A 116,574-nucleotide genomic window follows, 5' to 3' on the forward strand; every position below is an offset into this window, starting at 1 on the left:
TCCCCATCTAGAAAAAAACTGAAGCAGCTTTGTTGCCAGGAAAAAGAATTAAATAGAGCTTTTCTTCTGAGCTTCTAAAGACTGGCTCGTTGGTCCCTCAAGGTAGTTGATTTATGTACTCCTTTCATAAAGATAGTGCAAAGTATCCTTTGAGAAGGATTTCTACAAAATCATGCTGATTGTCTGCAGAAAACCCCAGATTATTTACTTTGAAGCAGGACAGGTGGGTCTCTGTTCAGCTCATTTGTAATGTACACTGCCCTGCACATTGTCTGTTTCTTCTTGCTCTAGAAATAGTAAATACAATATAAAAATGAGATTTGTATAAACCATCCAGACTTCCTAGATGGATGCAATCTAGCTTTTCCAAGGGAAAAGGTGACCCAATGAACCATGGAACTTAATGATTCTCATAAAAAACCCCAAACTTCCTACTTAGGAATATTACCTATGACATTAATTTATAAACTTTTGATTGCAAACACATGTTTACAATCAAGTGGATGAAGAAGAGATATTTTTGCACTTAGACTAAGTCTCTGTCACAATGAAAAAATATTCAGAGCATAATGTGTACAGAGCAAAAGCAAAAAGTTCCACATATTCATATAGAAACAAGGATGGACTTGGGAAGGATTTAGTCATCTCTCATTCTCAAGGGGACCTTTTGTTCATTTACTCTTTCATAAGCCCATTCTTTATCCCACCACCTGTGATGAAATAAGAACACAGGGCTAGTCAGGCACTGCTTCCAGCACTGAACAGAGCAAGTCCGAGAGTCACATAATTACATAATTTTTTCACAGCAAGAGCAATATTCTAAGCTGGATACAAGCACCAGCCTTAGTATTGAGAATGGAGGAAAAGCAAAGACAACCTCTACTCCCCTCACCCACAAGAAACTTCCTAAAGGTCACTACTAGACTGCCTCAGGGATGCCAAGTGCCCAGGACAGCTCACAAGCTACTTGAACTGTTCTTCAGGCTCATCCTTTCTGCAGTGCACCCAAAGCACCAGCACTGAATAACAATGAGGGAGTTCCATTCAGTCGCACACATCGTATCTCTAACAGAAATTCCTCTGCAAATTTGTTACACACTAACCCCATCCCTTTTGTCCAAGTTTCCTCACAACTAGAACTGCAACCGGTGTCCTCTGCAGCTTTCAAGGCAGTGACTGAAATGCCTTTCAGCCCTTAGCTTGTTCTTGAAAAGGTATGGGAAGAGTGAGTTATTTTGCTGGATTAACTTTCCATCCAAGCACAGTCAGATCTGAAGAGGAATAATTATGTGGCCTGCTGAAGAACAAACCAGACAACAGCAAATGGCCAAAAAAAAATTGAGCTCAGCAGGTGTTTCAGGTTAACATCAGGTCTTGGAAAGAGCATCAGGGAAGAAAAATTAACCCAGAACTACTCATTGCTTAGAAAAATCACAAGAGTCCATTTATTAGTTTGCCTCATTATGTAGTTCTTGTAACAGAGGATTCTGGCAGCACCATAATGCTTAGCACATGTGCATCAGCAAGAAGTCAAGATGCAAGAGTTCAACATCTCCTGCAAAAATAAATCAAGAGGAAACCAAACTACTGAATAAAGTGAGATGAGGCATATGGAGACATACAAGTAATTTAAGAGCAGCATAGAAATAAAGTCTGCATAAAACTGATCAAGATTAATCTGTACAGATCAGAAAGTTTACTTTTTGTTTATACTCCTAACCTTATTCATCTTGTTTCACATATCTCAGTGTACATAACTCAATCATCACATGAAGGAGACATCAAATAATTCTTGGTTTTGGCAGTGAAAGAGCACTACAAAATTGAACATTTGCCCGTGGTGGTTTTGTTCATCCACAGGGGAACAATTCGTGGATGTAGGATCAGTCCCTTTGTTGAGAACAGTGGGTGATGACCACTGGTGTGCCCCCTTTACTTTACACGGTACTTCAGCATTGGGAAGAAGCAGAATTAGCACCTTTGGAGCAGCGACCTTATTCCAAACATATATAAACCTACTATTTCTCCTTTTGAGAAAGGTAACAGAATTAGATTTTGAGAAATGACACAGCTGAGAGTTACTTCTGTCACGATGAAGACAAGCAAATACTCCAAGAACATCAATACAAAGTAGCCACATGATGACTGGAATAAAAGCTCTCCTAGAAACATGAATTCTGCCTTAGATGCTGATAGCTACTAGGTAAAATTCAGCTTTTTATATTCCATATTATTTCGCAGGAATTCAACTTTTACTATGTAAAATATCATATACAAAGGAACTGTTACAGAAACAGGAATAGAACTCAGCTGAGATTGGAGCATGACATGTAAAAGCCCTGAGTGGCTGCAGAGTAGAGAAAGGTATTACTTTAGAATCCAACTCAGTTGGGAAAGGACAGCTCTTCAGGCCCCTGCATGCTCAGCCAGCCCTCTTGTCACCCCGGGAATCCAAGCTCTGCTCAGCAAGGCTTCACTGAGCAGCCAGGAGCAGAACCACTGCAGAACAGGCACACGGAAGGCACCGACCATCCCGAGCTGGATGGGACCTGCAGGGATCATCCAGTCCAACTCCAGCACTAAGCACAGCCCTGGTGCTCTGCGGGGAGAGCCCCAGCTGGAGGTGTCTGTGGACAGCACCTGCTCCCCAGGCTGGACAGGAAAGCGCCGGCGCTCGGAGCTGCACGCTCGGGTTACAGGAATTAAACCTGGACTTTCACTCCTCCTCTGGTCAGCCTGGCCACAGCCCGGCTGCAAGCACTTAGAAAGCAAACAACAATCTGAAGTATCTTACACACAATGAGGGAATCATTTTATTAGATTATGGAAGACAGCAGCATTACAGTACAAAAAGTTACAAGAGTAGCAGAAAAAAAGTGTTTTTGGTTTAAATACTCAGGATTATACTGGGGAACATGAGAAGGATAGTACCCTTTTCTAAACTAACTCCTAACCAGGTTATCAAAATAAGTTTTGAATATTTAGCACAAGTAAAAAAGTTACAACAAACATCATTATAAAATGCTTTAATAAATAGTTTCTTTTCTGAAAGGTTTTTTTTTTTTTAAGAACATGTCAAAAAAATGTACTAAAACAGATGATCCTGCAAAGTAAATCCTGCATTCCTGTATAAAATAACTGGTTTCAAAACATTCATGTTTACATTGTTCGTGGGCCAGAGTTTACACTCTCAGACATCTGTTCTTCTCAGTGGTAGGGTAACTAGGTGTATGTAGTGTTATGCTTCTTCAGTAATTAAAATAAACTTATAGTCTGCCCAGTTAACAGCAATAATAAAAGCCTTAAAAAAAAAAAAAAAAGCATAAGCCTTCCATAACATTTAACCATTTCTACTGAGGTACTCCCATCCTCTGAGCTTGCCAGCCTTTTTCCTTTAGAGCGAAAGATGAATAAAGCACAACAGAAACAAGACTGAGGAAAATATTGTTCCCTTCATTAGGCCTGTATTTAAACGCAAAAAAAAGTAATACCACATGTAATTAACATATTCACAAAAGAAAAAACAATGCCTCTCTATGTTGGTACTGTACAGTAGATGCACCCGTTAGTGTTCTTGAGATGGGCTGAACATGGGGATAAACAAACATTTCTGGATCTATTTACACGTAAGTGGTTATGTTCCTATGTAAATACAAATGACCAACAGATTCCTAACATTGATTGTATTAACATCATTTTCTAATCTGGACATAATACCAAAAAAAGTCTTATAAACTGCCATAGAACCTCCTTTTCTGCAACATAAATTAAAAGGAATGACATGTAAAAAAAAAAAAAAGACCAAAATATTTAACTTATTAAATCAAATATACAGAGTGATTCATTTAATATGTACATATTTACAAAAAAGCACTTTCACTATTAGAAAATAAACTGTGTCAGTTGGGGAACCTAGAGTTCTCACAATTTTACTATATTGATATGGCAGTCTTTGACAGTTGCTATAGAAAAAGTTTAATCTCAAGGCACTTGTCACATGCTTCAATACTGCAATTCTAAAGTAATTAAACAGAAATAAAAAGGCCACTTTTAAACCACAGTTGAAAGATCTCTATAATTTTTTTTTTTGTTCCTATTACAAAGTGTGTAAGGCAAATTTGGAAAAAATCTTACAGAAGCTACTAACGTAACAAGTGCAGTGAGCTGCCATTAATAGAGATTCAAAGTCAAGAAAGCAGTTTAAAGTTCACACAATTTCCTCAACCAGGAGGTTTTAAAGCCACCATTAAATTAGAGCAAGTAATAAAAAGAAATACATTCTGTAAACAGTGTACAGTCTTTTGTAATAAACTTTACACATATTGAAAATACAACCTCTCCTCTGCCACACAGCGAGTGTATTATAAGTAAACTTTACAAAAATAGCAACTATCAAAGATTACTCATTTTTTTCATCTGACAGTCATTGAATAATTTATACAAGGCTAAAGAAACAAAATAAATTTTATTTATTATTTTTATTTATTTTTTTTACGCAAAATAAAGAAACTATGAACATTTGACTCCAGATATTTTTAGTCCTTGATGCAAAGTGGAGATGTCAATTTTTCCCCTCCCCAGCAAGCGCAGGCGCAGTCTGCCTACATCCCAAATACAGGTTAGTCTCTACTGCCTTCAAAGTTTGATGCATTCACATTTTTTACAGATCTGTTGTCCATTTTGCCTATTTGATGGGATTTCTTTACTGGACTGCTCTCTGATGTGTCAGACACCTTTGTCGGCAAAGGCTTTGCGAGTTTGTGAGAGAGGAATTTGTCCATTTCCTCATCTCTTTCCTCCTCTTCATCCTCCTCTTCCTCATACTCTACATACTCCTCTACTGCATCACAAGTTCTCTTTTGAGGAGATATGAAGTTTTTGCATTCATAACGAATGTCTTTGTTACTGTAAGATCTGTCTATAGGATTTCTTATGGGATTTAAAGGTGCCCACTGGTTATTGGCACCCTCTTCTCTGGGAGGACGGCTTCTCTCTCTCTCTTTTCTTCTCTTCCGAGTCCACCACACGCAGATGATTATACAAGTCAGCCACACAATGCTAAATACTGCACAAAGAATTGGAACCAAATAATCTAGAGGGCAAACGGAAAGAAAGTCTTGTGTTAACAAGATAGATATTATATACAAGATATTGCACTGGATATTTGCAGAAGTATCCATACTTAACTACAGGTGATCCCCTGAAGCATTTTTAGGAGAAAGGAAGTAAGATGTCTTTACAGCACAAGAACAACTGCCTCAATTCACCAGGTCCATCTGAAAGTGCTTTTTACTAGTTTAGTTTTAAATAATTAACGATGAGGGAGGAAAGTTCCATTTGAGATCTTTTGTCCCCTCCAACAGACAAACTGGTTTTGTTAAGTAGCATCTTTCTCAGCCTACTTTACTAGATGCTTGAGAAAATCTGACTAATCCTGAAAAGCCTTATCCTAGCAGGGGCAGGCAATGGAGTACTGTGCCTGTAAGTTGCTCTAGAAGTACTGGGACTTGCACCACAAATATGTCCTGCATTTATCATCAGAAAGAACAGTCCTTTACCTTCAGCATCTACAGACATTTATGCATCAATGATCTCCAAAAACATTCAGGTTAGGGCTGTGTAACCAAATTGGTCATGCATTCTTCAGCAAGTTCCTATTCTACCTCAGGATGAAACACCAGAATATTTTTACCCTAAAGAGAAGAGTCTTCACTGCCCAATGAACAAACAAAAGTTGTTGAGGCAATTGCTCTTCTCCACTCTCCCAATCCAAACCTCACTATATAGCGTTCTCCCAGCCACATAGACATAGCTATTTCTCTAGGAAAATATTTCTGAAAACTTTATGTATATTTGGATTTCTTCTGCCCCCCTTCCTCAACAACTGTACAGCTAGGAGAGAATAACAACTTTTTTTCTGTTCTTCTTGATAAGCAAAAACTCACACATGGTAAGGGGCAACAAGAGATGAGGTGTTTTGTTTTTATAGAGAGCAATGGGATTGTTCAACAGCTCTGCAGACAAATGCTGTCAACCCACCATTCTAATGCCTGATCCAAACAAATTCCCTCAGCAGTTTTATGACATCTGCTTACAGAATAACCTGGAAATGACTACACAAAAATAACTGATGTTTCAACACCAGTCCTTTGCTCCAATGTTCAAGTGCTTTCTGAGCACATTCTTATGCAGAATGTAACACATTCTCAAACATTTCCTTTTGGTAAAGGACGATGTGTAAACTGCCAACATGGTTGGCCCTCAAGGGATTTCAAAATAGTATTTTAGCAGTTATGGGAAGGATTGCACTCACATGAGTAACTGCTATTCTCTCCTGATTTTTCATATGCAACCTAACATTAAATCATGAATGGGAGAAATACCTCAGAGAAAAAGGAGCTCTTCATTACAGCTTCTCCAATATTAGAATACAAAGTTTGCATTCTCACTGCTATCACATCGATTATTTCATCATATGAACATGGATCCAAGTTAACTTAGTAACAAGTTCTTCATACAGAATTTTTGGCATACAGATTCTAAATTCAGACTACTTTTTCTTAAAGCTAGAGGAAGTCAATGAAGCATCTAAATTATGATCTCCACCTAGACACTTGAGCATCCCACAAGGAATGAGATTCTCAACACATAGGGCTTTACACCACATTTTCTATTATGTTTTCACCCACCTCAACCAATTAAGGAGCAGAAATACAAGAAATAAAATCAAAAAATAGGTCGCAGTTTGCTTCATAACAACTCCACCTAAAGAACTAAGGGCTAGTGGTCAATATTGAGCACCCATATTAAAATGAGGAGTCTGCAAACCATTTTGCAAGAGAACCCAAATTAATCCACTCTTTTGGGAGAATCTTTAAATCTTATTGAGGTGGGAGGCAAAGTAATCTGCAGCCCTTTAGCCCTAGAATTTAATATGTAATCAGAAAAGCCAGAGGCTGAGGTGTGTCAAAATCCCAGCTCGATTTCTTATCTTCTACACAGCTGCTGTTTAAGGCAAGCACAAAGCAGGCACACTCCTTCAGGAGAGCTTAGGAAACAGCACATTTGCCAAGACTTTAACAGATGAAAGGCATTTCCTAGAAGGAAAATGCAAGGGAAGTGGAACCAGGCAATCTCCCAATTGTTTGGACTATGGATGGAAGATCTTCCAGACGATTATGTTGGTGAGGTCTAGGAAAAAGTTGGGAGACCCTCCTACCATTGTAGGATTTTCACTCTGGGGCTTAGCTGAACTTGAGTGTACCAGCATCCTCCACAAGCTCATCTCCTGCTCCCCCAGGCAGGAACACAGGCATGCAAAACCTCCAATAGCTTATTTTGGCACAGCTCTTGGAGAGCCAGCATTCAGAGATAAAGGTCTCTAATCACACTATATCCTCTTAAAGAGGAATGAATGCTACATTTTAAGCCAGCTGTGCACTAGTGAGAAACACATGTTGAAAAAGAGCAAAGTTTTACATCGTGGCCAAGTATAGAAAGAAACTAGACATCTTTAACTCTTGTTAAGGTAAATAAATAGCACACGAGCACCTCAGAAGAGATTGGTATCACACCACACCTTCCCTCTTCCCCATGTTTTCATTTCCTCCCAGCCTCAGTGCAGCAGCATCAAGGGCTGAGGTTGGCTTAAGGTTCATGTAGGAGAATTGGACAGGATTTGAACTGCATGCAAGAAAACTCCAGATCTTATGAAAGGTGTGCTTGGGCTGGAAGCCAGAGCCAAAACCGTGGCAAGAATATCTGGGCATATCATGTTAGGGATGAAGTTAAGTTTAAAGTAGCACACAAGTACAGAATCTTCATCTCAAAGCCTCTCTCTCTTCAGTTAGTAGCAGCAACTTACTAACTGGTGGATCATTTTCTCCAGTGTGTAAAGAAAGATAAGAGAAGTTTGATAGCAGGAGAACAGAAAACACACCACAGAGGAGGTCTGAGCTGGGGCCTTACCTGATGATGAATTCCCAACAACGATGGTCTCAACTTTGACTTCAGTTACTGCCAACATAACCGTGCTGTTCTGTCGCTTGGTGATGGCATTCACTATTGTATTAGCAGCATTCTGAATGAGGCTGTTATCTTGTTCATCTCGGTGTGGGACAAAGGACTACAGGGAGTGAAGGGGGAAAGCAAGAAGTTATTGCAGTCACCTAACCATGGAGAAGTACTTTTTAAATCCAGCAACATCTTAATTGAGTTCACTCGGCTGATTTCACCTGACAGTAGCTACAAACAGTTCTCTAAAAGCTTACCACAGCAACAGCATGGCTGCCTCTACCCAAACTGCAGATGCAGTGTCAGACTTGGTGGGTAGCACACCTGCTTGTTAATTTAACATACCTCAAAGGAAAGGCAGTGACTTCCACGGTACTTAAACTGATGAGCTGAACTTAGTCATAGTTTGGAGCAGTTCAAGACATGAATTATCTAGATAGAAGCTTGGACTAATAACAGTCTGCTCTATTTATACCATACACTTTGCTCCCTGCATCGTGGCTCAGCATGCTCTATACAATACTAGCAGAGACAGACAGTCCAGCTTCTGACTGGATAAACATTTACCATGAAAATTAACTCTGTCTTTAAAACTAAGCTGTACACAGGCATAGACTGATTGAGCTGTAAACACATCTAAAGCAAGCCTTTAGTTCATTAGGGCAACAGTTACTTTCATCTATTCAACTTGCACCTTTTTCCACTTCTCACTTAGTACCTTGTGTTTAAAGAACATCCCTGTAGCAGCCATACACTAAATGTACAGCAGAAACCTCTTCACATGAACAATCCAAATCCAGCCACCTGTAACCATATCTCCTACTGAAAAGGTCAAGAGCCCAACATTTCTGACAGGACAAGTAGGCACCTGTTCACTAATTTGGGCTGAACTAGTCTTTATAGTAATTTATCATGAGCTTTATATGAGGTAGCCATCTGTCATTAACAAAACCTGCAGTTTCAGCTCTCTGACAGTGTAGGAAATTGTGAGATCACAAAATTACTTTGCAGACAAGACTAGGCCACAGATTGCTCTACCTGCATTCAAGTGAAACAAGCTTGAACAACTTCTTCCCCAGCAAAAACTAATAAGAAAACATATTTGTATAAATATATACATACATCTCATACTTACAATAGCAACTTCCACTGCATTCTCTGTGGAGTAAGATGGATCACACAATATTATCAGAGTTCTGTCTCTAGAAACAGTCCTAGTAGCTGGTAAATACCGGATTTCAGAACAGATATTTTCTGTTGTAGTGCCCTGTTAGAAGTAAGGGAGACTGTGTCATTTTAGTTCAAGTAAAAAATAGCATGTAAAAATAAGGATCTTCAGAGTTCTTGCAGTTGCTAAGAACTGTTAAAGGCAGCAAAGAGGGGAGCAAGAAAGGGCAGAAAAGTGAAGAACAGGTTTTTAGAATGAAGGGCAACAAACTGAGCTTGCATGATTATGTTAGTACAGTCTGAGCCCATCTTGAAATGTAAATAGTTCAAGACTCAAGAAGGTAATATATTCAGTATAAACCCAAGTTTTGCCTCACCCTTTAGACAAAGCACAATTAAAAACAACAGAGGAGTCTAGTAATAAAATTTGCAAGCTTATAATAGCAAAGAGTCATACTAGAAACCTTAATCTTGCATGCTGTGACATAGAATAGATCCCTACACATATTGCCACACTTCATTAAGAATTCCATTCTCACCTGGGGGACTTTGTCTCCATTAAAAATTAAAGTAATTCTAGCACAGTCATTGTCCAAGTACCCAGAATTAGGCAGACACTTGATATTGATAGGCAGAGGTTCAGAGGCACTGCATTCTCCCCAGTCTGTGCATGGTGGCTGAAAGCATTTCATATACTTCTCCTGGCATTCTTGACCCATGGGACACTGGTTATTGGAATTATCCCAGTATTTGTGTAACAGACAAGGCTTTTTTCCACACCACACCTAGAAATTAAAAAGAACAAAGCACTGTTACAGGTAGTTGCTCTCATGCATCATATCCAAATAAGCAATTCACATAGAAAAATATCTGTCTTTTGACACTGCTGTAGTCCTAGTAGCAGATGGATCTGGTCTTCCATGAAATGAGGACATTTAACACAGACACAAGAGTAAAAATCTGTGCAAAGATAATCTGAGAAACCACTGATGGGGCATATGTCCTTAGAAGTTTATGGATTTGTCTCAATTTGAGTTATACAGAAATTTAAGCAGTTATTTTAATCTAGTTCTCCAGGCTTCTACAATATAGAAAGAGAAATATCACCACAAAGATTATTTTCTTCAATACTCATACTGAGACCCCTGCCAGAGCAAATTGAATACGTTAAGAGCTGATGCACATTGGTGATAAGCACAACCACTCCAACCATGCTCCCAAAAGGTAACAGTTTACTGGCACCCACAAATTACTGGGGCGCAGCAAATTTCCAAACACAGCTCCATTCCAGGAACTGGACTTGGATGATCCTTGTGGATCCCTTCCAACTCATATTGTACAATTCCATGTAGCCTTTAAGATCCTACATAGCACTGTACAGTTATTAGGAACTTAGGGATTTCTTAAAGAACAATTATCAGCAAGAAAGTGCAAGTGTTCCATTACACATGGAAGAAATCTAATACCACACATGGACGAGATGAATTTAAGGCACATGTACAATCTGCATTTCGTTCTTACTTTTCCTCAGCCACAAAACCACCAGGATCTAGTCCACAATAAACACACAAAGGCTGAAAGCTGTCAATTCATAAAGCTACTGAAGGACAATACAAAAAGGCAGTTAATAATCAGTGAAAAATTTCTTGCTATGAGTCCTCCAACTCAGAACTCACACTTCACAAAACTAGGAGTTTTAAAACTGTGTTTGCAAAGCTTCAGCAGTGGGATTTATTTATCCTTTATTCCAGCTCATATTTCATTTTCTGCAACAAGTGGTCTAGAGAGCCTGTTCTAGCAGGTAGACAGCAGGACAGTAACTTATGATATTAAAAAGACATTCCATAATTACTTCTACAGGAAGCCAATTTTTTTTTTTTTTAAACAAAGGAAATTTAGAGGAGACAAAGACTAACTTGTGCATGAAGAACAATGAGTTTGTTTCAGCCACAGGAATTTAAGAAAATTGGCCAAAATGCCTACCTTGGTGCAGTCAATACGTCCATCCAAACAGTGGCAGCTGTTGCACTCCTGCTCCCACCGGCTGCCATGGGGAAAGGTCATTCCTTTAAGCCAGCAAGGCTTTCCAATTCCAATCACTAAAGAAAAAAAAACCACCAAAAAGCAAATTCAGACACTTCACCTCTTTGAATTATAAATACTATACAAATTTAAATTAAAAGTATTAGCTACTGTTCCTTACATATCAGACTAGTGCACATAAACTTTATACTGGCTCCATTGTGCCCTATTGTTTTTGGGTAAGGTTGATAGCAGATATTGGAATACCTTCTTGGCATCTAGGACCGATTCTTCCAGGGGGACAAGTGCATCGGTATCCATTTATTTCATCTATACAGGTGGCACCATACCCACAAGGAGAAGACTGGCATTCATCAATATCTGGACAGAAAATAGGTAAAACTCAGTGACAAGGACACAGGACATTGTAATTAATAATTTATTGAGGTGTAATCTAACAGTACCTGCTTTCGTTAAAGGAAAGGACAGTGTGGCTACAGAATTAATCTTGTAATTAAACAGTTCTGCCATTTCAGCAATAACCTGTAACAGATTTCTCATAACTGCACCCTAATTGAAGTTCTGGTAATCAAAACAGCAGTCACATGCTGACTCATTTCACAGAGCAGAGGTGTTGGGCAGCTGAAGGTGTTAAAGCCTTGTCCACATTCAGCTACAGAACAAGTCCCACATCCTGTTCTGGCACTAATCTCAGACATTTAGGCTTCATACAAAAGCATGTGCTTTCATGAAGTTATAAGTGGGCAAGAGCTGAACAATGATCTTGTTCAATAGCACTCAAAGAAGTGACTTGCTGCAATACAAGTGACCATAAGGCAGAAGAGTAACAGTTTAATTTGTAACACAAACTTGATAATTTGATTAATAACCTTGAAATAGTGAGTAGATTAATTTAATATATAGACACTTAGCATAAAAGCCTCTTTAAAAACCCTTCAAAAATTCAGAGGCTTAGCTATAGAAACCAATGGAAAAAGGCAGGGAAGCATGGTCCAGTCAGATGGACAGCAATGTGTCATTTGTTATCCCAGGGAAGTGACCAATACTGATTTATGCAACAGAAACCAACTTGGGAAGTTGTGAGCCACAGGCATCAACTGCTTCATTTTCAACCAGAACCTCTCTCTTCCAAAGCATCTTCTGAAAGGTTTCCTTCCATTGAGTATGAACTCCCTTTCCAATACCAGAGAAAACTGTTTAAACACCAGTTCTTGTCCAATACACAGTATCAGCTCACTTTAAAGTACAGGACTTTGAAAGTGAATGTGATAAATGGCAGTAGTGAGACTGTTACACTTGTAGGCAATGCAAAACAATCCAATGGACATAGAAAGGATTTTGGTTCCATTTTAGCTTCCTTCAAAAGTGCATTAAGATCTAAACCTCAACTGGGTTTAACTACTCTTTCCTCCTATCTTCACATAGATTTAAGATTCTCCACAGCCTCTGTATGCTGAAAAAGGTGACTTAACTCTGTTTCTGTATCAGCCATAATAGGTATTTTTTTCAGAGCTACTCCTTCCACCTATACCAGTCTAAATAAGTAAAAAAAAAAGTCTGCAGCTCCATTACAAATGCACAGTATTTGTAAAATCCTAGCCTTAAGGGGAAGAGGAGCAGGCAAGGAGAACTCAATATCCCTTTCTGGGTATCTGGATCTAGACACAATGATCTGCCATGTCTGGCTCTGTATCCAGACACCACTAAGCTGGTACTTCCACAAGTGCTGGTTTGTTTTTTCTATGCCAGAATGAGGATGAAGTCTCAACTTGAAAGCACATCACCATACTGATGGAGTGGAAGGACCAAGCCCAGAAGCCTTAAGGCTACAGAAGATTCAAAGCCTGGTCTTCCAAAGCAGAAAGTAAAAATAAGGCATATATCCATTCAAGTCAAAATGGTAAAATTCCATTAAAAAGACAAAGCCAAAACAACCCAAAAAAACAACCAAACAACAAAACCCCCCATCAGCTTGTACCACAACACTTCAACACACTTTTAGGGTCTGTTTTCTCCCTTCTTTTTGGCCTCTACCCTTCAGAATAATTGCAGTGTAACAGGTTTTGTTTTCTAGCTTTGAAAGACCTTTATCATACTTCTGTTATTCACGTGCCAGCACTACACTCGATGTTTTTGTTTCCATTTGGAATGTCTCGGTGCATTTTGGTTTCTTACATTAAGTGGAACGCTTTCAGATATATGTCATCTTTACCAACAAGATGTTTATCAACAGAGAAATATTTAAAACTTAAGCTTCTACGAAGCCAGCACCCCAGAAACGTCAGAATTATCCAAGAAAATCCAGCAATCAAGTCTTTAAGCATGATTTAAGCCAACTAATTTCAGTGCCATTTAGTGAAATGAGTAACAGACCATAACCTGATATTATTTACAAGGTACCAGTACCTGGCTAACAGGTGGCTTCTGCCTCACTATTTGGAATTCAGCTGAGCTAATGTAAAAAGAGTCACCAGGTGTTCTTTCCAATTTGTACAGATTGGTACAACCATCCAGGTACTTACTAATTCTGCAGTCAGGACCAGCAAAGCCAGGGGCGCATTCACATCGGAACCAGTTCACTCCATCCACACAGATCCCTCCGTTGTAACTGCAAACAAAAGGGTGTAGCTGACAAGCCATCTACATTGTTTCATTGGTCAATTACAGCTTGGTTAATTAAAGCTTCTGCTGCTCTCTAGGGTGACAGTTTATTTCTCTTGAGAGCAAAAGTATAATGCTAGATAAACAATATTGCTTAGTAGGTCAGCAGTTAAACAGCAACATCCTACAGATGTATGAGGAAGCAAATCCACAGAACTCAAGGAGGTGGAACAGCACGTTCAAATGAATACAAAGAAAGCCCAACATTTTCCAAATTTGGTTGTTTTTTTAATACATGAAGCATGGATTATGGCATCAGAGTGGACAACTGAGAAAGATAAGATAGATTGTTTCATCCACACATCAGTATTTTCCCCTGTCAACCATAAATATCAGCCTCTGTATTTAAAATATTCCCATTTTATCTCCTAAAAATTAAGTTTTGTTTTTAAACATGTTTATACATAGCAATTGGCCCAACAGGACATTTTTATATTATTTAATATTATATTATATTTATAATATATAATATATAATATATAATATATAATATATAATATATAATATATAATATATAATATATAATATATAATATATAATATATAATATATAATATATAATATATAATATATAATATTTAAAATTATTTCTTGTAAACAAACAGGTTTTGATTTCTCACTTTCTATTCTATCCAATTACAATTGCTTCAAATGTGATCATCATCTCTTCCTATCACTGTAATTTACTGGTCAGTTCCACCATGGAGACTACACTAAAATACTTTTAGTTATTCATACATGAATCAGCTCAAGATTGTTTGCAAAAAAATGGTTATAAGATATTTTACAGAGGCTGGCTGCAATTAGAACTAATTTTACTCTAAAATAATCTTTAACGTAAATCCATATTACTGTGCTCCCTTTTATTTCCACAATAGGTACAGGACTGGAGTTCATGTACTTACCATGGATGAGGGTTGCAGTCATTGGTGTCTAGAAAAAAGAATATTGACTAGTGTAAATAGTGGCACCATTTATTTTTGAAAATATAACGCTATAGTTCAGAAGCCACTATATTTGATAAGCAAAGAAAAATATACAGAACTGAATGTTTTCTTCCACACTTGCAAAAAAAGTTCAATTATCATATATATCAATAGTAGGCAGAGTAAAAACAGAACTCAAATTTAGAGTTTCCTCCCACTCCCAGTGTCACACCTTGGGAAAAAAAAAATCAAATCAAAGTTGTAGGCTTTACTCCACCTAAACAATTCATTGTCTTGGTATGTCAAAGTAGTTAACTGCTATCCCTCAGAGAAAATGGCTTATACACTACTACCTTCCTTTCCAGATACTCTTCATTATTAAAATTATTTTTTCTGTGAGTATTTTTTCCTGCTCTGCACACGTTTCCAAAAACTATATTTTCATAGAAGGCCGAGAGTCTTCTTTTGGCAGAGACTGGATGCAAAAAGCAGCACCACAAACTCTTCATTCATTACTCGAGCATCGTCTTCTTTACCTACCTCCCACTCTGAATGATTCAGATATTTTGGCACATGAACCCCATAAACTTGCTTTGTTTCAGCTAACAGCTCTCTGCCAGACACTCCCAATATCCCAGGGGGATGCAGGGGAAGAAAGGAGAAAAGCCTTACTCTGTGTGCATGTGCGTCCTTCCCATCCCTCTTTGCAGATGCACGAGAAGGAATCTCCACTGCCAACACAGGTTCCACCATTCATGCAAGGGTTTAGAATACAGCTGCTGTTTTTAGCTTTGAAAACAGAGAAAAGCGCCTGTTAGACCAGAAAACAAAGAGTACCTACCATCTGGATATGTCAGCATCACAATGCTAAACTGTATTTAAGTCAACAGTTAAAACCTACAAAAAGGTAAAAAAACCTCCAAAAATATTCAATCACATGACAGTTTCACCCACCTTCACCATGGTCCCAATCCAACTGTTTAACTGAACTATGAAATGTTATTAAAAAAAAGAATTGCCTCCTTTCTACCCCATTTTTGTAAGGATTCTTCAAGTACTGCTAGATTATTACTTTGGCAATGAGTTACCCAGGCCGTGAGGTGTTCTTAGCAATAAAATACTAATATTTAAAGCTCAGGTTTTCATTAAAAACTGCAATTGTATCTAGAAAGTACAAAAACTGTACTAAATTATCTTCATTCAACTTCCTGATCATAACAGAAGTTTCATTTCAGAAAGATGCACCAGAGATAAATACTACATTCTGTCTCCACAGGGAAGGAAAAAAAAAAAAAAAAGAAAAAAATCAAATCAAGCAGTTCCCTACAGCAGGCATTAACTCTGCAAATCCCCCAGGACAAACCTCTTAATTTCATTTTGCTGGGTATGCCTGCTCATACACCTCATGATCACAAACCTTGTGACTCTGCAAGCCAAGCAGGGGACTAAGTTCCCAGGAAAACCTTTACACAAGGCCCCTAAACACCAATAAAAAAGTCAAGACACAAGTTCAAGTTTTCAAAAACTGCTCAGGAGAGAAGCTATGGAAGGACCATATAAGCAGCCAGAGGAGAACAGTTTCCTAAAAATCAGTATCATGTCAGGCAAGTGAAAGAAATTACTTAAATTTCAGTCACCACCCAAGTGGAACAGCTTTGAACTGGCCAGCCAGTGTGTCTGTTTGCTAAACAGTTGATTATTTAAACACTTCTCTGCTTCTTCTGGCTTCACCTGTAGATAAATTTAAAAGCTTACCAGTGTTGCAAGTGCTTCCTATCCACTCTGGAGGACACGAGCAGCGGAATGTGTCTCCATCATCATAGCACGTCCCACCATTGCTGCAAGTGTTTGCATCACACTGGTATTCACCTACACACCACAACAAAGCAGTTTTAATTTCCACTGGTCTTGCTAAATGATTGGTACTTTTTAATCACAAAACTAAAGAGATTTCGTATTTAAATGCAACAGTATCAGAAACACATTGTTCTGCTTGCTCTATTACAATAAACAACCCAAAGAATGGAATCTAAGGACATCCCATGAAACTGTTTCATTACACGAAGGAATACATTTTTAAAATGTTCCATTTTGTGATTGGGAAGCTGGAAGGGGTAATGGAAGTGCACCTATTTTTTCACCGCAATTGTTTTATTTTAAATTTCAGGAACTCCAGTTCCATGAGAAGAAAATAAATCATTGGGTAATCTAAAGATCAAAGCAAGGAACACTTACGTGAGTGACAAGTTTTGCCTTTCCAGTCATTCTTGCACTCACAATAGAAGTCATTTACCAAATCAATGCATCGGCCACCGTTGTGACATGGGTTAGGAGAACAGTCATTGAAATCTAAAAAAAACAGTTATTCAAATTAGATGATCTAGCCCAGCCAAGGCCATGAGAACACAGAAAAATCTCTTTATAAAGAAAATGAATTTTATTCTACTTAGGAAGACAGCAATCCTAATTACTAAGAGGTTATCTTTATACAAGCAAGAAAAATACTCTGATTTAATACAGAACAACATGAATTATGACTTTCTGGCAGCTTAGAAGGACCATTCAGCATGGCTTCTCAATAAAGCACGAAAGTAGCTTTGTTTTTACAAACAGCTGTATTCTAAACTTCAGAAAGAGCTTTCTAGTAGGGACCACAATGTCCTGAAAAAGAGCCCCAACCCAGGACATCCTGGGAGATGAGAGAGACAGTAAAGGTCCCTTTTTCTGTTCTGCTTTAAAACACAGAGTTACAGCCACTAGAGGTGGCTTAACCATATGCATACATATATGCACACATTAAACATACTTACCACAATCATGGATTTTAGAGAAAGCTCCTGTCACTTGAGACAAACATTTAATAGGTGGAACATAAATATTCCAGAACAAAATTCATCTAGACCACACAAATGGCTCTTTTGACAGAAATAGCTGCCAAAAGCTGCTCACTCTGTATTTCATATTTTAATTGATGCGTGTCCTGTAATAAGTCTCAGCAAGTCCTTGCCATCGTGTTTTATAAGGGGATTCATTCAGAGCAGAAAAAGAAACAACTGCAGTTTCCTCTGAGGTGTCTTAACCATGAACTGGCCTAGTTCACTTCCTGGCCCACACTTTTGCCTATCCCCAGGAGAAAAAGTTTTATCCTCCTGAGATAAATGCTGAACTATGCCAAAGAATCAGATTCTGCTCCTATTAAAGGAGCTGAGGCTTTTAGTGCAGCTACCTGAAGTTATTTCTGAAATACAAGAAATATTTCTTCTGCAAAGAAGACTTAATTATAGAACAGAGAAACTACCCCATTATTAGGCACATACCAACCATCTGTTACAACAAAGCTGCATCCATTTGCCCTGCAACACTGAGCAGTACTCACTTGTGTCACAGAGCTCTCCTTCCCAGCCACTTGAACAGAAACATCTAAATGAATCAACTTCATCGATACATGTCCCACCATTCTTGCAAGGTTTCCCAAGACAGTCATTGATATCTACAACAAAAGTCAACAGTTATTGCTCAAGGCTGTTTTCACCTACTCAGAGGAGTGATCTACACTTGTGTCTCTAGGAAAAGCAACACAGAGATATTATTGCATTTGTACATGTACAAATGTACACTGTACAAAGAAAAGCTCAAACATTTGTTTTCAAGCCTGGTAGAGTTTCTGGCAGTATTGTCTCTCACCTACCAAGTCAAACCAGAGCATTACACCTACCTGGCAAGAATATCCAGGGGTTTAAAAACACCCAGACCAGCAATACAAGTTCTAGTCCCTTCATTGTCATTCCCATGTTGGAGAAATGTGTGGCTCTTGAGATTGTACACAAAGGTAGTGGGTACAGGCACATTTACACTGAAGCTGAACTATAACCGGTTTTCTATCACAGAGGAAGTGCAAACCACTACAAAGACTGCTACAAGAAGAAACAATTTCAAGCAGTACATCTGAAACAGCACTTTATGCAACTTAAAATAAAACATTTACATCTAAGTTAAGTTGTAAGGCTTCATGACATTAACTTTAAAATAAATTTTGAGCAAAAAGAATAATCTTTTACAAGCTCCTACTTACTTTCATGACAGTATGTTCCAGTAAAACCTCTGTCACAGGCACAAGTGAAATTCCCTCCTGGCTGACTAATACACCGTCCATGAGGCCCACAAACATTGGATGAAATGAAACGGATTCCTTCTTGTGTAGCATTAGTGAAGACTTCTATTGTACAGCTGTCTATTACTGAAAAAGAAGTGTAGTCTTTATACTAATGATCTGTATTGCCAATCAGATTTTAGTTTTAAAAGAAGTTTTACAAAAACTAAAACTAATCACACTTATGTTAGCTATAAGGTACCACTACCTCTTCATAATGAGGAGCATTTCCTCTCACTGCCTCACTATTGCATGAAGTCCAAGTGAGTACAATAAAAACATTTCTGAATTCTACTCTTCCCCAAAATGTCTTTTTTTTTTTTAAATGTACCAACATCAAGACAGTTATGGGTAACAGCAGGTACCTTTACAAGAATTGTTCTTGCAGTGGTCCTTGAGATGAGAACAATTTTTTCCATCATAGTCATCAGGGCAGGCACAGTAATAATCTCCTCCCAGATCATAACATTTAGCCCCATTCTGGCAAGGGTTAGGTTCACAGAAATCAATATCCATCTGTAAGAGAGACCACAGTTAGCAGCAGCTGCTTCATTTCCCAGGAGTAAGCAGCATTATCTGCTTTGCCAGAGACACAGATGAAGCTAATGTACAAGGAACCTCAAGTTTTAAGAAGGTTTATGAATCATAAATATTGCATTCCATCCTGCAAGACAGAGAAACTTCAGCTTACTTTAGTCTATCCTAATACAAAGCATTTCTGACACTGCTAAAAAAACCACTCCTTTGGAGGAGGCTGAATAAGCACATTTGCAATAACTCAGTAAATAATTACTAAAGCCATTAGGAGATATCTTACTGCAACTTCTCTGGATCATTATAAGTCACTTCTCTGTCCTTCACACCCATGTATCAAGTGCCACAAGGCAAGTTAAATACCAGTGCACTTGTCAGCTTTGTGTCTGCAAGAGACACAAAATACACAGAACCTGAACAAAATCCCATCCCCTAGAGCAAATTCTCTTCCCATCTCAATTAACACATAGAATTTATTATAAAACCACACAGCTTGGAAGGGACCTCTAGAGGTCAGCTACTCCCCACCTCCTGCTCAATGGAGGTCTAGTTAGACCCAGCTGCTCAGGGCCTTATTTTAACAAATACCATCACCACACCAATTTACACACAGTTACACGAGATGTATTTTGAACTCTGGCCATCTGATCCAGAGCAAAATTTAAAACTCGCCTTCATAACACAACCTTTAACGCAGACATTGCTGCAGCAAAACAATCCTGCTGCTTTCTGCTTTAGACTGACATACAAGATCACTGATTCGTGATGCCCTAAATTGGTCTCAAAATCCACAAAGCAGCCTCAAAAGGGATATTTTTACATCACAGTATCTTTCCTTCAAATTGTTTTTCTTAAGGATTGCTTTTCTCCCCTCAAGTCAGTTTTTCCTTCTTCAGATCTCTCTTGGGAGAAAGATATCTTTCTACTTTACAGACATGAAATTAAGTCAAATAATTGTTTTGATCCCTATTTTTAGTAGTTCAGTAGCTAAATAGGAGAAAAATGCAAAACTAGCCAAAGGAGAAGGAATACAAATGGTATTAAGTATTTAATTCTGAGGAGCACATACACTTGCAGTCAAAACAGAAAATTTTTCAGCAAATCATTTCATGCTTTCACACAACATTCAAAGCAAGCTATAAAAAATAGCTATAGTCTGAGAAAGATTCTCAGATCTCCTCTATCAGATGTCTCCATTTGTTTCCTTCCATTAGTGTAAATTTCCCCTTCCCAATGCAAGTTCAGTAGCTGGTAGTTTAGCATCTGGAATCAATGGTAGATATTTCCTGCAGCACACAAGGCAAGCAGCCAACTCCCCCCTATTATTCAAGTGCATTTGCTAAAACTTTAATTACACAGTATTGTATGAATCAGCCCCGAGTAGAGCACTGAAGTTATGATCCTTATGCAGAAACAGTTCATGAGCTGCACCAGTTTTATTAAACTGGTTGGTATCTGCAGTCCTTTTAAACTTTGAATAAAATGAAATGAGGACACTGATTCTTTAATAATGCAAATAACAGAATAAAATTACTTCAGCATTTAAGAGAGATCAATCCAATATCCTCCACAAAAAAAATCTGGAGCAAATCCAACCATATTCTAGCCTAATGCCTCCAGTTGATTCTAAGCATAACACCCAGATGAATCTGACTATCAGCAAAAGCCAGAAAGTAAATACTTAATGCAAAATAATTTTACACTGAAAAGCCTAATGTCCTCCCTAGAAAAGAAGAATATCTTCTCTACCATGAAATACTTTAGGAATTACCACTAAGACTTCAATACTGAAGATCTGAATCCTTAAGCACTAGAACTCCATATCACTAAAATGATCTCAGACAAAGCTCTGAGAGCCAATAATTGCCTATCTGCCTGCCTATAGTAATTATGTTAATTGTTAGCATTACATATAACAAATAATTGATATATTATTATTCTACTCCTACCAATAGCAGTAGGATTACTGGAAGGGTGATTCAATTATCTACCTCAGAGTTAATAGGATGAGAACCTAAATCACTCCAGTGTAACAAAAGGACACAGGTCCTGAAAATTGCAAAGGAAAACATTTCAAGCTTAAGGAACATTTGCAGCTTTAAAGCCCTTAAAGAGGGCAAACACCTATATAAAGCAGCTTGCAGTTTACCAAGCTGCAAATGTAAGTGTTACAGCTACTATAACAGCACTGCACAACAAATTTGCTTATTCAGAGTATCAGGTAACAGCTACGATGGGCAGTGACGCTCCAGCCTTGGGTAACTCCCATTTAAACCCAGAGATAGATTCCTTTCAAGAATTCAGCCCACGACAAGCATTGCAGCAATGTCTGCACTGCCCTCACCTCGCAGAAGACTCCCGAGAATCCCTGGGAACACAGGCAAGTGAATCCATTCACCAGGTCCTTGCAGCGGCCCCCGTTCTGGCAGGGATTGCTCTCACACTCGTTGGTTTCTATCTCACAGTTCTTCCCTGTGAAACCACGAGGGCACAAGCAGTGGTAACCATTCACTTCATCCTTCACAGAGCAGGGAAAAGAAGCAAAAGTAGAAGGATTCATTTATTGATGAAACTTGCACACAAAAATTCAATTTTTTCTGTATTCTGCATTTGCAGACAGCAGCAGCACCGCAGAATTTCATTTTGTGAAATGGATGCAACAGTCTGCAAGTACAGTGTTACATTTTTAACGTTTGAACTCATTTAACCAAACTGTAAATGTAAACTATAAAACTCAACCCGCCAGAGAAAGATTAATTTTCAACACGGAATGTAATGAACAAGAGTTACCTTACAAGTCCCTCCATGCTGGCATTGTCCGTGGCAGTCATTTATATCTATGGATAAAATATGCAAAGCATTAGAATTTAGACTGGACGACTAAGCTATGAAGTATAGGTTTAGCATAAAAATGAGGAACAAGTTGTTTTCAAAAAGGTTTTTTTCTAGATGTTTCAATGGAAAGGAAGGATTCTTGATGTCTTAAAAGATCTCTATTTCTTAAAAATATCCAATAGAAAATTACATTCTACATTTCTACTATAGCATACTAAAAATGATATATCAATATCAATTTATTTCATATCTAGCATTTTAATTTAAAATTGAATCAGTATATATAATTCAGAAACATGTAAGAGTCAAGAGATTTATTAGTGTATATCTAAGCTCACTTTAATACCAACTACTTTTCAAAATAAATTTTCGAACAGTATTTTAAATTTACATTGCTAGAAATTAGAAAAATCCTGACAACAGGTATTATTTTTCCTAGTAAAAGTATGTATACTATCACAAATTTTTTTAAAGAACAAAGTATCCTACTTGTCAACATACATACTAAAGAAATACTAACTGATATGACAATTTACTCCTGTCCATCCTGGAATGCAGTCACAGTAATATCCACCAATGAGATTTTTGCAAGAGTAAGCATTAACACAGGGTTTCCCCTCACACTCATTAGCATCTGTGAAAGAAGAGAAAATAAAGAATAGAATAAAGAACAAACCCAGAAACAGATTACCACAGCACCAAGCAAAGTGTCCATGCAATCCAAGCATCAGAAGCTCATATTAAACATTGGTAGGGCAATAAAACCATTTACATACCACAGGATTTTAATGCACACTTGCCTATAGTAGCACATGCATGTTATCTTACTCTTCCCTTGGCCAAAACTCAAAAAGGCAATTTGTTAGTCAGGGCAAATCCCTCCCTGGCCTCCACAAGCTTAGTCACTGTTCTGCCACCATGGAGAAGGATTTACCACCACCAATGCTGCATTTTGCAACAGAGAAGTTATGGGGCATTCTAAAAGGACTATTATAAGTAAGCTTAGATTGGGGCTTAAATACAGATCCACTTGAAATTTCTGGCTTTGAGATCTACTAAAGAGAAGCTAAGATACCAATATCAACACACGTATTCCACATTTTCTTCAATAAACACCATGCCAGAAATGCACAGTAGTATTCACTGTTTAGGAATGATCTCCAGTGGTCTCCAAAGCTTTAGAATTACTTACCAAGCTGGCAGGTTGCTCCAATCCACTGTTGTGGACAAATACACTCGAATGCATTGACACCATCAATGCAGGTCCCTCCTTGAGCACAGGGGTTTGATGCACACTCGTCAATATCTGCAAAGGCAAGGGGGGACTTCCATTACATGGCCTAAAGCTTGGCTTAACAGGTTCTGCTTCAAAGTTAGACTGAGATGAAGGGGGAGAATATGCAAACAAACAAGTTTAGGCACAGACTAACATTTCTAATCTCGTTTTTACTTGGGCTTTTCTCACATCTTTGAGACAGTGAAGATCAGCAAACAGCAAAGAGGAATCGGATAACATGTGAAAGTCATGTCCCTAGATCAGGACACAAATTTAGCCAGTTTTGGTACTGTGGTTGGTAATTTTGGGGGTTTTTTTGGTTTGGTTTTTTTTTGGGAGGGAGGGGTTTGAGGACAGTTGCTGTTTGAAAACAGGTAAGGCACCTGTGTTCCAAATCACAGGCAACATGCAAACCAGTGATAGTCTCACAATACATTTCAACCACTTCTCTCTCCTCTGAACCAGACACTTAAGCATTTAAGTGTGCAAATCTACTTTTCTACTATTAAACAAGTGGAGAACCTTTGACCTTTACATTTATATTTCTTGAAATGAAACCATTCTGTATTTTGCTTTGGAGTGGCTAAGGAGTCAGAAATTGTCAAACAAGCTTTGGGCATTTCTTTGGGTATGGTCCAGCTTTTGATAACAGATCTCAACTGCATCAAGTCAATGCTGTGGGCTGCACAGAACCCTCCTCTTTTCACTCTGCCAGTGGTCAGCTGCTAAAAGATAGGGAAAGTAAAAGACTGCCACCAAATTCCAAACCCACAGAGTGTGATAACACCAAGCAAGCTGCATCAACCCTTCCAACCCAACGGGTCAGTCAGCAGCAAAACCATACCCACCAATAGCACATGTTGGTCCACTCCACCCCGATGGGCAGTGACACTTGAAGCCTGACGAAATTTCATGACAAATTCCACCATTAGCACAGGGATTAGATACACAAGCATGCTCAGCTGGGGAGAAAGAAGGAAAGAAATTCTTGCTAAATACTCTTCCAGTACCAATTTAAGACAACTTGCAGTTTTAAAGCTGCATTGGCTAAAAGTAACCAAGAGAAACAGCAGTGGAGAGATACCAGTACAGAAGTTTGGAGCCTTCCTCTCACACCTGCAGAGCATTAAGATTCCCAGAAGGAAAATTAAGCAGGATTTCACTGAAGATGCATCATCCTTCCCACCTAATGATTAGAAAGCCTAAGCACAGACAGCTCACTCTACTTCAATATCCCAGCAAAGCTCCCCATTAACACTCTCCTTCCAGCCATACACTTCCACCTACAGAGCACTCCAGCACTTCTTTTAAATTCAGTGAGACAAAACAGATATGCTGTATGCAGAGGGCTGAACAGTTGTAGTAGTTTAAGGTCTGTTTAGCTTCATTCTAGCACTGTTCCTTGGAAACAGCAGAGAACACAGGTGCTTACAGGCAGTGATGCTCCTTGTAGGGCTCTTAACAGTGACAGAGGCTGCACAAAACAACCCTCAGGTAGAGGAGGGACAAGCTTTTTGTAACTTCTTTTTGATAACTTTTGGTAACTTCCCCTCTCAGAAGCCAGCACCAGTACCTAAAGCAGCTCACACACCAACCTACTGTTAAAAATCACTGTAGATCTCAGCAAGTACATGGCTCTTTTTCCCTGCCTCTTCACCTGAAAAGACAAACTACTCCCCCCAGAGCTTTCAGGGTAAGCTATAGTAAGATTTCACCAATTTTAGCCTAAACTTTATATTACAGTCTACCAGGTGAAGCAAAATTCAAGTTTTGACGGCATCTTCAATACCACATAGAGCTTTATAAACTTCAAAGAGCTACATCCTGATTAACTCTGAAAACCTTCTGCTGATAATAGTTTAGTGAACTTAAGGCCAAGCAGTGAAGTAGAAAAAAAAATGGGTTCTTTCCACTTAAAATTTTAACTATCAAGAAACAGCAAAATTCATAGTGAGAAGCTGTGAATATCACATTTCAGAAAAGGATATAACAATGCATCATGACAAAGAAACAGAACGCCCCACTAGCCACTATAATAAGCTAAATATGTAAGAACTAGAAACTGCACACTGCCCATTCACCTCCAAAGTGAGGATAATCAAGAAAAGTCTCCAGAGACCAAAACTGTCCCCAGAACATAAACATTTTGGTCTTTGTGTAACACATACACTGATAGAAAAAGCATCATGTTATCTTTGTACTGTGGTTGAGATAGGAAGCAGTGTTTCAAGACAGATCTGTTAGACTCAAGTCAAAGCCATACTTCATCACAAAGGTGGTTTAAATGCTCTCCTCCACTTTGCCAAAAGGCAAAAGGAAGATGCTTTTTGTTCAGGCTGCTCAAGGTGACTCTGTAAGAGGGTTTGAGCACATTTCCGAGGTAGTTAACATTTCATTATTAATTCAAATTTATTACAAGTCCCACATTAAAAGATTAAGTTTCAGTTGATTGAAAAGGATGTTAACACATTCAACCAACTAAAAACTGGGCCAAAGCCTCACATCAGAGTAGAAACTCAGCTGTCCATCACTTCCACCTTTCTTAGTCCCCAGCTTGGAAAAGATGCATACTTGCCAGAAGACAAGAAAATGGGCAGCAGGGAGTAAGGTAACAGGGAAAGCCACATGTGTAACCTATTTAATGAGGCTACAGCCCAGCTGCATATTTGGTTTAAGAACAGAATTCAAAGGGAAGAAATAGTCTCAGTCTTATTTATAGGGTAACTGGCGCAGCATTTCTGCTGTCTTTGGTGATTTTTTGAGCAGCCAGGCTCAGGCCCTAGAAAGGAGAGATGGAGCACATCCCCAGTGAAACGTGGAAGTGCCTAAGGCAGCTGCAGATGCCCAAGGAGAGGTGCAGCATCCCCAAGTACCAATTTCGCAGTTCTTCCCCGAGTAGCCGTCGGGGCAGGCGCAGCGATACTCATCCGGCTCCGTGTTCATGCACGTTCCACCATTCAGGCACGGGTGGTGACTCCCGCAGTAGTTCAGATCTGCACACAGAACAGGCTCAGTCAGCAGGGTACACAGATCCCACCATCTCCATCCACAGACACACAGATGACTTTCTGGCTCAAACATCCTTCACCCACATCATCCCCATATTCCAGTGGCTAGCCTGTGACTGGGTAACTATCCACAGAACAGGGAAGAAGGAACAAGAGACAACTGCAGGAGTTAGAAGAGTCAGGACAATTCCCAGCCTTGTGTCTTGAACTTTCTATACTTCTGATGCCTAGGCACCGTCTGCCACACAAGAATTAAGGCACAGAAACACTCAGGTAGTTGCACACTAGCAGAAAAAAAAAGTGTTAATGAGTTATCAGTTAATCATGCAACTTAACTTATTTTTCCTGTACATTAATGTTAAGTACCTTTGTTACAGAGCAGGCCACCCCAGTTGGTTTCACAATTACACTGCCATGGTTCATTACAGCTCCCATGAGCACAGCCTGGGTAGCGGACACACTCATCACAGAACTGTCCTTGCCAACCATAATGACACCTAAGATGTAAGTTCACATGTTAAAAGTTAGCAACATGATGCTTCATTATCAGCATTACATGTATTTACAACACTACACTTACCATTCTCAAGAACAAGGCCAACTGTTCAGTGTGCAACAGATAACAAAACTTTATCCTGTTTAGAAGGGACACAACTAGTCCTGTTGAGCATCCTTACAGGAACTCATCCTGCTCAAACGTGTTACACACCATGGCAACAAACATGACCAAGCACTACACGTTATGAGAGCTGGACATGAATTAGTTGCTCTTTCACAAGAAGTCCCATCTTCACATAATCATCTCACACTAGGACAACACTTGTGATTGATGCAAGAAAGCTGAAATTGATTTTCAGAAGGAGACTGCTGGCTTACTAAATCAAGCACCACAGTGTTTTTCTGTGAAAAGAGATTTCAAGATAATAGCCAATTTGCTCTAGAGTGCTACAGCCTTAAAAGACCAGGACAGCCAGAAAGGCAGCAGTCTTAATTTTCTCAAGGCCTGGTTTCTCAAGGAAACCTTTTTTCACAGATTTATTCTGTTATATCCTTAGTGTTCTCTACTGACACTATGGAAAAAGAACTCTTTGGAGAAAGGAGGAGCAAGAACAGAAATAAAAGCCATTAATAATTCATTTGGTTTAGAGTTGAATTTTTCCTCCCAGACTTCTGAGACCAGTATCTTTGGTAATTTGTAACAGAGCTCTGCTAAAAGAAGCAACTGTTTATGCTATAGGAAAGTATTAAAATCTGAACTTATAAGAGGGGTGGAAGGGCATTGGCTAATTATTTTTTTAACATATATTTATATTTCACACATATTTTAAGTACCAAGAAATAGTAAGCTTGCCCTTTTGGGCCAACAAAGGAAATGTTCTGCCTGTTAAGAGTGTATTTCTTATACAGAATTCAAGAGACATACTAGCAACAAAAAGATGCATAAAATCACACTGAATGAGAGCTGGGCACACACACAACAGTGCAGCACTATGGCCTAGAGGAAGAAAAAAAACATTAAAAATGAAACTACATTTTTTAGATTTGACACTACCATTCTATTATCCACATGATTTGAATAGTATACAAGAGCAGAAAATAAATTACATCTTTGGCGGGACAGTGAGAGAAGACAAAGAAGAGAAGTATAAACGAGGAGTCTTGGTTCCTTTGTGAATCAATCCCCTTCCACTGTTTCAGCAAGCTGGATCCATCCCCAGAGGAACAGAACAAGCTGTGCTGGCAGCACAGTATTTAAATCCTTACTATTTACATTGGCAGTAAGGAATCTAGATGCAGATCTCTGCAAGACCATTCTTTCATACAACGTTCTAGAACTCCTTCAAGCTCCTGTCCCAGTAGCTGCTCCTGCCCTGAAGAGCTCCCAGCTGCAGATCTCCCAGGAGAGCCTCAGCTGAGGATCCAGCCCCGAGCCCTGGGCTGCTCCTCTGAGCAGGGCTGGCAGAAGCCTGCAGAACACTCGTATTTTAGAAGCCTCTTTCTTTGGCTGCAGCAGAAGCAAGAGGAAACAAATACTGCTCCTGCTAAATTTGATCTCTTCCTTCCTCCTCAAGGACAGAAAAATCTTTTCAGAGGATGGTAATAAACAATAAAAAAAGCATTGCAACTCACTTTACTGGCCCCAACCCAAATCTTCATCCATGCCAAACCTGGCACTACTGCCAGTGATTCACCATGACTATCCCAGTCAAAGCCAACTCCCCACCCACATACAACAAGCATTTTCAAGAGCTGAAAGTCTGCATCACAAAGCAAATAATCACAGCAACTCAATTTATTCTCCATAGGCAGTGGATAACAAGTTTCTTTGTTTAACACTGCAGTGCTGGTTAAGAGTGCAAAGAAAAATACAGCCACCTTCTAGAACCTGAAGACATCTTAAGCACCTACTTGAGTTTGTAGGTATGCTTGATGACATTAAAATTACTTCAGCAGAAAAAAGGTTGTTGCCTTTTCATGATATTCAACACAGTCGAAGTTTACTGTAGAAGTTACCACTAAGCCTGAGGGAAATAATTTCTAGAGGCTCAAAACAGTCCAAAGGAACACAATGTTTACAAGTCAAAAGGTTACTATGTGGTAAGCTGATCAGCCTCCCGTTTACAAGGAAGAGTAAATTAGGATTTCCTCTTGAACAGGAAGTCTGGTCGCATCCTACATTAACAGGTGCTAGAGCAGCGTTAATTCTACTTCCTTCTAAAAAGATAATGCTTACATGGATCTCAGCCCACCCTGAGAGCAAGATGGGATCAATAAAGGTAAACCAACCCAGAAATGGGTATGCTGTACGTCATTTTTGGGTATGGGCATGTCATGTATGACAAAAATATCAAGACAAAACACAAAGATGAAAATAATTAATTATTCACTATGAGAAGCCCAAATGGTAGAAACACAAATTCAACATAATATAGGGAAAAAAAAAAAACAACAACAACAAAAAACGCAAACCAGAACTGCTTTTCAAGTACCAATCCCTAGTGCAAAAGCCAAAGGGAAACTGCCAGTGCAGCTAATAGTGGCCTAAAGTTACTTCTTCCCTGCCCTCTCATCCCAGTCAAGAATCAAGTAAATTGCAATTCTAAGTTTTTCACATCTGACAAAATAAGAAAGCCAAATATAGAGAATCTATAAGGATTCTCATTGTTCAACAGACAAAGAAAATTCTTATTGGAATCAAGATTCTACTTCCTTTGTCCTTCCCCTCTGCTGACTTCATCACCTCAAACTTGTCTTCACAATCCAGTACATGCAAAACAAAATCAGACCTGGCTTAATCTTAGCCCTTGCTGGGTTATTAGCAGTACAAAGAAGCTACCATAAATAGATTGTTACAGTTTAGTAACTTCCTGATGGAAGGCTGAAGCACAGGCATCTGCTCCCAAACTAAAGCATCCCTTTGGGTCACAATTAACACAGAGGGTAAACAGGGCAAGAAGAACAAATGTTGGTTATCTTGAAACCAACAACTTGGATCTGGTAATTCTACAGGCACACTTCACAGCTTCCATTTACCTTAGATGAGAGTCTGGTGGCAACAGAAATATGAGAATTCAAACAAAAGGCTAGAGGTGGGGGTGGCAGGAGTTAAAATTAGCAAAAGTTCTAGACAATCCTTCAATCGTCAGATTAGAAAAACTGCAACTGTGCAGAAAATACACTGCTGTCATTGACAAGCAGAAAAAGGCACAATAATTCAGCTCAGTGGGGCTTCAAACAGCTAAATTTCAGGATAAATTACTTTCTACAGTAAATCTCAGTGCGTTTAAAGTAGTAAATTTAACATCAGGGAATCCTACAAAAGCAGCCATCGCAATACACACAGCTCAAAGGTACGTGTGTGGTCAGAGGAAGGGGAAAGTGGGGAAAAAAAAAAGAATGAAACAGAACATTTTGGGGTTTTATTTTTCCTGGGGTGACTGAAAAAACTAAACTTATCAAATCTAATAAAATATTTTTCTACAGAAATATGCTTTCCTTACGTTCTTCTGAAAGAGATATAATTAAGGAAAAAGCTGACAGTGGTCTTTGCTTTCCTCTGAGGAAGTTTGTTATAATTATTTAGTAAGAACTAGGTTGAAACTGAACATTTCCAAATCAGATGGAACTAACTAGATGGGTCTAACTAGCCCTCCTTGAGCAAAGAGGGGACCCTGGAAATGTTGTCCAGATGCTGTAAGTTTATGTCAAATCCTACAGTGGCAGTTATAGAAGTGATGTGGAAAGGTGAAGAGATGCACTCAGATCCTGATGGTCTGTGAACCATGGCCCCTCAGCACCTTGTATGATTAACTCCTCCTCATCCAAAAGGTGGATGCCTCTGCCACCACAGCAGAAAGTCAAGGTGCCCTCAATGGACAGATTAAACTCAGCTCTTTTATATTATCTTCACACACAGTTTATTCTCCTGGTTCAATCACTTCTGGTTATTTGAGAGTTCTGATGCTTCTGTGCAGAAAGTTCAGCTGAGAAACTTCATACTGCACATCTCATCCAATCACTAATCTATGCTGGTTTATCTTAAAGAAAGCTCTGTAATTCATGAGAGTGAGAGGATACCTAAATAAATTCAGTTCTACACGTACTTACAGAGCTTTGTCAGCATTTCATGCATAAATACACCTAAACCACCAAACTGAAGTCTATTCCCTAAGTCAATGCAAGAATATGGGGCCTAAAAATAAATTCTAAAAAATCTTAGGGATAATGTAGGCAATGTAGTATAAACCTTTAAATATCACAGGTTATACCAGGTTACTGATATATTGCACATTATACAAAGAGTGAAGAGAACATCACTGTGATGTATTCATACATATTTTTATAAGCAGACTTTTTGGAAGGAGCCTCTCCCAATCACATTTCAAGTAGAAGCTGGGGTCAAAACACTCAATACAGGAAAACAAAGCAAAACAGTGACATTAAGAGCAGAAGCAAAATGCATCATTCAGGGGTGGGGGAGAAATAACCCTCTTAAATAGAAAACCACTAAATTTTCTAGTGACGTGAACAGGATGGTGCTGCATAGGCCAGAACAATAGCTTTATATTAGTTATTTACTTAAAATAACCATAAGAAAGTCTGTTTAAACTTTTAGGAGATTACTTGTTGCACAGGAGGCAGCAATATTGTCCAGCTGTTAGATCCTACAATTCTGAGCATCTGGATTCAATATTAATAAGCAGTACAGTACTCATTCACTAATACTTGTCACAGAAATACTTTGCCCACTTTCCTACCTTTGAAATAGGCAAGATAATCTTGTGAATAGCAAAGGAAAACATACTCATTTAATGAGCTCAAATAATTTAGCTACCTGAAAGCTTGTTATCTTTTCCTCTCACCCCCAGCATTCTTATCACACCAAAAGATACAAACCTTTCCCTACAATTTTTTTTCTCCTCTAATAAAGGAAGTTATCGAAAGCTAACAGTCCCACTCCAGTACTATGTAGAGTTCTGAGAACAAATTAAGAGGGGATGGTTCAAAAGATTTTTAGCCAAAACACTGCTCAGTTAACTTACATAAGTGGCTCTAAGGGTGTGCCTGTATTTGCATTAGTTCACACCAGGAACATGCTTTTTATTTTTATGTGAACTGCCTGATCATTCCTGTTGATGGTGTGTTAGTTCACATCACAGAGCTGTTTTGGAACAAAGGAATTGGATTTCTCTTAGGTTAAACTAAGGTAACATCAGACAACCTGTGCCAGGAGCACACCCAACGTGTTCCAGCTGCAAACAGGCATTCAGGCCACAAGAACAGTCTAGAGAGTCTAAAATTTGAAGTCCTGAAGTGTTTGGGGTATGACATGGAGTTCTCTGAGCTGCCTTGATCTGCTGTTCCAGTTCAGCTGCACTCCCACACTGCTGCAGACACAAGTTCAAGCACTACATGTTTTTACTTCCTACACTCCTGCTCACACCTCCCGAGATCCACCTTTAGGATATGTTTTATACCCTCCAACCCACTCATGCAGAGCATGCCTCAGTTCCTTGACCAATAAAGAAGCAAAACATGAGATTCTTTGTCTAACTTAAGGCTTCTACTTGTGAAACGCTTGCCAACATTCCCTAAGGGCTCACCACTAGGAGATGAAAAAAAAAGTAATAAAAGCACACTGCTTATAACAATAGGCAAGAGAAATCAACATGATGAAAGACACAGCAATGGAAAGAATTTTACAAGATCTTTGAGACCTGAAGCTGTGGTAGGATATCTTGTACCAAAGAGGAGACAGGAGATGTCCCAGTCCTGGTACCAAGTGCATTCCTGTGGGGCCAAACAGCAGCCTCACACTTTCTAGGGACCACGGGCAGTCCAGTGTGGCTGGAATTGAACTGGTCAGATGCCAAAGCAGCAAAGCACACAAACAAGATTTTTCCTAGCTTACTGATCAGATGAGTTGGAGCCTATGAGATTTCTCAATTCCATTCTGTGGAAGATTCCCACCTCTTACTTTCTCCCAGTTTTCAGAAGCAGGAATTTTATTTCCTTCTTTTTTTCAGTTCTCTATGACCTTTTACTAGTCTTTCAATAATAACCTATTTTTAAAAGCCTCACCAGATCACCTTATACCAAAGAATGAGTTTACAAGAATCCACTTGCTGAGATTTTTGAAAAAGAAAAGTTTAGACAGAGTTCCCCAGTGCTGATGTTAAACATGTTATCCAGCCCACCACCACAAAACTACAAGTGAGACATCAGTGATATTGCATAGCCTCTGAGAAGTCTTAAGACTTACAAGGACTCTCTAGAACACTTTTTATGCCACCAGTACTCCAGGTAGTTGCAGTTCCAGCTTTTTGACATCTCTAAAGAAAGTACTGGATAACAGTAGATCAGGATCTGGCCCATAAAGTGAAAGATGAAGGGAGAAAAAACCCTTGGGAGATGCCCAGAACCTTTGCACAGACTGCAGGACTGCTGAAGGGGAATACATGGACTACAAAAGGCATGGCACTGGATAGAAAGCTTGAGAAAACTTTTTCCATGGGGCAAAGATAAGGTACATGTTTAAACAAAACCAAACAAACATAAAAATCACCAGAACTCTAAAACTAAAACTCATATGTAGTTCTAGAACAAGTCAGTTCAGAGCACACAAACCTTAATTTATTTTATAAGTTCTTTTAAAAGCAGTATGCTTGCTTTGTCCACCTTGCACAGAATTCACATTACAGTACTATTAATGATCCCACTTCTAATTAGTGGTCTGTACATTCTAAAGAAATATTTTGTATTAGTAGTGGAAAGCAAGACTGGCATTTCCCAGGACAAAACCTAGCTCTTACCATGGCTCCAGAATGCAAGCTGAGCAGTGTTAGGGACTCGAGTCCTTTTGTTTTGCTTTAGATGAGAAACAAACATTCAAAGGCAATGAGAAAAGTAGAAAAACTTCTGAAAATGCCATCATCCTGGCAGGGCTATGACAATGTAAGCCAGATATGAGGCATATCTGGACCTCAACCAAAGCCATACCACTCTGGATAACAAGGAAGTGAAAGATTTGAGCTGCTAAGCCTAGTGACAGCTTATGAGTGGTACCAAACATACCCAGGTCAGCAGTTTTAATCAAGGAAAGAGACTGTCACTGGTGGTTTCTCTGCATTCAACTTTGCTAATTTCATGAGGTCATTGAACCCAGGCCAGATATGAGCCATTAGATCAAACTTCATTCTCCTCTAGACAGCTTAATGGAATTTAACAAAGTACTTTAAATGATGTAAAAACATACAAGAAGTACCAGCATCAAGGCTCTGCAATGTTGTGTCTTTGATAATTCCTCCTACTACTTTGGCCTGGTGAAGTCAATAAAAAAAGACCATTTAGCCTGCCACAACAGACCCAAGTTCATTGTTTTTCTTTATGCACTGTGGATAAAGACTGACTTGTTTTCTCTTTAGGACAGTGGCATTTTTCCATCCTTGCAAGACTCGGCTAACTTGCTTTTGCTTTCCTCAAGGATGTATTTTTCATCTTTATTCAGGTAATTTTTATTTTTGCTGACTTGCCTCCACAATGACAAAAACACAGCACCTAAACCCAGCCACACCACAAAAATAATTTCCTACATCAGATCATTTTGAAACATCTGGTCATCCCTACTTATTTTCCATTTTGATGAAAACTCAGCAGCAGAAATGGAAAAACATCTCAACACTGTAACTTTCTCAAACAGCAAATGGGTGCACGAAGTTGACCAACAGATGATGCACATCCAGAACCAGTGTCATAGCCTTTATTAACAGTCTGAGGTCATTTAGCTACTTCTGATTTTAGTGCAACTTTTAATCCAAGAACAGATCTAAATTACATTGCAACATAAAAAATGGAGGATAGATCTTTTCTTGAGACCTTGGTTGAAGCCTTGGAGCCCCTGCCTAAGTTACCTCCATGTTCATGCAAGTTCAAGATGGAAACCATTTTCCAGCTTTTCTGTTTACTAACAGCACTGCACGTTTTGGCAATTATGTAGCTTTTGGCACCAGCTGGTTCCCAACTACCTCACACCCATCTTTTTTCTCACATTTTCATTTTCTTTCTGAATTAAAAAAGGACATTGTTTTCACCTGTTAAATTACAGTGGCAACTGTCCAGAAACCAGGATGAAGGAATCTAGATTAAAATTCAATAGCACCAAACATAGCAGTTTCTTTTAAATAACAGCTTCCTTTGTACTGCTAAAGATAAAGGTCATGTCTGTAAGCCTTGTTTATTTTTAGGCCAGCATCACTTTTCTACAGAAAGTATTATCCATTTTGGTTAAAAGCAGCATTTCCAATGCAGTCTAATAACTATGACAGAATACAATTTAAAGCTTGTGTGTGAACACACTCAAGCTACCAAATCACCATTAAAGAGGTAGCTAAGAACTTTCTGCAATACTACAAAGAGTGGCCACACAGAGAAAAGCCATGGATCTTCTTCAGCTTGCCAATCACAGATCTGACTTGATTAGACAAGCATCAAGAAACAAGGTAAACTGCACACAATCCTTCCCTCAGTACTTTCTTTCAGGTGAGAGAATCCACCCATGACAATATTGAGATACCTGGATGGGTATCCTGAGATGCAGGGTTATTTTTGCAGGCTCAGTTTAGCTGGGCAGTTTGCAAGGGAACACCTGGATTTACAACCCCAGAAGCTTCTTCACATCAGCTCCAGGCTGCAAGGAAAGGCTTTGCCATGTGAGATCACCTATGAACAGCCACCTTGAAAAAGTTAACAGCACTCAGCCTCTCAGCTTGGAAGGTTTTATATTCCCTTCTTGGAACCTCCCTCCTCCTCTCCAGCTTCTGCCTTCTCAGATACAGCTAGTATCACAGAGAATTGAAAGTTGAAAAGGAAACTGCACCAGTCCCTCTCACCCACACACCAAAAAAACCCACAAAAAACCAAAGGTACTGCTTTGTATTTGCTTAAATCTGTTTCTTTTACATATTTAATCAAAGACTTCCTGCATTCAAAAAGCAAATATTCACAGGCTCCTAGGATGCTACTTTGACACCTATACGACACCAGAATCCCTTACATGAATCAAAATTCATTAAATAGGCTCTCCAGGGGAATAAATGCATTCTTGGAAGGCTCAAGGGAAGGAGCATTTGTTCTTCAGGCAGAAGTGATACTGGCCCAGCTCTCAACCACAATCTCTACTTGTAACAAAAAAAAACCAAACTCAACAGCAGTATGAGCACACAATACTTGAAATTACAAGGAAGATATTTAGTGATATGGAAAAATCACAAATAACTTTATATATAAATATTCTTACACAAAAAACATTATCTAAACATCTTCCTTGAAAAAATATTTTAAAGGAATATTTAATAGCTTGAGAAGTGAAACCACACACAAACTGAAGCACTGCACTTCAAATTCACAGTTTTCAGTCAGACCAGAGGGCTGCAACAGAACAAACCTTCCAAGAAGTCAGCAGTATCTGATGGAAGTTTCAGGGCAGAAAGAAACCACTCTGTGCTGCAATGATTTAAGGCTTGCTTTGTTATCTGCCATCCCCCAGAGTTAAAAACATGAGGCTCTGCAGCAGGATGGGACTTGTCTGCATGTCACCTACTACAGTTCATGAACTGGTACCTCAACCCCAGTTCAACTCTAAACTCAGCTAACTAGACTATCTGCATCCCATTTCTGCCACTTCTGTGGAGGCTGTAGTAGTCAGAAGGATGAAGCCAAATTGCCTTAAAACTGTCACAGCTTTCCACAGAGTGGTATTTGTCAGCTCTCAGGGGTTCTGGCAGCCACAGCCCAGTTTCACATCATTCCAATCAGGCAGGCTCAACACAGCTCAATAAGGAACCACCGTGTGGAATCCACCCTTACAATGGTGCATACCACTCTGACCACAAATAAACTCAACAATTTACACAGGATCCCAAACTTGCAAGTAGACCTGTCCCATTTCTTCAACAGCCAGTGTAAAAATAACACTCATTTCCCCTTGACCTACTACATTGAATGCCTGAACCTTTACAGGAAAACAATCAACTGCCCCTGCTATCATAGCCTACTTAAGCTGCATCACAAAGTTAAGGGAACATTTCACTCTGTTCTCTCATATCTAGGGACCAAAGAAATTTACCTGGGGTAGAAAGTTTAAGCTGGGGTTGCTACTGTATCTATTATTACCAAACCCCTTTTTTCTTGAAACAGCAAAATTTACTGTATTTTGGTGATCAAAATGTATATTGAGTGCTCTACCACTGTGAGCATTTCCTCATCTAACAGTCCAAAGAGCAAGCTGCCCTTTTCACTTGAGAGAAACATATATAGAGATTAAAACTCCTAAAGATTTTGAAAATAATACTAAAAATATAAACTTTTCTCATTAGATAAAGGCACAGTTTTGACCTACATGAAGTAAATCTGTTTAGTCCTATACAGGCAAAAAATAGAATAGCATCACAAACCAGTTTAGAGTATATGCAGTTCTTACACACAACATCTACTTCAAATCCATTTCCATCCATGTTCTTGTACAGAATTTTTCCATTTTAAAGTAGACTTTTTAAAAGTAGCAATATACATGAAAGACACTTGAGAGATCAGTGCTCCCAAATAAAAAAAAAAAAAAAAAAAAAAAAAAGATTTAAGCATGCAGACTTACTTGCATTCCCCAGGTACACTGCAGCCCCCATGGAGCAAATTACATCCTTGTTTACACACAGCTGTAGACAAAAAGATTTGGGCATCAGTCTGGGCAGCCAGGTATTCATTAGTACAGCAGCAACCTGGAGCTCCTCAGGTAGGCTCCTATCATTATTCTGTCTGTTGTGTGTGCAAAGCAGGTTGCCTTCTGCCATGTTCCAGCAGTTGTTCCTTCCAGACAGTTATTTCACAGAACACAGCACCATTACAGCCAAAAAGCTTTGCAGTAAGAGTGTCAGCACTGAAGCTTTTATAAAATACAGTTGTTTTTAAAACCAGGTATAAGACTGGTATTGTGCTAGAAATCCCAAACTTTAAGTGATACATGAGTATCACCTTGAGTAAGCTCAAGGTCCTCCCCATCATTACCAAGCTTTTTACTGAAAAGGAACAGAAAACAAAACCAAGAAGTCCTCAGCAGAAAGAAGAATATGTCAAATAATTTTAGCACTAATTACTTACTGAATGCAAAATGCAGAGAGGTTTGATTGAGTGGTACATTAAAAGAGACGACCACACTTGAATTTCTGTTCCCATTAAGAGCTATCAAAAAGCTTTCAGCTTTGCACACTTTACACTTAAAACTATTTCATTTGCAGGAACAGTGTTATGGGTGCATTTTTACAGGATTACAGTCTACTGTGTAAGTGATGATCTCACTTCAATAAAATCTTACATTTACAGATGCAATGCATCATTTTGCTTTGAAGGAACACCAGCAGTGAATAAGGTCAATTAGTAAAATGATGTTTCACTGAATACTCAATTTGTTTAGCTATGTTCACAGCATACACCAAAAGCACCCACTGTATCCTGTGCTCCACTTTTCACAGAGGATGTTTTATTTAAAGATTATATTGAAAGTACAAATCCTGTTAGTGCTAAAATTAATATGCTACAGCACTAACACCACAGAAATACCTACTGCAGTTTACACCTATTCTACATACACCAGGGCTAATCCAAGACAAAAGAAACATACTACCTTGTTTGCATTCTTCTCCCATCCAACCTTCCATGCAGGCTTTGTTGCCATTTTGATCACACGTGTAGTGACCAACAAAGTCATCTCGAGGGCCACAGAACTTGTTGCACAGAGCACTGTAGTAATTTTCATCACATTTCACCCTTATTTGCACTTCAAAGTGGGCAACAGGACCATTAATTTGGAGGGTCTTCCATCGATCTTCTGGGTTGATCATACCAGCATGTGCCACTCGCTCTATTAACAAGTTTTCACCTTTTTGGAAAGAAAGGTAAATTCAACAAGGGGTTAAGTTTGATAGCACACAAGGACATATGGAATCCAATCAGAAGTACTCAACTGGTTAAGGGGAAACCAAGTAAAGAAAATGTTAAGATGATAACGATCTACTGTATAACTGAATTTTCCTTTGCCTTGCAAAGTTCATTACAGGAAGGCCAATTTTAAAAAGTGTCCCAAAGGAAATATTAAAAAACCCTGGAACATAATCCATAGGAAATAGCTTATTTTTCAAGGCAGCCAAACATACCACACCCACATGCTGACAACTAGCAGCTTTATCTTGATCTGAGGCTCTTCTTGCCTCCTTTTTGTTCTTATAAAATTGCAAGATCTGCATAATCTCATAGCTGAGATAAAGTTCTCTGTTGTGAGCTTAATTTTAAAAATAAAGCAAAACACAATGCATTCAATTTGCTGCAAAAGTACTGAGCAACAGTGAATGCTTTGGTAGGCTTGCATTATATACATTAACTAGCTTATTTCCATTTTATCATTCTCTCTAAAATCAAGGCAAAACATTTTTAACAACCATTCCATAGAACACTGCACAGCTAGTGTTTACCATTTTGAGAAGAAATAAACAAGTGAACCCAGGATTGCCAAGGGCCATCCTCAGCTCTGCATCCTCCTTATCCTTACCCCCAGTGAAACTCCTGATAACAATGATCCCTGCTGCAGCACGCTCTGTGAGCATCCTGCCTTGTCCCCATGGAAAGCAGCAGCTCTGCTACTGCCAGGCTCCACTCACTGAGGCCAAACCTGCTCAAAGAATTACATATCCCGGGGAGAAAGAGGATTCTGGGTTGTAACATTATAGAAACTGCCAACACAAAGTATTTTCATTTACATCAATATCAATTTTGCATCTTTATCCATGTAATTCTTTGTATAGAAGCTTCAACACCAGAAGGAGAGATAATTACAGCCAGTACAATGAAATCATACAATTGTTTCACAAAATATTGAGCATAAGCAAAGCTCAATGTGGGGAGTAAGGGCAGACAGTGAGCAACCCTAGTGGCAGGAATTCTGTAATGGGTTGATCATTCAAATCTGGTACCACCCTGCTGCACAGCTTTTATAGGTGACTCCAAGTTGCATCTGGAACTACAAACACTATTTAAGGATGAGAAAAAGGTACAGAAGTTTCACTTCAACATATTTCATATACATTTATGAAATAGCTATAATATTGCCAGCTCAGAGCTTCAGCACCCATTTTCTTTAAACAAAGATTCTGCCAAGTACACGTTAAAAGAAATGAATAATCAAAAAAACTTGCAGCAAGAGGCTGAGATAAGAGAGAGAGAAAGCCTGAAGTTCAAATTATTAATATTATAGAATATTCCAAGCTGGTAGCAAGCAGTACTAAGCTACAACCTTTAGCAAATGCATTTTACCTACTCAGTTGCTTTCTAGAACTCATTAACCTCCTATGCTTAGAAAACAAAACCCAAGCAGTGACTGTTTCTCAACTAGAACGTTATTGACAATTTAGAGGAATCTTGTGCAGCAAAGAGGCATTTTCCCTGCAGCACGTAAAAGGACTAAAGTGACAATTTTCAGCCCCTCCAATATTAAGAGAAAAGAATAGTTACAGAAGTATCAGGCTCTCCAAAGTATCTTGCTCTCTTCACATCTTTTTCCAAGCTTGCTTCTATAAAAATGTTTCCTCTTGAAATTAAACAATACTGAAGTTAAAAAGAATCTCTTAACTAAGCACTGAAAGGTATTCCAAGTATTAAGATCTCACAGTATCTCTCTGCTTTATTATTAAAGATGGCATTGCCATGTATGAGCTGTAAATCATGTTTGCTTGGACTAGACTGGATAAAACATTTCATAAAACATTCAATGGCCGGCAAAGACACATTGAAGCCTATCCTTCTTTAACTCTCATTCCTGTGCATGAGCTCCTCCTCATCCAGTAGCATGTGCAGGATAGAAAAGGCTGCCTGCATTTTAGTTTTTATCAACAGGATATTTATCACACCAGTCACCATTGAAAGTTTAATGATTAGATAGAATCACAGATTTTTTTAGGTTGGAAAAGACCTTTAAAGGTCATCAGAAAGCCCAATCATTAACCCTGCACTTCCAAGGCCACCACTAAGCCATGTCCCCAAGTGCTACACCTACATGTCTTTTGAATACCTCCAGGGATGGTGACACCACCACTTCCCTGGGCAGATCTCAGCATCCTTTAATAATCTTATTTTCCTCCAATGACCATTGATCTGAAAAACTAGAAAGGAAAACATTCTGAATCACCAGATGGTCAAGGAAAATTGAACAAATAGCAATACATTTCAGAGCTGCTTTCCTGCTATAAGCAATATAGGCTCCTTATAAACAGCTGCAGCAGCCACTGCTGTGAAACTGTTTCCTCAAAGTGAATTAGATGGACTGAAGAACAGGTCCTGAGATTAAAGGAGTGGCTTATATAATAAAATTCTTATCAGGCATCTTCAGGCTAATGGAGGTTCATCAGACACAGTTAACTGGAACAAGCATTACAGCTACTGCAAATATACCCATGCAGTACAGACCTCTTGATACCAGGGGTCAAGAACAGGGGAAATAACCCAAGAGTGCTCTTTCTATCTTTTTGAACACTCACAAGCTCCTTTCAAAAGGAATGTATTCAGAGTCTTAAGGGTTTTTCCTCAAGCTTGTATCAGTATAAGCAGGGCTTAACAGCCTAAATAAGCAAGTCAAATAATTTACCCTGAGCCACAAAAGACATGAGGGAAGCAGCTCCAAGCCATTTCATTTCTAATACTAAATTCTTAAGTATCAGATAAGTATGAGAGTTCTATTTAACTTCAAATTTAACACTGATCCTCAGTAGAAGGTGCATCTTCCAGAGTGATCTACAAACACAGGGAGGAACATGTTTGTCAAGGTTTCTTCTTCCTCCTCCACAATACCAAAGTGTATCTGAAGATATGCAGCCTCTCTCACCTAACTGTTTTGATGAGACAAGTTTGCTCCCTGCATCTGACTTTGCCACAGAAGTTCACCTTAGGGATTCATACTCATTACTTTTAGCCCTCAGTAAAGGCATAACTGAATTTGTCTGGTTATTGGTCAAAAAAGCATCATCCATTACTCACATACACACAAAAGCCCCCAAGCAATTTCCTTGATTAACAGGTTTTCTTACAAGCCTCTCTAGAACAGCAGATAGTGGTACAGATGCTTGCATAAAAAGAGATGATGGCTAAAAGGCAGTTCTGTAATTAATGCTCCCAGAGCATCTGATTTTTGGAAGAGAAAGCCTCATCTGAAGAGTATTTAACTGTGCAATACACAAATAAGAACACTGCCCATCAGCACCCTGACCCTTGGCAGAGGCCAGACATCCCAACGAGCCAACAGGGCTGTACAGAAGGTGATGCTGGTAGATGTCACTGTGTTCCCTTACAAACATGACATGAACTTCACATCCAAAGGAGCAGGAGGTGCCCATCTCAGGATGCACATTCTGTTCAGCATGTTTTCAAGCACTATGGACAGATTAGTCTCCTACAGGTTAATGGGAAGGAGGAAAGCAACCACTGCACCCCTGCAGTAGACACAGAGTCAAGTGGAAAGTTCCTTCTCATGTGAAGATGCCAGCCTGCTTTGTCAGGGCAGGGCTGGGCATGGCCAAGAGCTCTGCCAAGTCAAGTGCCTCACCTGGAAAGTGGAGCTGCTGTGACAGATGACAGCCAGCAGGCTCTGCAGTGACTTTGTATCTAAGCCACTTTCCTCTCCCCCTCTTCCACCCTCCCAGAGAAAACAAGTGGTAACACTACACTGCCACAAGCTTACCCCCGAGCCAACCCTGCTGAGCACAGGAGAAAAACAGGAGTGGTTCAGGAATTGGGGGTGAAGGACCCTCTGAGAATTTGTGCAGGGAAAACATTTGCTGTGGCAGACTTGCTCTTGAGATGGTCCTTCACAGGTCAGCTCTGAGTCCCCTGCCATCACTGAGTGCAAGAAGAATGCAGGATGCTTGGACACAGAGGGAGGGAACAACGACAAATGTTCTAGAATGAACAAGGTTTTCACTGGAAACCTCTCTTTCTAGGTTTTAGGGGAGTTTTTTTGTTTGCTTGTTGTTTTGTTTGGGCTTTGTTGTTTATTTTTGTTGTTGCTATTGTTTTGTTTTTATTTTGTTAGGGAGGTTGTTTTGTTTTGTACAGGGGTTTTGGGTTATTTTGGATTTTAATACTTACTTGAGAGTCCAAGCTGGAACACAGACCCTTCATTTAACTCTCAGCCTTACTCATCACCATTAAAAGAAAGCAAAACCTGACTCTAGAACTAATTAATCAGCTTTATAAACAGACTCTGGCAATTACTTTGATTAATCTATCTTACAGTAGCAACAGAAGATACAAGTAACCTGATCCCCAGATCAGCACAGGATTGACAGCGAGTTTCCACAGACATTCACTTCACCCCCTCCAGGACCAGACATTGTCTTTTCTCTGGCAGAGCTGCTCGATTCCCTTTCCTCTTCTCTAACATGTGAATTTTTACTGATCTGTGCCTGTTGGGCAGTTCAGTGATGCTTGCAAAAATACAAGTGAAGCATCTTTGTGTCTTGACAGATTCACAAGGCAAAACCTACTGCAGGACTCACAGCCAAGATCCCTCAAACAAATAAAAAAAGAAAACCTTCAGCATTAAGGAATTCTTCCCAGGAATCTTATATGCAAATCTAAATTGAAGCATGGCAAAGCAACACATCTCTATCACAGAATCAGAAAACAGACTATAGAAACATTTGACCAGCTTAGCTAGGCTTCTGCCAAATTACAGGCCAAGAAAGCCTTCCTAAATTCACCTGAGAAGCCTCCAAGGTTTCAGCTGCAGTACAGCTTTGCAGTACCTCTCTCTGGCAGCCTAAACTAAAGGGAAGTTCACTTTCCATCAGCAGCTTCTCATCGAGCTAAACTGTAATGTGATACTTATATATTCTCCCACAGTTCATAGAAACTGTTAATTTAAGGAGATGGCACACTGGGCCACCAGAAGACACTCTATATCCTGTTGGCCTGAAGTTCAGGGAAAAAAAAAAAAAAAGAATGCAAGTAAAGAGATTTGTTAGAGCTTGTTAAACTAAAAAGCATAACAAAGACCTAACAGGAACCTGAGGTGACTGTCCTCTTATGAAGTGTATTTAAAAGAAACCTGGGGTTTAAAGCTACAGATTTGCAAGAGGATTCTGCAAATTCTAAGAAAGAAAGTTACAATATTATTATTTATTAAGAAGCTAATTAAAAAATGCAATCCAGCACTTGAATGCATGCAGATGATTTGCAGGATAGGCTGTCTCTGTGTCCTTTCTACACCACCTCATGAGTTGATTTGCCCTCTATAACTAGGACATGAACATTCTAGTCTTTGCTGCACTAGCTGCCTCTAGATAAATTATTCCCAAGCTGGAAACCATTTAAATTAATTAACATCACTTAGTAAGCATATTTTAAACAAAGTAGAGAAGAGGATTCCTGCAATCTGTTACTATAGGGTATCTAAACTTATTCAAGAATGAGGCTTACTCTGCTCAGCACACAATATCTCATTTTGAATACCACACCCAGCTTTAGGAAGTGCATTCAAGAAGGCTGTGAACAAATTCAACATTAGAGATGTAAAGAAAACATAGCCAATAGAAAAAGGCTAAAGGAGCTGTTAAACAAGACAAAAATAAACTTAATTCTAGCAGAAGAAGGGTTCAGGAACAAACTGAAAAGTCATCATTACTGATACAGAATTTGATGATGATTTGGGATATATAACCTCTTCACTATCTTAATGTTCAAACACTTACCTTCCTTTACATTGATCCCAACTGAAATAAAGCAGTCCATCAATAACCACAATGCAAGTGTGAGGTTCATTTTTTTCTTGTAGCCAGAAGCATTAGTTATTTTAACACATTTGTAAACCATTTACAAAGAGTAGGTTCAAGCTGGAGTCCTGCTTTAGCAGCATTATGGCAATCAGCATCTTGACGTGATTTTGAAGTATTTATAAAATAAATTTGCTTTCACTTCAGATCAATAACCCTGCCTTGACACTCAGTATTAGCATTTAAGGACTGAATATGCAAGGTAAGCTTCAGTACTTGAGGAGAAACAGAGAAGGGATCATTCCATGATTTTGAACAATTTCATCAAAAATATGAAGTATGCTTTCCTTATGGAGAGCAAGAATGTTTAATTGTTCATGGATCATGGAAATTATTGCCTAGCATGATCACAGACAGGAGAATTTTAAGTGCAAGTCTACAGATTATATATATATTTTTTTTTTTTAAAAAAAGGGGCCTAGTATGATTTGTAAACTTTTTTAGAGCTCATTATCAGTTGTATTAATTACACCCTTTATTTACAACTGTCCATTCTTTTTCCTATACAGCAATAATTTTTCACAGTTCCTAACCCAATACTCACTGTTTGGGTTTGTACATGCCCTTTACTCAGACAACAGGTTTTCCTAGAGCTGATTTGGAGGGATGGCTGATTGAAGCAGGATACAATTTTCCCCCTCCCCAATTTGCACTCATACAACACAGACTAAGTACAAACTCCAAGCTTCACATAAATACTCACCAGCTTTTGTATCATTATCCCAATCCCATGCTTCTAATATTAATGTGAACGACCTCTGAAAAAAAACAAGACACCAATTAGACAGTAATAAAAAACTGTTATAACCAGACAAACTGATTTGAAATAAGCAAATATTACTGCTAAAAGAAAGCCAACTGAAAGCAGTTGAAAATTTCACCTCTGTTGTCATGTGAAAGCCCTTGAAGGCATCTTCTCAGAAGCATGAAATAAAACAGCATTAGAAATTGTGGGACAAACCACACTAACAGCAAAACAAAAATATTCCACACACACGCACATAGAGGACTGAATTATTATTCCTCTCCTCCCATTGCATCCAATTCCCAGCTTTGCTTAGCCACAGAAACCCTTTTCAGAAGCAGCCCTAAAATGTCTAAATGAAATGAGGTTCTGAACCTTGGGATACTTAAGACTTAAACAACTGAACCACCTCCCCTAAAAAGGAATGAGAGCCACCCTTTAGACAGCACATGAAAGACAATTCTACACCAGATCTGTTTTACAGAAAAACATAACTAAAAAAGAACACAATTCACCATGCATCTATCAAAAGTTTAGGCTTCTTTATCATTAAGGCATAACATAAAAAACAGATCTGTAAAAGACACGGCAGAAACAATTATTACAGTAAGCACACCTGGTACTGTACTTTACCCTGAGGAAAGAAAAAAAATTATTTCAGACAGTTCTTAGATGATTTAGACAAAATATTAATATTACTTCACTAAACCAAGACCTCAGGCATTTTCCTTGGTTTATGATCAAATACGTAGGGCAGATGTTGATATTCAAATGCAAAACTTATTTAGGAAAAAGCTATGCATACAGGTAATTTTTAACTGCTTTGAGTGGAACAAGCATAGCTGTCAAACCATTCAGCTTTGATAGTTTCCAAGTGCTACAAGTAACATTGAGGTTCTCACATACATTCAAAATCAAGAAAAAAACCACCAAGAAAAGAGTTATTGCACCACTAAGCAATAGTTCTCCTATACACATCTTCATGAAGAGCCAAGCCCTAATGTGTGCACAGTTCACAGCCTAATGATCTATAAATTCCCATGGATATGGGGACATTCAGCCAAGAAACTTTCAGACATTTCAGACATTCAGCAAGGACCCTCTTTAGAAGAGGATTATGTAAGACTTCAGCCATCTTTCACAGGGTCATTAGGACTGTTTTACTGTTACATCAAGAAATGTGTGTTTTTATTTTGAGATAGCTCCTTATGTGCTTCACACACCCCTCAACTCTGCACCAAGGAGGTTTGATTTAACATTGAAACCTCCGCACTTCAGAACAGCAGCAACAACAGGATCAGTGCAGCACCCCAAGTAGAAGGGCTCTCTGTTTGAGGTCTTCCATGACTACAGCAGAGATCATTCTACCCAGAAATGCACTTGAGTGCTTATTTTCCTACTGCTCAGTTAGATTAACATACAAATCACAATTCAGCCTTTGAAAATAAGTCTTTCTACTGTGTTTTCGGCTTCAGACACATACTAGGAAAGATGATTTTACATCACTGAAACAGAAACAGGTTTAGTGGTGACTATTTAAATTAGACTAAAGAAAGGAAGGGAAAAGGGAGCTCAGCAGTGACCATACTGGACAGAGACATACTTGAGTTTGTACTGCCCTTGGAAATGGACAACTGAGAGAGATCAGTTGAGAAAGCAAAGGGCTCTACCTCTGGGGTATGACAGCACAGCTCAATTTCATCTAATTTTTAAAGACAAATGCTAGCAGAACATTTCAGTAGCTTCACCCTCCAACTCCCTGCACTCCCCAGTCTCAGCACTTAGAGAAGCAGATAGGATTCTACTGTACTCTCAAAACACTACCTGCAACCCCTCTTCCTATAACTGCTACCTGAAAAAAAACCACTCATACATTGAATAGCTGAGAAAATAAGCTCTATATAATACTGCCCTAACATCATCTTCTGGCAACGACATGTCCCATTATTTTGTATCAAAATTATGAACTAATCTAGGCAGAATTCTGCCAATCAGTGTAAGGTCCAAAGTTATCCACATCTTTCACTTTTAACTGCTTACCTTCTAATATATCCCTTAGTTTTCCTGTGTTCCACTGATTTGTATTAGAAGTATAGACCAGTGCTCAAGTGCTTCCAGACATCCATTTACTTATGTAAGGGCTGGTCTTTCCTACTGCAAACTGACTGTTGCATCTGACTGCCAACAAAAGGCAGCAAAAAATTTAAGAACTGTCTTAGAAAGCAGACCAGTCATCTATGCTTTCCCATCATATCATTTGAAAGCAGATTTGTACCTGTGCTCAGGATGCTAAGGGATTTGTTTTCATGGGTAAAGAGTTCTACACAATGCACTGTTCCAGCATGATCATGCTGGATAGTGTGAATGGGGATAAAGAAGCATTCTACACATTTTAAGATGCTTAAAACAAGAAATCCCACAAGTTCTAGTGGCAAACCTCATGGTCTAAGTTGGTGTAGTCTCTGGAGTAGAAGATAATGCTTTACAATCTTATAAAAACTTAATAGTACATTATGAGCAACTATGACTCTGGTGCAGAGCTGCTCCTCCAAAACACAGAGGAGCCCACACAGCTCATGCTGTGGCTTTGCAAGCCCCAGGTGCCACAGGCCTGGCTCCCCAGCATTTGCTTTGGCCATCCTCCCACTGGCCACCATCAAGGACCACAGCCCACCTGTAATAAGTTTAAAGAACCTACACAACAGAGACAAGACAAAGACTTTTAAATCCTTTCACTTCCCTGTGTCTACTTCTGTGGGTGACCAGGCTGGCACTTGGCTGTTCACACATGAACAAGCATTTGGAGTGTAAGCTTTCAGGAAGGCTTGCAGTCACACTTGCAGGAGATTAGAGATGTTAATCAAATGGCACTACACAGCACCGAGAGACAAATGTGTGTTTACTGGACCGTCAGTTTCAGCTGGGACAGTTGTCAATGGTGCAATTTCTACTCTCTGCTGAGTTACACAGTCACCCTTTAAAAACCCCATACAGACACAGCAAGAGTGCAAACATAAAACCGATTTTTATGGCTATTTTACCTCTAGAGAAGACAGTTAAGGTTACCAACCCAACCTGTCACACCTCCTCATCTCCAGCTGGCCAATAGCTTGAAAGAAGAATTCCTCCCTGTGGCAGTGCAATGGATCATCACATTACAACTATTACACCTCAAAAGAGAAAACTGGTCCTTAACCCACTCGTTCAGAAAACCCAGTCTTTCCCACTATCACATGTATCAAGTCTTGCACTAGATCTGCTTCCATTTCTTTGAATTTTGCACTTCACTTTAAAATGACAGCTGAAAACTTACAAAAAAGCATCTGTGTTACTAAATATGTTCATAATATGCAGCACTGAGAGCTTCCCAGTTATGTCTCAATTATCAAAAACACGTTTCACTACCAAAATGATTTATTAGTGGAAATTATAACATCCATACACTCATCCAGAACATAACCTTACCTAATAACCAGAGTAAGCACTGAAGTTTAACAACACTAATGGATATAAATTTTAAAGGATATTTTCAGCTTCATACTGGCCATACTCATTTTATGAGCTCTACCACAGATGACATTAGTCACATCTGCACTCTTTTACAGAAAGTCTTAACACAGACTAACCAACACATCTACTGACCCAGCTGCAAGTAACTCATCTATAGCAGACATTGACACCACACATCTTTCTTAAATTGTTCTTACAGAAGACAGCAACAGAACTTGCATTAATTTAGCTCTTGTCCAGAACCTAAGGACTACCCATATAACAAATCTTTAACTCACTCACATCATCCAGCAGTGTCTTGGCTTTTTGATGTATCTTTAATATGAACAGACTTGCTTAAAAGTTATTTAAGAACATTTTCTCCATAGAGACTGTTGATGTAAGTGTGCCCAAGTTCATGCAAAAACTGAACAAAAACACTGCACAAGTATCCCAGGAATGCCCCAAATCATGAGCCTTACACATAACACACACACCCCACCACATCTGCTTCTTTAATTTGCACACAGCTTGCTGTAGGCTAATAGAACACCAGGACATCCATATTCCAGTCTGTTCTAATATATACAAAAAAAAGTAGTATCTGGTGTTCATTTCAACTAGTACTAGCAAAATATTTAGAAATGTTAAAATGACCATGACACAGATTTGAGGGGAGGGGAGTTGGGGGTATGGAACATACAGCACCAGAAACAGACTTTACTGACTCTGGTGATTAGGTTCATTTTTTGGAAAGAATTAAACACACATCATCATTTGTGCTCATCAAATCAAAACTCAGAAGATGTTAAAGTCAGAAGAGCATCAGTGCACTTCTGCAGAAGAGCACAGCTTATGCAAGAGCTACTTCGTAGGAGTTAACTAAACAGATATGCCAAGTAGCTTGGAAAGACACAAATTAAGTCTGTTTATCCTGGTGATGCTGCCTCAGTTGTGTTTTTTTTCTCAGGATTGGTGTTGACACAAGCAACTTCAAAGCATTATTCCACTGTTTACACTAAACAAAACACTCCCCATACTATCCCAGCGACCTCCTTTCTGGGGAGGGGGGAAACAAGACCTGTAATATTGGTTTGGCACTGCATTTTCATGAACTATTACTATCACCTTGATATCTGCAGATCAACATTCAAGAGGTAGGGTTTTTTTGGCAAACCAGTCATGCCAGAATTTTCATCCCAAGAAAGATGATCAATCTGATGACAGCATTTTCAGTCAGTTACAGACCTTCTCCAACTCACAGTCTGAAAAATGCCAAAGGTGAGGTTTGAGCTGAAATCAATACTTGAAGTTTCTTGCATCAATAACATTCTATTGTTATTTTTATGCCAACAGACAAAAAATTATTAATTTCACACAAATAAAAGGACTGACTGGATTTTTTTACATAGAAAAATGTTTTAAGAATCAGCTATGAAGTAGAAAAAAGTGTGGCAACTAAACAAATCCCAAGCCCTCCTTATCTTCCTGTTCTGCAGGCACATGCAGGGTCTCATCTCCAGTAAATACTGCTTCTTCTCAAACCTCAGTCAAGCACAGGTAGCACTTGTACTCAAACATTTCAACTGTCCAAACACTGGATAGCATATCACTAGCCTTACTGCAGGTTAATTTTTGTAACTTCTGGAACAAGCCACCAGCAATATTTCTTGCAGCCAAGTCACCAAGTCTTGATGAGCACAGTCAATTCTCATACTTGCTTTCATAAGAAACTTTGAGTCAAGTGAGACAAGCACAGGTCTGGGGGCTTGCCCCCCCTTTTTTTGTTTCAGCACCTCTCCCCCTCCCCCCGGCAGCCTGCTTGCCATGGAAAAAGCTGACTTCAAGGCAAGCATATTCCATTTCCTTCCCCAGGAACTCTGCAGCAAGTTCATACAACTTCCTCATGAATAACCCAGAGGTGGAAAGTGAGTAAGGAAGAAACGAAGAAAGATTCTGAGAAGATCTAGGACTCACAGTCAGTACAAGTTTAAGGGCAGACAGACAGTCTGCAGGTTTATCTTTTAGAAACAAAGCCATAATAGGGACCTTTACTGAAGAAATAAATCATCCCCATTTGGGGGGAAACATGGGGGTTGGGGGCAGGGACAGAGTAGGGAGCTTTTCTGAAACTTGAAGGCTATTTCAGCCACTTGTATGCAAGAAGCTTCTCTACTGAATTCAGAGACCATCCACCATGCAAAATCATAAAAATGACCATCCTCTACATCTCCATTTTTCATTTAAGGAGCAAGCACAGTGAGTCCTAAACAAAAGCCTTCCCTTTGGAAACCAGGGCCAAAACAGCCCCATTTTGTTAGGAGGGAAAGGCTGGGTTAGAGTCCTGCAAGCATCAGCAGCAGAAAGCAGTTGAACAAGTTCAAGTTTTCTGTTTGAGAGCAATTAGTGCAGTTATACTTCTCTTGGCCCAGTCACAAAAGCAAGATGATGTTTACAAACTCTGGAGCCCTACTGTTGTGTGAGGGGAACTCTGTGAATAAACCCCACCTGACAATCTTTAGGAAGTCTGCAAAACCAGGGAGGGGTGAGAGGGGCTATTTTTTGCCGTGATTAATAGACAACAGGCTGATATCTCCACCTACATGAGTCTGAAGACTCATTCCACTCCTCCACCAAACTAAGCAGAACCTAAGCTACAGGGGTGTGTATGTGTGTGTGCATATGGGGGTGGCAGAGGGAAATCTAGACTATTAAGATCATTTCATTGCAAAAAGAGCACAAATAAAAACAACAGGTGAATGAGAGTCAGTCCTGGAGTTAATTTATCAAATTTAACACCCAGGTAGAGACATAGTTCAGGTAAAGAAAATTACCCAGCAACTAGGTGGAAGAATCCTACCAACAACCAGCTGCATACATCTGAAAGATAAAACAACTTGAAGGAGGAACTCAAAGGGATATTACAACACCTATTTGGCAGTGCCTAGTGTTTTATGAAAGAGGAGCAGCATGCTTCTCCCCAGAGTGATCAAACTACCAGGATCCTGACATGCTTTACCAGAGAACACATTTGTAGTAAGATCTGCAGCAAGAGTTTCTCAGTGTGAAGGGGTCTTCACATATCATGGGACAGCAAACATTTCAGCTGTGGAGTTATTAAAATCATCTCAAGTCACATACTGGCGTTAGCTAATGCCTGTAGGAAACAGTGACCCATTTTCACAAAAGCCTGAAGTGCCATGACAGACTAGAATTCCTCAAGGCAGGACATTAATACAGACACCTCAGACCACATAAAAGCAAAGTGAGAGCCTTCTGGAGATCCATCTACATATGAGAAGCTAAACCATGGGAATAAGGACTCCACAACTTTCTTGTAACCTAGCACCATAGACAGAAACTCAAAGCACATCTCAGTCAAGTCAGCCTTGTGACAAATGGCAAGTCAGAGATGTCACATTTGGTTCAGCACTGGCCCTGACCTCTGACAGCACCTGTCAGACAGCTGCTGCAGCCAGGGCAGCAGCATCCCTGAGGAAAAAGGAAACAGGCACCCCAGGAACAGTTTTCACAGCACCAGGAGCAGTCATTAGCTTCTCATTTAGAAAACCTGCAGGAGATGTGACCAGGCAGCAGTCATGTGAGGATTTCATCTGAAGAAGAGCTCATCTGCTGACTGCTCTCAGCTCCTAGAAGAGCCCCTCCCTGCTTTAAAGCAGTCCCTTTCACCATTACACACATAGCAGTAATGCTAGTCCAAGGGAACAGAAGTAATGCTTGCTCTGCTTTTTATAGCTGTCTGCTATTCATCCCCACCCTATCCATCCCCCTTCCCCCGATTCCAGCATGTACACATCTCTGCTGTGTTCAGTGAGATTAAGTTCCAGCTATGAAGTCCGAGCTGCCAACTGTGGCCACTTAAATTTCAGCAAACACTATAGGATTGACTTAGAAATCCATATACTGTCTTCCATATACTTTCAGAACCAACCAAACAAAAAGTAAGTGAAAATTCAGCTACTCAGGTCTCCCATGATAACTTGCCCTTCTTGAGATTTTTCCAGCAAGAAACAAGAATATCCACATTTAATACCAATCCATGCTATAAGCTGTCAGTTTTCTTGCAATACCTCTATTTCACTGCAAATGCTTTCTGCCTATGCCATTTCTAGGCACCTCCTCTGTGACACAACAAAAATATTGGCTTGCAAAACTAATCAATATATCAAGGAGGAAAGATGATTTTTTTCCCCACTGAATAAGCAAGTTTAATGCTTATGAAAAAATAATCAATTTCATCTTAGATGAATGACCAGTAACTTTATTCTAGTTACTAGAACAATGACATTCTAGGTGGTCTTGAAACAACTTCTTAGTCTTATTCTTTTCTCCTTCCACGCTATCTTTCAGAATTCTTTGTACCAACTGTTGTAGCAGGAGTACAGTATTGCAAATGTAATTTTAACTTCCAACCTTGTTAAATGTAAAATAATTTTCACAGAGCCCATTCCAAACCTTGGTTAATGACACCTGTGACCTTGTTCTTCTGTGCAAATCTGTATTGATAGTCAAGGCATCACTAAATACATCTTTAGATAACTGTAACCAGCTACTCCTTCAATCCACCAAAGCTATGTAGTAGCTTCTCCCAGCTAAGCGAGCTCCCTGCACAAACTCTACACAAGTCCTTTGATCACAGGAAGAGATCTGCCTCCCACTCTTATCCATGTCTTGACTACTTAATATTCAGAAGTCTGTTGAAAAGAGCATCCTGGATAGGAAAAGAAGCTAGAGAAAAACAAACATCTTCCAGGAGGGGGACTGCAGAAATCAAAGCTCCGAAGAAAGGAAAGAAGGAAAAAAGAACCAAATTATTTCCATGAGGGAAATTAAGGAGTTGGCCAAAACATCTCAGCCTGGAAAAGATACAACAGGAGTAAGTGACAGAAGCCTAAAGGCTTCAACATGCCCTGGGGAAGGGTCAGGGGTAGATCATCTATTTCAATGATCTTGGCAAGAACTAAAAGGTAAGAAAGTAAGCTAACAGGAGTCATGGCCAGAAGAAATTAGGTCAGAGAAGATGGCATTTCCAGCAGAACTTGGCAAAATGCTACACAGCTGGCCCAAGGGAAAAGTGGTTTTAAGAGTTTTGTGGGTCCAAGGGCAAACTGCCACAAATACTTGGGAGAGACCAACCACAACTGTTTCTGTAGGCTCTCAGGTTGAAACCAAACCTAGGGACAATGGCAAGTAGTTTTCTATATTCTTGCCCTTAACCTCCAATCAACATTTGTTTACATTCCCTGAACTTCAGTTCCAGTACAGGTGTGGTTCTGAAGCAAGCATTTCACTTTTTCTGATGGCTGACATTAAAACAAGACAGTGCTAAAATTAATAAAACAATTACACTCTGGAATCTTGCACACCTGCCCGAGCCATTACCATCTATCCCAGGATAATCAAAATTGTGAGCAAGGAGTGTTTGAGGAAGAAAAAGAAGCCAGGAGAAACAAAGCCCAATTCTAAATGAGATTTATAATTATATCTCAGAACTCCTCTTTGAAAACCATGACAGAAGACATAATTGAAAAATCTAATCAAGATTCTCCTTTCTGCAACACTGAAATGTCACATGAAATAGAACAAATGCAGAAATCACCAACCCATGCATGCTATTCAGTCAGGTACCTGTTGCAGTAAATGCAACAAATGCTGTGCAGATTAAAAAGACAGGCTGAGCTAAAGCTATGAACTGGAAGATTTTATTATTTAGAATAGAAGTTTAGAGGACTGTAGGCTTCTGAAACTTCCCCTGAGAAAAAGGTAATCCAGACAGCTTTTTAATAATGATTAAGTCAGGTGACACAAAGCAGAACATACTGTCATTCAAGGCAAGACAACAGAAATGCTCAAATACAGCAAGCACTTATTTCACTAGAACAAGATTGACAAGTGTCAAGTGAAATACAGAGCTTAATGATATCATAGCAATTTTTCACACAAAAAAAATCATCAGCACATTTGTGACAAAAATCCTGGTTTAACTATAAGAAAACCTCTACTTGTTTTGGAGAAGGCTGGTAAACCAAGGTTTACACAGATAAATAACTGAAATAAGTTTGGGGCTGAATTGTGAAATTAAGCTATTCTATTTACACTAGCCAAAACCAACCCCTCCTGGCTTCCATGTGGCACAGATGAAGGCTAGTGCTATTCCTAATTAACCTTCCTCCACTAAGAAAATGATTCTGCACTGTCTACGTGTGTCACTGAGCCAAGTGTCACACCAGCCACACATGTCATTCCATACCAGCTGAAGAGTAAGCAAGAAATACTTCCCCCATAAAAGCTGGGTCTCTCAGCCACTCGGGAACGAGTCTAGGGAACAAAACAGCTTTCAAAACATCATCTTTATTCTCCAGGGAGAATTAGGGGAAGAACAGAATAGGAAAGGCAAAGATTAGTTTAGCATGACTGGCACAGAAGTTGTGAAGGCAAGAGCATCTGTGACAGTCTAGAAATAACAGCTAAAAAAAAAATATGTTAGGACTTAAAAGCTGAAAGGGAATAAAAAGTAAAAAAAAAAAAAAAAAAAGTCAGACTTAATACAGGAGTTCCCCTAGTTGATTGCACCACCCAAAATGCAAGAACACTCTCCATAAAGCACAACTTGAAGTCACATAAGGAATCCCTGTCATTACACAAGATCCCAGACACAAACTACTGGAAGAACCAGTCTCTTCAGAGCAAATCCGATTAATTAGCTAGGTTTCCAAAAGATGCTTCTAGATACTCTGCATGGACCCCTGGGGTGATCCTGATAAATGCAAACAGTAGATACATCCTTCCAGCCATTTGGGCCAATATCTGTGTGCCTGACAGTTGCTACACGCTCAGCCCTGGCCTCAGACAACACAGATTTGGAATTTGAGTAGAGATCAGAACCCTTAGTGACCTCAGGAAACACATTTTAGACCAAAATAAACAGGAGTAGAGAAGCAGGAATTAAGACATCACAGGCCTTCTGAAGCCATACCTATATAGAGGTAAACATGCTGATAATGCTTTTCATTTCAACTTTTTTCACACTCTCCAGTAAGGAAAAAAAGCGCCTTTAAAGTTTTTATCAGTAAGGACATAAGACCTTATCTGCAGGTTTCCAACAAGTTTTGGGAAAAGACTTGCAGAAACTCAATACCCTTTGACAACTTTGAGAAACTGCTTTTCTTCCAGGTAAAGGAAACCCAGCTCACCAATTCTATTCCAATCTGCAACAAAATCATGGCAAAAGCATCTTGGAGTTGATCCTCAGATCTGCTGGGCAGAGGCCTAGCATCCCATAAAAAGCTTTAGGCATGTGGAAAACAAGCCTCAAAAAAGGACTGCTGTGCTCAGGCTGCTGGGACAAGCTATGCTCTGTTGTATGACCATTGTGAAAGAAAAATCGACACCATTAAGAAGAATGGCATGTACACAAGGTAAAACCCACCTAAAATCCACCTTCAGTCTTCAACCACCCTGCTCATCACTTTGCTTTGTTTCAAGTAGCTGATAAGAGCTAATGAGCACAGAATACAAAACAGTTATAGAAAAGCCATTAGTCATCCTTCCTACAGGCACAGCTCCCCTCTGACAATTTACCCAAGATATCTATATATACACTAAACCTTTATGTAGTCTGATTAAAAGTTAACAAATATTTGGGTATCCTTTGATATGGGTGTTACTGTGCCTGTCTCAGTGCAGTTTCTCGAAAGTGTACTGGAATATAAAATAGCATTAGCAAGATATTCTTCTATACCATAGAAGAAATTAAGTAATAGAGAAGTCAGCCAATTACTAGCACTATTTTAAGTATAACAGCTACCAGCCAGAGCAAGAGGCTTTGGTATGGAACACTACAAACATACAAAAAGAAGATACAACATCCTAGTAGCCTACCTAATAACTGTCAAACAAGTATCACAGTTTGTATTCTGCCTCTCTCTCCAACAGGAGAGCCTAGTTAACATCCCCTGGTTACATTTCCCTTTTTGAGAGCTCTAGAGCAAAAGAAGCAGAAAGGAGAATGAAATTAACCCCACATGCATCAATCCTGAAAACATGCTTGAACCTCAAGTAACAGCCTTCCATCCTATTCAGGAAAAACACAAGGTGTTGATTTTTGAGATTAGAAATTGAAATGAAATCAGAAATTATAGACAAGATCACAGTAGCAATTCCAGTATTGTTTCTTTGCTAATAAAAAAACCAAACAAAACAAAACAAAAAAAAAAACAAAATAAAAAAAACAACAGAATCCACTGGTTTAGATAGAGGATCACAGGATTACGTGTCAACACACGTTTTGTCCAATAATTATGTTACAGGAAAATAAACCAGCTACATCTTAAGATACTTTCATGACTGCACAGCTAATAAGCTCCAGTCCTCTCCACCATCGCTGGAGCTGGCACTAGGAGTTTCCAGAAATCCACCCAGTTAATCGAACAGCAAAGAACAGAAGAAAGTATTGATGAAATTGGGGGACAGAGGAAAAAGACATTGAGATAAAGAGACTTGTACCAGTACAGTACCAGGCAGACAGTTGGGGACCATCTGAACATCACTCCATTCGATTTAAGAGGAAGCTTTCAGCCTTGCTGCCACCTTTGAACTGTTTCAGACAAACTTGATATTAACCAAGTATCCACATCCTAGTCTTTTCCTAAAGTTTTGGAAGAAGTCCAAGATAAATTAAGCCCATTATACACACACTTTCTTGTTGCATTAATGAAAGTGTAGCTAGATTGTCTCTTTTGAAGAGTATGTAACAACCATGAAGGCCCATTAACAGCTAGTGCAAGACTTGTTTTATGCTAATATTTAGAATTCAAAGATGAGCTAGTAATTAATACTGCTCTTCCCCTCCCCTCTGCACTCCATGTGGCATGGATATTAGTGTCCTCTGGGCACTTGAAGCCATGCATCATTATAATTTCAACTTGAAGTCAAGAGGGAATTAAACTAACTATGTAATAACATACTTTAATTATTGTTCTAAACACAGAACACCTGCATGCACTCTCTTTTGTATTGGAAATATGCATACTAAGAAGGTAAGCAAATATATAAAAAACCAGATATGCCCTCAAGTTCCATGTATGCAAAGGCCCCAGGAATACAGAGTAGTGTTTTAATCTTAATCCTTTTAAATAATGTTAGCTGTTGATAGCACTGCAATCTTTCCCTTTGTTTTTGAAAAAGCAAATGCCCACAAAACCAATTCCAGCTAATGAGCTCTAGATGTCTTGCCTTAGGAAGAGGAGAGGCCCACACTCAACCACTGTTCCCAAGGGAGCAGGGATTGTGGCACTGTTTTTCTAAGTCCTCTTCAATTCCCTCATCAGCCCTACCCATCTGAGCCACCTCTAGAGCTCCCTGGGCAGCAGCAGCCACAGCTGAAAGGGGACAGGAAACAAAGACTCCACCGGCCCACAGTGATGGATCAAATCCTCATGTAACTCTAAACAAAACCCATTCTTTTCCTCCCACGGCTTTGGTTCTGAGCACAGGTATCATCACAAGCCTTTTCAACAATAAGAAACACAAATATTTGTTTTATTGCTACACTGAGTCGCACAACAGTTTCAGTCAATTTGAACTTCACATTTCCACAAGAGACTTAGCAAACAGAGTGTGAACCTGCTCATGGCTAATAACAGAAGTGTCATTAATCCAAAAGAAAGGGACAACACACCTAAGCTGTCCTTAATTTCAGCCCTCAGCAGAACACCAGCTAGGTTTTCAACTTCTGCACATGCTAAACAGGCTGGCAGGGAAGCAAACACAAATAAAACCCCTTATTTTAGTTCTCTGCAAATTTGTAGGAATAAGTTCAGCAGAAAAATAAGTCACCACTCTAAGTTCTTTCACGTAGATCAATACATGCAAGGAACTTGAATAAAGTGATTATGCACACAGTTAAGCATACATGGTAGAGCCAGAGTTGAAATAAATGCTTCAATCATATTCCAGCAGCAGAACTGAATCTTCTGAATGGTAGGTACTTTGTGGCTTCAGTAAATCTTTATCATGCTTGCAGCACCAACCACTACACTGCACTTAATTACTATTAAATATTAATTGGTTACAGCAGCAAAGAAACACAGCATTAAATAGCATATGTAGCCCACAATTCCAAGCTATTTGAATATATGACAACCAAGACATGATCAATCCCACTGTAACAAAGCAGCATCAGAACTTCAATATCCAATCATCTCTTTCAGATTCATGTAAACTGGTGGGGATCTGATATAGCTTTACATTATTACAAATCAGACAAAAACTACAAATGGGCACGCCTTTAGAAGGAAAACTTTGTAACAAGGATAGCAAAGTACATGAAGCAGCCTTTGAAAATAAGCACATGTCTTGTAAATTTACTCTAAGCATGTAAATTCAGAATGCTTCTCTATTTTTTCCCCTTCTCCTCCCACTGACATGGATCTGGAAGCTATGAAAGGGAGATTATGTCAGCAAGTCTTCAAATTTATTTCACTGCTGACCCCTAGTTACTCCTCTGGTGGGTAACACTGTTATAGCTTTCCTCATAAGGATGAGTATCAATAGAGAACACAACAAAGCCATGGAAAGTAGGCCGACATTAAAAAATGCCAGAGTAATTTTGTTAGTCCAAAGCTGGAGCCATAACTCAAAAATATGTCCCTGTGACTCCTTTACAGTTTCAGCACTTCATTTACCACCAACTCCCTGCTGTTCCAACTTTCCCCAGATTCCTTGGCAAGCTCAAGATTCACTGAGTACCAAATCTTTAAAATCCATCCTAATGGCATAGGGACAAACAAATCATCACTGATAGCAAGCTGCCACAAGCCGAGACTATCTTTCCAGTCAGCCAAAGCTTATTTTGTTTCCCTTACATTTGCAGTGATCTGGGGGTGGATATGAGCAGCCCGAGAAACTCTGGTGATATGTGACAATTGGTACTTCTGCCTAAGCCCTGTGACAATTAACATTCTGACAAGACCTCAGAACAAGTCCAGGACATGCAGTGCTAGATAAAGGGAATCTTAATTCTGGAAATTAACCTCTGAAGAATTGCCACCAGCTGGGTTTGGGCAACCACTTTACCTTCACCTCCTGGGAACAGGAGATGTGTGGTTCATAGCTTGGTAGCCTCTCCACAACCCTGGAGTTATCACAGCTGAACAGCAAATATCAGAAGGCACTGCAGGAGCACTAAATATTTGACAGCCAACACCTTACACGTCTGTGCAAGTCCAAACACTTCATTTTCCCTGCTTCCTTCCCTGCCTCACTTTCTGATAGGAGAAAGCACCAATATGAGTGGATGAATCATGGAAAAATACTCTGTTCTACAAAGGTATTCAACAGCCAAATACAACACTAAAATATTCTGGGCCTATATATAAAAATGATTTAAACAACAGTTTATAACCAACACAGGGGTGCTATCAGGTCATTGTGGTGTGCAAAAACCAATCATTACTGAGGGGTAGCACATGGAAATACCTGCCCTTAACAGTCTAAGTTACCATGGTCTGCCTTTTAGACTTTGCTGATTACATGTAGCAAGTTACAGCAGAAATTCCATGTTGTGATACAAGGAAAATCACGTCATTGTACCATAAAAGAGATAGAACTATAAAAATCACCACCATTAAAAAAAAAAAAAAAAAATAAAGGAACAATAACTAAAACTCTTTTAAGCAGTAGCACAGGTTACCAGATCGGTGCTGTTAAAATTCTCCTCAGTCTGCAGGATGAACACTAAATAGTACCAAGAATTCCACACCCTAAAAAACTTCTACTTCAGCAGATTAATTGAAGATCAATAATTAAGCTATTGAAATATTTCTCAACTTACTGCTTAAAGCATGTGTCAATCAAGTCTTCCAAGTATGAACAAGCTCCCTAATTAGATCTTAAGTTCTCCAGCTGGAATCCAGGACCTATTACATTAAAAGTGTAGATTCTGTCTTAAAGTAGACTGTTGAACTTTGCAATGCTATAAACAGAATCATACATATTCAGGGAAAAAAAAAAAAAGGAAAAAAGGAAAGAACCCCATTGGATACGTTAGTTAACTGTTAGCTCATATAATAATTCTCTCCAATTTGTATGAAGGGTAAGGACATTTTTCTACCTACCATAGGATACTGCATCAGTATTAAGATTCACCAAGGATCTGAAAAAGTAAAATTTATCCTGTTTGAAGATTATATGCTTAAAGTTATTTAAGATGGTATGTTCACAGTATTACAGAGTACTGGAGAGACTAGAGACACAGTGGACTATGTGGAACTAGAAGAGGCACTGCAACAATAACTTAAATGTTATAATTAAACTGTAACATATTAAACAAAGCCCATCAGAACACATCCTGCTGGGAGCAAGATATATAATCAGGACTTTCAAGCCCAAAGCAGGATGTAAACAGATTGCAGTCTCCATACTCCAGCCTTATCTCAGATGTAAAAAAATAAATCCAACCCAAAAAAACCAAAACACACACACACACAAAAAAAAAAAACCCAAAAAAGAAAAAAAAAAAACAAAACCAACTTCAGACAATGAGCACCTGTGCATCTGTCCTAAGGGCATATAATTGGTTACTCAAGGACTATTAGGCTGTTTCTTAGCAACCTCTGCAAGCTCTAATCAAGTAAGACTAAGATTGTCATTTAGCCTTGAAATGCCTTGTCCCTTCCATCTAATGTAGCTTTCTATTGAGGAGCAAACAGTCATTGCAACTACAGATAAAATCCAGGCTTACAACATGATTCAGCTCAGAGCTCTTATTATCAGAAGATTCTCATGTTAAATATGCTTTTTACACTTTGTTTAGCATCTGAAACAGTAACGATAAAATAAATATTTAACTTTGTTCCTTTATATACAAATTAAAAGCTAGCTACAACTATGAAGAAGCCCTTGGGAATGGTTTAACAAATGAGCATGAGGTATAGCTCAATAATAATAATAATAATTCCCAAAATATAGTTACAAGAAAAATGGTTAATATCAAAAGCAGTGCTAGAGACATTTCAGGAAAATAGCAAGCATTTATTTCAGAACAGAATGGTATTTAAATCTTTGGTGATGCTGAAATATGTCTACTATGTTCCACGCATTGGACTTCTAAAATTAACTATCTTCAAGCAGAATCTGGCCATCAGACCAGAAAAAAAAATAAAAAAGCAAAAGCAACGGAGTAATCAAAAAATAAGCTCATCTGTTCAGTCCTAGTCTAGCATCATTGCTTGTCTGTCGTATCAATGGGCACATGACAGACTCTGCTGAAGACAGCACTCATTTATATAGAGTATTTTTTCCTGTACAGTAAGCAAAGGCACCAAAAGACTGGTGACATCAGGGATGGCCACCCCTCCCTAACTCGAGCTGACCTGCACCAGAGCCATCACACCTTTCTCCTCAGCTCTGTCCCTGGATGCACAGAGGGGAAGGAGCAGCTCTAAGGGAACTCCACCACCCCACGGGATGCAGGCAGTCAGAGGCGTCTAACATGAGCAGGCAGAGATGCAGAGATGCTCTCAGCTACCCACACTGGCTCATTCCCCAGCCCTGGGAGCAGGGGCAGGCTGGGGAAGTCAGGCTACACCTCCACCTCCTGCTCCTGTGAGAGCTGAGCAGCTCAGAAACCCTGAATGGACACGGCACTGCCAGCCAGCAGTCACCTCTGACCGGAGATTGACCTGTTCCAGACACCCACTAACCAAAGCCAGAGCAGATTTCTAGCAAAAAGCCCATCAAAGGTTTATCACAGTGCAGGAGAGGGAGGGAAGGGTGGAGTCACTGCCAAGGAACAGCAGCAACTCCCCTTCAGGTAAGCAGACGGATAAACATCGTGGAAGCACTGCCAGTATAGCCTTGTTCCTCACTCCTGGAAGAAGCCTCTCTCCTTCCAAACCGATGCTCTCAAGCTCCTTCCAGAGCAGAGGATTACTGCAGCTAGAACTGGAGAGGAACAAAGTAAAGCAAATCGGTGTGCTGGCAGAAAAGGCAGGGTCACTTTCTGATGAAGTCTCCCCATCAGGTTGAGCAGCTCTGAAACAGAGCAGGCAACACAAGCAGGACCCACACAGAGTTGACAAAACATTGGGCTTGTTTTCAGAAGAGCAGGGAGGGAAGCTTTCTGGCACACAATAACCTAAAGCTCCTGCAGATGACTAACTATACGGTGTGATCATAGCTGCTTTATGAACTTAGGGTAGTTTTTAAAGTATGTCCATAGCATGTATTTCAGAGCCAACACAAAGCAACATCTAGAGGAAAAAGATGTGAGAGAGTGAGACTACACAAAAAAAAGATGAATTCCACCCATCTCACCTACACGCAGGGACTCAAAAGCATTGCTCAACAGAGGGGCCAGGCAGCCACTGACCCACAGGGGACAAGAAAAAGTAATTTTCAAAGTTAAAAAACCATAATCATAATTTACTTGACACATCTGTCTCAAATCTCCTTTCATACAAGAAAAGCTTTGTGGCAAAAATACATATTAACAAATATACCAAAAATTCACTATACTATTTTTGGCATTTTTTAAATCCAGAAAATGTAGTAGTTTGTTGACAAAACTTGTTGTCAGTTGTTTGACAAAAGCTTAAATTTCTTCAGCTTTTGTACTGAAAAACAGTGAACTTGCAATAGTTGCCAAAGCAAGCTGCATTTGCACAAGAAATACAAGCAGTAGCCTCAAACACAGAAGGCAGCTTCTGCCACACAAAGCTTCTCAACATCTACACTCACACTTGAGCCTCACAGAATTACTCAAGCCACCTAAAATACAGTGGGAACACAGCCTAATTAGGCCAAATATCACAAGTCTGATATAACACAAACCAATTACAATTTCATCCCAACCACATTCAAGATAAACCTGATTGTTCAAAAATTAAAGCTACAAGCGGTCATGTCTCCAGCAAACCTTTCCTATGCAGACATTTTTTGTTGAGAGAACAGCATTTGGAACATCTTTGAACAGCCCAAAGACAAAGCCTCTACTGCACTGCAGTGAATCAAACATGCTCAGCTTCTACCTCACATCCTCTCTTGTAAGAGTAATCCTGACTACTTTAATACCTATTCCATTTTCAGTCAAAGATTTAATGCCCACACCAGCTGTGGCTAGGAGTGTAGCATTTCACAGATAGGCTGGCTGGAGCACCTTCTGGAATAAAGATCAGAAAGCTGACAAGAGGTGTACAAGCACATTGTCCGTGGCTGGGAGGTGAGGGACTTCGTCTGCAAGTTTTGACTTCAGCCTCAGTGTTTCCAATAAATAAGCACATGTTTATTTAAGGAAACTTTCAAGGAGTATAAATAGAAGTGTTCTTTACTATCTGACCATCTCTATGACATTCAAAATACCCCCAGAACTTCGAAGTATAAAGTTTAAATAGTTAGCAGAATATTGTCCTTTGAGGCATATTTATTTCAAAGACAGAAGAAATTTTAGATTTAGTGACACGAATGCATGAAAGATTAAGAGTGCAAAGAGCACTTCTGCTTAAAATTAGAAGACAGATTTCCTATAGTTACATGAAACTTAAGTCTTTAGACTTTCTATTCTGGGCAAGCTGCAAATAGTTGCTGGCACACACAGCATGCCAATAATAAATCCCTTTTTCAAAGAGTGGTTCTGAAGTGGTCACCATTAAGGCCTTGGTTCTTTTTTAGAGGTGACACCTGCAGCTGCTATTGAAATCAACAGGAGTTGTCACTTCCCAGCATTGCTGAAGTCACTCTCTAAAACATCACTCCATTATCTTCTTTTAAGAAAGAGAGAAAAAAAAACCAACAACCCTGAAAACTACCCTTTGCATTTGTGTCACTTGAGATCAAAGGGATATCATTTTCATAAAAAAAAATTTCCTCAAACTTTTGTTTCTGATCAAAAAGGCTTCAAGGCAAATATAGTACCGAGAAGGTGAAAGCACATAAATTCCATGATCTACCTCCCCAAAAGTGAGGAAGCACAGACCTATATTTTCTGATTCACAGCACATTTTTCATGATTTCCAACAAGCAGGGGAAGGCTTTATGAGACAAAACTGCAGGTGTTTTGACAACATAAGAAGTATTTTGGCATGGCAGTTCCACAGGAGTCCCAGAGGCAGCTGACAAGCCCACCAGGCAGAGGCAGTAAGCTTGCACCAAGTTTGGGGAGGGAAAGTCAAATACAATCAGCAAAGCCTTTCACCTGGGGAAAAAAGACTAGTGGTAAATTCAGAAATTAAATATTTACGTTAGATCATCAATATACAGCTATTAACTAGATTATTTTTTCCATGTTGATTTCCTATGCTAACAAGGTGTGATGCATGTACATTACAGCCCATCATTACCAGGTGAATTTTACATTTTGGCATAAGGTCTTGCTCTCACTTCTTATTCCCCGCCCTCAGGTCTTGCTTGGAGCTGTGTTTTTGCAAGCACTTTCCTTAAGAAGGAGTTTCAATGGAGCAAAACTAATTACAGGTAAAGCTTCCTGTGTGCCTCCCCTGATGTTTCATTTGTCAAATTGTAATCTTTTTATAAGAAAAAAAAATACATACTATTTCTCTGGTACAGCCATGCACAAGTTCCTTTTCCAGTGCTAAATGGCCTAACTTTAACCTGCCTAATTTAAGCATATCTGTCCCGATGGGTTGTCATCCAAGATGACAGGATGCATGTTTACTCTATCAGGGAGCAGAGAGTAATCTAATCCAGGATATTTTCATTACAAAGCCTCAAGATCCTGATCAGAGAGCAGTGATGGCTGTGTTGAGACAGGAGGCAGACCAACTGTGGATCTATCAGCCAAACAAAAATAGACAAGAGCATTTCCTATGGCCAGGCTATCTAGTTCCCTAGAGGCACCAAGGATCTCAGATAATGAGCTAGATGTCTTCCAGGGCTCTAACCACCTTCACCTCTCAAACTAAAAGGACAGGGAGAGCTTGGTGCAGAATCCTACAGTTCACCAGACAACATGTGAAAGGGCCAGGCAGAATGCTGCACCCATTAAGCAATAAAAGCTGCAAGGTCAAGTATTCCTGCTCAGGTTTTGGCAGGGGAGGGGACAAGTTGCTTTCTAAGAAATTTAACATTTACTGCTGCAGCCAAGCTATCCTCTCAACAGCTTTACATATTTGATGGTTCACATGCCTGTGTATGTTTTAGATCAAGACTGAACCCCTCCAGGCAGTTGGATGAGACCCACACATGGACTGCATACAGATGAAACTCACACACAGCCTGGACATTCAAATTACAGACGTTTTTTTATCTACCTGAGCGTTAATGTTACTTATTAAGGTTAGAGAAAGGTGCTACAATCACACTCTAAATAGGAAAAAAACACTAAGATAGTGCTAAAAGACCCCAAACAAACAAACAAAAAAAATCAGTTGCCTAATCCTAGTGGAGAATGCACCTTTTATCCAAGCAATTTGCAAAGGCTGCCTGAACCTCTACCAGATTGATTACAGAGTCCTAGCAAAGCACCAAGGAAAAGAAGAGGTGGAAATCCTTGTTTCTAATACTTATCCCCAAGACCCTGAATGCTGAAGTTCGCCTGGGGAGTTCAGAGTACACAGCACCCATGGGTGCACTGTCAGTCACAGCAGGATCTCAAAAACAGAGGGGCTGAGAGGAGCTAATGATGCATACTGTAATACATGATTTCAACATCCACAACTAGTCAGAACAATTCCTCTATATGACTAATTAACTGAAGTAATGGATGCCATACCAATATTTATGGTACAGAAAAAATGCTGAATTCCCTGAGGGAAAGAACAGGGTGGAGGGAAAAACCACACACAACTCCATTTCATGCCATCTTGCAAAGGAGTACAAGAAATGGTTCCACATAGCCCATCCCACAGAACGACGAACTTTAAAACATCATCTTCAGAAGCAACCTTCAATTAACCCCAAATCTAAAATTCTGCCAATGGCTATTGATAAATATTAATGTACCAGGTATTTGTGAAGCTTCAGGGTCTGAACAAACCGCTTTGTGCTAGGGAAAAAAAAAATGCTCAAGACTAACAAGCCTAAACTGTAACTGATCAGAATCAATTTCAAAGCTACTTGAATTCTTCTGTCTTCTTTGTTTTAAAGTTGCACATAAATTTTAATTGCATCACTTGTTTGTTAACAATCTCAAACAAGCATTAAGCTTCAAGTTTTACAGCAGGAGGCAAAGAAAAAATGTGAGGTAGGTGGGTGAAGAAGACAGCTGTATTGTTCTAGCTGTTCCTCAGCCTCTCCCACTGCCAGATTTCTGTGGATGATGTATCCCAAGGTAGCAATTTTAAGAACTTTCTGGCACTATCCCAAGCTCCCTCTTGCAAATCAGAGATCAGACTAATGATATTTTAAAAAAAAGGACAGGAAATAGGAATAAGCTGGATAACTGACACTGTTTCAAACACTGGAAGTCGCTGAACTCTGGCACTGCAGCTTTACAGAAAAGACAGTTGTCCAAACTGAAAAATTTTGCCTCATAAAATTAAAAAGGAAAATCAGTAAGAACAAAACAAATGACTTTTCAAGAAATTGTTTGCTTTACAGCTACTGCTAGCCTGGGACACAGTAGTATCACATAGACTTCAAGAAACTCCACACCACCCCTCCCCAGCAATTTATACATTAGTCTCTAAGTGAGAGAGTTATCACTCAGATAAGGTTCACCATGAAATCTGCATAGACTCAATGCTTTTCATTAGTGTGGAGCTTAAAAATTCAAGCTAGAACTACTGAAATAAATCCTTTTCTCACTGCCAACACCAAAGCAAATTTGTTTCATAAGTGCAGGACACAATGTCTAATGTTCTTTATTCTTGCTCCTTCCCATTATATTAAAGAAACAGTAACTTCACTACTGTCGTACAGCAAAAATAAGTCACAGGAGAAGACTATATTCATACTGTTGTTTCTCATTTGCAAACTCAAATACAGAAAGAATACTATTTGAGAATAATTTTGAAATTATCCCAAGGAGTTGAAACATAACCCAGGAACTCAATCTATTTCAAAAACCTCTCATGATAAACCAGCACTGCAATTACACCTCTCCTGCAAAGTCTACACAGCTTATGCACAGCTCTGACAAAGATGCTGTGTTCCCCATTAAGAGATGAACACAGAGTTCAAGATTTAACTACAATATACAGGAGGGACTTCTTTCCATAGGTGCAGCCACAGACTGTTGTAAAGTAAAACTTCTCACAGCTTATTTTTAGAACCCAGGGTGGGCTGGGAGGGTATTCAGTAAACCAGCCAAAAATCAGCTAACACCCACTAGACTGCAGTGGCACTGTTCAAATAAATTGCAGCCCGCTTTGCAACAGCTACAGGAAAAAATGGTGGAAAAAAGAAAACCCTGAGTATTTTAATTCCCTTAAAATGCTGGAGGCAATGGTACAAGAAACAGCAGTAGATAGGGCAGTGTGGGCTGGAGACACTGCGTTGATCCACCTGCAAGAGGCAGGTCAAACAGGCCTTCCTTAGGACTACTGGGTGAGCACAGAACAACAATATCCGGCAGCTGCAAGCTAATAATGTGCTTATTCCAACAGAGAAAAATTCAAAGAAGGCTGGGCTTAGGGACCTGCACTGCAAGGACTATCAAACTCGCCTTGTATTTCAAGCGGCAATACTAGAAACTGGTGAAATAAAAGCATGAGTTAAATTACCTTTACTTCCTCATGCAGATAACATTCAAAAGTTTGAGGTGCTAATGTTACTGAAATCTCCAACCGAAGAGTTTACGATTTCATCAAGTCTGTATTAAATGGCCAATAAAAAGGAGAAAGAATCCTAATTTTCTCTTTGATGTTATAACTTAAGAACACAGTTCTAAATACCCTGGGTTTATTGTATCGACTATACCTATTAACAGGAACATTTCCAAGTTCAAGAGGGCACAGGACCAACAAAGGCCATCAACACACCCTGACCTGGCAACCAGAATTTAAGTACCTCGGCATGGAAAAACTTATCAGCTGTATCTTTTCTATTTTTAAATATCCAGCTGCAGCAAACTCAGTCAGTCCTTAATTTGTGGGGCATGAGCATCAGGTTGGAGGGTCCCTGGTAACACAGAAAGTGATATGATTTATATAGCCTGGCTTCCTTTAGCTTGAAACACAAATGAAGCATTTTTGTCTCTATCCATTCCTAGCAGGCATTCTCCAAGTAATCAAGATGCCTCGAGGTACGGTCTGAGAGGTCAGCAAGGGCCATTTCATCTGTTAGTCACCAGGTGCCAAACGCAATCCGCAGGTACCGAGGCTCCGATACGCATCTCCGCGCCGAGCCGGGGCCCTGCACCATCCCCATTCCTCAGCACCTCGCAACTTGCCAGCTTCCACCCCGTGGCCCACTTGGAAGGGCTGAGGGCAACAGCTGTGAAACTCCCTGCAGGATCCTACCTGCCTGCAGCCGGGCAGGGAGCCCAGCCTGCCCTGCCTCCCTCCCGCCGGGCACTCTCCGCACCCAGCACCCCCAAAAGCAGAAGGATGCTTCCAGTCTCCAAGGTCTAGCACTGGTCTGCAGCCCTTACTGATGCCCCATCCCTGGAAGCGTTGAAAGCCAGGCTGGATGGCGTTTTGGGCAACCTGGGCTAGCGGAAGGTGTCTATGGGCACGGCAGCAGGGTTGGACCGCGATGGTCTCTAAGCTCCCTTCCAACCCAGAGCGTCCTGCGTGCGGCGGGGCCGCGGTACCAGGGCACTGCGGGGGCGAAGCACTGAACCCCCGAGCCGCGGAGCGGAGGGCAGGGCGGAGCGGGGTCCCGCACACACGGAGACACACAGAGCCCGGCAGGCGGGCGGTACCGGCGGGTCGGAGCCGCGCTCGGAGCGGGCAGCCCCGGCCCCACGGCGGGCGGTACCGGCGGGTCGGGGCGGGGCCGGTCCAGGTGCGGAGGCTCCGCCCCCCACAGGTGCGGGACCCCCGGCCCCCCCCCTCCTCGGCGCGCGCCCCGCCCCGCGCGAGCCGCGGCACGCGCCCCGGCCCGCGCGCCGCGCCCGCCGCCAGCGCCCCCTGCCGGGGGCAGCCCCGCACCGCGCCGAGCCGCGGCCGCGCCGTCGGGCTCCGCTGCGCGGGTGGGGACGGGGTGGGGGGTTCTCCCCGTTATTGTGATTTTCCTGCCTTCAGCCTCCTGCGGCTCCTCCCGCAGCCTGCCCGCAGCCGCTTCCCGGAGCTCCCACAGCACCCAGCGCCCGCGGTGGCCCACACCGCGCAGCCGCCCCCGCTCCCCGCGCCGCCGGCCGTGCCCCGCAGCCCCGGTAAGCGGCGGCCGCGCCCAAGGCAGCGCCCCGGCAGCTGGCCCCACTCAATAACGGGGGAGCGGGAGCGGCACAGACGGGAGCGGGTGCGGAGGAAACGCTACACAAAAAAGAGGGTAATAACGAGAGCACGATTAAAAACCTACCGGCCACGCGAACTGGAAGGGAATAACAATCCTGCCCGTCTCGGGGGTTCTGCCTTGGTGGGAGTATTTGTTGCTATTCAAATAGAAAATATTTCCACCGAGAACCGGGGTAGATCCGGATCCGTAGTTGCAGGGTCCGACCGGGGTAATCTTGGCCTGATATTCCTTGAGGCAGACTTTCACGTAAGTGTCGCACTCGTCCCGGGAGCAGTCCAGGTTCTCGGGGCTTTTCTTGCCATCGCAGCATTCCCCATTGAACAACTCGCCGTTTACATTCCGCACCGAGTTAAGCTGCAGCTCGAAATAGCCCGTGGACCGGGACACCTAAAAATAAAAGCCGAAGGGGAGACAACCTCGTTACTACCGCGGCCGGGGGCAGCATTGGCAGCGCGGTGCTGCGGGTCCCCGGCTCCCCACGACAACTTTCGCCGGCTGCAGGTTTAACCCCGCCGCGGCAATATACATGTGTTTACGTATATATACACATACATACATAGCGTTATAGACATATACATAAATAAGAAACGAGCAAGGTGCAAAGGGAGAAGGCAGCCGCGGCGCCCCGTGGCCGGAGCGCAGCCCCCCGCTCGCCGTCCCTACCTGCACGCAGGAGGCGAGGAGCAGCGCCAGGCCGAGCGCGGCGGCGCGGGGGGCCCGGCTCGGCCGGCCGGCACCCCGCATGCCTCCTGCTCCCGCTGCTGCTCCGCGCCGCCGCCGCCTCAGAGGAGCCCGCCGAGCCCACCGGCCACGGACCGGCGGCCGCTCGCGGCATGGGCGGTGGGGGAGCCGCCCGCAGCGCGCCGGGGGGCGCAGGGCATGGGCTGCCGGCGGGGCCGCCCGGAGCGCTCCGCCGCCGCTCCCCTCCCGCGGGCTCCGCTCGCCCTCTGTGCGCCTCGGCTCCGCGGACACCCAACAAGTAGGTGCCGGAGTGACAGCTTCATTACCCATTCGCCGCCGCGGCCGCCGCCTTCATATTAATGAGGGGGACGGCCCGGCCCCGCGGCCGGCGGGTGGGGCCAGCGCCGCTCCCGCCGCGGCTCTTAAAGGGCGGCGGGCGGCTCTTCGCTCCGCCCTGGCCTGACCGCAGCGGGGTCCGCCAGCGCCAGGTGGTGCAGGGGGATGAGAGATGCGGGACACCCGCGGGCGCGGAGGAGTACGCGTGTCGGTGGGTGTGGGGTGGATACCCAACCCACGGTGTTGAGGGATAACCACGGGATATAGGCGGCTGAGGAGGATGAGGGAGGGTGTAGGGTCTGCTTTTGAGGGAGCAGACGATGTGTGTGCCCAGGGATAGTGTAGACGGGCATGGACGGGCACACATAGCCAAGGAATGCTTGGGGTGGGAGTACCTTAATAATGCTGGAATTGGTACTGCTGTGCAGGAGTGCTGGGGGGGAATCACCTACAGCTGTGCAGGAGTGCTCAGGGTGGGATCAGCTCTAAAGCAGCGCTCAAGGGAAGATTATCTCCAGCTGTAGGGTAGTGCTCAGGGGAATCGCCTACAGCTGTGGAGGAGCAGTGTGCACTCAGTCACGGACGACGGCACTGGCTGGCTGTGCCTGCAGTCATGTAGGTGCATGGTATGTGCAGGTGTAGCCATGAAGGAGAACAGAGCATGGGATCGTCCATGCTAGTGAAAGAACACGCATGGGGTGTGTGTGTAGCCACAGCTGTGGAGGAGTGCGTGGGGTGGATGCACCCGTGGTTCCAGAGGAACACGGATGCTGGGGACGCCCACGGCCCCAGAGGAGTGTGCGGAGTGCGTGCACCCGCAGCTGTGTAGAACCACACATGGCTGTGGAATAGTGCATGGGGTGCGCGCACCCACGCTCGTGTGGAGGCACAGAGGGTGTGTGAACCCACAGCCCCGTCGGAGCTCACACGGGAGGGCTCGCAGAGTGACATGTGCGGCACAGAACAGATGGCCAAGTGGTGGATCATGTCCTCCTCCAGTGGTGGCTCAAGCAAATATGAGAGTAACTGCGCGGAGATTTCTCCTTTAGTTTAAGCACCCTGTGATTTTGATCCCCGCTGACAACTATGAAAGCTATACATGCAGCCAACTGCATGCTCTGGATACAGTATCAAAGCCCAGATCTGCATTTAGGACCTAAGTTTTCCTACGGTTTCTCTCCCTCCCCCCCTCTCCCCATTTAACTCTTTCGTACTGATCGTCCACCGGAGTGGACAATTGGAGAACAAACAGCTCAGAAATCAAAGGGCTGTCAAGTTCCCCTGCACAGAAAAGCTTTCAGAGAGCCTCCCCCTGCCTTTTCAGCGCCCCGCTGCCCCCGTCCCTCCAGCAGCCAGCCGGCACGCTGCTCCTCTGCTATTCATGGCCAGCGTGCAGCTGCAGCTACTCTGCTAGGCTGACACAGCAGCAGCTGCTATGTGTGTGCCAGCTGGCTAGCCGCTCTCCAAAATCCTCTTGTCCGCCCCGCTCCCCTTGCTTTCCTGCTTCCCCACCTACAGACCTGCTTCTCCTTCCCCACCACGTCTCCCACTTGCCACAATCTGCTCCAGTTTCCTATCTTCCCCACTGTCCTGAGCCTACCCCTCTGCTGTCCTGGTTCACCTTACTTGCTCTCTAGGAAGCATCCCTTACTTTCCCTCTCATTCCTCTGGAGCTCAAACAGGAGCTCTCTGAAGTGGAGAGGCGAATATTGCTTTTAATTATTTTATGTGTCCTCTCTTTGAAAGTGTGCCTCCCAAGATAACTGCATTCAAGCATTTTTTTGGTTAAGATAACCTCTGGGATAACCACCTTTAGAAGGCGGCAGAGGCAAAATGGGGAGAGCTGAGGGAGGGTTGTTACGGTGGGTTGAGGTCTCATATTAAAGTTGCTACATTTTGTTAATCAGAAACTCCACCGAGCCCATGTTCTTTGCCCAGCTGAGCTGCTCCCTGGCTTCCAAATGGACAGGCAAACGCTTTTTAGTTTTTTAATTACTCTTTCTGGTGGCTGAAAGGAAGGAGTTTCTTAGATGAGCTTTCTGCCTAAAGATTATTTTGTGGTGGATGGCAGCCAAAATATTTTGCAAGACAGGTATTTTGTTTGCATGTATCATGATAAACAAACATAAAACCTCACAATCTACCTTCAGCACTATGTGGTCAATATGCCTGTGGAGGAAGACATATATTTTTATCACCAAGCTAAGCAAATGTAATACAGGAGAAAGATGATCCAGTAGTTACAGCATATGCTCAGTCTCTACAGAGCCAAGCTCGGTTACCTGCTGTATCACAGAATTTCTTTGTTACCTTCAGCACACTGTGTGCTCTTTTTCTGCTTTGGTTCTGCCTTTGTAAATATTCCACAGTACCCAGAAACTCTGGTGCCATTTTAAAATTACTTTTCTCACTGTAACCTGGCTTCACAGGAGCAGACAGGGAAGGTGCAGCTATTTCCGGCCATTCTCTCTGCTTGGGGAAATTTCCACTTTATTCTTCTCAGTGCTGCAGCCCCATTTTCAGCCTGAACTCCTTAGTTCTCTTGCTGTGGTTATTATTTTTTGAGTGCTGTGGAATTTCACTCTATTCTTCTTTGGGAATTGAAAGCTGTTCCATTACAGTTACACACAGATAGTGATGGTTTTCAGGTAATGCAGCAAGAATATTTCTTAGCAAATGAACTTTGAACTTTTAAAAAAGCCTAGTGGCCAGATCTGGAGGTTAAGAGGAGACATCCCTTGCAGCTTGGACAATGTGCACATTTAGGCACAGAAATGTATATTTTAACACACAAGTACCTATGGGTAGGTTTTTTCTCGAGTTATCTATTGATAATATGCAAAGTGAGGATTTAAATATATGGGAATGGTGCTGAGATTTTATGAACAGCTCTCATAAACTACAAAGTGGTAATTGAACTTCTTTTATCACTTCTGCTTGACACAAGTCTCCACTGAGCAAAAATGCACTCACAAACCATTCTGTCCATCCAGGGCTTTGGCAGATGTGAACCAATCCTTTCTCTAAGCGACCTCAGAAAGGAGCAGAGATGCAGAAGAGCCTTCATTAAAAACAAAACTTTTTTTGAAGATGATCTGTGTGTGACCAGCCTTGAAGGAAGGCAGACCAGCCTCTGGCACTGTCCTTCCCTTCCCACCAGGGCTGCTCCTAGCTTTTGGAGAGAGATGAAGTTAGGTGAGATGAAAAGCAAAATGCCCTGTGCAGCCTTTGGGTGCCTTGGTCACTTCCAACAGGCCACCAAACTCATGCATCCGGGAGTGCAGTGGCAGGATCTGCCCCCTTTTCCTCCAGCATTTCCCGGGCTCGGGCCCCTGGTGCAGGACAGCTCTCAGACCGGGCTTGCACTGCTCTGAGCAAGCACGCCGGAGGCGGCTGGCTCCATAACTCATTCCCAATCATCTGCACGCTCCCAGGCCTGCTCGAGGTCCCGGCTGCCAAGTGTAAGCAAGAGTCTCCTCTTACAGCCACACCTGCAGCCCAGCCTGCTGTCACCCAACCCGCCGCCTCCCTCGGCCATCCTGCATCTGGCTGCACCCTGCGCCAGCAGCCATCCTTTTTCCAGTGGGTGAGGCCAAGACCTTTCCTTCCTCTCTGCGGGGTCATCATCCCCTCATTTGCCACAGAGAAGGGTCCCTGTCCCTTTGGGTTGGGTCATGTGGCTGTCCGTGCAGACACCTGCCTACTGCACAGAGGGAGTTGAAATAAATTTTCCTGTGCTGAGCACAAGCTTTGAGGTGCTGTTCTTTTGCTCTCTCCTCACCAAAACAAGGACTGCCAAGATCCAGATTAAAAAAACCATAAGTATCCTCCTGCTCCTTCTCTTTCCTCTGGCAACTCCTGATGTTGGTAGCAAGTGGGAAGCAGGGGCTGTGCATGACAGAGGGGTGAAAATAAAGCTGAGGAAAGTCATGGTTGACTTTAACTGGAGTTTGAGTGTGCAGCCAGATGTTACTCATCCTGCACAGGGGACAGGACTGGAGAACATCCGTGCCTCTGGCAGGGGAGGGTGCCAGCCCCGGGCAGGGTGGAGTGCCAGCATCTCACACCTCTTCCTTCCCAGCCCACTGGGCCAGGATTTTAGCTTTTGTGCTCTAGATGTGCACTTGTGCTGAGGTTATGCCTGAATGCAAATCCTTCTCATTAAAGTATTCTCATTAAATCATTTGCATAAAATATCCCCGGGGAATCTCAGCAGCTAGGAAGCGGTGGGGGTTATCCATGTGCCTTAGAGGTATAGGAATGTCATTCATCTGTATACATATGGACATGGACATACATCTCACTTACCCACGCCAGAATGTGTCCACTTGGGAAACTTAAAGGCAAGAAGATCACTTTGGATGCTATCCATCTGAAAATTGGCAGGGTAGGAGTTAACCCTCCCTTTGTGGCCAGAAGGGCTACAGCTGCCTGTCCTTGAGAGCAAGGCATTGCAGGATAGAACCAGCTTTGAAGAATTAATTTCTCTCTTTCCTTCTCCATGTGAAGCCTTGTGGGCTAGAGTTAAGGATATGGATGGAGAATACTGCTCAGGAACAGAGGTAGAGGGTAACCAGCAGATAAGAGTTTTCTTTCTTTTTTGTGTAACTTGACTGGAACAAGATATTTTGAGTTTTGCTCTGGGCTTGACAGGGTAAAGATATATCTTGTCCCTTGACTTTGACTGAAGAGTCCTGTTGGGTTTGTGTGGCTCATGTAATGTCATTAGTGAGCATGTACATGCATGTTCCTGGTCTTCATGGATGCAAACCAGATCTAAACTGCAGACATGTTGATTTAAAATATCATCCAGAATAAGAGCTAGGAGTAGTTTCTCTTAGTTAGGATTGAGCTGCTTGTACAGCCCAGGAGAAGACCAGGTGGAAAAGGCATAAAGTAGTGCTTATATTTGTCTTCCTTCCTGACTATTACTAGGAAAGTAAAGTTATGCCTGATGGAAGTTGTGCCAGGAAAGGAGATGAGATCTTGGCAGTACCCTTTTCTATTTCAGTGGTTGCCCAGCTCTGATCTGGCACTGGTCTTCGTGGGCTTTAGAGCAGAAAAGAGGTGGTTTCCTATCACTTTAACTTTGCAGCCTGGTGTGCTTTCTGCTTTTGGGGCCTGGTCTCCTGCCAGCAGAAGCATATGCTGAGTCTGGCCCAAGAAGGCAGTTGAACACAGTTTGTGCAGCTGGCTACTAAAGGCCAGCAACATTGATAAAGTGAGGGAGAACCACTGAACGCAGCCTTCAAGTGCTGCTCCCAACTCATCACCACCTGTGTGCGAGCCTTGCTTAAAACAGGAACACCTGGGGTGAGGTTGGAGGTGTTAACTGGTCACTTGGGAAGAAAAGAAATTAGAAAACCAGCTCAGCTGACTGCTCTCCCAGTGGTTTATCTTCTTTGTGGGATTTCAGAAAATTGCCCATCAGAGAAGCCTTTTCAAAACTGGCTGAACCATGCTGTGTCTGCTACCCACACCCAGCCTTTGCTCCTTAGGTTCATTGAAGTCACCCGCAAAGAAACACCTGCCCATGGCTTTCCTGGTGCATGAATCACAGAGAGGAAGGTCAGAAGGGATATCCAGAGGTTGTCTAGTTTATCCCATTCCACAAGGAAGGAAAAACAATACCTGCTTCTTGCATAACAGGTGGCTTAAAAACATCCTCAGATAGCGATTTCTTAGTTGTAGTAATCTGTTCTAATGGTTAACCATCAGAAAATGCATGCTGCTGCCTTACTATGTTTTGATCTCACTTCTTGACCGTTTTTCAATGGATGTGGAGCTCAGCAAATTCCATTCCTCTCTGCTGCTACCTTTGATGTATTTGAGGACCAGTGTTGTGCCTCTCTCTGATGTCTCTTTTCTACAATTGAAGAAAAGAAATTTTGGGGGGTCTTACATTGGTTTTTTTGGGTCTTACATGATTGTTGACCATATTTTCTAGACTGTTCATGATTTGTGTGGTCCTACTCTAGTCTCTCTGCCCTTGTTCCTCAGCTAACTTAAAATCTAGTGCCATGGCGTTTCAGTGGGATCTTTGCAGCACTGGATGAGATGAGAGGAATATATCACAGACCAGGCAGAAATCACTTGTGGCTGTACACACCACATGATGCTTACTTAAATAATTTTTTTCCTATTTTTTTTTTCTTGCAACAGCATAGTGTTGTTGACTTCAGTTTGGTTTGATATCCATTGAGCATCTTTTTAGTCTTGGAGCTTTAGGAAAAATATCTAGGTGATCTAAAGAATTTATGTTAGCCATTACTCAATTCCTTGTTATTTTCCAGATGTTTAAAGAACATTTCTTTATTCCAATTTTCTCTGGAAATTCCAATGATGTTGGCTTGTGCCATATTCTTAAGCTCCCCTCTTTTCCAGAAAGGAGTTATTTCTCACTTCTGCAGTGTTCTGACACCTTGTTGGTTCTCTGTGGGATCCCAGAGAGCTGTTAACAGCCGTGAGATTGCTTTAACAAGCAGTCTAAGCACATTATATGTAATCAAGGCAAGTATTCTTATTCTTTCTTCCTTCTAGACTGAGATATTTTCTTGTCATCCATGGCACCATGTGCAAACCATTTGGGTACAAGTGGTCTTTTTACTGAAAGCTGTGGTGAAGAAGGCATGTACTTTTCTTCCCTATTGGATAGTTCTGATAGATGGCCTTTATGTCCCTGATAATTTTATTTTTATTTTATTTTATGTTTTCTTGATGTGCTCTTGAACCTGTTGGTTGTGTTTCTTTTTGCATCTTGATTTTTCTTGTTTGGTCCCTACATTTTCCGCCTATACGTTTACATTCCCACACCAGTGAATCTCTTTTCCATTTTCTGAATAAACCATTTATTTTATTACAGGTCAATGAAGTGGTCATGTTTTAAGAAAATTGTTTGTTTCTTACAAAGGCTGTTTTCCCTGCTCTGCTGGGATTGTTTGAATTGATGCCCTTACCATTGTTTCTTTAAGGTGCTGCAAACTTTCCTGAATTCTCTTTTCTCTGAGACTTATTATCAGTACTGTGAGGTTTTTGAAATATGGTTTCCGGAAGTCCATTGTATTTATTTTGTTGTTTGCCTTTTTTCCTTTCCTATGGCTTGTGAACTATGTTGTTTCATGGTCATTTTCACCCAAGCTGCATTCCTCTTGCATGATATAAGTGGTTCCTCTCTTTGGTCAAACTTCTTATTTTGATTATGTATCAAGATTTTAATCTCTTTTTATTCCTTATGCTGTTTGTATGATTCCATCAGGTTATCCCTTATCCTCTTCAGCAGCCCTCCAATGATTTTCCAATGAGTAATGGTATTTCCCCTCATTTATAATGGCTCTGCCCAAGGACTTGATGCTTGTATTTACCTGCTCTCTTCTGAAATCAGTCCTTGTGGATCCTGGTTTCATTAATTCAGCAGGTCAGGGCACAGAGATGCTCTTCCTGTCTTGCATGGAATGCTAGCTCTGATCACCAGCTCTTTTTCTTGGAACATCCATCCAGGTTCAAGCAAGCCAAAACCACCTGCACAGCCATGCATTCATTTCCAGGAATAGAGTTATAAGTAGCTGATGCCACTCGTGACCAAAATAGCTAGTGCTTTATTCATGGAAGGAATTTTCCCTTCCTCCTTTAATCCATGAATTAGCCTGACCAAGGCTAAGAAAACCACTGTGGATATGCTGAGACAACTAGACAACTGCCAACACATCGGATATCTGATTCCCATGGAAAATCATAGGAAATTACCCAAGATGCAGTTAGCAGTTTATCTGATTGAAACCTAATCTAGATTTAGACTAAGCCACTGGCATCTTTGATGATCTTCTGTGAGACCAGGGAGGTCTGACATCCCTCTCCTGTCAGAGCAGAAGCTCTTGCCAACCAGAAGGTGCTGTTTTCCTGCTAAGAGGTGGTGGCAGAATTCAGGAAAATGCAATAAAGTGTTTATGTCTGTGGAAGGGACATATTCAGCAAGTAAGGGGGAAAGCAGACATCTGTCTATGCAATTAATTGCTATGGTCCAACATATTGTGGTGTATAGCTGTAATGGTAATTTTCTCTTCATACAAAGCCATTCCTTTCTCCACATTAACCATGTGGCTGGGTTTGACCAGCTCACACCTTGTTAAACTTAAATGTGAGTAAGATGGTAGATGAGGGAATAAAAAATATGGGTTATTTAAAATTATGATTCCATCTTCTTTGAGAGCATCCTACTCACTGTCAGTAGAGCAGGGTTCATGTACTCCTCACTGGTATCAGGCTCTTTCACAGCAGCTGATAATGCTCATTATTTCTAATGACCTGGAAAACCTACCCAGCAGTAGAGGAGGAGGAGGAGGAATTACTTTTTGTTAGCATCCTCTGTCATATAGAGAGAGCTGTAAGACAATTTGTGGTAAAGCAGTCAGACCGAAGGAGTGCAGATCTGTACCTGGCACTGCTGAACATGACGTGGGGATGTCCCAGTGTGAGCACCCTGCCAGTCCAGCCTCAGCAACAGAGAGGCTCGAGAGAAGCTCTTTCAGTGCAAAGATCTGTTAGTGCACTTGCACGGTGACACTGATTTAAAGAAGGGGGGGGGGGAAAGGATAGTAACTACAACATTCTTATAGGGTTTTTTTCCCAGTTACTAATGAATTTATTTGAATTGCTCTTCAATGTGAAATTTTATTTGATTGCATGTTCATGCAAGCCTCTATTTCTCTCGCTGACACCTCCGGCCATTTATGTTTTGCAAAATAAACTTTTATAGAGGTTTTTTTTGCCTTCTCTATGGCTGAGATTTTCACAGAAGTGATTGTCCATATCATAGCTCTCAGACTAAAATACTTGTGACCCTGTCTCCATTAACACTGGGATCTCAGGCAGTCTCTGTTCTCTTCAGCCAGTGCCTTCCAGCACTTTCCATAAGAAGGTGATGTGCAGGAGCAAACCTCAAGCTTGCAGAAGACAGCTCAATTCATTTGAGATAAGAGCCTGGGAGGCAGGACCATGCCATCCACTGGGATGGATCAGATTGACATTCACAATTCATCTATTTATGCCCCAATTAACCATTCAAATAAAATTTTTTATCACTCCTAGTTAAAAGCACACATAAATGGAGCTTCCTCTTCTGAACAGGAAACTTTGCTTCAAAACAGAGTTCCTTCTTCCTGAAGCCAGGCAAAATAACCAAGAGGGGTGAGAGATGATTCATCTACCAACACACTCCATCAAAAACTGTAGCTAAAACAAGATTACTAAGAAAAAGAGTGCTATTAAAGGAGGAAACTGCTGCTGTAATTTTGTTAAGGAACACGAGATTATTTAAAAGCCTTTTAAAAAGTGTGTTTGTTCCGGGAGAGGAGGGGAGAGCGAGGATTTTAGAGGAAGGGAGAAAGATTATTAGTCTTTCTTGCCTATAAAATTCATGCTGCTGCCTTTGCCAGGGATTTCAGGAGCCATTGTAAGTCATTACTCCAGCTCGAATGAGTAGGGGACAATCTGCACCTTAGCTTTGCAGAGGCTGAAAGCATAGAAAAAAAGGCTGTGGGCTGTAGAGGATTTGGTGCACTGTACTGTATGTAATTACAGGTTAAGGTTTTGTTTCCAGGAGTATTTGCTCCTGGTGGTGACGATCCCTAGAATACTCACACAGCAGCAGTCTCATATTGTTCAGAGTTGCTTTGTAAAACTCTCAGAGCCATGAATAAGTGAGCCTCAAAGCCTGTGCCTCGCTTCCCTCACCGATAACCAGGTTTGCACCTGCTCAGCACACAAAGCAGTGATGAAGCAGGGAGTGGAACAGGCTGCCACCTCTTCCAGCAGCCTGTGCTGCATTGTTCACAGCAAACTGCACAGCACACACATGGCAGTGTAGTGACCCTGTACCAGGGGCTGCAGGAGTAGAGATTGGGGTGAATCTGTGTGGATGGTGTGGTGCTGGCTGCACACCTTAGCCAGGGACTGCTGCTGGATTTGGTTTGTCTGTGGTGCACAGCGTCTGCTACCAAGCAGAGGCAGCACAACTGTCCCTGGGATTGAGGGCCAATCCTTAGTCCGGGAAGTTGGAGATCCTATTCTGCTTCTGAAAGTGGCTTCTATGCATACCAAATGGGCATACTATAAGTATTACTGAGAGAGATAGGAAGAGGATTTGTGCAGATGCAGATCACTGGCCAGGAGTTACATGCAGTCTCTCTAAATGGGATTCTTTGTAGAGAAAGCTGAGGGACCGAAGGGATCCATTAAACCAGGTACTGCAGCCATACTAAAAGCATTTTGTGTACAGTGTCAACTCATAGCCAGAGCTGTGCATTTTTATCAGGTTTTCAAGGTCAGACAGGAACTTGGTGGTGATCTGGTCTGACCTTAACTGGTTTCAGGTTTTTCTTCTGCTTGCTGTTATTAAAAGAGAGGCTCTGCAAAAGAGCTCCCGTATTGGATCAGGACAGGCTGCTCATGGGGCAGAATGTGGCCCTGGATATGCCAAAAATATTTAGGAAACACTGCTGAGCAGCAGAAAGCTCCAGGAGCCAGCATGGATTGTGTCAATGCATTTCTCCCAGACAAGGGAAGAGTGCTGTGGAACAGAGCTGAAACCTGTTTGTTCATTGTAAATTAATGGTAGGTTTTAAATGCAGAGCTCCACTGAGTGGAATGGTATAAAACTTTGGCTTTGTGATGTGTCAGGATGGGCTTCTTGGGGGAACTGCAGCAATTTTGGACTTCCAATAGAGAAATGGTACACAAAGGAACTTGGAAGTTGAGAGAGGTTCCAGTAATGAACAATTTTGAATAAAAGATTGAATTTATGTTGGAAAAAAGAAGTTCAGGATGTGGCTTGTTTTCTGTGGTTAATGCCTTCTAAATATTTAAGGAAGAAATAAAAAGAGGGAATGGAAATAGTGTTTTGTTTAAAAATAGGATCAGAGGTTCTACTAAACACATGAAGAAATGCTTCAACATATTGTACCCTGGGATCCCTGCCCTCAAACAGGCTCACTCTGCTCAATGTATCCTGAAAGAGTCAAAAATGAGCTTGCATTTTTTAAATCTACATCTAGGATTTGTTAGCCTTCGAATTTGGGTTCAGCCCTCAAAGCATGTGTCTAAAGCATATGTCACACACAAGCCATGTTGTCCTTGTGTAAGAAATGACGAATCAGACCTGCTGTCACTGAAATGTGCAATGTGACCTGGGACTGGAGAGAGACCCTCCAGCTGTGGCGTCAGACCCTCTCTACACCTGGCACAGCCTCCCCTCACTGCCCTGCCTTGTGAAACCTCTCTCCAAGGCCTCTGAAACCCTGGATCCATCCAGCATGGACCAAAACACACAGAGCTGGCTGCACGCCTGAATGCAGGGGGTTGTGGGGGTGTATTGTGTCCTTGCATATATTTCCAGGGAAAACATATTACACCTAGCTTTGGATGCCAAACTTCTCCAATTATGAGAGAACAGTAATTCACCAAGGAGTAAGTATTCCTTCAATTTCCTTTCCTTGGAAATGATACTGAGAATCTGTTCTGAATGGAGGCAGATGAGAAATGCTACATGTTAATGCATATTCTGGGTTAGCTGTCTTTGTTAAATGAGAATGAATGCTGCTCATTTCCCATCTGGTCCTCTTTGACATTACTTCCAGAATATATTCACAGCTCTTATTTGTACATTACAAATGGCTGGCTGTAGTACCAACTTTACCTTTTATAGGCTGCTAAAATGTTGGTGCCAGATCGCAAAATAACGTTCTACTTCTAGGAAGCATCTGTGGGCATTGCTTGCTCCAACAGCTTTCTTTTTTTCTTCCTTTTATTTTCTTTAAGTGTAACCATGTATGTGAAGTGAGTTTGTTGTCAAACCAAGTGAAAGTTGACGGCTTGACAGCCTCGGAGCCTGCAATCTTCCTGGAGCAGAGAGGATGCAGCAGGCAGATCAAGCGAAGTGCTATCAGCCCTCTCATCTCTTCTGCACAGCCTTCCCCGAGGGCTGAAAGCACAGATATTTCTCCATCTGCAGCTGCTGGTTGGTGCCTTTGCCGACTTCTGTGCCCAGGGATTTTGTGCTCTGGGTCCCTGCATGCTCCAGGTAGCCCTGAAAAATACCAATGCAACAGCAACTGAGCAGCTCTGAGCCAGCGCTGAATCCAGTGCTGCTGACCTGAGCTGGTTTTCTGATTATTCCTAAATCTGCCCATCCGTGAGTGTTTGTTTCTGGCAGTTTCCTTAGCAGGCTCCCCGTTCCAGCAGCCTCCGCCCCTGCCCTCCGATGCGTTTCAGAGCTACCTTGGTAAACAGAGTGTTGTGATCCGAAACGCCCACGTTTTTCTGCCTGGAGTGACCGAGGGCTGCAGCGTCGCGCTGGGAATTCTCACCATAGCAACTACCAGCATTGACAGAATTTGGTACTCGTTAAATAGGCTGTTTGTTTATCTCTCGGGCGGCAGGAGTAGACTACAACCAGAGCTGAAACACCGCCAGCTGAACAATGCCGGGCTGCCATCGTAACTTCACGTGTGGAACACATAATTACTGTGTTCTGTGAGTGAAACAGATACGGAAAGCCTGTGTGGGACGGGAGTGTTGAAGATGTAGGGTGACATGGTATTATTATCAGAAGATCAGCAAGCATGCTTGTCAGACGCTGCTACGTGCTCTCGATGGATCCAGCAGAAAGTGAGTCCTGAGTCACATCCCCTTGACAGATGATCTAAATGACCATGTTCACAGAGGGCTGGAGTTACACAGAGCACATGGGCTTATCAAGCAGCAAATGCACAGGGCGAGGGAATAAATTATTGGTACCCCAGCAGAAAATGCTGAAGCTTACAGGTGTAGGCTCAGTGCTCAGACTCTTGAGGATCAAATGTGTGGGAGTGGTTTTTAAGATTACCAATGCCCAAAATATAGAACCACCTAACGGTGCAAAAGTGACTTTCAGAAAACATATCCCATCATCCATGCAACCATTTCAGTTGCAGGAGTGTGGCCCAGCCTCTCGGCAACCCTGTGCTTCCAGTGGAACATCACCTGCTGCAGGTGATGTCAGCTCTTCAGCAAGGGATACTGGTGATAAAAATAAAAGGAAGCACCACAGCTGAACCTCTTCTGCCCACCACAGGGCTGCCCAGTCTCCATAGCAGTGTGTCTGTTGGGGTGATGGCTTTCAACACCTTAGCAGGGGTGCTTCTGGGCACCCACCACTGCTCAGGCTTGTGCTCAGCCTCAGCACAAGGTCACTAAGCTATGGTGTCCCGTGGGTGCTACACCTTGTCACAAACCCTTTTGCAGGCAGCCCTGCAAAATCAGCTAATGAGTTCTCAGTACAGCCACATCCATGGAGAAAAAGCATGTGCAGGCATGGTCAGAACAAGGACTGGGAGCATTGAGCACTGGGCATCTGGCATCCCATGGCTGGAGTTTCTGTCCAGCACATGAATGCATTGACCACTCTTCTACATACCCCCTGCATGCGTCCCATCTGGATAGAATTCCTGCTTGCCCCTGTCTGCTGCCAGAGCACCACTGAGGTTTAAGATGCTGTTGGCACTGAGGACCCCAATCCAGGCAGCAGCTGCAGCATGTGGCTGTAAGATGCTGAGAGAGGAAAGAGAAATCCTAGTCACACTCCTCATTTGGCATTCCCTTTAAAAGCGGCCAGGACTGCTGCTCAGGTCTCTGCCCCAGGCGGGGAGGGGGCAGGAGGTGGACTGAAGTCACTTTCTGTAGTCACCTAATTAGAGCATTTCAGAAGAGGGACAGGTCCAAACACCATTCCCTCTGCCCCTTAGGGAGCACAATAGGTGTCCAGTCACAGCTGGCATGCTCAGGACTTTGTGCAGGCAGGGGCTTGCAGGAAGGGAGGGCAAAGGGGAGAAATACCTCCGAGACAAAGTGAGCCTGGGAGCCGGCCTCCATAGCTCTGCTGACTGCAAAAGGCCGAGGATTCTGCATGCTGTTATTAACACTTTTCCTCAGATCTTACCTTGAACTAACCTCTCTCCCTTCCTTAGGCAGTAATTTTTTTTCCTTTTTTCCCCCCTAGCCTTATCACCTTGTTAACAGTCCTCCCTTCTGTGCAGGTGCTAACCCTTCTTTTCACTTACCTTGAGTAATTAACAAAATTAAACTCCATAAGCTGTACCTAGACTGGAACTGCTCCTTCTTTTTCAAACCCAAAGAAGGGATTTTAGAGCTCTAAACTTGCCTGTTTTCTCTAACCATATGAGTTTGATAGGAGTCACTATACTTCCATACAACCCTGGCCTTGCTTAATAGCAGGGAAAAGAAAGCCCTGTGCTCTTGTCCCAGTTCCCCCAAATCTTTTCACATCTGTTCAGTTTTAAAGGCAGAGGGCTTTTCTTAGGGGTGCCTCGAGCATGGGGCTGGAGAGTAGTTTCCTCTCCCCCCTCCTGGCACTGTTATCTTTGTTTCATTATCTGTAGGAGAAGGGATGGGGAACACCACTGCATCACAGCCCGGTGTGGATGGCTCCTGGGGACTCTCACTGAGTTTAGCGCCTCATCTGAGTGTGCCACGGTGGCTGCCAGGGAGTCTGATCCCCACAGCTGGCTTCTCCCTGTCTAAAGCAGCAAGGAGAGATCCCAGAAGGCAGTGGGAAATAAATTATACTGCTGCAATGGGTTCAGCTACCAGGGCACTGAGAAAGTTTGTGCAGGCTGGGCCACCACAGCTTTACTTCCACCACACAGGGCGCAGCTCTGAGCCCTGCTGATGTCACCCAGACTTTGGTGTAGAGGGTATCACTGTGATTCACTTGGGCATCACAGCCCCTCACAGCTTCACTATTCCCTGCTTCTGGATGCTTGACTTTAGCATAGCAGAAGCATCAAACGAAAGCCTCCAGTTTGGACAGAGAATGGAGATAGCAGCAGCAGCAGCATGCCCGGGGGGAGAGGTTATGGCTTTGCTTTGAAAGGACAAGGATGGAGTGCAGTGAAGGCATGAGGATTAAGCAAATGCTAATGTCGAGCAGGTAAAATGGGTGATCAGATTAGAGGGAGAGCTGCAGGCCCTTGCATGTGGGAACAGGCAGAATTGTGGGGCAGCTGTGGCCACGGGGCTCTTCCTGGGGCTGCTGCTGTGCCTTTTTGCCAGGCTGCTCATGGCAGGTCGCTGTGTTGCTCTTGTTCCAGCCCTACCACTTACTGTGAACAGGCACATTTCACATTTCAAAGGATTTTTCTACTTACTGTGATATAAGCAAGAGTATGACAAAATGTGGTCATGAATATGTCAGGGTGATCATAGGAAGACCTTCAATAGCTAAAACTTCTTCAGTGTCAGACATTTGGTGGGGCTTGAAGATACAGAGGTGTTGAAAGATGGTTCCCTGCCATTCAGTTCTGCAAGGAGAGGGGTGATGGCATGTGTCAGGCTCTGGTGGAATGGTAATTTCCCAGTTTCCCAGGAGATCTTTCAGTCATCCTTATGTGGAGTTTCCTCAATACAGGAGAAAATTGCTGTCCCTTAGAAATTCATCCCACGGGCAAAAGGGGACTTGGAAATTATATCTTTGCTCAATAAATAAACAATATGCAAAATTATTAAATAAAAAATTATGTGTCATGGTTTAACCCAGGACAATTAGATATCGTACATTACTTACTTAGCTAAGAGGGAAGATATTTTTCCACTGGAGTATTTATTTCTGCTTTCCAACTTCTATGATTTCTCATGAGCAGCAATCTTCAACTGCACTTCCAAACATTGAGGGGAGCAATTGAGGACATTGTAGAATTGAACACTGGGAGGAAACCAGAAGACTGTTTTTCTCAATCCATAGGGGTGTCCCAACCTGAGTCTCCCCGAACACCAGCAGTTGTTTCTGGTTTCTGCTTTAAATAACCCAAGTGGCTTTCCTGGGGCCCTGTTCACAGTAGGGATTGCTTTGGATTTCTCCAGGGGGAGGGCATGACTTGGCTTGGTGCACATTAACCCTGCTAGACCCTTCCTCCCTGGCCCCTGTGCAGGGCTGTTAGACATCAGGAGCTGAGCCTCTCCCCTCCTTTGCCCTGAGCTGTGAGACTGTGGGCACATCCACCTGCCCACTTGGAATATGCTCCTTCCCACTGTGAAGCTGCATGTCATTTTTGGGGGGCTAAATTGAAGCTGGGCTTCAGGGGCAGCTAAGCCCAAACTAGACCTGAACCCCCAAATTTATCCTGGTTCAAAAACCTGGGAGACGACTCCTGTGAATTAGACAATAAATTGCTTTGTTTCCCATTTCTGACTCATCCTCTTTTACTGCCTCACGTTTTCAGCAATGAATGAGTCCAACTGCCAGTTTGGAGAATTATTTTTGTGGCAGAGGGTGCCTGATGGAAGAGACAACCATTGCTATCCATTTCCATTAGCAGCCTGTCAATAGAAATTAAATTACATGAATAAGGTGCTATCAGTGCCAACATCACTGCAGGAAAACATTAATTAATCCTCATTTACATTAGTCAGTGCTACCATCAAATAGACTCTTCTGTTGCTACCAAAGACATTTCCACAAATGATTGTTGCTGTCTGATAAACAGATTCACAGAACCTCACTGACTCACTTGTTGGGCACTCACCATCACATTCGGGGTCTGAGTGAGGCAAATGCTTTGTGGGATCCTATTCAAAGCCCAGGTTTGACATTGGGCCTCCCAGTCATATTCAAACCAACACAGACGCCAAAGAGGTGGGGCTTTGGGCTGTAAAGAAAATAAATCCCCAACTAACTTATAATAGTCATTGCAAATTTATTTTTGTGAGGAGTTCAAGATGGGCCTGTCACCAGTGTAAATAAACATCCCTGAGGGTCTGCTAATCTTTCAGAGGGGGCTGTACAATAGATGGAAAATGGGGGGGACTGATTCTTGCCTTCTGGCTAGTGGAGGAGGGATGAAAAGTTACACTGTTTTCTGAGAGAATATTTAAGTCAGACATGCCCTATTTAAACCACAGAATATCTTTACTTTTGACTTTTTGAGCCTTGCTGAATTCCAGATTTGCAAACAGGCTCTGCCTTCCCTGCAGACTGAAGGAACAGACATCTAAACTCCAGTGCCCTCTGAGGGCAATCCTCTGCAAAACTCTACAGCCAATCCCCACCAGCCAGCTTCTGTCCCAGGAAAAGACAGCGAGGAGCAGTGCTGCTGCACCAAGAGAGCTGTCTTTTGTACACCTTGTGGGAAATAAAGAAAACATGGTACATGGTGAGAGTCACAGCTCACACAGTGCTGGAGAAGTGACAATAGTGTGACCATAAAGAGTCATCATTACCCCAAAGGCTTCTCCCTAATTGTCTCACCATTCCATTCATCCATTGGGCTGGAACACCTGACTTAACCACCAAACAACATGGACATGGATCTGTAGCATAAGCAATGCAAGCCCTTGGCTTCCCTCTGGGGACCTCCTGGGAAGGCAGGGTCTGCAAGCTGGGATGGTTCAGAAAGCACTTTAGAAAGGTACTGGGCCTGACTGGGGCTATAAGCCCTGTTCCCAGATCTGAATACTGGACACAGCAATAGTTACACTATTTCCAAGTCCTCCCATGCCTGTGGAGGAAGCCCTGTGACCCGATGGAGCAGGTTGCTTCTCCAAAAGCTGTGCAGGTGTCGGCACAAGATGGAGCTGGTCACTGCAGGTGCCTCTTCCTATGGTAGATACCAGAAATTATGACAGAAGTCCTGGTGTCAAAAAGCAGAGAGATAAAGAAGGATGAGTGATGAAGAAGCAAAGAAAATTCCAGCACATCTCAAAATCATAGCAATAACTTTCTGAATGAGTTGCACTGCAGAGTTTGCTTTGCTGACCACTGAGGTGACTGTATTTCAGCATCACAAATATGTTATTCTGCTTTGCTGCAGGAGACAAAATGGCCTAATAGAAGGTGGGAAAGGGTGGAAATGGAAATTGTAATCAGCAGCAGCTTTTGCCAAGAGATAAGAAATGCCATTAGCAGCTCTTCTCTGTGGCAGACTGCTGGGTCATAGGTGCTGCTCCTCTTCCCTGAACGTTCAGGAGAGCATTTCCTCCACCACCAGCACTGCCAGGGACCTGCTTGGAAGCACAGACCTGCAAATTCACATCTCCACTGGAGACGTGCACTTGTGCTTGGGGTCTTTATTTTAACCCATGTGCAAAATTAGCACTTGTACAGGCCTATACACTGAAAAGCACTATTTTGAGCTAATAATGGTGAATAGAGAAATAACAGAAAAAATCAGTCTAAAATCCCTAGATTATGGTAGGTTTTGAAATCCTTTGCAGTGCTTTGGCTATATAGTATCTGGCACGAGCTGCTGGTTACTGTAATAACTTTTTAAATCTATTTTAAGTGTCCTTCCATTTCTTTTCTTCCTTTCACAAGGCTTGTGTTCAGCATCCAAATGACTATATGGGAATGTATTAAGCAATAAACAGTAGAGTCCAGATAAAAAAGCTTATCTGGGATAAAGCTGAGGCAGTATCCACACAGCCAGTGCATGCACAGGCAAAAGCAAGAGCAGGAAATGTAGGATGCACATCAGGAACACAGCACATGAAAGCAAAATATACCCCACAACCCTCCTGAGATTTAGAGTGAGGAACTGGAGATGTAAACAGCATCTCTTTCTTGGTCCTATTCCAGCATGAGCAGTGCTGGGAGGACAGGGATGGGCAGCAATTCCCACCCTGGCTAGGAGATGCTGAAATGGGGCTTTGAAACTCTGCTGGTCCATGGAGGGGCTGCTTCCTGCAGAACCCAGACTGGTCCTGCTGGATGTGGGTGTGCAGGCATCATCCCCCCGCTCCATCTCACTCTCCATCTCTCCATCTATGAGGAAGGAGTGTTTTGGTGCCTGTTCCTCCAGCCCTGATATCTGAAAAGGTCTCTGTGGGAGAAAATGGTGAGCAGCCCTCAAAGAAAGTGTGAGTTAAATCTGACTCACAGCAATTGCTTGAAATGTGTTCCCCAGTCACCTGCTACCTTGTACTGAGTGCCAGATTATTATAATGAACCCCTGATCCTTCACTTAATAGCTACACTGTGGCTCAAAAGCTGGGGACTCCTACACCATGTAAATTTGCCTAGATTTGATACGCCTACTGGTGACCTCCAGCCCTTTTAAAAATTGTTTTTTTCCTCCAAATAGAATGGATTTATTATTTTTTTTCATTTCAGTGAGATAAATGGAACAGGAGTCAGGTCCCCAATGTTATGTTAAACTGCATTGAATTAGCCGAGGCAGAAAAATCTCAACTCAGATAAAATGTCAAGTATTTAGGATTTTTAAAAGCTTGTCTCTAGCTTTCCTTGTATGAGCTGCTTTGTTTCTTTGTTTGTTTTTTCACAGTAAATAAGGTTTTCTCACTTTTTCACATAATTAACTTTTCTGTTTCAAAGCCAAGGGTGAGGATGTGAGGGCTGATTCTTCAGGGGGACAGGTAAAATTAGAACAATAGTTTGGGTTGGAAGGGACCTTAAAGTCCATCCTATTCCACCTCCCCTGCCACAGGTAGGGACATCTCATTAGGAGTAATCAGATAAAAATAATGAGGCACCAGGAAAGACTGATAGTGCAAAAATCAGGGGAGAAACTGTGGATAGTCTTACCTTGATGTGCTTAAAGAGCAGGGGGCTAAAGAAGTCAACTGCAGTATGTGCTGAGACATCAAAGCCAAAAATCACCTTCAAATTATTCATCACCTTAGAAAATGCACATTTAATTGAAAACAACCTCCTTAACTAAACTCAAAGACTTGTTTTCACCAAGCCCCTGTTCCATCTGGCCAAGGCTGTATTCAGCAGCTGGGATGTCTCCCACATGGCCAGTTTTCCTATGGCATGTGAACAACTTGGTATCCATGAAGCATGCACTCCCTGGTTTCTCCCACAGCCTGGGCATGGGCAGCCGAACAGGGTGCAAGGGTCAAACCCTGCTCTGTGGCAGTGACAGAGGTGATTTCCTTCTGTTTTGCTCCTGAACACAAAGTGAATCCAGCAGGAAGAGAAGGTGAGACACTCCTCACGTGCTGTGTGCCAGTTCCCTCCAGCTCTCGGTCTTTGCACTCCAGGAGGGGCTGGGGGCTCACTGGGATCACACAAGGCTCTGGGGGGCTCTTTCAGTGACTGCTGAAGAAAGCAGGTGGTGGGTTAGATGAGGGAGAACAGATGGTCTGAGGAGGGTGTTCCTACACCAGCCTGGAGAAATTATCTCTTCCCTGCACCTCCCTCATGCAAGCTGCACAAAGTACATGGCAAACTACTCACAGGCACTTTTTTCGTGTATTCCTCATTTTTCCGTGCGCAGTATGAGACGCTAATTTATTTTACTGTGACACATTGCCACCACACTTTGTAGCACCTGAATACCTTCCACATGAAGAGCCAAAGTGAAGTCCCTGGACATCAATGATCATTTGCTTTTTGCTCTCTTGTCTCTCCTGTCCCTTCATGGGTCTGCTGTACAGGTGTGTACAGGTGCACCTCAGGTGGGAAGAGAAGAGATGTGGGAGTGTATGCTGGGCTTTGCACCACTTATTAGTGGTTTGTCATTAGTCTTGTTTGTTTTCCCTCAGAGCCAGGATTAATAGAAACATGACTGAGGTGATTCTCATGTTTACACTTGGATGTTTATTATATCTTATCAGAAATTACAGAAAGTATGATAGCACCTCTAGCTCCTTGCTAGAAGTAGGAAAAATGACCACAGCTGAGCCTGCTTCAAGGCCTTTTAAAGCTAAACAAACCAATAAAAGTTTAACACCTACATTATGTTTCCTTTTACCCAATAATAGATTCCCATGACCCTCAGAGTGACATTTGACTGACCAAGCAAAGACTACTACCTGAGTTCCGTGAAGAAGATGGAAGAAGAAGAAAATGAAAAAAGAAAAAAACTCCACCCAAAATTCTCCATCTTGTCTCATATCCACCACTATACCATAAAAACCTCAAATTCAAAACCCATCACCCAGTGAAAATACACACATCCAACCCACGACACATTTGTGATTTCTAATTAATTATTCATATTTACAAGCCTTCTCCAAGGTTTCAGGTCCGGAGCAATGTTTTCCAGGGGGTCTGTACCTGGAAGCACAGAAAACTCAAAAACTCAAGATTTCTGGGATCCAACAAGGAGAGAGGTGAGAGATATCCACTGACTTGGCTGTGCTACAGCAGGACTGGAAGGGCACAAGCTCTGCATTAATCCTTCAGATGTTCTGGCGTCTGAGTACTCACAGGCTGTGCAAAGTTGTTATGATCAAACCACAAAGTCTTATTGGTGCTATGGAACATGGAACACTCAGAAAAATCTCAAGCTGAGCACTCTTAGCAGTTGGGAAAGTAGCAAGTTTGACCTTAATGTCCTAGTTTCTCATTTTTTTCAGCTTTCCAAAAGGAGATAATGTCACCAGCTCTCTCAAGGAGTCATGCAGGTGAGTTCCTCAATGCTGGCAACCTGCTCAGCTACTGAAAAGAGCAATTAGTCTGAAAGAGTCATGAAAATTGAGGTGTTGATGTAGTTGAAGGCATCATTAATGCTGCTGATTTACCTGTGCAGTACTTGGTTTTCCAGTCCTATTTATAGTTTCAAATATATAAACTGTTCCTTACCAGTCCATGAGAAGTAAGAGGAAAAAAAAAAAAAGATCATACTCAGATTGCAATTTCATGGATTAGTCCTGGGATGGCTGTTCATTAACTCAGTAAAATAACTTGGAAGATCTTCTATCTTTAATGTCAGTTACATCTCAAATGAGACATGTCAGAATGGTGGGCTGAATGCTTCTGTAGAAAGGAGATGGAGAATGGCCAGGATGGTGAGATATCAAGTCCATTTGGCTACACACACTTCTTATTTGTGTTGCTGTAATACTTGGAGGCCCAGCTGTGGTCCAGCACCCCAGTTTGAAGAGTTCTTGTTGGTTCTCCTCCTCTGTTGCACATTTGCTTTGAGATAACAGGTAATTGCATGGGAAATAGAAGTTGGGCAAGAGACCAGGACGTGCTTTGGTTCTCAAAGGCTACCCAGAAAAAGTGAGGCATTTCTATGGATAAGTACATGCCAGACATCTCATCAGGAACATGTTTAATCAGTCAACAGTGATGACCCCCCTAAAAATTGCCATTTGCCTTAGATAAGACATATCTCTCTGATAACCTCAATATTTGCCTTATTCAAGATAATTCCCATAACAAGTACAATGAACTTGGTGCTATTTGTTTAAGCAAAATTATTTATGAAGGGAATGGCTGGTGCTGTAACTCTCACACTCACAGGTGTTCTCAGATAGGTGATGGTCACAGCCATGGCCAGCCTGGGGCAGTGAGCACAGCACCTCAGGGCTCTTCCCATCCACTGTTCCTGGGAAGCTCACCCAGATGTCTGCCACAGCCCAGCTGGCCATGGCAAGACTGAGCAAAGTGCTGATACAATTTTAGTCTGTGTTTTCAGTGTCCTTTTTCAGTTTTCAGCCAAGGTCTTTCCTGCTTTCCAGGAGCTTTGGTGGCTGTGGCCAGGAAAAGGTGGCAGGTTGGGAAGGGCAGTGGGTGAGGATGTGGCTGGGCCCATTGTCTGAGGGACATGGAGGTGAACTAGATCTCACATGGATGGGAAGGACAGCATTGTTTCCCCAGACAGGAATGATATATTTTTCTTACCCGCTAAAGCAAAATGTTGAATGTAAGATATAATTCTATGCAAGCAAAGAAATGGAGAAACTGTGACAAAAGGGAAATGGAAGAAAAAATTCTCCTGAAAGCAAGGCAAGCTTTCACTATCAGGAGAATTTTTGCAAAAGAAACAGCAGAGATTTTAACTTTTTCACTGCAGTTTATATATATATGCATATATATATATATATATATATATATGCAGGGATGTGTGTGTGTGTGTGTGTGTGTGTGTGTGTGTGTCAATGTCAAATCCCCAAGTCCAAGCCTGGTATGCTGACCACTCAATTGAACCTGTGAGGAACATTATACAGACCTACAGACCCAGGAATGACAAGGATTTTACAATGGGCATATACACACACAGGACCCTGAAGCCTAATAAGGAAACTCTTTACCATTTGTTTAAAGACTACATAATTTATGTTTTTCATCATCTCACAGGGGAGAGAAGGTTGTTTACTTTGATTTGTTGATGCAGCAATTTTAAACATATAGTATGGTATGTGGAGTCTATCTGGAAAAAAACACACCTTATTGATCATGGTGTAACCAACCCAAAAGCCATGGCAGGCAAAGAAGGAAATTGTGTAAAACATAGAGAGAGCACTATTCTCACTCATATTATACACCAGAACCCTTTATGTGATGTTTGTGATCAAAAGCACCTTGCATGGCAGAAAAATTAAAACGTGAGGTTTAAAATGCCAGATCTGAGTTGTGCCTTGAGGGCAGAAGGGGAGAGAGGTACCCACAGAGTCACCACATGCTGCACAGCTCCCAGAAGCCATGGGTTGAGGTTTGAGCTCTCAGGGGCAGGTAGCTGTGGAACTAAAGGTACAGTGAGTGAGGCAACTCCACGGAAAATCCACAGTGATAAATTGTTTGCTCTTAATATAAGCAGGTTCATAAACCAATCTGATCTCTGGAGCTTGATAGAGACCAGATACCAGAAAGCACATTTTCAGCTGCAGAGCTGGCAGAAATCATACCTGGGATCCTGACCCAGGTGTAGCATTACACGGTGCTTTGGACAGGTTGGATTACTCGCCGTGTCCTCACTAGGTTACCCAGTGCTGTGCTGTACAGTGAGGCTCTCAGAGCTAAAACCAGCTTTGATTTTGTCACCACAGGCAGAGTGCTCTGTCTTGCGTCTGTCTGATGGTTCTGCCAAGCAAAGCATCATCAGGTGTGGGGCTGAGCATGGCCCATCACTGACAGCAGCAGCACAGAGGTGGGCAACCCAGACAAGCCCCTGGGATGGGGCTCTCTCTGCAGCTGCCCTGGCCAGAAGGTTCCCCTTGGTTGCAGAGTGGGTGCAGCAGTAAAGCTGACCCCAGCTCAGCCATGGGGACCACGCTGGAGCCCAGGTGGCTCCATGATTTCCTCCTGTGCAGGTCTCATCACCCCCTCCTCGCCTGGGTCCCTGCAGCTGGGAGCTGAGAGCCCCTCCTTTCGCTCCCGTATCCTCACATCTCCTCTTGTTTTCATTCCCAGTACACAAGTCCGCTGACGGTCGTAAGTGGGGAGAGCAGACCTTCAATTCTTCAAACTTTTTACAAGAAAAGAGTGCACTTTGCCTAATATGGGCTGTTCCCTGGCCTCTTTGCTTACATCTATAATTTTAAACAGAAGGAGTGGGTTTTGCTGGTGGCTTTTATTCCCTCCTTGTTCCCGTTTGTTTTACTGTAAGGAAAATGTAGCCATATAGTCTCACTTCTTTGTGCAAAGGGTTTGCATTCAGGCAAGAGATGAGAAGTAACAATTTAAGTCTGATAGCACATTTTCATAGACCTGATAATCAAATGGTAGGTGTACCCTGAAAAGGCCAGATTCTGCTTTCAGCTCCTGAGCCAGATCGAAGTAGCTGGACTAACCTAAGTAGAGATCTAATTCAAACCTCTAGCTTTGTTTACACCAAATACTTTTTTTATTCTGAATGCTCTTCATATAAATTGTTACTCTTTTTTCTTTTTGGTAATACTTTTATGTTTACATCCTAATGCAGCTGGGAATTTATTGACCATATCTCTTATCAAAACCTCTTGCATTGTGCCAAACATCTTCTGAAGAATTTTGTAGAGACAGAAAAAAATAATTTCATCATGTGGGGACTTGTCCTGTAGCTTAACTTTTTATTAGAGGTCATGAAATCAAGATATCAAGCCACAAAGTGGTTAATGGCTAGAGCAGACTAAGAAAAATCCTCTCCTTATCTCTTCCTGCCCTTTTCTCACTGAGATATTTTTTGACAAATTGAAGTTTTAGCTGCAGTGAAGCATTTTGGCTTTCCTCAGAAAAACCTAGTTTTTCTTATAGAACATAGAAACATTTTTTAATAGTAAAATTTCCAGTTTCTTATAGCAAAAATGTCTCAGCAGAAATGTTGAGACTAAATTGACTAATAGCAGTGTGCCTCTGTTCCTATCTATCACTAGAATATATTCCAGACAGAACTTGAAATGAAGTAGACAGCTCTTAATACAACTCCTTTCAGCGTCTGAATTCTTATGTTCACATGATTCCCCCTGAATTTTCTTTGTTCGTGCAATAATCCTTCCTTCCCTGTTCAGTACATGCACTTGGTTTACCTTCAATGTTCATTTTGCACCGAAGTTGCCAAATGTGAACAGTATGAACATCAAATGCTGTTCAGCATCTCATCCCTCTGCTCCCTTGGTTTGTCAAGGTACCCAGGTTGTCATTATAAATATGAATATGACCTGCTATTGTGACAAACAGCAGCAGCTAAAGGAGCATCAGGCAGTGCAAGGGAGGGGAGGCCACCCGTGTGTTGTCTCTTGTGGAGCCTTTGGAAGCCTCAAGGTGATGCCCACATGGACGATCATGGGGACCCAGGTATCAGTTCCATACAGGGTGGTGTGACAACCTGCCTCACTGAGCTCGTTAGCCCTGGCCATGCTGAGTTTCAGCAAAAAAATCCCTTTCTACTTCTTCCTCCCAGCAACTTGCTCCATCCTCTTGGCCATACTTCTGGAAGGGTACTGGGGTCTGATGAGGATAGTGTCAGAGATCACAATTGGTTGTGGGGAAAATGTGGGGGTTTTTTCTCCTTCCCTGTGTTATTTTCCAGCTGGATCAGTTTCCTAGGCTGGCTTGCAGATATGTTGTATGGGCAGGTATGTGTCAGGAGGGATTTTCCCCGGTGTTGGCGCAGGATGAGGTGTGGAGAAATGCAGGAATGTCAAGAACCAGCCATACTGTTGAACAAGACCCCTCATCCCTACATCTTGGCCCAGGTGGCTGGAGCAGCCTCTGGTGAAATGGAACCCAAATGCCTCCAACAGGCTCTTGATTAAGCCATTATGTTTGTGACTAATTTCTTAAATATCTGCTTTCCTTCTTATGTTCTCTCAAGAGCCTCCCACCCCGCAGTTGACTCACACGTGAGCAGGTGCTGCTGGCAGAGGTGGCATGTGCCAGTCCCTCCACCCCTGCTTCCATACCAAGCCCTAGCACTGCTCCTCTGGTATCCCCTATCCCAGAACTGGGGATGGATTCTGCCCAGACTATCCTGCTGCTGGTGGGGTCAGGGAAATTACACTGTGATGTTCACATAGCTCACAACATCCAAACACCCATCTAGGTGGGGGGGAAAAGCAATTTTCTTGTTTGCTTTCCCTCTCAACGAGGAAGAAAAGGGTTTGCAGTGTACAAGGTGGGCTCTGGCGTAAGAAATCAAAGCATTTTCCATCCAGAAACTGCTCCACCATTTCTGTGATGCACCCACATTTCAGAAATCACCGTTTTCAGCACTAATACTGCACAGACTGGGCAATGGCATCAGAGATCAGGGCAGGCCTGTGAACAAGCTGGTCAGCTGCACAGTGGGAATGAGAACTGTGTTTAACTGCAGCTGTCACACGACTGACAAATGAACCTACTCTCCTCCTGAGTCAGTCTTTCTTAAAGGAATGACAGGAGGGGCCAACTCACACAATTCTGTAATGAAAAAATCACCGGAGCAATGGTTCAAAAATCTCAAAAAGAGATTCAGAGCCCCAGCCCTGTGGGTAGAGCTCACCATGCCTCTGGTCAAGGCATGGACACCAGAGCTAGACCTCACTTTGCATTTATGGGAAAATCAAGCAGGAAGGAAGCCAAGGTAAGGAGCTGCATTTCCTTGAGTCAGACATGGGTGAGAGGATTTTCACTGCTTGGCTGCTACTGAAGGTCTCCTCTGTCTTCTGGCAAAACCCTGCCATGATTCAAGGCATGATGTGGGGAGCTGCGGGCTGCTGGAGGGAAAGCCCCTGTGTGTCAAACACCCTTTTTCCACTGAGGTTCCCTTGGTGGGCCATAGGTCACATCCAGGTGCAGCAGCTCCATCCATCCAGAGGAGGCAAAAAAGGATCATGCAAGCAGTGAATGCTGCCGAAACATCTTCAGAATCACCCTGTATGAGTCTGGGTTTGGTCCAAAATGTCATAATCCACTTATTTTGGGAGCTATAAATCCCCCTTTGCTCCTGTAAGCCATTTGCCAGCCACGCTCTGCTCTCTGCACTGTTAAAGGTCCTGCAGGGTGTCAGGGAGGACCAAGACAACCAGCCAGGCAGGCAGCAGCAAGAAACATCACCACACTGCTCTGCAGTGAGGAGAGAAAGGGCAGCACCTGTCTCCAAAAACATCACAAAACATTATTAAGCTCTGGTGGCAAGAAAAATATCACTGGGAAAGATGTTCCTGTGCAGAGCTGGGGAAGGGCTGATGTCTGCACTGGGACTGTGCTGAGCCAGCTGGTGGATCTATACAATTGCCAGACCCCCTTTCTTCCTTGTCCTTAGCTTGTGAGAGCAGATGCAGCACCACTGAGCTCATTCCTGTTTTTTCTTCCATATTAGGTAGACCCCTAAGTGTCGTGCCCTTCGCAGAGCTCACATCATCTCCAGACAGCAGCAGATGGCACTCGGCGGCTTGTGTGGTGTCCGCAACTCCTTACGCCTGTCTCACCCTTCTGCAGGCTCCAGTTCCCTCGGGCAGCATCGTGCCCCATCACACCATCTCTTGGTGGTGCTACCCCTGGAGCACACTCTTTCTGCTATTTAAAGATATCCACGTGCCACCAGTGTCTGTGAGCTCCTAATCAGTGGGTTCCACTTGCACCAAATTGCTGCTGCTGTGCAGAGAGCACCACTTTCCCAAAGAGATGGCAAAGATATCTCTGCCTTTGCCAGTAACCTCCTGGGGTTTGTACAAAACCTGGGGCCTTCTATCAAACTTAAGGCCCTTGTATCAAACTTGGGGCCTTGTATCAAACTCGAGGCCTTGTATCAAACTCGAGGCCTTATATCAAACTCGAGGCCTTGTATCCAAGGCCCAAGAGCACCCTCACAAGCATCAGCACCAGGGGAAAAAAATCCCATCTCAACATAGGGCTCATGTCAAGGAGCAAAGCATCCCTGGGTCACACTGTACAGTTTTATATTTGACAAGGTTTCATGGGAGCTTCATCCTGTTTTGAAAGGAAAGTCCAGGGTGCCAAATCTGGAGTGGCGGGTTTGTGTTTTGTAGATGTCAAGTCTGTGGTTGCTGCAGGCCATTGTGAGGGGCTGAGCTGGAGTGGGACAAAAGGCAGGGCTGGCCTGGCTGTGATGTCCCTTGTACCAGGCTGGAGGCTGTGCTGGATGAGAGCAGGAGCACAAACTCAGGCATCTGATAGAGTGCTTCCCCTCCTGCTCCCAGTGCCCCGTCCCCTGCAGGAGCTTCTTGGGCACAGCACAGGATGGCTGCTGCTGCTTCTGCTGCTGTGGCTGCGGCTGGGCCATGCTGCCAGCTGCCTGGCTCCCTCTCCTTCCTGCCCCCACTTCCCAGAGGTTCCTATCCTTGATTCCCCTCCTCCTATACCCCAATACTCTCCTATACTCCTCATCCCTTGTGTCCCTTGTCCTGTAGGCCATGGCAGCCATCATCTTCCTGTTCTGGCTTGTGCACAGCCTTATCCTGCGGGTGCAGGTGGTCGGGGATGGGCTGGAGAAGGAGACATGTCTGTGCATGCAAGTGTGTGCCAAGTGCCAGGAACCGCAGAGGATTCGGCTGCTGCACAGCTGGAGCAGGAGACCCAGGAGCAGTGGCACCTCCTGGGTTGCCACGCTCTAGGCTGCCTTGCAGCAATGGCCATTCTGGGCTGCTGCTGCAGTCCTGGTCTTCCTCTTGGTTCTGTGCTTTCTCCTCCAGAAAAGGAGCCATGACCCAGAGAGCAGTGGGCAGAAGTACTCCAGTAGCAATGTGGATGAGACCACAAATGATAAAGGAAGCAATGCTGTGACAAAGAGAGTCCTGGAGATGAGCCCCAACACACAGAGCTGAGCTTGTGGGGGCTCGCACCTGGTGAGGGACTTGGTATATATTAGGAGCTGTTCATGTTTAACTAGTTAACATGTAGATAGTGCACTTATCCCTCACCAACTGATAAGTAGTTACTATGTAGTTAGTGGAGATATGCTCAGTAGGGAGAGTTAGTGTATTTATCTCTGCTTTCCTGTTTTCTCAATGAAACATAGCGCTCCAGAATCTGGATTGTGCAAGTTCTTGTAGTCCACCAGCCCTATTGTGCTGAATTGGTTCTAATCAGAAATTCAGCCTATTTGAACCCTGCCCATCTTATCTCACATGATGAGCTGCAACTCATGAGGGTTTAATTTCTGCTGAATTTCTCTACCTTTATTGCATCAGTCACCCTATAGCCTTGCCACGGATCTGGTGCCACCTAAATGAGCATGCTGGACCCAGAGATCAGGCTGCTGTATCAGCAGTGGGATTTGCTGCTGAACCTTTCCTCCAGAAGCAGAAGCAGAGTATTGATTCAGAATTGATTTTGCTGAGAAGCCTGTTGAAGGTAACTTCAGTGTTGACACTGTGCAAGGAGAAATAACTTGCCATTTTTTTCAGATATTTTATGCTTTTGCTTCCCATCACAGAGCAGTCTTTGCAGCCAAGAGGAGAAGGTGTGCATTTAGCTGATAAAAATAAACAGAGTTCTCAGCTGCATTCTTGGATTTAATATTTGCAGATCTGATATTCACTTGTGTTGCTCCAGCAAGCGTTAGTACGCTCAAATACTAAATATTTACATAGTGTGTGTCATGTGTAGACGGGGAGGAGGGAAAGTATCATCCCTCCCTCTTACGGGGGAGTTAAGTGACTTTTCCATGCTTGATCTGGACCCTAACAGGACCTGAAATCCATCAGAGCTCTTGGGGTACAGGGTTGCTCTCTTTCCCTGAGACTTTGGGAGCCATGCTTTTGGGAAATGGTGTCCCTTACCAGGGAAAAGGAGCAATAGGGGAATTTGGCACAGGCAATTAGATAAAGCTTTGGGTGCCCCATCAAGAAATTGGGTCCTTTTGTGCACTGTGACAGAATCAGTGAGATCAGGCGGCTGTACCTCATGCACAGCTTAATTTCACACAGGAGATCATGCCAGAGACTTTAAAGAAGCAGCTGCCACCTAATTCCAAAAATCACCCAGACTTCTGAGAAAACTCATCTCTTCCAGCCTGTGCAGCAAACAAATTGTTGCTCTTTCTGTTGACAACAAGCCATAAATTATCCCATTATAAAAGGGAACAGCAGCCAGAGGAGCTGTGCTCAAACCAGCTAGCAGGCATTTTGTTTTAGCAGGGAAGGAAAACCCCTTGTGTTTTTTAAAGGAGATACCTCCCAGTTTACCCAAGGTGCCCAGCAGCCTGCTGGCTTCTATAGGTTCCTACCATAAAGGTCACATAGATGGCTTGGGAATAATGCATTCCCCTTGCTCATGTCAGGCAGATGGAGCTGAAAGTCTCTCAGGACTGGTTGTCTCCTGCATGTTTATTTTATTCAGTGGTATCATGTCAGTGTGTCTGCCTAAATATAGCTTCTGTGAAGAGCATTTCTAAGTTTCCTGTTACAGTTTCACTCGCAGTTACCTTACAGTAAATGGAGGAAAATCAATATAATCTCAATTACACACTGCCTCTAAATGTGCCTTGCTGGAAATTCTGCCCGGATTGATTCTCCTCTCATGGAAACTGCTCATCCTCTCTTCCTTTCTCCCTCTCTATCTCTCCTTTTTATTGTAATAAACCACACTTTTATAATTTAAAACCCCCTCACTCTCCTTTCTCTGATGTGCCCTGCAGATAAGGCTTTCACAGGAACCGACAGTGCAGAAACCATGGAGTCCCTGGCCAGAGTTGCAAGTGTGAAATTGGGATTAATTGATTCCGTGGCATTAGGACATGATAATTTCAGCAGCTTCAACAAAGTAAACTGAGCAGAGGGGTCAAATTCAAGGTAATCTCTGAACAGCAAACATAAGCATAGAGATCCCTTCTTTTGTCTTTTGCAGACAAGACAATCTTACAAGTAGCAAGCAAATGATTGATTAAAAAATTTATTCCCTTTGCTGGGATGTTTAAATACAGCTCATTCACCCATCCCCACTGCCTTTCAGTAACATGTGTCCACAGATACACAGAAAAACTACTATTATCAAATCCCTACAGTGGCAGTGGCAGCCGGTCACCAGTAAACAATCACAGCTATAAAATGATCCAACAGATGTTATGCTAGAGATGAGTAGTCCAAAATAGAAAGTCTAAAAATATATCTCCAGGGCCAAATTGCACCCTTTTTTTTATGCTGCGCTCTGCCATTTTTGGCCCACAACTGGCACTCTGATTCCAAATGGAGGTAGTGCCACAGCCACAAGCACACTCTGGGATGGAACAGGATGGGGGGATGTTGTCAAGTGGGGCCCTGACTGCAGTGACCACCCACTGACTAGTGATTGTCCTAAAAAGTTTACTGGAGTTTTATTATTATTATTATTACTAGTATTATTTACCCCTCAAATAGCCCCGTAATCCAACACCAAGGGCTTTGCGGATGCAAACGGGCTCTCAGAAATTATGCACACTGATACGTGTGTTTAAAATCTCAGACCTAAGGTAGGATCTAATACCCAGCATGGTTGTATTGGTATGTGCAAAAATCAAAGCACCAAAGCTTCAGCTGCTGCAGGAAAGTGGAGTGAAGTTATGGCAGAGAGAGAGCAAGTCACAACAGGAGATGACGCTACTGTGCTGCCCAACCCAAAATGGGGCTGGGGCTGGGTGTCCTGCACTCCCATCATCAGTTCCTTAGTCCAGCAGGGATGCTTCATCAAGAGATTTTGGTTTTATCTTGCTTTCACATCCCGAGTCTGAGCCAAAAGGAGAGCACGGATCCCTCAGGGGCTGAGCAGCTGCTTTGCATTACAATGTCTATTAAAGCCTGGAGATAAATGCAGGGTTATTCTCTGCTCTTTTGAAAGGAGAGACCTAGAAGATGTGTTGGCAACATCCTCTCTGCAGAGAAGGAGGGACCCCAAAGAGGGACATCTCAGACCTGTCACCATCAGGGCTTAGAGAGCTGTTCCTACAGGCGAGGAGCAGGTGACACCAGTCATTTTGGCCTATCTGGGTACTGTCTCTGGCTCTGATCCTATCAGACCTTGTGAGCCAAACAAGACAAGGCCGCAGCAGCAGCTGGCTGGGAAATTTCCAGGAAAAAGAAGCAAGCAAGCAGCCTTTTCAAATCTGACCCTCTTCTCAGTTCAGGGCCCTCACAAGGAGACTGGGACATGAGGCAAGATGGGGCATTAAAGCCTCAAATGCGAGGGCAGTTCAAAGACCTCACTCCCAGCCCAGCTCTGTGACATGGCCTGGGCAGGAGGCTGCATTTCCCAGCTCTCATTTTGATAGAGTTTCTCTGGCTCTTCAAACGTTGTGTGTTTAGCTTGGGTCACCATTGAATGGAGGTGGATGGGCACAACATAAGCCTTGAGCAGAAACAGAACTTGCCCAGCCAAGAAGTGGTTATGGGATCAGAGGAAGGTTGAAAAGTAGAAAAGCTCCTGGAAGAGTGTAATATGTTCCACTCTCACCCCTGAAGGCAAGTGACTGTCTGGAGAAGCCCTGGCAGCTTCCATCAGTGCCAGCCTCTAGGGCAGGAGGGATGATCCAGAGGACACAGAGGGCTAGCACAGGGGATACCCCAGTGCCCAGAGATGGGTCTGGCTGTCCCTCCACTCTGCTTAGCAGGACTGGCATTCAGTGGGCCTGACTCACAAGGCACATTTCTCATGCCAGTGTGGCACAGCCATCAGCCATGCATCCATGGGGCAGCAACCCTGTGCTAACTTACACTGAGAATGCTAATGGGATGGGCTGAAATGCTCATCCTTCATCTTCATGCTCATCTTTTCAGACCCTGGTCTGCTTGCTGTCTCTCTTGGTTGCTCTGGGAGGGTCAGAGAGGAACCCTTCTTGAACTGCCAGGTGAACTGTCCTGCAAAGTGCCCTAAAATTGTCCTGCAGTCTGCTCAGCAAACTGTCCTACAAACTGCTGGACCAGCAGCGTGGTGAGCTGCTGGGCCATGCACCACGCTCGTTTGCCCATTAGTCTATTTCTTTCCTGTTTGCCCATTAGTCTATTTCTCTCCCGTTTGCCCAATTGTCCATTTCTTGTCCATTTGCCCATTTTTGTCTGTTTTTGCCCGTTTGCCTGTTCGCTGCTCCCTGGGGCAAGCGTTAAGGGATGCCCAGCTTGCGTTTATTTTCTCCTGAAGTGTTCACACATCTCCAGTTTTTCACAGATTAATTCTGACTGCCTGTGTTGTGGCTTTTTGTCGATTTTACAGAGACTTGAAGCTGAACTCATTTACACTAGAAAGAATGTTTCTAGCTTCAGCTTCCCGACATGGGTTAAAATCAATAACATTAAAGTTTATTTTAAACACTTTAGTTTAGCAAAGCAATTTTCTCAGCATTCCAGCCTGCTGTCAGTTTTTTTCACTGCTATTTGCAATGCATTAGGTGTAGTAAAGGAGTGTTTCACAATCCCATCTGCTTTCAAAGACCTTTCTAACAAACCCTGCAATGAGGATATAATTCATGTGATGACCTTGGTTCAAAAACAAACACAGGCCCCAAGGTGCAACATGTGCAAGGGGGTTGATACACTCACAGGTTTTTTTATAAAAGAGGTTTTATGTGTCACTTTCTTGCTAAAGCTGCCTGGCCTTGTGTACACTCAGCAGCATCACTGCTGCTGGAGAGGGAACTATTCCTTCGGCTGATTTGGAAGTCCTGAAATACATTTTATGGTTTTAAATAGACCCCATAGACCCTGGGAAATGCCCATGAGCTGATGTTTGCAAATACATGATGCCATTACCTCCTCAGCAGAACAAACCTATGCGCCACATTGTTCAACAGCAGAACTTAAAAAGGATGATCAGACATTTTTGTGAGTGAGAAGGGGTTTGAGGAGGCAAGGTGGGTGAATAAATTTGCCACAGATGACACAGCTCTGCAGGTAGGTCCCCTAAGGAGAGGGCAGTTGGGTTTTCAGTGCTGCAGACCTGCCCGACTGTCACAGACCAGGCTTTAAGCAGCTGATCTGGAGCAGCTGCAGACTCAGCTGCTGTCACAGAGCATTGAGCCATACATGGACCAGACTTTGACATTTCCCCCCACTTCTGAAAACCAGGTCACCTCTCAGGTGCTGGCAGTGGCATTAAAAGTCTAATTTTAGGCTCTTGGCTGCAGCAATCATCCCTGTAAATGCTCAGTTTCTCTGCCAAGCTGGTGTAGGCTGGAGTGGAAATTTGCATCAAGAAGGTTTTACTGTCTGCACTCTGAATGGAAATAAGAAAAAAAATACTCAGGAAGATCATCTGGACGGAGTTACCTCTGTGAAGGCAACACAAGCAATAGAGAAAGAATTAGATATTTTGTTTTTCAGCACAGTTTTAGGGCCCAGCTTGTGACTTTTCCCATCTTTCCACCCTCTCTATATGAGCTGCCAGCAGTTGCAGGCTGCCACCACCTTGCCTGTCCCTTGGAGCCCCTGAAATGGTCCGTGCTCAGCACCAGTTACATGGAGAAACAAAACTGGACCAGAAGGTAGCTGTGAACAGCTTGAGATGCTGTTGGGTCTGTTGTCCCATCTCACATCTGCTGTACTTGGGAAAGGAGGTGGAGACTGCTGAAAACTTGTCATTTTGTGAGAAGGAGGTGGGAGCAGGAAGGGATGTGGAGGCTTTGAGGGAGGAGGGGACTGGATACTTGCCACCCTGTCCCCATGGTCCCATACACATAACTGATACTCTGGGATGACCCCTGGGTTATCTGAGGATGCAGATTAGCTAAGAACTTGTTTGAAAGGACAGTTCTTTTACAGTGGTGTGAGTTATCTGAGATGCAGGCTATATGCATGAAAACACAATACTTGGAGCTTCTCAATTCAGAGCATTGTGATGTGATAGTGAGATACATATTATAGGGCCTTAAATCATGTCTACAGCACTGATTACAGATTCACATAGTCCTGTCTCAGCATGCACCAGGATCAGAGTCAGACCTGGAAAAGATTCTTTGGAGGTGGACTATTCAAGTGCTCCAAATTCCTGCTCAGTCTCTGGGAGAGGATACTGATTCAGTGCTACCTTTGTTTCCCCAGCCTTTCATCTTGGAGAAAGCCTGTGCCACTTGCAGAAAAGGTCCTGCAGATATTTGGGGCACAGCAGTTACGTCCAGCCACTGCCACTCTCCTAACACAGGAGTACAGACACATGCCAGCTGGCAGAGTGTCAAATCCTGGCCCTACAAAAACTTGTGGATTTTCTGGCATAGGCCAGGGTTTCACCAGGCACATTCCCGCTCAACTTCATACCTTTTATCCTTGTTCATTAGAACTTAAAATCCAACTGAACAGACCACCCAGGCACTGGTCAGAGAAATGTATTTTCCAGTGTCTGGAGGAACAAGGAGGTTTGCCATGTCCTTTTGTTCTAGCTCTCTTACGTCCATTTACCAGACAGAATCTGCTATATTGTTAACTACAGCACTAACTGCCCTCCAGCTGCTTATTCCACATTTTACAGGATCTGGGCCACTCCTGTATTTGCTCTCACTCAGGGTCTTGTGCCTTTCCAAGGATTCTGGAGGATGAACCTGCAATTGAGCTACCTGGTATGAATGGATGGGCTGGTTTTCAGGGGATTTTTTTTTAATGTTGTCTTTATATTTGAATAGCAGTATCAAACTTTTTGCCATAAGTTCTGGTCCAATGTATCATATCCAAGGATGAAACCTCTGACAGAGGATCCAGAGACAACAGGTAAAGAAGGTGCTGTAGACACAGCCACCCTGACCTCTCCTCTGTGCAAGCCAATACAGACCCTGCACTGGGATTGCTTTTGGCAGCTGTGTTTTCCAGGTCATATTTCTAAAGGAGAGAAAAGCACTCAAAACTGTGACTTGAGGGCAAAAACTCTTCACCTCCTCAAGCCTTTCTGGAAAAAAAAAAAAAACAATCTAAATGGTGTGAGGCCCAGTGCTTTTTAAATGAGCCTGACTTAAAGAAGCCCCAGTTGGTGTGCTGAAGATGACTCCAGATAGGAGAACTAATTACTTTGCAATCTCCAGCTGCGAATATCAAACTTTGGAAAAAGCTTCTTGTTTTACCCAACTCTGCAACTCTACAGAGGAAATAATGGCCAGGCACTGCTGGGGTAGCCTCAAGCCAGGGCTGCTGATAAGCAGAGGCAGCAGTAGGCAGGCAGAAAACATCTTGAGGAGCCTCAGGGCAGGACTGCACTGGAGCAGGCACTGACAGATGCTGAAGACCTTTTCCTGACTGGAAGAAGTCCTGTAGGGAGCTTAGAGATAGGTATGGCTCTGGAGGGAGGGAAGAGTGGTTTCTATCCCTATGTCCTTTTTTCTGGTAGGGTCTGTGGTCAGAAGGCCTGGAAATGCAGCAATTGTTCATTTTACTCAATAGCAGATCTGGATGGTGGTGTTGACAGTTCTTAGTAAGCTGTTGCACCCAAAGCTGTGCCAAAACAATCAAGGCAAAGAAAAGTTATTCTATCTTTCTGTGTAGGGCAAGTCAACAGAGACCTTTCTCTGGAAACAACAGAGATGTATTTATTTGCATCAAACCAGGTTTGGCCCTGATTTGGCAAATAAAACCATGTAATTTCCATCAGTGAGCAGCTGAAAATTCCCCTCTGCTTTCAGAGACCTTTTGAAGTGGGGATGCCTCATATTTCTTAGAAAATTGATGAAATCTGAAAGATTAAACCACAGTTCTCTCCCATTACAGAGTGGGACACCTGGACTTCTTTAGGAGGTGGCAGAAAAAGGTTACATATAGTTTGAGGTGATCAGAAATGAGACCATGGGTGGTAAAGTCACACACTTGCTGAATCAAGGGTGTGGGGACAAGTCTGTACCTGACTGAGGCTCCTTAGGCTGATGCCACTGAACTTGTGGCTATGTCTGTGCTGGGCTGGGGGATTCACCAGCCCCATGGTTGCCCTAGCCTGGGCACCTCCATCTTAAAGGAGCCACCCTGGCATATTCTTCACTGTGAGAGTTTTGAGGCACTGGCACAGGTTGCAATAAATCCGTGGATGCCCCATTCCTGGAAGTGTTCAAGGCCAGGTTGGACAGGGCTGGGAACAACGTGATCTAGTGGAATATGTCCCTGTCCATGGCAGGGATGTTGGAACTGGTTGATCATGAAGGTCCCTTCCAACACAAACCATTCTAGGATTCTGTGATGATATGAGGATGGAGGAAAGGCTTTTGTGCTGGATACTTACGGAGTTATGATCCTTTCTGGGGCTCTCGGAGGTGGGGGGGTGCTCTGTTTTTGCAGTGGCACAAGTCCATCTTCTGGGCACTGCAGAGTGATGATGACAGAGCTGTCTGCTTCTGAGAACTTTCCTCCCATCCCTGCTTGAGCAGACCTGACCCCTTGGGATCCTGTGTCTTCTTCTGTAATGGTTTTCATCAGTGCTGAAAAGAAGCTTTTCAATGAATTCAGTGCAAAAACATCCCTTTAGATGGGTACCAACACACAACTGACTGAGGAAAACACCTTCCTGAGAAAGAGCCTTCATTTATTTGCATGGCAGAGAAGCTCCCACTGATGGCTGTGAACAAAATTAAGAGCTTTTGCCTCGTGCATCTATAATTAGACTGAGCAGAAGGAAAATATTCCGTTATGACAACTTCAGAGTTGAAAGAAATAGGTCTGAGCAGATGTTGATTTGCAGGATAAACAAATTAATTCAATTCAATTTAGCCCCCTCTACAGTTACAGTCCTTTGTTCCTCAGTTTAACGTGTCAACTACCGGGTTTATGTTGTACATATGACAAAAAACACATGCCAGGACAGGCACATAAATCTGCAAATAGAAAATATATCCTTGAGGTCTGCTATATTTCCATATCATCCCTTAACCTTCAGGACCTTGGCTGTTACCCAGGGCTGGTGTTCCACAAACACACACTTGATTTACAAAGCCTTTGCAGCTTGCCAGTGGAAGGCTTGCCTTCGATGCAGGGACCTCTAAGATTACAGGGCTGCATTAGGTTGGTCATTAGGTTGGAGATTAAGCCTCCTAGTCTCCAAATTTTCTGGTGAAAACAATGTCCTTTGTAAAAAGCTGTTTGGTGGCTTGATGATGGGAGGGAGTCAAATGGGTGCAAGCATGGGGTTGGTGCTGAGTCCCTCCCTGCACTCTCCTGGGATGGCACAATCCTTTGGAATGGGACCTTCTTTGAAGCTCTGGAAAAGCCCAAGCTCATAGAGGGTGTCAGTTGAGAATAAGCTTGGTTGGAGACAAACAAGCAAACAAACAAATGAGGGATCCCTCCTGGAGCCGAATGCTCTTTCTGAAAAGCTGAGCCGGGATTTAAAGGGCTTTGCTTCCTCCAGAGGTCTTGGAGAGGTCTGTGGCTTCTCTGACTTCCAAGTTTAGTCTGAGACATAATTCAGCCCTTTAATAACTGAAAGGCATTGAGTCTTCTTAGTCCAAAGGAGCAGATAAGCAGCTTTCTGAGTACTCAAACTCAGGCTGGTTTTATAGCTTCTAAGCATTAATGCAATACTCTTTCTGTGCTTAATAATGTGTTTTGTATCCTATCAGGAATATCAGTGTACACACAGGCTTAGAATGATTGTCTAATATTTTTATTGTTTGGCATTCACTTTTCCAGAATTTCGGAAGAATTTATTTCTCTAGAGCACCCATGGTCTGCATACAAATGGCTGGTGGGAGGGCGGAGCACTGCATAATGAGCTGGAATACTCTTGAGCTGCTTTATATTAGATGCTTCTGCATGGGATTTGACATCTCCAGGTGGCACAAAGAGTCAGGCACTTTTCCTTGTACCTCATAATGACCCAGCTGGCCCAAAACTGGTTAAAGGGAAGGAAACAGTTCCTAACCTGCACAGATGGCTCCTGTTAACTCTCTGGTGTCACCCCTATGGCTCAGTCTGAAGTTTCATGGCAGTGTCTGCTGTTTGTTGGCAAAACAAGAAGGGCTCTGAAATGAACCAAGCTGCCTTTGACTGCTGTCCTGCAGACAAGAGCTTTGCATTTGTTTTGAACTACGAATAGAAAGAACAAACATCCTACAAATAGGATGGATATTTGTAGCTGGAGCGTGGCTGTAGCAGTAGGGATGTCAAAAGTCATCAGACTACTGCCCCAACAGCCTCGAGGCTTTTCCCAAGCACTGAAGGCTTCCTCATGCCATAGAAATCTTGGCTGGAGATGGGTCCTGAGTCCCCTGAAACATTTAGAGTGGTCCTGCCTAGCTCCAGACTCCCCTGTTCCCAGGGACTCAGCAGTCTCTACTTTTCTTGAAGAGACAACCAAAACTCTTATTCCACATAAAAGATCTAAATATAGTACCTGAGGGAAAAAAGTTCTTCTCTTTTGTATCAAGTGTAAATGCTCTGTGTAAATTCTGCAGCAATGTATGCATGTCCTGGATGTGCTTTATAGAGCCAGTGAGGCAAAACCAGCCCTGGGAGCACCAGTCCTGCCATGCCAAACCACCACTCTCAGCTCCAAACCTCTCCCATCTTGTCCAGAAACAGAACCTTACAGAACAACATTTTGTAAGCAAACAACTTCACAAAAATGAGTAATTTTGTTAAATGTTAGCCTAGTTGCATTTCATGTTTCCACCTCCCCTTTCTCCTTGCCAGGCAGCCCAGGGTGGGTGCTCAGGTACAGGTGACATAAGAAACACTGGGAGAAATTAATCAGCCTGTGAGTGGCAGAGCTCATGGTCCAGCTCTGTAGGATGCTTGTGTTGCAACTCCATGGGCTTGCCCTCTCCAGTGGCATTGTTAAACTCATCCTGGAGCAACTATCCCATCCAAGAGGTGGAGGTGCCATGGTGAACAGTAGTCAGAGCCCCTGCACTTACAGGCAGGTTGCATAAGCCTTGTTTCTCTGGAAAAGCAGCTAAAAATAGCCAGGGGGGATGTGCCACGGTCTGCAGGCTCCCGCTGCCAGGTTTGTTTTATATTGCAGCAGCGCTGGGACTCAGTCCCGGGCCACGCTCCGTGCCTGGAACCAGGGCTGGGGAAGGGAGGGCTGGGGCTGGGCTGCCACAAGCCAGCACCACAGCTGGGCTGGGGCCACAGGAGGTGCCCTGTGCTCTGCCCTCGGAGCCACAGTCCACACTGGGAGCCTGCCCAGCTCCTGTGGGAACTCTGCTCCCTGCCCCACACCAAGAGCTGCTCGGGAGGATCGTTAACGAGGAGGATGGAGGTGGTCTCAGTTTCTTTATCCCTTGTAAGAGGGTTTGCACTATAAGGTGATACCTTTCTCCAGAGCAGCCTGGTCAAGTGGAAATCAACACTAGCTAAGTAAATGCTGATCATCCTGCTTAGAGACTTGAATTAAAAAGCTTTGCCAATCAGCCTTGATTGATAGAAAAAGGACAGGGCATTAGGATCAGTCATGAGGCTTTAGAAAGCAAGACATTCACTTCAATCTTTTTGTTTCCCCATTTATTAACCAGGAACAGACCTGTATCATTAAATTAAATCATTAAAGCAGAATATTTAAACATTGCTTTTGCCAGTGAGGAAAAACAAATGTACATATTAGAGTCCACCTAGGAGCTAAATCCTGTGCTAGAGAGAGCTGTCGCTCTGCTGTGATCAATAAGCCTGTTAGCCTCATTCAGTGCCTTGGCTTCCAGAGAGCCCTGCAATCGGATCTGATTATGGTGATGTATTGGTGTGATTTTGACTGTGCTCGTCTGAGAGGCTGAGATCAGGTTGGAGGAAGAACAATAAAACAAAGAAAAAATACTAGTACAAAAATTACCCTGAACAAAAACATTAGAGGTAAAACAATGCCATTTGGAAAAATGAAGCTGGCAGCGTGACTGGGAAGATGCACCAGGCAAGAACATTGAGTACAAAGCTGGTACCTGGCCTGGTCATGTCCTGCTCCAGCTCTGGGCAGCCCAAAAGCTGCTCAGCATGATGCTGCTGCTGCAGATGGGACAGTCTCCACCCTTAAAAATCAGCTGGTCAGGGATGTAAAGGGTTGTGGCTGCTTTGTTGGCCAGCCTGAGGCTGTGCAATTTTCATACACACCCTGCACCTAGCCTAATCCTGTTCCCTTTTTTCCCTGGCAGCCTGTTGTAAACCCCTCTCCCCATTCTTTACAGATACTGCATAAATATCAGACAAAATCTCTCAGACAAAATCACTCCAGCAAATGGGGTTTTCTGAAGCATTTGCATGACTAAGTACAAACCTTGAATGTAATCTTGGCTGCTTTGTCCTGATGCTGCCCCACCAACTACCCTAACCACGATAGGAAGAGACAGGACAGATCCTGATGCCGGTCCCAAAAACCAAGGAGATTTGTTGTGGATGTGGGAGGTCCCAGCTCTGGTGGCTGCATTCAGGCTCGGGGCTCCCCTGTGCTGCTGACACCCTGCTAAACTGCCATAGGAGTACCGGGGCTGGAAACCCGCCCTGGGGCTCCCGTATGATTGATGAGAGGAGAGCAGTGGGGCTGGCAAGTGGATGAGCAGCTGATGGATTGCTGTAACTCAAACCTTTGCATCCCTGCTGCAGCGCCAGCTCCGGGGTCAGCAGTGGCACAAACCCAGCCCGGCCAGCGAGCTTCCACTGAGCCTGCTGGAACTGGGAATCTGTGAAGCAGCAAAACCCAAGTTCTGCCTCTGGGGAGACTCATGGGGAGTGCTGAAGTCCTCCCAAAGCCCCTTGCTTTAATAGTGACTAGAAAAGGGGTGCTGGCCAAAGCGTGGCATGGACTCGTGGTAACTCCGTTGTGTTTTCCTGATTTTATTGCAAAAGGAGGACCTCCAAACTCCAGGGTGGGAGTGGGGAGAGCCTGAAGGACCAAAGGAAGGAGGTTACAAAAGGACCGTGTGGGTTATCGGTGCGAGCGCATTCCTGCGGGGCCCCTCGCACAAAGCCCGCGGAGCTGTTTGCACAGCGCCCGCCGCTCGTCCCAAGAACATTTCTTAAATTGTTTTGAGCACTCTCAAGAGCGTGATTGTGCCTTGAACAGTTATTTTAGCGATTGCTGCACGAGCAAGGGTTACCCCAACACACCCCCCCGCAAAATAGGGCAGGGCTCTGGAGGGACCCACATACTGGGAAGGAGATGGAGGCACTTTTTATTCACCAACCACCTCCCCCGCCAGACACGTTGGAAACCCGATTAGTGACCCTGGTCCCAAAGCCTGTTGCCATGCCCAGGCCCACAGGAGCAGCTGGAGGGGACCAGCAGCACAGCACAGCAATTCTCATGGTCCCAGCCCCTGCCCACAGCCCCCGGGCTGTGCCACAGACAGAGCACAGAACCCTCTGTGCCCACCAGCACCTGCTGAGGACTTCGGAAAGGGCTGGGGATGGGGCCAGTGCTGTGCCAGACACCCCAAAGCACTGGGGCAAGGCTCATGTTTCCATGGCACCTAGGGCCAGGCGAGATGTCTTTCTGGGCTTATTGGTCTTTTTCTTTATTTTTCTTTTTCTTTTCTTTCTTTTTTTTTTTTTTTTTTTTTTTTTTTTTTCCTAAGTCCCTCTCCACAAGTCCCAGGGAACAGGGTTCAAGCCAGGCTGTGTTCACAGTGTGATCGACATGCATAATTTGGCATCTTTGGGTGGCATCATTTGGAGGGGTCGGTCTCTCACCTGACATGCAGCTTCAACCCCAGGGGTTTCCCACACACAGCAATATTTTGCTGTCATGAAAGGATCAAATCATGATTCTCTTGCTGTTGAATGCTTTACCCATCAACCCATACCCTGGGAAGTGACGCACAGGTGGGCACAGGAGGAACCCAGGGATTTTTCTATTAACGAGGCTGGGGCACGAGGGCCACTGTCAATAATGAGGGTTGACAGACGTTCCCACATTGCCCATTCCCAGCCCATTTTCCTCATAACCAAGGGTCCAAATGAGGTTTCACTGAGCGTCACTGCTTTTGAATGTTTTATTAGAAACTGAAGCCAGTACAGGATATTGAGCACTTCAGCAGCAGAGCAATACAGTGCGTGGTTGGCAGGGTTTAATATGGATCTGATTGTATTTCCAATTACAAGAAATGCACCGAAGCCAGTCCTGAGGCAGGCCAGAGAGCTCCAAGCGCCACAAATCTGGGCCATTTAACTGCTATGAATTCTTCCTCTCTTCCCTCATGATTCATCTCGAGAGCATTTAAGTCTTTGTAAAAATGCATTGCCAATTAAAATGTGAGAGTGGCTCTGAAGGATTAGACAAATTGAGAAGTACCTATTGCAGCAGGGTGGGATGTGAGCATCCCTTTTTCTGGTTTGTTTGTATTAAGTAAAATCCTGCATGACCCAGTGGGAATAAAAACTCCCGCTGAAAACCTACTTTAAAGTCCATGGCATCCTTCCTTAAATGAAAGTCAAGTCTGGATTGGGGCTGATGTCTTGGAGCTCCACCTTAATGCTGTGCTATGTGAGATGTAGCATCTCAAAGCAAAGCAAGTAAAACCCTTTTTGGAGAGGCTGAGCCCAAACAGGGGCTCGATTGCAAATCGGTACCTGATGCCAGAGCCACCAGGCAGCATCCCTGGGGCTGCAGAAACAGGAACCTGTTGTATCATAGACTCACTGTGTTGGAAGAGACCTTAAAGTTCTTCTGATTCCAACTCCCCTGCCATGGGCAAGGACACCTCCCATCTGACCAGGCTGCTCTTGTCCCCTGTCCCCGCTCTTGTCACTGCCCTGCCTGTCACCGCCACCCCGGCGCAGCCACCAAGACAGAAGCTGCAAATCCATCCTGTGTGCACAGGCCTCGCTCTGATCCCCCTGAAGCCTCTACAAGCTTCAGGCCGTGGCTCCCAACAGCTTCAAACAACCGCATTAATCTGTGACAGCCTCCCCTGCCAGAGCGCGGGCAGCACAGCAGGGGCGGCCCAGACAGACTTTTATGGCCACAAAGGCCACGTCGCACCTGCTGACGGTTGTGAATAGACTTGCAGACAGCACCAGGTGTGCCATTGCAACAGATTGCACAACTGGGTGTGCCTTTCATCTATGTATAGAGCCCCGGCGAGGGGATGGAGCTGCTCGGCAATTGTCCTAATTTAGCAAAAATCCTATTTGTCCAGCGGGTCGCCCTGCGCGGTCGGCACGTGTATTTCAGGAGCAATTATCTCGGTTGCCCTTGGCCCGGCCCCGGCCCTGGCCCTGCGGGGAGCCGGGAGCGCCGCTTTTATGGCTGGCGAGGGATGGCAATGAGGGAGGGGGGAAAGGCGAGCGGGTGCCTGCCGGGAGCGCTTCCAGCGGGAGCATCCCCGCGCCCAGGGAGTCCCGCATCCCGCCAAACCCGCGGGGCAGTTCAGCTCGCTCATTTATAGTGACAGCCTATTAGAGAAGGCGTTTTAATCATATCTCCGCTCGTGAGAGCTGGGAGTAGCTCAGGGCTTGCAGCCACTTTGCAAATAGGGTCACAAGGAGCAGTTACAGACGAGGTCCACGGACTTGCAAGGTGCTGGTGCCTTCTCTTGTGCCACCCAATAGTAAGTCTGACAGCGATGCTGCACTGAAAATTCTATCATTCCAGGCTTCATCAGAAGTCTGAGTCATAACTTCAGGTTCATTAGATTATTTCTACATCTCAAACTCACATCGTAAAGACAGCAGAGATTCTAAGACTTATGTTATAAATGTGGACCGCTCAATTGTACTCAATAAAAGATGCTGATCTCATGGGGATGGTGGGATGAGATGAGATCAGAACTCTGCAGGCTGGAGCCAGCATTCATTAGCAGCAAATGGGGACCCTGCTTTATGCTATCTGTCCACCCTCCATGGATGTATGTGTAGTGGCACGTCCAAAGGATGCATCTAAAACGCAGATATGATTGCGAGATTCCATTAGAAGAACTTTTTCCCTGCCTGGCTTGGCCAATGTATATTTGATTTCCTC

The 116,574-nt window shown here is 42.7% G+C and overlaps 1 protein-coding gene across 1 annotated transcript; it reads right to left on the reverse strand.

Moving 5' to 3' along the window:
• Positions 1 to 2,786: 2,786 nt before the first annotated feature.
• JAG2 (jagged canonical Notch ligand 2) lies at positions 2,787 to 71,600 on the reverse strand. The gene is made up of 26 exons (XM_014871335.2): positions 71,253 to 71,600; positions 70,653 to 70,976; positions 45,681 to 45,735; positions 38,788 to 39,042; positions 37,762 to 37,822; positions 26,979 to 27,109; positions 26,478 to 26,597; positions 24,453 to 24,566; positions 23,521 to 23,634; positions 22,849 to 22,962; positions 22,284 to 22,330; positions 21,838 to 22,011; positions 19,325 to 19,475; positions 18,882 to 19,046; positions 18,186 to 18,299; positions 17,045 to 17,158; positions 16,565 to 16,678; positions 15,482 to 15,598; positions 14,789 to 14,816; positions 13,746 to 13,831; positions 11,470 to 11,583; positions 11,164 to 11,279; positions 9,720 to 9,965; positions 9,149 to 9,280; positions 7,969 to 8,125; positions 2,787 to 5,092 (listed from the first exon to the last, which is right to left on the reverse strand). The coding sequence occupies exons 1-26, from the start codon at positions 71,598 to 71,600 to the stop codon at positions 4,620 to 4,622; spliced, it is 3,984 nt and encodes a 1,327-aa protein (XP_014726821.2). The 3' UTR covers positions 2,787 to 4,619.
• Between the last annotated feature and the right edge of the window lie 44,974 nt (positions 71,601 to 116,574).

The sequence above is a fragment of the Sturnus vulgaris genome, chromosome 6 (genome assembly GCF_052056855.1).
Source record: "Sturnus vulgaris isolate bStuVul1 chromosome 6, bStuVul1.hap1, whole genome shotgun sequence".
Lineage (NCBI taxonomy): Eukaryota > Metazoa > Chordata > Aves > Passeriformes > Sturnidae > Sturnus > Sturnus vulgaris.

What these genes read in the sequence shown, in the direction of transcription:
- JAG2 (XM_014871335.2), bottom strand. Translation starts at nt 71,600, where the DNA reads ATGGGTAATGAAGCTGTCACTCCGGCACCTACTTGTTGGGTGTCCGCG. An exon ending in TGGAGCAACCTGCCAGCTTG is followed by an intron (nt 22,963 to 23,520) that starts GTAAGTAATTCT and finishes CTTCTTTCACAG; the next exon opens with ATGCTAATGAGTGTGAGGGG. An exon ending in TGTTGGGAATTCATCATCAG is followed by an intron (nt 5,093 to 7,968) that starts GTAAGGCCCCAG and finishes TTTGCCCTCTAG; the next exon opens with ATTATTTGGTTCCAATTCTT.